The sequence below is a fragment of the Rhinoderma darwinii genome, chromosome 3 (assembly GCF_050947455.1).
Source record: "Rhinoderma darwinii isolate aRhiDar2 chromosome 3, aRhiDar2.hap1, whole genome shotgun sequence".
NCBI classification, from domain to species: Eukaryota; Metazoa; Chordata; class Amphibia; order Anura; family Rhinodermatidae; genus Rhinoderma; species Rhinoderma darwinii.
Window position 1 is genome coordinate 418,096,746 of NC_134689.1, and position 135,208 is coordinate 418,231,953.

The window sequence follows — 135,208 nt, forward strand, 5'->3', positions numbered from 1 at the left end:
CTTTAGGATGCAAATATGACCTTTTATGCATTTTTGACACAACATTATGTTTGATGCAAAATTGCATGAAGGCGTCCATGAGTGTAAAGAGCTGGGTGGCATTTTCACAACATGCCAAGTGTCTACTATCATAAAAGATATGGGTTTGGGGTTAAAATATGATGGTTTTATTTATGTCAAAAGAGTCTACCCTGAATATTTTAGATCTTTTTCCAAAAATATCGAAGGCATGGCCCCTGTATTATGACTTTTCCTTGCATGTTTAGGTTCTTCCTGGTGTACTGTTAAGTGTTGTTTTCTGTCGGCCACACATTGATGTACACAGCACTTTGAGCCAATCAGATATCTTCCCATACTGCTCCCCCACCCCTCTGCATCTCTCTCCTGCAGCTGCATCTCCCTCCTCCTGGTCTATTATTTACAGTATTATTCCAGGCCAAATTTTTGGTGTCAAAATAACTTTCAGTAAGGAACTATGAGACGAACACGTACAGTACATTGAAGAAAAATAAATACCCAGTGAAGTCCAACAAGCTGAAATAAAAAGTATAATTTATATGTACATCAGGAGACAAAAGCGGACCATGAAAAAAAAACAACCACGTGTGGCATTGCAAGGCCAGGCAGAGGTATACTGAAAGCAATGTGTGTATGTTTGTATATATACATGGTATAGATCATTAGCGAAAACAGAGGACACCAGAAGGCGATTGGCAAGAGGACACAGGGACAGAGAGACTGACGAGAGACTTTTTGCTTGGGTCACCCAAAAAGCAGAGGGGTAAGCTCATTGCTGCCTATATCACCCATGAGGACAGGTGACGCAGATCCCATTTCACTTTGCTCATATGACTGGTGTTAAAGGAAGAGAGAGACCCGTCGCCCATGCCACCATGCAGGGATGTGGAAGGATTCATTGTAGGCTTCATTCTATCCCAGCACGCGATGGGAATAAGGGCAACAACCCTGCAGGGGGTGCACAGACTGCAGCAGTGCGGTGACATCGCTCCTGGCCGGTCATATCGGTCACTGATTCCCCTCGGAGCTGCACACGGCATTCCCATTCAATAGCAAACACCAGGCGGGGAAAGCGGTCAGTCATCGATACAAATCACCTCACCGGCCCTTCCGTCTTTCCTTTCCATTAGATCCATCTCTCTCTCTTTCTTTACCAGAATGGGAGGACCATTAGAAGCTGGGGAAATTAAAACAATGTAAAAAATTTGAGGGAAATGTGCATGTCTACATACAAAAGCAATACACAAAAAATGGGGACATAGATATATTCAAAAAAACACAAAAAAAGGCCATACTTACTAAATGGATTGTAGACACCAGTTCCCAACAGGATGCAGACAAGCCACAAATGCTACAAAGGGAGAGGGCTCAGGTGCATTAAATAGTAATATCCACTCCCACTAGTAGCATTTTTTACTTGTCTGCGTCCTGTTGGGAACTGGTGTCTACCAACACATTCAGTAAGTATGGCCTTTTTTTGTGGTTTTTTTGTGTCTACATACAAACAGACTGTGACACATCCAAAGCTGCGTTTACAAATCTATTGCCATTATGGGAACAAAGATGACAACTGCATATTCACAGCAAACATTTATGAGCAGCTCTAGATGTGACTGGAGAAAAGTACATTTAAAAAGAAATCTAAAAATCTGTACAAAAGTAGCAAATTTAAAAGGTTATTCATCCGTTTCACCAGATTTATGCTTCCCTATGGCAGCCCTGTAGAGATTTTACCAGTGAGTCGCAGTTTTCTTTGAAGCAGCAATTGAAAATGTTCTGTGTCCAAACACTGAATAAAGCAGCTACCTCTGCCTCATTCAGAGCAGGAAATCCCAGCATGATCTGAAGCACTGATCAGTGGATGCCAGTAAACACAGTCTTGTCTCTGTCTGTGTATTCAGCTCGTCAAACCTCCTCAGGCTCATTATCACCGCACCCAAGCGTCTCACGTGGACACCAATGGGCAGTGCCTGTTTAGAGAAGCTGTATTTTAACTATGGGGGACACAACTTCCATTTTTGGGCTAAAACATAAAATGACCTGGAGATATCAGCCCTGGCACTGTCCTCTGGTGTGAAGTATGTTAACTAGGCTAGTTTCAGCTTTAAGGGGGTTGTCCCAGAAAACACATGTATCCCCTATCCACAGGATAGGGGATACATGTGTGATCGCTGGGGGTCCGACCGCTGGGACCCCAAGCGATAATAAGAATGGGGGACCGAAAGACCCCCAAAGTGTTCCATGAGAAGCATGGGACTTCCGGTGTCTGTGTCCGGCAGCTCTATAGAGATTAATAGAGCGCAAGTTGCGCTTGTGCCCATGCGTGACCGGCGCTTTATTCACTTCTATGGAGCTGCCGGACATACAAGCCATACACAGACCCTGCAGGTCCCAAGCTTCTCACGGAGCACTTCGGGGGACTTTCGGTCCCCCATTCTCCTTATTCTTAATTTTTTTTTCACTCTTTCTCCACCAACACACCTTGTCTTTTAATTTGTTCCCCAAAAAGGTCAGAATAAAACCTTCAAGGGTTAATCCAGTCACAGAAACTGATGGCATATCGCTAGGATATGCCATCACTTTCTATCATAGGAATAGCCCTTTCAGTTGTGATACCAGCCGCTATTACTTGCAAAAATCGGCCTTTTCATTGTGACATTTGCCATTTAGGGCTGTACTGGATCTAGTCGTCCAGCAATCACATGATCAGTCAGGTGATCACAGGAGCCAGTAGAAGTCAGGATGTATTAAAGGGTTTTGGAATTCATAAAATTGCTCCGCATTTTTCCAGAAACTGCACCACTCCTGTCCATGGATTGTGTTTGATATTGCAGCTCAGCCCTATTGAGCTAAATAATAATAATATGCAATACCAGGCACAGCCACATGGCCAACAGTGGCGCTGTTTCTAGAAAAACGCAGACCACATTTTTTTATTTTTAATCTAGGACAACCTCGAAATAAAAACAACACATGCATTATGTGTGTGAATACAATACAATAGGCACAGCAAGACGTGATATAAAGGACAGAACAAGAATGGAAATGGAAAGAACGAGACTGAAAGGAGAGAACGAAGATCACTCGCTGTCTTCTTACCTGACAAGAACGACCCCATGGGCATTTGATTATAATTTGTCCCAGTATGTGGTGCTGTGGGTAGGTTGCTTGAAAAATGCCCCCCGAAGAGAGGAGGCGTGGTGTAAGGACCAGGGGGGAAAACCTGGGAGGGCAGAGAGAATTCAGTCTGATTGTTTCACAAATACTAATCAAGTCCTGACCCTAGAACTACCCTCTAAGTCCCCGTCGCCCCACCATCTTAAAGGAACACTCCAGGAGAAACTGACACATTATGTTATGCCTAGCGCAGGGCCTGACGGGGCGGGGATAACACAAGGAACCTCTGTGTCATGCACCGAAAACCTCTATCCACAGCAGAAATCTGTCCCCCAATTGTCAGCTCCTCCTTCGGCAACTTAAGGTGGAATCTAAATCCCAATGTCGGACTTCCCGGGCTTGCTGGAACTTGTGGTTTCCCAAAAGGTTAATCAATAGTTTGCCTGCCGTGCTCCTCCAGTAAACTATCGGAGGAAATAAAAAAATATTTAGGAGGAAATAAAGCTGAAGTTCTGCTTTATTTCCTACCGAGGTACGAGGGTACCCCCATATCACATATCCCTGAGGGAGAGACGATCGTTCTCTGCTGGAAGCCGCTTTACCGAGAACCTCCTTTATTATGAAACTCCGAAGACTGAACTTTTAGGATTTCAAGTAAAGGTTGATCACTCAAGCCTTTAAGGGTCTTCTTTTTTTCCCCTAGAAACAGTGCCCCCCTTATCCATGGTATGTGGCTAGTATTGCAGTCCAGCCTTATTCACTTGATCTAATCCCAAACAACCCTTTTTAATCCCGTGTCTACTTTTGACTATTTTATAGTTTTAACAAAATATATATAATCTATGTAAAAGGCTGAGTAACTATGTAAATGATTATGTTCTGAGCTACAGCCTGTATTATACACCTGAGCTGCAGTCGCAATTCTGCTGAAATCTCCGATGACCTCCTGCTTGTTCAGCGTCTGCACAAAGCTTTTTCTGGTTATTTGCATTCTGTAGTTCGTTGTTAGAACAAGTTAGATCAGTAACGCTGAGCTCCTATAATGCAGGAGGACAGTTTTTTGTTTCTGCATCAGATGACAGTAAAGTGTCTGGTGTACAGATGATGCTACCCAGAATGCAAATCCCCATAGCAAGCTCTGTGAAGATACTAAACAAGCGAGGATGTAACTCAGGATAAATAATGTAATGTATGTACACAGTGACTCCACCAGCAGAATAGTGAGTGCAGCTCTGGAGTATAATACAGGATATAACTCAGGATCAGTACAGGATAAGTAATGTAATGTATGTACACAGTGACTCCACCAGCAGAATAGTGAGTGCAGCTCTGGATACAGTATATAACTCAGGATCAGTACAGGATATGTATTTACACAGAGATGCCAGCAGCAGAATAGTGAGTGCAGCTCTGGAGTATAATACAGGATATATCTCGAGATCAGTAATGTAATGTATGTACACAGTGACTCCACCAGCAGAATAGTGAGTGCAGCTCTGGAGTATAATACACGATGTAACTCAGGATCAGTACAGGATAAGTAATGTAATGTATGTACACAGTGACTCCACCAGCAGAATAGTGAGTGCAGCTCTGGTGTATAATACAGGATGTAACTCAGGATCAGTACAGGATAAGTAATGTAATGTATGTACACAGTGACTCCACCAGCAGAATAGTGAGTGCAGCTCTGGAGTATAATACAGGATATAACTCAGGATCAGTATAAGATAAGTAATGTAATGTATGTACACAGTGACTCCACCAGCAGAATAGTGAGTGCAGCTCTGGAGTGTAATACAAGATGTAACTCAGGATCAGTACAGGATAAGTAATGTAATGTATGTACACAGTGACTCCACCAGCAGAATAGTGAGTGCAGCTCTGGAGTATAATACAGGATGTAACTCAGGATCAGTACAGGATAAGTAATGTAATGTATGTACACAGTGACTCCACCAGCAGAATAGTGAGTGCAGCTCTGGAGTATAATACAGGATGTAACTCAGGATCAGTACAGGATAAGTAATGTAATGTATGTACACAGTGACTCCACCAGCAGAATAATGAGTGCAGCTCTGGTGTATAATACAGGATGTAACTCAGGATCAGTACAGGATAACTAATGTAATGTATGTACACTGACTCCACCAGCAGAATATTCAGTGCAGCTCTGGAGTATAATACAGGATATAACTCAGGATCAGTACAGGATAAGTAATGTATGTACACAGTGACTCCACCAGCAGAATAGTGAGTGCAGCTCTGGAGTATAATACAGACTGTAACTCAGGATCAGTACAGGAGAAGTAATGTAATGTATGTACACAGTGACTCCACCAGCAGAATAGTGAGTGCAGCTCTGGAGTATAATACAGGATATAACTCAGGATCAGTACAGGATAAGTAATATATGTACAAAGTGACTCCACCAGCAGAATAGTGAGTGCAGCTCTGGAGTATAATACAGGATATAACTCGGGGTCAGTACAGGATATGTAATGTAATGTATGTACACAGTGACACCACCAGCAGAATAGTGAGTGCAGCTCTGGAGTATAATACAGGCTGTAACTCAGGATCAGTACAGGATAAGTAATGTAATGTATGTACACAGTGACTCCACCAGCAGAATAGTGAGTGCAGCTCTGGAGTATAATACAGGATGTAACTCAGGATCAGTACAGGATAAGTAATGTAATGTATGTACACAGTGACTCCACCAGCAGAATAGTGAGTGCAGCTCTGGAGTATAATACACGATGTAACTCAGGATCAGTACAGGATAAGTAATGTAATGTATGTACACAGTGACTCCACCAGCAGAATAGTGAGTGCAGCTCTGGAGTATAATACAGGATATAACTCAGGATCAGTACAGGATAAGTAATGTAATGTATGTACACAGTGACTCCACCAGCAGAATAGTGAGTGCAGCTCTGGAGTATAATACAGGATGTAACTCAGGATCAGTACAGGATAAGTAATGTAATGTATGTACACAGTGACTCCACCAGCAGAATAGTGAGTGCAGCTCTGGAGTATAATACACGATGTAACTCAGGATCAGTACAGGATAAGTAATGTAATGTATGTACACAGTGACTCCACCAGCAGAATAGTGAGTGCAGCTCTGGAGTATAATACAGGATATATCTCAGGATAAGTACAGGATAAGTAATGTAATGTATGTACATAGTGACTCCACCAGCAGAATAGTGAGTGCAGCTCTGGAATATAATACAGGATGTAACTCAGGATCAGTACAGGATAAGTAATGCAATGTATGTACAAAGTTACTCCACCAGCAGAATAGTGAGTGCAGCTCTGGAGTATAATACAGGATATAACTCAGGATCAGTACAGGATAAGTAATGTAATGTATGTACATAGTGACTCCACAAGCAGAATAGTGAGTGCAGCTCTGGAGTATAATACAGGATATAACTCAGGATCAGTACAGGATAAGTAATGTAATGTATGTACATAGTGACTCCACCAGCAGAATAGTGAGTGCAGCTCTGGAATATAATACAGGATGTAACTCAGGATCAGTACAGGATAAGTAATGCAATGTATGTACAAAGTTACTCCACCAGCAGAATAGTGAGTGCAGCTCTGGAGTATAATACAGGATATAACTCAGGATCAGTACAGGATAAGTAATGTAATGTATGTACATAGTGACTCCACAAGCAGAATAGTGAGTGCAGCTCTGGAGTATAATACAGGATATAACTCAGGATCAGTACAGGATAAGTAATGTAATGTATGTACATAGTGACTCCACCAGCAGAATAGTGAGTGCAGCTCTGGAGTATAATACAGGCTGTAACTCAGGAACAGTAGAAGATAAATAATGTAATGTATTTACAACTCAACGTTTTACATATATTATATTTATAGTTGGAGTTCAGGTTCTGGATAAAGCACAGGGTGTATTTATTTATACAGAGGGCAGGGTACCATGTTCCAGTAAAAGCAGACAGGGAGCAATAAATGTGACTTCTACATTTCAGGACCCCTGGTAAGTAAGATTTTTGAGGAGGATTAGGGGTATAAAAAAACGGAATTTATAGTATTTGCCCGATTTTACGCTTTAAAGCGCCATATTAAAGCTACTCTGCATTAAACTTCAAGGAATCATCTAACATTATGAGGTAATCGCTATTAAAGCTAGTCCTAAACAATGTGTTAGTAGCTCCAAACCATAGCGTTACTTCATTACACAGGTCTCCAACCAGAGGGTCCTCCAGCTGTTGTAGTCAGCATGTTGGGAGTTATAGTTGTGCAACCGCTGATGTGCCACAGGTGGGAGACCGTGTAAGCGGATGCAGGTTTTTTTTATCATCATCTCCCTTTTTTTACAGCTCCCCCAGATCTGCACACAACCCAGCCTGGTCTCTCACCGGAGGAGCTGTGCTCTCGCTCCCTTTGCTTGCAAGTCGGCTCAGGATACTGCGCTCGGACATCTGCAGTCTGGCCGCGATGGGTGGGATGCGTGCGAGGGAGGCAGGCAGGCGCGTTACATCCGCCTTCATATCGCTCAACAGCTCCTCCAGTTGGTTCAACACTGAATAGAGGGAGAGCTCAGACACTTGTACCAGACTACTACCCCACATCTTGAGATACTACACCTCTCAGCATTGTCTAGGACAGTAGTCTCCAACCTCTGGATCTCCAGCTGCTGGAAAACTACAACTCCCGGCATGATGGGAATTGCACTTTTCCAACAGCTGGAGAGCCACAGGTTGGAGACCACCAATAAGTAACCCTTTGTCTGCCAGCCCACGGTCGATGTAGATATCTATAACATTCATGGTTGAAGCCTATCTCTTTAAGCCCAGGTTCACTTAAGAACATAAAAATATGCGACTGTAAATTATTTACCTTGGACTGATCATGTCTTATACTCCAGTCACATACAAAGCTGCACTTACAATTTTACTGGTTACCAATGTTAGCAGCCATATCCCTAACATCTCAGCTAGGATCCACGAATAATGATGTAGTGTTTTGTACATCAAACTATTACGTAGTGCCTGGAGTAAAGACTACATCCCACGCAATGCAATACAGCAGGGCATGCGGTTTTCAATAAGACGTGAGGTCCAGCAGCCTGAGAGCTAACAGGAAACCAGCAAATTTGTGAATACAGCTCTAGATGTGATTGGAGTACAAGATGGGGATGGTCGAAAAGTATACAAAAGGATATGAAGACTAGATGTGGCCATAGACTGTAAAAAGATACCTCTTGTATACCTTGTGTTTATTGCCATTTTCAAGATCTCTGTTAGCTATCAGTGAATGGGAACAACCTTTCTTATGTTTGTAGGCTGAAAACCTGTCCTGACCTAATCTGGCTTACACAGCTGACGGTTTGTTACAATGTATCAGATACATTGCAACACAGCTGATTTCGGGGTTTCGCTGCTTACGACCTGATGATTACAATATACAACTGCCAAGCTCAGCAAATAGAGGAGGGTCTGAATGGAACCCCCATTTAGCAGCAGACATGAACATCTCTAGACACAGGGCTGACAGACAAGAAGATATTGGTCAATGCTTTCACACTGCAAACACATTACGAGCCAAGATGAAATGTAACGTGTCCATGAGTAGAACTTCCCCTCCACACTTCCCTCGCCTCTCTTCCTTCTCTCCTTTCCTCTCTCTTCCTGCAATGTCCCGTTTACCTTTATGGAGGACGGCATTGGCCGGCTTGTTCCCCGCCAGTGATTCCTTGGACAGGTGTTGGTGACTTTCTGCCAGACATTCCACCTCTGAGAAACGGGCATTTAGGGCCATGGCTGGATGGGACGGGTCCTGTGTCATGTTCAGATAGGCAGCGCGGCGCAGCTGCTCCTCAATAACTAGCGCTTGTTCCAGTAGCTGTAAAGAGCGAAAAGTGACAGGATTTCTTAGTACAGGATAAGCAATGTCATGTATGTGCACAGTGACTCCACCAGCAGAATAGTGAGTGCAGCTCTGGAGTATAATACAGGATGTAACTCAGGATCAGTACAGGATATGTAATGTATGTACACAGTGACTCCACCAGCAGAATAGTGAGTGCAGCTCTGGAGTATAATACAGGATGTAACTCAGGATCAGTACAGGATAAGTAATGTAATGTATGTACACAGTGACTCCACCAGCAGAATAGTGAGTGCAGCTCTGGAGTATAATACAGGATGTAACTCAGGATCAGTACAGGATATGTAATGTATGTGCACAGTGACTCCACCAGCAGAATAGTGAGTGCAGCTCTGGAGTATAATACAGGATGTAACTCAGGATCAGTACAGGATAAGTAATGTAATGTATGTACACAGTGACTCCACCAGCAGAATAGTGAGTGTAGCTCTGGAGTATAATACAGGATATAACTCAGGATCTGTACAGGATAAGTAATGTAATGTATGTACACAGTGACTCCACCAGCAGAACAGTGAGTGCAGCTCTGGAGTATAATACAGGATGTAACTCAGGATCAGTACAGGATAAGTAATGTAATGTATGTACACAGTGACTCCACCAGCAGAATAGTGAGTGCAGCTCTGGAGTATAATACAGGATGTAACTCAGGATCAGTACAGGATATGTAATGTATGTACACAGTGACTCCACCAGCAGAATAGTGAGTGCAGCTCTGGAGTATAATACAGGATATAACTCAGGGTCACTACAGGATAAGTAATGTAATGTATGTACACAGTGACTACACCAGCAGAATAGTGAGTTCAGCTCTGGAGTATAATACAGGATGTAACGTAGGATTAGTACAGGATAAGTAATGTAATGTATGTACACAGTGACTCCACCAGCAGAATAGTGAGTGTAGCTCTGGAGTATAATACAGGATATAACTCAGGATCTGTACAGGATAAGTAATGTAATGTATGTACACAGTGACTCCACCAGCAGAACAGTGAGTGCAGCTCTGGAGTATAATACTGGATGTAACTCAGGATCAGTACAGGATAAGTAATGTAATGTATGTACACAGTGACTCCACTAGAAGAATAGGGAGTGCAGCTCTGGAATATAAAACAGGCTGTAATTTAGGATCAGTATGAGATAAGCTAGACTACTGGAGTAACCATGCCCATGTAATAGCTTAGTAAAGTACCAATCAGAGATCTAAAAAACAGCACCCTACCCCCCCCCCCCCCCCCCCCATCTTTCCAAGATATACTGTATGACCTGTCTCGGCTCTACTGATTGTGGTCTCAAAGGGGAAGGGCATATCTGACGGGCTATGTAACAGCCCCCTAGTGGCCATTCATCCAGTGTGATGGTGCCCAAAATCAGCGTTGGTAAGGTGTACAGTACCCTAATGTTACTGAAAAGCTGTTGCAACAAATTCTCCTCCACTGCATGTCATATAATTGTCCTTCAGGTTCTAACATGAACAGTAGTGAAGGCCTTCGGGGTCGTACCTTAAACCGTCTGGCCAAGAACTTGTTCTTCATTTCCAAGAAGTTCCCTTTGTTGGTTTCGGATTTAAATGGCTCATTGATAATCGCAAAGGGAGGGTCATTCTGAAGGTCCTGCCACCGAGCATATCCATGTCTGAGAGGGTTAAGGAAGTTTGCTGATTTTACACATGACCAAGCTTGACAGATGAAAAAGAATTGATAATAAACATTTTTAATAGCGTACTCCCGGTGGAAATTCTTGGCCTGAAGCTCCAGCTGTCCTAGTCCTATGACCCCATGACAACACTTCCTGTTCTGCAGAATATACTCAGGCATACAGACACAGTTTGGGCGAAGCTGTCCATAAAGGTACGATTTTACTTCTACATATGTGGGGTTAAAGGTGTTTTCTGATAAAATAATGAAAGGCTCAGCAAATTTTATCATCATGTTACATATCTCTGCTTGCTGTCAGTGAATTGGAACATTTTTCTGGCTGAAACTCATCCTTGACCTAACGATCTAAATACATCAGCAACACACACCTCTCTCAAATACAATATATAAAATAATGAATGCAAGTAAACAAGGATACACCACAACCCCGGCCAGTAACCAGTAATCCTGGCGGCGGTGCCAGATCTCGTTCAGCCTGCCGGAGCAGACGGCTGCCCGCTCCTCGTTCTGCCACAAGGTGTGAAGTTCTGAGGGTGATAAACAGAAAATGCTTTTTAACCCTTTGAAGTCACAGCCATTTTTTTCGTTTTTCACTCCCCGCCTTCCATGAGCCATAACTTTTTTTTTTTCCGTCAATAGGGCGGTTTGGAGGCTTATTTTTTGCAGGGGGAGTTGTTTCTATTGGCACTATTCAAAGTATCATAGAAATTACTGGGAAACAAAAAAAATATCTATGTGGGTATGTGGGGTGGAATTGGAAAAAACTGCGATTCCTCCATTTAATTGGGGGTTTCGCTTTTACGTCTTTCATCGTGCGGCAAAAACGACAAATTAACTTTATTCTGCCGGTCAATACGATTACAGTGATACCAAGTTTATACCGGTTTTTTTTCGGCCGGGTTCAACACTGAGTTTTTTGCAGGAGGAAAATCTGCCTCAAAATTCCGTTTGGAATTTTGAGGATGATTTTGCTCTCCCTGAACGCCGATTTTCGCAGTGTTTTTCGTCTGCAGCCATTGAGCGCCGCGGCCATAAAACGCCGCAAAATACGCTTTCTCTGCCTCCCATTGATGTCAATGGGAGGTATGGGGCATAAACGCCCGAAGATAGGGCATGTCCCGTCTTTTTCCCGCGAGACGGTTTTTCCGCTCACGAGAAAAAACGTCTCCGCCTCCCATTGAAATAATTGGGAGGCATTTTCGGCCAATTTTTTGTCGCGTTTTCCGTCGCGGTTTCCACGTCAAAAACCGTGTAAAAAAACTCAGTGTGAACTGGCCCTTAATATTTTACTACTTTTACAAAGAAAATAAATTTGTTTCGCCATACACTGGGAGCTATAACTTTTTCCTTTTATCGTAGATTGAGCGGCATCGGGGCTTATTTTTTGGCGGGACGAGCTGTAGTTTTGTAGTACAGACGACTTTTTGATAATTTTTTATTACATTTTGCGATTCTGGCGGTTACATTTTTTTTATGACGTTCTCTGTGCGAGTTAAATAATGTTATATTGTAGTAGTTCGGACTTTTACGGACGCGGCGATAACAATTTTGTAGATATTTTTATTTAGAAAAATGTGACGTTTTTTGAAACTTTTAATATTTTTTTATTTTCTTTTACTACTAAAAACTTTATTAACCTTACTTTTTTTACTCTTTTTATTAGTCCCCCTAGGGGACTTGAACCAGCGATCGCCAGATCGCTGGTAAAAATTACTGCCATACTAACGTATTGCATTATATTATGCTTAACACAGGCAGAGTGAAGGCAGACCTGGGGGCCTTCATTAGGCTCCCGGGTTGCCATGACAACCGTTGGCACCCTGTGAACGCGTCACGGGGAGGGCGCGATGGGCGGTCAGAGGGGGCCGTCCCACTTTCTAACGGCTTAGATGTCGCGGTCGCTATTGACCACGGCCTCCAAGTGGTTAAATGGCCAGGAGCAGTGCGATCTCTGTGCCTGGCCGTTAGTGCAGGGTGTCAGCTGTAATACTATTAGTGTGTGTATACAGCCCCTATGTCAACTTATGTATCTCCATAGTTACAGACTACAAGTAAACCCTCTGTATACTCAGATCCTGCAGTCATACGCTCTTCAAAGTGTCCCCTACTTTCTAACCTAGAAGAAGAGAGGGCAGAGAGGGTAAATTAACACATGACTGCAGGATCAGACTATAAATTGTCGTCTGTAACTATGGAGACACATGGATCTTCATAGGGGCTGTATGCATAAAACGGGAGTATTTTTTTTACCTGTGAAGCCCCCATCTGCAATATTAAACATGAAGCGTGCCCTGTCGGGCCGGCTCTCCTCCTTTCTCCCGTTGTTGTTCCTTGCCTCATCACGCTGATGGTTGGTCTTCAGCTCTTTCAGCGTCTCTCTCTCGAACTTGACTTCCTCGGGTGCTGTAAGATTACAGAACGATCAGCATAGATGTACTCCTCATTGTGACTAGGACGCGTGACCTGTCTGGTAATGTTACATCCCGCAATATTATCACTCTACTCATCGACATGGCTTCCCTATAGACCAGTGGTCTCCAGCTATGTAGCTACTGCAACTCCCACCATGTCTTGACAGCTAGACTGTGCTGGGAGTCGTAGTTTCTGCCAGTTGCTTCTACACTGTGCTATATGCCTTATGATAAATTTGGTGCATCTGGCTTGACATGTTAGTCACTTTTCGCTAACTGACGCCACTTCGTGGCTGGCGTACTATACTGTAATGTATTGCGCTTAAAAAAATGGAGCACACCATTAAAAAATTTGGTGCAGTTTACAACTCCTATAAGCCACGTGTTTTTTAATCTTAGGGGTTTCTCTCCCCAGACTTTCTGGATGATCGGATACCGGACTAAAGGAATGTTACTGTACATTGAAAGTGTGAAATCCGTACCTTACTTCTACACTGAGATATCGTATGATCTCTAAAAGTTATAGACCCAGAGCCTGAGGCTGCACTACTGAGAGATTATCAATGCACATTCACCCCTTGGCATTTCTTCCTGTCCAGCATCTGCTCTTTCTGCTGTTATATCCTTCTCGACGGCTCCGTCTTGTGGTTTTTCAGGCTGAGGAGCTAAAGGATGAAAGTAACATATGGTAAATAATAAGATAACAGAATACTGGTGTCTGGCCGATGAGTGAATTTCCTATTACAGAGCCGTATAGAAGTCCCATAAGACTTCAGTATAAGAATCCTTAATTCAGCCTCCAGTGTCTTACACGGTGGGACGTTACACCTGTCACATGTATTATGTATGTATACACACCGATCCGGTCTTCCACGACTGGGGTTTCAGATTGGGGCTCCTGTTTCGCTTGTGACTGATCTGATGTTTCCGCCGTCAATTTCTCATCACTTTTCTCTGGGGCGACACTGGAAGATGGACTCACTGTATCCTGAGGAGTAGGGGTCTACAAAACAGATATGGACATGAGGCATCTCACTGTGTACATACATTACAATACTTATCCTGTACTGATCCTGAGTTACATCCTGTATTATACTTCAGAGCTGCACTCACTATTCTGCTGGTGGAGTCACTGTGTACATACATTACAATACTTATCCTGTACTGATCCTGAGTTACATCGTGTATTATACTCCAGAGCTGCACTCACTATTCTGCTGGTGGAGTCACTGTGTACATACATTACATTACTTATCCTGTACTGATCCGGAGTTACATCCTGTATTATACTCCGGAGCTGCACTCACTATTCTGCTGGTGGAGTCACTGTATACATGCATTACATTACTTATCCTGTACTGATCCTGAGTTACATCCTGTATTATACTCCAGAGCTGCACTCACTATTCTGCTGGTGGAGTCACTGTGTACATACATTACATTACTTATCCTGTACTGATCCTGAGTTACATCCTGTATTATACTCCAGAGCTGCACTCACTATTCTGCTGGTGGAGTCACTGTGTACATACATTACATTACTTATCCTGTACTGATCCTGGGTTATATCCTGTATTATACTCCAGAGCTGCAGTCACTATTCTGCTGGTGGAGTCACTGTGTACATACATTACATTACTTATCCTGTACTGATCCGGAGTTACATCCTGTATTATACTCCGGAGCTGCACTCACTATTCTGCTGGTGGAGTCACTGTATACATGCATTACATTACTTATCCTGTACTGATCCTGAGTTATATCATATATTATACTCCAGAGCTGCACTCACTATTCTGCTGGTGGAGTCACTGTATACATGCATTACATTACTTATCCTGTACTGATCCTGAGTTACATCCTGTATTATACTCCAGAGCTGCACTCACTATTCTGCTGGTGGAGTCACTGTGTACATACATTACATTACTTATCCTGTACTGATCCGGAGTTACATCCTGTATTATACTCCGGAGCTGCACTCACTATTCTGCTGGTGGAGTCACTGTATACATACATTACATTACTTATCCTGTACTGATCCTGAGTTACATCCTGTATTATACTCCGGAGCTGCACTCACTATTCTGCTGGTGGAGTCACTGTATACATACATTACATTACTTATCCTGTACTGATCCTGAGTTACATCCTGTATTATACTCCAGAGCTGCACTCACTATTCTGCTGGTGGAGTCACTGTGTACATACATTACTTATCCTGTAGTGATCCTGAGTTACATCCTGTATTATACTCCAGAGCTGCACTCACTCTTCTGCTGGTGGAGTCACTGTGTACATACATTACATTACTTATCCTGTACTGATCCTGAGTTATATCCTGTATTACACTCCAGAGCTGCACTCACTATTCTGCTGGTGGAGTCACTGTGCATATTACTTATCCTGTACTGATCCTGAGTTACATCCTGTGCTGCACTCACTATTCTGCTGGTGGAGTCACTGTGTACATACATTACATTACTTATCCTGTAGTGATCCTGAGTTACATCCTGTATTATACTCCAGAGCTGCACTCACTATTCTGCTGGTGGAGTCACTGTGTACATACATTACATTACTTATCCTGTACAGATCCTGAGTTACATCCTGTGTTATACTCCAGAGCTGCACTAACTATTCTGCTGGTGGAGTTACTGTGTACATACATTACTTATCCTGTACTGATCCTGAGTTATATCCTGTATTATACTCCAGAGCTGCACTCACTATTCTGCTGGTGGAGTCACTGTGTACATACATTACATTACTTATCCTGTACTGATCCTGAGTTACATCCTGTATTATACTCCAGAGCTGCACTCACTATTCTGCTGGTGGAGTCACTGTGTACATACATTACATTACTTATCCTGTACAGATCCTGAGTTACAGCCTGTTTTATACTCCAGAGCTGCACTCACTATTCTGCTGGTGGAGTCACTGTGCACATACATTACATTACTTATCCTGTACTGATCCTGGGTTACATCCTGTATTATACTCCAGAGCTGCACTCACTATTCTGCTGGTGGAGTCACTGTGTACATACATTACATTACTTATCCTGTAGTGATCCTGAGTTACATCCTGTATTATACTCCAGAGCTGCACTCACTATTCTGCTGGTGGAGTCACTGTGTACATACATTACATTACTTATCCTGTACTGATCCTGAGTTATATCCTGTATTATACTCCAGAGCTGCACTCACTATTCTGCTGGTGGAGTCACTGTGTACATACATTACATTACTTATCCTGTACTGATCCTGAGTTACATCCTGTATTATACTCCAGAGCTGCACTCACTATTCTGCTGGTGGAGTCACTGTGTACATACATTACATTACTTATCCTGTACTGATCCTGAGTTACATCCTGTATTATACTCCAGAGCTGCACTCACTATTCTGCTGGTGGAGTCACTGTGCATATTACTTATCCTGTACTGATCCTGAGTTATATCCTGTATCCAGAGCTGCACTCACTTGTCTGCAGGCTTTACACCAGATGCCGTACATTCCTCTTTTACATGATGTAATAACTGCTCACATTATAAGAGCTCAGCTATACTGTAAGGTGCATATATGTCAAGAATCTTGTGAATCGTTTTAGATCTGTGCAGGTTCTCAACATTTGGATGCCAAGACAAATATATCCATTCACTAGCAGCAAGCAGAGACCTAGAAAATATTGTAGTTCCCACCTGCTCACTCGCGGTGTGATCCCCTTCCATCTCTCTCTTCTCTGTCCCCTTCACATCCTTTTCTTTCTGTTCTTTGCTTTCTGTATCCTCTCTTTCCACCGGGGCTCCTCCATTTTCTGCTCGCTCGATGGGTGCCGGAGTGGCTACAAAACAAACATGAGATGATAAGAGTTGTTGTCTCTTCCATTTCCTATAGCGTCTTATATATGGAACATGCACCTATGGAGGAACATTAACAAATCAGATTTCTCCAAGTCCTATAGAAATGCATTATAATGTCTCCTCGTACCTGGTTTAGAGGTGCAGGGGGTGTTGGTGAGGCTGGGCTCTGGAGTGGTGGTGCTGGTCTTTATAGTGGGCGAGGAGGCCCGTGATGACAGCTTGGAGTCTAGGCTGGGATCTGGCATTAGCTCGGGCATACTCCATCGTCCATTAATATGTTCAAACTCCTGCACCTGTGAGGGTGGCAAATATAAAACCGATTATAGTGGCAAACTTCTCTTCTACCCGAAATGTAATCTTGTAAAATATCCGTACCTTTTTCTTCACCAGGGACATGACGCCGATACGGGTCAGCACCTGCTGGCGGGAGAGTCCTTCACGAGGAACGCCATCGGCAAAAGTCTCGGAGCCGTCCGCGCCCGGTTCACACAGATGTCTCATGAACAGAGATACATAGGCTCTAGGATACAAGATAGATATAGATGAGGGGGTCGGTCTGCATCTATCTATAAGCCGCTAGGACTGCGAGGTGGTACTACGGTTGTACTGGTAACACTATGGATAAATTCCTTTAATCCGGCGGAAAATCTTATAATCCAGCACAAAGATGCAATATATTGTGGGGTTTCTTACACTCAAATGCACAAGGCTGAGCATAAAGTCCTGGAGGATTCTCTACACGTGAGTTTTAGATTCTCGATGACCGTCTACTGTCCAATAATCCAGAAGCGCCAGATTAAAATACATCTCATCTATAAGTGATGCAATGCTGCCCCCTGCTGGGAATTGATGGTATAACACTGAATTCCTAATAATAAACTGTATTAAAGTGAACCTCCGGTATTAATAAACTTCCTACATGTCATAGGGGTATGTCTGTACTTGGCATTGGTGGGAGTCAGTGGGCTAAGACCCCAACCAAACGATAGAACATGTCAGAAGATTGTTAAAACCGGAGTTTACAATGGATGCAGATAGATGTTCCCCATCAGACATGCCACGGCATCCTGGCCAGCTCAGTGTTTACAGTGTCAGGGTATGGTGACCACTGATACTTGTCCTGCAGGAGGCCGTGGGTATAAAGACACCGCTCTGGTCTCCCCCAGTGTTTCACCTGACTGCAGATTACAATGTCCGTCTGTGTGAGGGAGGAGGGAAGAATCTCATTCACCACCACCAGGAAAACAGACCAAGTATGACCAAGCGGCATCAGATGAGTAAGGAAATCATCACGTGGGAAGTGGCTGCACAGTCATATAGTAACCCAGTCATGTATATAGTTACATAGTTACATAGTTAGTACGGCTGAAAAAAGACACATGTCCATCAAGTCCAACCAAGGGAAGGGAAAAGGGAAGGAAAAATTTCTACACATAGGAGCTAATATTTTTTTGTTCTAGGAAATTATCTAACCCTTTTTTAAAGCCATCTACTGTCCATGCTGTGACGGCTCCTGCGGTGTCTACTGTCCCTGCTGTGACGGCTCCTGCGGTAGGCTATTCCATAAATTCACCGTTCTCACAGTAAAGAAGCCTTGTCGCCTCTGCAGCTTGAACCTTTTTTTCTCCAGACGGAGGGAGTGCCCCCTTGTTTTTTGAGGGGGTTTTACAAGGAACAGGATATCACCATATTTTTTGTATGTGCCATTAATATATTTACATAAGTTAATCATGTCCCCCCTTAGTCGTCTTTTCTCAAGGCTAAATAGGTTTAATTCTTTCAATCTTTCCTCATAACTTAGATTCTTCATGCCCCTTATTAGCTTCGTTGCTCTTCTTTGTATTTTTTCCAACTCCAGGGCATCCTTTCTATTATCTGGAGCCCAGAACTGGACTGCATATTCTAGATGAGGCCTCACTAATGCTTTGTAAAGTGGTATTATTACATCCCTGTCCCGCGAGTCCATGCCTCTTTTAATACACGACAATATCTTGCTGGCCTTTGAAGCAGCTGATTGACACTGCATGCTGTTATTGAGTTTATGATCTACAAGAACACCCAGATCCTTCTCAACAAGTGAATCCGCCAGTGTAGCGCCCCCTAGGACATATGATGCATGCAGGTTGTTCGTACCCAGATGCATAACTTTACATTTATCTACATTAAACTTCATCTGCCAAATGGACGCCCAAACACTTAGTTTGTTTAAATCTGCCTGCAATTCATGAACATCTTCCATAGTCTGAACTATATTGCATAGCTTGGTGTCATCTGCAAAAATAGAAATAGTGCTATTAATCCCAACCTCTATATCATTAATAAATAAGTTGAATAATAGTGGTCCCAGCACTGAACCCTGGGGTACACCACTTATAACCGGTGACCATTCAGAGAAGGAATCATTGACCACAGTATGTATGATGTGTGTGGTGTATGTACATGTATGAGGGGAGCACACAGTCATGTAGCAGTATGTATGATGTGTGTGGTGTATATACATGTATGAGGAGAGCACACAGTTATGTAGCAGTATGTATGATGTGTGTGGTGTATATACATGTATGATGGGAGCACACAGTCATGTAGCAGTATGTATGATGTGTGTGGTGTATATACATGTATGAGGGGAGCACAGTCATGTATAAGTATGTATGATGTGTGTGGTGTATATACATGTATGAGGGGAGCACACAGTTATGTAGCAGTATGTATGATGTGTGTGGTGTATGTACATGTATGAGGGGAGCACACAGTCATGTAGCAGTATGTATGATGTATGTGGTGTATGTACATGTATGAGGAGAGCACACAGTCATGTAGCAGTATGTATGATGTGTGTGGTGTATATACATGTATGAGGAGAGCACACAGTCATGTAGCAGTATGTATGATGTGTGTGGTGTATATACATGTATGAGGGGAGCACAGTCATGTAGCAGTATGTATGATGTGTGTGGTGTATATACATGTATGAGGGGAGCACACAGTCATGTAGCAGTATGTATGATGTGTGTGGTGTATATACATGTATGAGGGGAGCACACAGTCATGTAGCAGTATGTATGATGTGTGTGGTGTATGTACATGTATGAGGGGAGCACACAGTCATGTAGCAGTATGTATGATGTGTGTGGTGTATATACATGTATGAGGAGAGCACACAGTCATGTAGCAGTATGTATGATGTGTGTGGTGTATATACATGTATGAGGAGAGCACACAGTTATGTAGCAGTATGTATGATGTGTGTGGTGTATATACATGTATGAGGGGAGCACACAGTCATGTAGCAGTATGTATGATGTGTGTGGTGTATATACATGTATGAGGAGAGCACACAGTCATGTAGCAGTATGTATGATGTGTGTGGTGTATATACATGTATGAGGGGAGCACACAGTCATGTAGCAGTATGTATGATGTGTGTGGTGTATATACATGTATGAGGGGAGCACACAGTCATGTAGCAGTATGTATGATGTGTGTGGTGTATGTACATGTATGAGGGGAGCACAGTGTCATGTATAAGTATGTATGATGTGTGTGGTGTATGTACATGTATGAGAAGAGCAGTCATGTAGCAGTATGTATGATGTGTGTGATGTATGTACATGTATGAGGAGAGCACACAGTCATGTAGCAGTATGTATGATGTGTGTGGTGTATATACATGTATGAGGGGAGCACACAGTCATGTAGCAGTATGTATGATGTGTGTGATGTATATACATGTATGAGGAGAGCACACAGTTATGTAGCAGTATGTATGATGTGTGTGGTGTATGTACATGTATGAGGGGAGCAGTCATGTAGCAGTATGTATGATGTGTGTGGTGTATATACATGTATGAGGAGAGCACACAGTCATGTAGCGGTATGTATGATGTATGTGGTGTATATATATGTATGAGGAGAGCACACAGTCATGTAGCAGTATGTATGATGTGTGTGGTGTATATACATGTATGAGGAGAGCACACAGTCATGTAGCAGTATGTATGATGTGTGTGGTGTATGTACATGTATGAGGAGAGCACACAGTCATGTAGCAGTATGTAGGATGTGTGTGGTGTATGTACATGTATGAGGAGAGCACACAGTCATGTAGCAGTATGTATGATGTGTGTGGTGTATGTACATGTATGAGGAGAGCACAGAGTCATGTAGCAGTATGTATGATGTGTGTGGTGTATGTACATGTATGAGGGGAGCACAGTCATGTAGCAGTATGTATGATGTGTGTGGTGTATATACATGTATGAGGGGAGCACAGTCATGTAGCAGTATGTATGATGTGTGTGGTGTATATACATATATGAGGAGAGCACACAGTCATGTAGCAGTATGTATGATGTGTGTGGTGAATATACATGTATGAGGGAGCACACAGTCATGTAGCGGTATGTATGATGTGTGTGGTGTATGTACATGTATGAGGAGAGCACACAGTCATGTAGCAGTATGTAGGATGTGTGTGGTGTATGTACATGTATGAGGGGAGCACACAGTCATGTAGCAGTATGTATGATGTGTGTGGTGTATATACATGTATGATGGGAGCACACAGTCATGTAGCAGTATGTATGATGTGTGTGGTGTATGTACATGTATGAGGGGAGCACACAGTCACGTAGCAGTATGTATGATGTGTGTGGTGTATATACATGTATGAGGGGAGCACACAGTCATGTAGCAGTATGTATGATGTGTGTGGTGTATATACATGTATGAGGAGAGCACACAGTCATGTAGCGGTATGTATGATGTGTGTGGTGTATGTACATGTATGAGGAGAGCACACAGTCATGTAGCAGTATGTAGGATGTGTGTGGTGTATGTACATGTATGAGGGGAGCACACAGTCATGTAGCAGTATGTATGATGTGTGTGGTGTATATACATGTATGATGGGAGCACACAGTCATGTAGCAGTATGTATGATGTGTGTGGTGTATGTACATGTATGAGGGGAGCACACAGTCATAAAGCAGTATGTATGATGTGTGTGGTGTATATACATGTATGAGGGGAGCACACAGTCATGTAGCAGTATATATGATGTGTGTGGTGTATATACATGTATGAGGAGAGCACACAGACATGTAGCAGTATGTATGATGTGTGTGGTGTATGTACATGTATTAGTGGAGCACACAGTCATGTAGCAGTATGTATGATGTGTGTGGTGTATGTACATGTATGAGGGGAGCACACAGTCATGTAGCGGTATGTATGATGTGTGCGGTGTATATATATGTATGAGGGGAGCACACAGTCATGTAGCAGTATGTATGATGTGTGTGGTGTATGTACATGTATGAGGGGAGTACACAGTCATGTAGCAGTATGAATGATGTGTGTGGTGTATATACATGTATGAGGAGAGCACACAGTCATGTAGCAGAATGTATGATGTGTGTGGTGTATATACATGTATGAGGGGAGCACACAGTCATGTATAAGTATGTATGATGTGTGTGGTGTATGTACATGTATGAGGAGAGCACACAGTCATGTAGCAGTATGTATGATGTGTGTGGTGTATATACATGTATGAGGGGAGCACACAGTCATGTAGCAGTATGTATGATGTGTGTGGTGTATATACATGTATGAGGGGAGCACACAGTCATGTAGCGGTATGTATGATGTGTGTGGTGTATATACATGTATGAGGAGAGCACACAGTCATGTAGAAGTATGTATGATGTGTGTGGTGTATGTACATGTATGATGGGAGCACACAGTCATGTAGCAGTATGTATGATGTGTGTGGTGTATATACATGTATGATGGGAGCACACAGTCATGTAGCAGTATGTATGATGTGTGTGGTGTATATACATGTATGAGGAGAGCACACAGTCGTGTAGCAGTATGTATGATGTGTGTGGTGTATGTACATGTATGAGGGGAGCACACAGTCATGTATAAGTATGTATGATGTGTGTGGTGTATAAACATGTATGAGGGGAGCACACAGTCATGTATAAGTATGTATGATGTGTGTGGTGTATATACATGTATGAGGGGAGCACACAGTCATGTAGCAGTATGTATGATGTGTGTGGTGTATATACATGTATGAGGGGAGCACACAGTCATGTAGAAGTATGTATGATGTGTGTGGTGTATGTACATGTATGAGGGGAGCACAGTCATGTAGCAGTATGTATGATGTGTGTGGTGTATGTACATGTATGAGGGAAGCACACAGTCATGTAGCAGTATGTATGTTGTATGTGGTGTATGTACATGTATGAGGAGAGCACACAGTCATGTAGCAGTATGTATGATGTGTGTGGTGTATGTACATGTATGAGGAGAGCAGTCATGTAGCAATATGTATGATGTGTGTGGTGTATGTACATGTATGAGGGGAGCACACAGTCATGTAGCAGTATGTATGATGTATGTGGTGTATGTACATGTATGAGGAGAGCACACAGTCATGTAGCAGTATGTATGATGTGTGTGGTGTATGTACATGTATGAGGAGAGCAGTCATGTAGCAATATGTATGATGTGTGTGGTGTATGTACATGTATGAGGGGAGCATACAGTCATGTAGCAGTATGTATGATGTGTGTGGTGTATATATATGTATGAGGAGAGCACAGTCATGTAGAAGTATGTATGATGTGTGTGGTGTATGTACATGTATGAGGGGAGCACACAGTCATGTAGCAGTATGTATGATGTGTGAGTTGTATATACATGTATGAGGAGAGCACACAGTCATGTAGCAGTATGTATGATGTGTGTGGTGTATATACATGTATGAGGGGAGCACACAGTCATGTAGCAGTATGTATGATGTGTGTGGTGTATATACATGTATGAGGGGAGCACAATCATGTAGCAGTATGTATGATGTGTATGGTGTATATACATGTATGAGGGGAGCACACAGTCATGTAGCAGTATGTATGATGTGTGTGGTGTATATACATGTATGAGGGGAGCACACAGTCATGTAGCAATATGTATGATGTATGTGGTGTATATACATGTATGAAGGGAGCACACAGTCATGTAGCAGTATGTATGATGTGTGTGGTGTATATACATGTATGAGGAGAGCACACAGTCATGTAGCAGTATGTATGATGTGTGTGGTGTATATACATGTATGAAGGGAGCACACAGTCATGTAGCAGTATGTATGATGTGTGTGGTGTATGTACATGTGTGAGGGGAGCACACAGTCATGTAGCAGTATGTATGATGTGTGTGGTGTATGTACATGTATGAGGGTAGCACAGTCATGTAGCAGTATGTAGGATGTGTGTGGTGTATATTCATGTATGAGGAGAGCACACAGTCCTGTAGCAGTATGTATGATGTGTGTGATGTATATACATGTATGAGGAGAGCACACAGTCATGTAGCAGTATGTATGATGTGTGTGGTGTATATACATGTATGAGGGGAGCACAGTCATGTAGCAGTATGTATGATGTGTGTGGTGTATGTACATGTATGAGGGGAGCACACAGTCATGTAGCAATATGTATGATGTGTGTGGTGTATGTACATATATTAGTGGAGCACACAGTCATGTAGCAGTATATATGATGTGTGTGGTGTATGTACATGTATGAGGAAAGCACACAGTCATGTAGCAGTATGTATGATGTGTGTGGTGTATATACATGTATGAGGAGAGCACACAGTCATGTAGCAGTATGTATGATGTGTGTGGTGTATACACATGTATGAGGAGAGCACACAGTCATGTAGAAGTATGTATGATGTGTGTGTTGTATATACATGTATGAGGAGAGCACACAGTCATGTGGAAGTATGTATGATGTGTGTGTTGTATATACATGTATGAGGAGAGCACACAGTCATGTAGCTGTATGTATGATGTGTGTGCTGTATGTACATATATGAGGGAGCACACAGTCATGTAGCAGTATGTATGATGTGTGTAGTGTATGTACATGTATGAGGAGAGCACACAGTCATGTAGAAGTATGTATGATGTGTGTGTTGTATATACATGTATGAGGGGAGCACAGTCATGTATAAGTATGTATGATGTGTGTGGTGTATATACATGTATGAGGGGAGCACACAGTCATGTAGCAGTATGTATGATGTGTGAGGTGTATGTACATGTATGAGGAGAGCACACAGTCATGTAGCAGTATATATGATGTGTGTGGTGTATATACATGTATGAGGGGAATACACAGTCATGTAGCAGTATGTATGATGTGTGTGGTGTATATACATGTATGAGGGGAGCACAGTCATGTAGCAGTATGTATGATGTGTGTGGTGTATGTACATGTATTAGTGGAGCACACAGCTATGTAGCAGTATGTATGATGTGTGTTGTGTATGTACATGTATGCGGGAAGCACACAGTCATGTAGCAGTATGTATGATGTGTGTGGTGTATATACATGTATGAGGGGAGCACACAGTCATGTAGCAGTATGTATGATGTGTGTGGTGTATGTACCTGTATATGGGGAGAACACAGTTATGTAGCAGTATGTATGATGTGTGTGGTGTATGTACATGTATGAGGGGAGCACACAGTCATGTAGCGGTATGTATGATGTGTGTGGTGTATGTACATGTATGAGGAGAGCACACAGTCATGTAGCAGTATGTATGATGTGTGTGGTGTATGTAAATGTATGAGGAGAGCATACAGTCATGTAGCAGTATGTATGATGTGTGTGGTGTATGTACATGTATGAGGGGAGCACACAGTCATGTAGCAGTATGTATGATGTGTGTGGTGTATGTACATGTATGAGGGGAGCACACAATCATGTAGCAGTATGTATGATGTGTGTGGTGCATATACATGTATGAGGGGAGCACAGTGTCATGTATAAGTATGTATGATGTGTGTGGTGTATATACATGTATGAGGGGAGCACACAGTCATGTAGCAGTATGTATGATGTGTGTGATGTATGTACATGTATGAGGGAAGCACACAGTCATGTAGCAGTATGTATGATGTGTGTGGTGTATATACATGTTTAAGGAGAGCACACAGTCATGTAGCAGTATGTATGATGTGTGCTGTGTATGTACATGTATGAGGGGAGCACACAGTCATGTAGCAGTATGTATGATGTGTGTGGTGTATGTACATGTATGAGGGAAGCACAGTCATGTAGCAGTATGTATGATGTGTGTGGCGTATATACATGTATGAGGGGAGCACAGTCATGTAGCAGTATGTATGATGTGTGTGGTGTATATACATGTATGAGGGGAGCACCCAGTCATGTAGAAGTATGTATGATGTGTGTAGTGTATGTACATGTATGAGGGGAGCACAGTCATGTAACAGTATGTATGATCTGTGTAGTGTATGCACATGTATGAGGAGAGCACACAGTCATGTAGCAGAATGTATGATGTGTGTGGTGTATATACATGTATGAGGGGAGCACACAGTCATGTATAAGTATGTATGATGTGTGTGGTGTATGTACATGTATGAGGAGAGCACACAGTCATGTAGCAGTATGTATGATGTGTGTGGTGTATATACATGTATGAGGGGAGCACACAGTCATGTAGCAGTATGTATGATGTGTGTGGTGTATATACATGTATGAGGGGAGCACACAGTCATGTAGCGGTATGTATGATGTGTGTGGTGTATATACATGTATGAGGAGAGCACACAGTCATGTAGAAGTATGTATGATGTGTGTGGTGTATGTACATGTATGATGGGAGCACACAGTCATGTAGCAGTATGTATGATGTGTGTGGTGTATATACATGTATGATGGGAGCACACAGTCATGTAGCAGTATGTATGATGTGTGTGGTGTATATACATGTATGAGGAGAGCACACAGTCGTGTAGCAGTATGTATGATGTGTGTGGTGTATGTACATGTATGAGGGGAGCACACAGTCATGTATAAGTATGTATGATGTGTGTGGTGTATAAACATGTATGAGGGGAGCACACAGTCATGTATAAGTATGTATGATGTGTGTGGTGTATATACATGTATGAGGGGAGCACACAGTCATGTAGCAGTATGTATGATGTGTGTGGTGTATATACATGTATGAGGGGAGCACACAGTCATGTAGAAGTATGTATGATGTGTGTGGTGTATGTACATGTATGAGGGGAGCACAGTCATGTAGCAGTATGTATGATGTGTGTGGTGTATGTACATGTATGAGGGAAGCACACAGTCATGTAGCAGTATGTATGTTGTATGTGGTGTATGTACATGTATGAGGAGAGCACACAGTCATGTAGCAGTATGTATGATGTGTGTGGTGTATGTACATGTATGAGGAGAGCAGTCATGTAGCAATATGTATGATGTGTGTGGTGTATGTACATGTATGAGGGGAGCACACAGTCATGTAGCAGTATGTATGATGTATGTGGTGTATGTACATGTATGAGGAGAGCACACAGTCATGTAGCAGTATGTATGATGTGTGTGGTGTATGTACATGTATGAGGAGAGCAGTCATGTAGCAATATGTATGATGTGTGTGGTGTATGTACATGTATGAGGGGAGCATACAGTCATGTAGCAGTATGTATGATGTGTGTGGTGTATATATATGTATGAGGAGAGCACAGTCATGTAGAAGTATGTATGATGTGTGTGGTGTATGTACATGTATGAGGGGAGCACACAGTCATGTAGCAGTATGTATGATGTGTGAGTTGTATATACATGTATGAGGAGAGCACACAGTCATGTAGCAGTATGTATGATGTGTGTGGTGTATATACATGTATGAGGGGAGCACACAGTCATGTAGCAGTATGTATGATGTGTGTGGTGTATATACATGTATGAGGGGAGCACAATCATGTAGCAGTATGTATGATGTGTATGGTGTATATACATGTATGAGGGGAGCACACAGTCATGTAGCAGTATGTATGATGTGTGTGGTGTATATACATGTATGAGGGGAGCACACAGTCATGTAGCAATATGTATGATGTATGTGGTGTATATACATGTATGAAGGGAGCACACAGTCATGTAGCAGTATGTATGATGTGTGTGGTGTATATACATGTATGAGGAGAGCACACAGTCATGTAGCAGTATGTATGATGTGTGTGGTGTATATACATGTATGAAGGGAGCACACAGTCATGTAGCAGTATGTATGATGTGTGTGGTGTATGTACATGTGTGAGGGGAGCACACAGTCATGTAGCAGTATGTATGATGTGTGTGGTGTATGTACATGTATGAGGGTAGCACAGTCATGTAGCAGTATGTAGGATGTGTGTGGTGTATATTCATGTATGAGGAGAGCACACAGTCCTGTAGCAGTATGTATGATGTGTGTGATGTATATACATGTATGAGGAGAGCACACAGTCATGTAGCAGTATGTATGATGTGTGTGGTGTATATACATGTATGAGGGGAGCACAGTCATGTAGCAGTATGTATGATGTGTGTGGTGTATGTACATGTATGAGGGGAGCACACAGTCATGTAGCAATATGTATGATGTGTGTGGTGTATGTACATATATTAGTGGAGCACACAGTCATGTAGCAGTATATATGATGTGTGTGGTGTATGTACATGTATGAGGAAAGCACACAGTCATGTAGCAGTATGTATGATGTGTGTGGTGTATATACATGTATGAGGAGAGCACACAGTCATGTAGCAGTATGTATGATGTGTGTGGTGTATACACATGTATGAGGAGAGCACACAGTCATGTAGAAGTATGTATGATGTGTGTGTTGTATATACATGTATGAGGAGAGCACACAGTCATGTGGAAGTATGTATGATGTGTGTGTTGTATATACATGTATGAGGAGAGCACACAGTCATGTAGCTGTATGTATGATGTGTGTGCTGTATGTACATATATGAGGGAGCACACAGTCATGTAGCAGTATGTATGATGTGTGTAGTGTATGTACATGTATGAGGAGAGCACACAGTCATGTAGAAGTATGTATGATGTGTGTGTTGTATATACATGTATGAGGGGAGCACAGTCATGTATAAGTATGTATGATGTGTGTGGTGTATATACATGTATGAGGGGAGCACACAGTCATGTAGCAGTATGTATGATGTGTGAGGTGTATGTACATGTATGAGGAGAGCACACAGTCATGTAGCAGTATATATGATGTGTGTGGTGTATATACATGTATGAGGGGAATACACAGTCATGTAGCAGTATGTATGATGTGTGTGGTGTATATACATGTATGAGGGGAGCACAGTCATGTAGCAGTATGTATGATGTGTGTGGTGTATGTACATGTATTAGTGGAGCACACAGCTATGTAGCAGTATGTATGATGTGTGTTGTGTATGTACATGTATGCGGGAAGCACACAGTCATGTAGCAGTATGTATGATGTGTGTGGTGTATATACATGTATGAGGGGAGCACACAGTCATGTAGCAGTATGTATGATGTGTGTGGTGTATGTACCTGTATATGGGGAGAACACAGTTATGTAGCAGTATGTATGATGTGTGTGGTGTATGTACATGTATGAGGGGAGCACACAGTCATGTAGCGGTATGTATGATGTGTGTGGTGTATGTACATGTATGAGGAGAGCACACAGTCATGTAGCAGTATGTATGATGTGTGTGGTGTATGTAAATGTATGAGGAGAGCATACAGTCATGTAGCAGTATGTATGATGTGTGTGGTGTATGTACATGTATGAGGGGAGCACACAGTCATGTAGCAGTATGTATGATGTGTGTGGTGTATGTACATGTATGAGGGGAGCACACAATCATGTAGCAGTATGTATGATGTGTGTGGTGCATATACATGTATGAGGGGAGCACAGTGTCATGTATAAGTATGTATGATGTGTGTGGTGTATATACATGTATGAGGGGAGCACACAGTCATGTAGCAGTATGTATGATGTGTGTGATGTATGTACATGTATGAGGGAAGCACACAGTCATGTAGCAGTATGTATGATGTGTGTGGTGTATATACATGTTTAAGGAGAGCACACAGTCATGTAGCAGTATGTATGATGTGTGCTGTGTATGTACATGTATGAGGGGAGCACACAGTCATGTAGCAGTATGTATGATGTGTGTGGTGTATGTACATGTATGAGGGAAGCACAGTCATGTAGCAGTATGTATGATGTGTGTGGCGTATATACATGTATGAGGGGAGCACAGTCATGTAGCAGTATGTATGATGTGTGTGGTGTATATACATGTATGAGGGGAGCACCCAGTCATGTAGAAGTATGTATGATGTGTGTAGTGTATGTACATGTATGAGGGGAGCACAGTCATGTAACAGTATGTATGATCTGTGTAGTGTATGCACATGTATGAGGAGAGCACACAGTCATGTAGCAGTATGTATGATGTGTGTGGTGTATATACATGTATGAGGAGAGCACACAGTCATGTAGCAGTATGTATGATGTGTGTGGTGTATATACATGTATGAGGGGAGCACACAGTCATGTAGCAGTATGTATGATGTGTGTGGTGTATGTACATGTATGAGGGAAGCACAGTCATGTAGCAGTATGTATGATGTGTGTGGCGTATATACATGTATGAGGGGAGCACAGTCATGTAGCAGTATGTATGATGTGTGTAGTGTATATACATGTATGAGGGGAGCACAGTCATGTAGCAGTATGTATGATGTATGTGGTGTATATACATGTATGAGGAGAGCACACAGTCATGTAGCAGTATGTATGATGTGTGTGATGTATGTACATGTATGAGGGGAGCAAAGTCATGTAACAGTATGTATGATGTGTGTAGTGTATGCACATGTATGAGGAGAGCACACAGTCATGTAGCAGTATGTATGATGTGTGTGGTGTATGTACATGTATGAGGAGAGCACACAGTCATGTAGCAGTATGTATGATGTGTGTGGTGTATATACATGTATGAGGGGAGCACACAGTCATGTAGCTGTATGTATGATGTGTGTGCTGTATGTACATATATGAGGGAGCACACAGTCATGTAGCAGTATGTATGATGTGTGTGGTGTATATACATGTATGAGGGGAGCACAGTCATGTAGCAGTATGTATGATGTGTGTGGTGTATATACATGTATGAGGGGAGCACACAGTCATGTAGCAGTATGTATGATGTGTGTGGTGTATATACATGTATGAGGAGAGCACACAGTCATGTAGCAGTATGTATGATGTGTGTGGTGTATATACATGTATGAGGGGAGCACAGTCATGTAGCAGTATGTATGATGTGTGTCTGGTATGTAAATGTATGAGGGGAGCACACAGTCATGTAGCAGTATGTATGATGTGTGTGGTGTATGTACATGTATGAGGGGAACACAGTCATGTAGCAGTATGTATGATGTGTGTGGTGTATATACATGTATGAGGGGAGCACACAGTCATGTAGCAGTATGTATGATGTGTGTGGTGTATGTACATGTATGAGGGGAGCACACAGTCATGTAGCAATATGTATGATGTGTGTGGTGTATGTACATATATTAGTGGAGCACACAGTCATGTAGCAGTATATATGATGTGTGTGGTGTATGTACATGTATGAGGATAGCACAGTCATGTAGCAATAAGTATGATGTGTGTAGTGTATGTACATGTATGAGGAGAGCACACAGTCATGTAGAAGTATGTATGATGTGTGTGGTGTATGTACATGTATGAGGAGAGCACACAGTCATGTAGCAGTATGTATGATGTGTGTGGTGTATATACATGTATGAGGGGAGCACAGTCATGTAGCAGTATGTATGATGTGTGTGGTGTATATACATGTATGAGGGGAACACACAGTCATGTAGCAGTATGTATGATGTGTGTGGTGTACGTACATGTATGAGGAGAGCACACAGTCATGTAGCAGAATGTATGAGGTGTGTGGTGTATATACATGTATGAGGGGAGCACACAGTCATGTAGCAGTATGTATGATGTGTGTGGTGTATATACATGTATGAGGAGAGCACACAGTCATGTAGCAGTATGTATGATGTGTGTGGTGTATATACATGTATGAGGGGAGCACAGTCATGTAGCAGTATGTATGATGTGTGTGGTGTATATACATGTATGAGGGGAGCACACAGTCATGTAGCAGTATGTATGATGTGTGTGGTGTATATACATGTATGAGGGGAGCACACAGTCATGTAGCAGTATGTATGATGTGTGTGGTGTACGTACATGTATGAGGAGAGCACACAGTCATGTAGCAGAATGTATGAGGTGTGTGGTGTATATACATGTATGAGGGGAGCACACAGTCATGTAGCAGTATGTATGATGTGTGTGGTGTATATACATGTATGAGGAGAGCACACAGTCATGTAGCAGTATGTATGATGTGTGTGGTGTATATACATGTATGAGGAAAGCACACAGTCATGTAGCAGTATGTATGATGTGTGTGGTGTATATACATGTATGAGGAGAGCACACAGTCATGTAGAAGTATGTATGATGTGTGTGTTGTATATACATGTATGAGGAGAGCACACAGTCATGTAGCTGTATGTATGATGTGTGTGTTGTATATACATGTATGAGGAGAGCACACAGTCATGTAGCTGTATGTATGATGTGTGTGCTGTATGTACATATATGAGGGAGCACACAGTCATGTAGCAGTATGTATGATGCGTGTGGTGTATATACATGTATGAGGGGAGCACAGTTATGTAGCAGTATGTATGATGTGTGTGGTGTATATACATGTATGAGGGGAGCACACAGTCATGTAGCAGTATGTATGATGTGTGTGGTGTATATACATGTATGAGGGGAGCACACAGTCATGTAGCAGTATGTATGATGTGTGTAGTGTATGTACATGTATGAGGAGAGCACACAGTCATGTAGCAGTATGTATGTTGTGTGTGGTGTATGTACATGTATGAGGAGTGTACACAGTCATGTAGCAGTATGTATGATGTGTGTGGTGTATGTACATGTATGAGGGGAGCACACAGTCATGTAGCAGTAAGTATGATGTGTGTGATGTATATACATGTATGAGGGGAGCACACAGTCATGTAGCAGTATGTATGATGTGTGTGGTGTATATACATGTATGAGGGGAGCACACAGTCATGTATAAGTATGTATGATGTGTGTGGTGTATATACATGTATGAGGAGAGCACATAGTCATGTAGAAGTTTGTATGATGTGTGTGTTGTATATACATGTATAAGGAGAGCACACAGTCATGTAGAAGTATGTATGATGTATTTGGTGTATATACATGTATGAGGACGCACACAATCATGTAGCAGTATGTATGATGTGTGTGGTGTATATGCATGTATGAGGAGAGCACACAGTCATGTAGCAGTATGTATGATGTGTGTGGTGTATATACATGTATGAGGAAAGCACACAGTCATGTAGCAGTATGTATGATGTGTGTGGTGTATATACATGTATGAGGAAAGCACACAGTCATGTAGCAGTATGTATGATGTGTGGTGTATATACATGTATGAGGAGAGCACACAGTCATGTAGCAGTATGTATGATGTGTGTGGTGTATATACATGTATGAGGAAAGCACACAGTCATGTAGCAGTATGTATGATGTGTGTGGTGTATATACATGTATGAGGAAAGCACACAGTCATGTAGCAGTATGTATGATGTGTGTGATGTATATACATGTATGAGGGGAGCACACAGTCATGTAGCAGTATGTATGATGTATGTGGTGTATGTACATGTATGAGGGGAGCACAGTGTCATGTATAAGTATGTATGATGTGTGTGGTGTATACACATGTATGAGGAGAGCACACAGTCATGTAGCAGTATGTTTGATGTGTGTGATGTATATACATGTATGAGGGGAGCACACAGTCATGTAGCAGTATGTATGATGTGTGTGGTGTATGTACATGTATGAGGGGAGCACACAGTCATGTAGCAGTATGTATGATGTGTGTGGTGTATGTACATGTATGAGGGGAGCACACAGTCATGTAGCAGTATGTATGATGTGTGTGGTGTATATACATGTATGAGGAGAGCACACAGTCATGTAGCAGTATGTATGATGTGTGTGGTGTATATACATGTATGAGGAGAGCACACAGTCATGTAGCAGTATGTATGATGTGTGTGGTGTATATACATGCATGAGGAGAGCACACAGTCATGTAGCAGTATGTATGATGTGTGTGGTGTATATACATGTATGAGGGGAGCACACAGTCATGTAGCAGTATGTATGATGTGTGTGGTGTATGTACATGTATGAGGGGAGCACACAGTCATGTAGCAGTATGTATAATGTGTGTGGTGTATATACATGTATGAGGAGAGCACAGTGTCATGTATAAGTATGTATGATGTGTGTGATGTATGTACATGTATTAGTGGAGCACACAGTTATGTAGCAATATGTATGATGTGTGTGGTGTATGTACATGTATGCGGGGAGCACACAGTCATGTAGCAGTATGTATGATGTGTGTGCTGTATGTACATATATGAGGGAGCACACAGTCATGTAGCAGTATGTATGATGCGTGTGGTGTATATACATGTATGAGGGGAGCACAGTTATGTAGCAGTATGTATGATGTGTGTGGTGTATATACATGTATGAGGGGAGCACACAGTCATGTAGCAGTATGTATGATGTGTGTGGTGTATATACATGTATGAGGGGAGCACACAGTCATGTAGCAGTATGTATGATGTGTGTAGTGTATGTACATGTATGAGGAGAGCACACAGTCATGTAGCAGTATGTATGTTGTGTGTGGTGTATGTACATGTATGAGGAGTGTACACAGTCATGTAGCAGTATGTATGATGTGTGTGGTGTATGTACATGTATGAGGGGAGCACACAGTCATGTAGCAGTAAGTATGATGTGTGTGATGTATATACATGTATGAGGGGAGCACACAGTCATGTAGCAGTATGTATGATGTGTGTGGTGTATATACATGTATGAGGGGAGCACACAGTCATGTATAAGTATGTATGATGTGTGTGGTGTATATACATGTATGAGGAGAGCACATAGTCATGTAGAAGTTTGTATGATGTGTGTGTTGTATATACATGTATAAGGAGAGCACACAGTCATGTAGAAGTATGTATGATGTATTTGGTGTATATACATGTATGAGGACGCACACAATCATGTAGCAGTATGTATGATGTGTGTGGTGTATATGCATGTATGAGGAGAGCACACAGTCATGTAGCAGTATGTATGATGTGTGTGGTGTATATACATGTATGAGGAAAGCACACAGTCATGTAGCAGTATGTATGATGTGTGTGGTGTATATACATGTATGAGGAAAGCACACAGTCATGTAGCAGTATGTATGATGTGTGGTGTATATACATGTAAGAGGAGAGCACACAGTCATGTAGCAGTATGTATGATGTGTGTGGTGTATATACATGTATGAGGAAAGCACACAGTCATGTAGCAGTATGTATGATGTGTGTGGTGTATATACATGTATGAGGAAAGCACACAGTCATGTAGCAGTATGTATGATGTGTGTGATGTATATACATGTATGAGGGGAGCACACAGTCATGTAGCAGTATGTATGATGTATGTGGTGTATGTACATGTATGAGGGGAGCACAGTGTCATGTATAAGTATGTATGATGTGTGTGGTGTATACACATGTATGAGGAGAGCACACAGTCATGTAGCAGTATGTTTGATGTGTGTGATGTATATACATGTATGAGGGGAGCACACAGTCATGTAGCAGTATGTATGATGTATGTGGTGTATGTACATGTATGAGGGGAGCACACAGTCATGTAGCAGTATGTATGATGTGTGTGGTGTATATACATGTATGAGGAGAGCACACAGTCATGTAGCAGTATGTATGATGTGTGTGGTGTATATACATGTATGAGGAGAGCACACAGTCATGTAGCAGTATGTATGATGTGTGTGGTGTATATACATGCATGAGGAGAGCACACAGTCATGTAGCAGTATGTATGATGTGTGTGGTGTATATACATGTATGAGGGGAGCACACAGTCATGTAGCAGTATGTATGATGTGTGTGGTGTATGTACATGTATGAGGGGAGCACACAGTCATGTAGCAGTATGTATGATGTGTGTGGTGTATATACATGTATGAGGAGAGCACAGTGTCATGTATAAGTATGTATGATGTGTGTGATGTATGTACATGTATTAGTGGAGCACACAGTTATGTAGCAATATGTATGATGTGTGTGGTGTATGTACATGTATGCGGGGAGCACACAGTCATGTAGCAGTATGTATGATGTGTGCTGTGTATGTACATGTATGAGGGGAGCACACAGTCATGTAGCAGTATGTATGATGTGTGTGGCGTATATACATGTATGAGGGGAGCACAGTCATGTAGCAGTATGTATGATGTGTGTGGTGTATATACATGTATGAGGGGAGCACACAGTCATGTAGAAGTATGTATGATGTGTGTGGTGTATGTACATGTATGAGGGGAGCACAGTCATGTAACAGTATGTATGATGTGTGTAGTGTATGCACATGTATGAGGAGAGCACACAGTCATGTAACAGTATGTATGATGTGTGTAGTGTATGCACATGTATGAGGAGAGCACACAGTCATGTATCGGAATGTATGATGTGTGTCGGGTATGTAAATGTATGAGGGGAGCACACAGTCATGTAGCAGTATGTATGATGTGTGTGGTGTATGTACATGTATGAGGAGAGCACACAGTCATGTAGCGGTATGTATGATGTGTGTGGTGTATATACATGTATGAGGGGAGCACACAGTCATGTAGCAGTATGTATGATGTGTGTGGTGTATATACATGTATGAGGGGAGCACACAGTCATGTAGAAGTATGTATGATGTGTGTGGTGTATGTACATGTATGAGGGGAGCACACAGTCATGTAGCAGTATGTATGATGTGTGTGGTGTATGTACATATATTAGTGGAGCACACAGTCATGTAGCAGTATGTATGATGTGTGTGGTGTATGTACATGTATGAGGATAGCACAGTCATGTAGCAATAAGTATGATGTGTGTAGTGTATGTACATGTATGAGGGAAGCACACAGTCATGTAGCAGTATGTATGATGTGTGTGGTGTATATACATGTATGAGGAGAGCACACAGTCATGTAGCAGTATGTATGATGTGTGTGGTGTATATACATGTATGAGGAAAGCACACAGTCATGTAGCAGTATGTATGATGTGTGTGGTGTATATACATGTATGAGGAGAGCACACAGTCATGTAGAAGTATGTATGATGTGTGTGTTGTATATACATGTATGAGGAGAGCACACAGTCATGTAGAAGTATGTATGATGTGTGTGTTGTATATAAATGTATGAGGAGAGCACACAGTCATGTAGCTGTATGTATGATGTATGTGCTGTATGTACATATATGAGGGAGCACACAGTCATGTAGCAGTATGTATGATGCGTGTGGTGTATATACATGTATGAGGGGAGCACAGTCATGTAGAGGCATGTATGATGTGTGTAGTGTATGTACATGTATGAGGACAGCACACAGTCATGTAGAAGTATGTATGATGTGTGTGTTTTATATACATGTATGAGGAGAGCACACAGTCATGTAGCAGTATGTATGATGTGTGTGGTGTATATACATGTATGAGGACGCACACAATCATGTAGCAGTATGTATGATGTGTGTGGTGTATATACATGTATGAGGAGAGCACACAGTCATGTAGCAGTATGTATGATGTGTGTGGTGTGTATATACATGTATGAGGGGAGCACAGTCATGTAGCAGTATGTATGATGTGTGTGGTGTATATACATGTATGAGGAGAGCACACAGTCATGTAGCAGTATGTATGATGTGTGTGGTGTATATACATGTATGAGGAGAGCACACAGTCATGTAGCAGTATGTATGATGTGTGTGGTGTATATACATGTATGAGGAGAGCACACAGTCATGTAGCAGTATGTATGATGTGTGTGATGTATATACATGTATGAGGAGAGCACACAGTCATGTAGCAGTATGTATGATGTGTGTGGTGTATATACATGCATGAGGAGAGCACACAGTCATGTAGCAGTATGTATGATGTGTGTGGTGTGTATATACATGTATGAGGGGAGCACAGTCATGTAGCAGTATGTATGATGTGTGTGGTGTATATACATGTATGAGGAGAGCACACAGTCATGTAGCAGTATGTATGATGTGTGTGGTGTATATACATGTATGAGGAGAGCACACAGTCATGTAGCAGTATGTATGATGTGTGTGGTGTATAAACATGTATGAGGAGAGCACACAGTCATGTAGCAGTATGTATGATGTGTGTGATGTATATACATGTATGAGGAGAGCACACAGTCATGTAGCAGTATGTATGATGTGTGTGGTGTATATACATGTATGAGGGGAGCACACAGTCATGTAGCGGTATGTATGATGTGTGTGGTGTATATACATGTATGAGGGGAGCACAGTCATGTAGCAGTATGTATGATTTGTGTGATGTATATACATGTATGAGGGGAGCACACAGTCATGTAGCAGTATGTATGATGTGTGTGGTGTATATACATGTATGAGGGGAGCACACAGTCATGTAGCAGTATGTATGATGTGTGTGGTGTATATACATGTATGAGGAGAGCACACAGTCATGTAGCAGTATGTATGATGTGTGTGGTGTATGTACATGTATGAGGGGAGCACACTCATGTAGCAGTATGTATGATGTGTGTGGTGTATATACATGTATGAGGGGAGCACAGTCATGTAGCAGTATGTATGATGTGTGTGGTGTATATACATGTATGAGGAGAGCACACAGTCATGTAGCAGTATGTATGATGTGTGTGGTGTATATACATGTATGAGGAAAGCACACAGTCATGTAGCAGTATGTATGATGTGTGTGGTGTATATACATGTATGAGGAGAGCACACAGTCATGTAGAAGTATGTATGATGTGTGTGTTGTATATACATGTATGAGGAGAGCACACAGTCATGTAGCTGTATGTATGATGTGTGTGCTGTATGTACATATATGAGGGAGCACACAGTCATGTAGCAGTATGTATGATGTGTGTGGTGTATGTACATGTATGAGGGGAGCAGTCATGTAGCAGTATGTATGATGTGTGTGATGTATATACATGTATGAGGAGAGCACACAGTCATGTAGCAGTATGTATGATGTGTGTGGTGTATATACATGTATGAGGGGAGCACACAGTCATGTAGCAGTATGTATGATGTGTGTGGTGTACGTACATGTATGAGGAGAGCACACAGTCATGTAGCAGAATGTATGAGGTGTGTGGTGTATATACATGTATGAGGGGAGCACACAGTCATGTAGCAGTATGTATGATGTGTGTGGTGTATATACATGTATGAGGAGAGCACACAGTCATGTAGCAGTATGTATGATGTGTGTGGTGTATATACATGTATGAGGGGAGCACAGTCATGTAGCAGTATGTATGATGTGTGTGGTGTATATACATGTATGAGGGGAGCACACAGTCATGTAGCAGTATGTATGATGTGTGTGGTGTATATACATGTATGAGGGGAGCACACAGTCATGTAGCAGTATGTATGATGTGTGTGGTGTACGTACATGTATGAGGAGAGCACACAGTCATGTAGCAGAATGTATGAGGTGTGTGGTGTATATACATGTATGAGGTGAGCACACAGTCATGTAGCAGTATGTATGATGTGTGTGGTGTATATACATGTATGAGGGGAGCACACAGTCATGTAGCAGTATGTATGATGTGTGTGGTGTATGTACATGTATGAGGGGAGCACAGTCATGTAGCAGTATGTATGATGTGTGAGGTGTTTGTACATGTATGAGGGGAGCACACAGTCATGTAGCAGTATGTATGATGTGTGTTGTGTATATACATGTATGAGGGGAGCACACAGTCATGTAGCCGTATGTATGATGTGTGTGGTGTATGTACATGTATGAGGGGAGCACAGTCATGTAGCAGTATATATGATGTGTGTGGTGTATATACATGTATGAGGTGAGCACAGTCATGTAGCAGTATGTATGATGTGTGTGGTGTATATACATGTATGAGGAGAGCACACAGTCATGTAGCAGTATGTATGATGTGTGTGGTGTATGTACATGTATGAGGGGAGCACACAGTCATGTAGCAGTATGTATGATGTGTGAGTTGTATATACATGTATGAGGGGAGCACAGTCATGTAGCAGTATGTATGATGTGTGAGTTGTATATACATGTATGAGGGGAGCACACAGTCATGTAGCAGTATATATGATGTGTGTGGTGTATATACATGTATGAGGGGAGCACAGTCATGTAGCAGTATGTATGATGTGTGTGGTGTATATACATGTATGAGGGGAGCACACAGTCATGTAGCAATATGTATGATGTATGTGGTGTATATACATGTATGAAGGGAGCACACAGTCATGTAGCAGTATGTATGATGTGTGTGGTGTATATACATGTATGAAGGGAGCACACAGTCATGTAGCAGTATGTATGATGTGTGTGGTGTATATACATGTATGAAGGGAGCACACAGTCATGTAGCAGTATGTATGATGTGTGAGGTGTATATACATGTATGAGGGGAGCACACAGTCATGTAGCAGTATGTATGATGTGTGTGATGTATATACATGTATGAGGGGAGCACAGTCATGTAGCAGTATGTATGATGTGTGTGGTGTATGTACATGTATGAGGGAGAACACAGTCATGTAGCAGTATGTATGATGTGTGATGTATATACATGTATGAGGAGAGCACAGTCATGCAGCAGTATGTATGATGTGTGTGGTGTATGTACATGTATAAGGAGAGCACACAGTCATGTAGCAGTATGTATGATGCGTGTGGTGTATATACATGTATGAGGAGAGCACACAGTCATGTAGCAGTATGTATGATGTGTGTGATGTATATACATGTATGAGGGGAGCACAGTCATGTAGCAGTATGCATGATGTATGTGGTGTATGTACATGTATGAGGGGAGCACACAGTCATGTAGCAATATGTATGATGTATGTGGTGTATATACATGTATGAAGGGAGCACACAGTCATGTAGCAGTATGTATGATGTGTGTGGTGTATATACATGTATGAGGGGAGCACACAGTCATGTAGAGGCATATATGATGTGTGTGGTGTATATACATGTATGAGGGAGAACACAGTCATGTAGCAGTATGTATGATGTGTGTGGTGTATATACATGTATGAGGGGAGCACAGTCATGTAGCAGTATGTATGATGTATGTGATGTATATACATGTATGAGGAGAGCACACAGTCATGTAGCAGTATGTATGATGTGTGTGATGTATATACATGTATGAGGGGAGCACAGTCATGTAGCAGTATGCATGATGTGTGTGGTGTATGTACATGTATGAGGGGAGCACACAGTCATGTAGAGGCATATATGATGTGTGTGGTGTATATACATGTATGAGGGAGAACACAGTCTTGTAGCAGTATGTATGATGTGTGTGGTGTATATACATGTATGAGGGTAGTACAGTCATGTAGCAGTATGTATGATGTGTGTGGTGTATATACATGTATGAGGGTAGTACAGTCATGTAGCAGTATGTATGATGTATGTGGTGTATGTACATGTATGAGGAGAGCACACAGTCATGTAGCAGTATGTATGATGTGTGTGGTGTATTTACATGTATGAGGTGAGCACAGTCATGTAGCAGTATGTATGATGTGTGTGGTGTATATACATGTATGAGGGGAGCACACAGTCATGTAGCAGTATATATGATGTGTGTGGTGTATATACATGTATGAGGGGAGCACAGTCATGTAGCAGTATGTATGATGTGTGTGGTGTATATACATGTATGAGGGTAGTACAGTCATGTAGCAGTATGTATGATGTGTGTGGTGTATATACATGTATGAGGGGAGCACACAGTCATGTAGCAGTATGTATGATGTGTGTGGTGTATATACATGTATGAGGGGAGCACACAGTCATGTAGCAGTATGTATGATGTGTGTGGTGTATCTACATGTATGAGGGGAGCACACAGTCATGTAGCAGTATGTATGATGTGTGTGGTGTATCTACATGTATGAGGGGAGCACACAGTCATGTAGCAGTATGTATGATGTGTGTGATGTATATACATGTATGAGGGGAGCACACAGTCATGTAGCAGTATGTATGATGTATGTGGTGTATGTACATGTATGAGGGGAGCACAGTCATGTAGCAGTATATATGATGTGTGTGGTGTATGTACATGTATGAGGATAGCACAGTCATGTAGCAGTATATATGATGTGTGTGGTGTATATACATGTATGAGGGGAGCACACAGTCATGTAGCAGTATGTATGATGTGTGTGGTGTATATACATGTATGAGGAGAGCACACAGTCATGTAGCAGTATGTATGATGTGTGTGGTATATATACATGTATGAGGAGAGCACACAGTCATGTAGCAGTATGTATGATGTGTGTGGTGTATGTACATGTATGAGGGGAGCACAGTCATGTAGCAGTATGTATGATGTGTGTGGTGTATGTACATGTATGAGGGGAGCACAGTCATGTAGCAGTATGTATGATGTGTGAGGTGTTTGTACATGTATGAGGGGAGCACACAGTCATGTAGCAGTATGTATGATGTGTGTGGTGTATATACATGTATGAGGGGAGCACAGTCATGTAGCAGTATGTATGATGTGTGTGGTGTATGTACATGTATGAGGAGAGCACACAGTCATGTAGCAGTATGTATGATGTGTGTGGTGTATATACATGTATGAGGAGAGCACACAGTCATGTAGCAGTATGTATGATGTGTGTTGTGTATATACATGTATGAGGGGAGCACACAGTCATGTAGCCGTATGTATGATGTGTGTGGTGTATGTACATGTATGAGGGGAGCACAGTCATGTAGCAGTATATATGATGTGTGTGGTGTATATACATGTATGAGGGGAGCACAGTCATGTAGCAGTATGTATGATGTGTGTGGTGTATATACATGTATGAGGGGAGCACACAGTCATGTAGCGGTATGTATGATGTATGTGGTGTATGTACATGTATGAGGGGAGCACAGTCATGTAGCAGTGTGTATGATGTGTGAGGTGCATGTACATGTATGAGGGGAGCACACAGTCATGTAGCAGTATGTATGATGTGTGTTGTGTATATACATGTATGAGGGGAGCACAGTCATGTAGCCGTATGTATGATGTGTGTGGTGTATGTACATGTATGAGGGGAGCACACAGTCATGTAGCAGTATGTATGATGTGTGTGGTGTATATACATGTATGAGGAGAGCACACAGTCATGTAGCAGTATGTATGATGTGTGTGGTGTATATACATGTATGAGGGGAGCACACAGTCATGTAGCAGTATGTATGATGTGTGTGGTGTATCTACATGTATGAGGGGAGCACACAGTCATGTAGCAGTATGTATGATGTGTGTGGTGTATCTACATGTATGAGGGGAGCACACAGTCATGTAGCAGTATGTATGATGTGTGTGATGTATATACATGTATGAGGGGAGCACACAGTCATGTAGCAGTATGTATGATGTATGTGGTGTATGTACATGTATGAGGGGAGCACAGTCATGTAGCAGTATATATGATGTGTGTGGTGTATGTACATGTATGAGGATAGCACAGTCATGTAGCAGTATATATGATGTGTGTGGTGTATATACATGTATGAGGGGAGCACACAGTCATGTAGCAGTATGTATGATGTGTGTGGTGTATATACATGTATGAGGAGAGCACACAATCATGTAGCAGTATGTATGATGTGTGTGGTATATATACATGTATGAGGAGAGCACACAGTCATGTAGCAGTATGTATGATGTGTGTGGTGTATGTACATGTATGAGGGGAGCACAGTCATGTAGCAGTATGTATGATGTGTGTGGTGTATGTACATGTATGAGGGGAGCACAGTCATGTAGCAGTATGTATGATGTGTGAGGTGTTTGTACATGTATGAGGGGAGCACACAGTCATGTAGCAGTATGTATGATGTGTGTGGTGTATATACATGTATGAGGGGAGCACAGTCATGTAGCAGTATGTATGATGTGTGTGGTGTATGTACATGTATGAGGAGAGCACACAGTCATGTAGCAGTATGTATGATGTGTGTGGTGTATATACATGTATGAGGAGAGCACACAGTCATGTAGCAGTATGTATGATGTGTGTGGTGTATGTACATGTATGAGGGGAGCACACAGTCATGTAGCAGTATGTATGATGTGTGTGGTGTATGTACATGTATGAGGAGAGCACACAGTCATGTAGCAGTATGTATGATGTGTGTGGTGTATGTACATGTATGAGGAGAGCACACAGTCATGTAGCAGTATGTATGATGTGTGTTGTGTATATACATGTATGAGGGGAGCACAGTCATGTAGCCGTATGTATGATGTGTGTGGTGTATGTACATGTATGAGGGGAGCACAGTCATGTAGCAGTATATATGATGTGTGTGGTGTATATACATGTATGAGGGGAGCACAGTCATGTAGCAGTATGTATGATGTGTGTGGTGTATATACATGTATGAGGGGAGCACACAGTCATGTAGCGGTATGTATGATGTATGTGGTGTATGTACATGTATGAGGGGAGCACAGTCATGTAGCAGTATGTATGATGTGTGAGGTGCATGTACATGTATGAGGGGAGCACACAGTCATGTAGCAGTATGTATGATGTGTGTTGTGTATATACATGTATGAGGGGAGCACAGTCATGTAGCCGTATGTATGATGTGTGTGGTGTATGTACATGTATGAGGGGAGCACACAGTCATGTAGCAGTATGTATGATGTGTGTGGTGTATATACATGTATGAGGAGAGCACACAGTCATGTAGCAGTATGTATGATGTGCGTGGTGTATATACATGTATGAGGGGAGCACACAGTCATGTAGCAGTATGTATGATGTGTGTGGTGTATATACATGTATGAGGAGAGCACACAGTCATGTAGCAGTATGTATGATGTATGTGGTGTATATATATGTATGAGGAGAGCACACAGTCATGTAGCAGTATGTATGATGTGTGTGGTGTATATACATGTATGAGGGGAGCACACAGTCATGTAGCAGTATGTATGATGTGTGTGGTGTATATACATGTATGAGGGGAGCACAGTCATGTAACAGTATGTATGATGTGTGTAGTGTATATATATGTATGAGGAGAGCACACAGTCATGTAGCAGTATGTATGATGTGTGTGGTGTATATATATGTATGAGGAGAGCACACAGTCATGTAGCAGTATGTATGATGTGTGTGGTGTATATACATGTATGAGGGGAGCACACAGTCATGTAGCAGTATGTATGATGTGTGTGGTGTAGATACATGTATGAGGAGAGCACACAGTCATGTAGCATGATGTATAGATTGTATACATAGGGATGTTTATGTGGGAAGATATGTGGGGCACTTACTTAAATTCTTTCTCTGACTTCCCCCGCAAGTCTCTAACCAGCCAGTGTGTGGTGAAGGCGTCCTGAGGCGGCATCCCCCAGCGCATTACTGCATTCAGGAAAGCCTTTCGCTGCCGCGTGTTGAACCCCAGAACCTGTGAGAGGATACAGAGGAGAGGATTTCGTGTGTATGATATATAAATGCTATATAGTCATGTATGCTGCATTAACCCTTCAGCAAGGGGGGAGGAATTTACTCTGAACTAATGATCTAATGGACTAATTGCCACTTAGTTCATTTCTATCACTGAATTTCCACTTGTGGTGCGAGGTTACTGAAGGGGTGGCCTTGCACGCAGCGGAGGGCGTCGGATAGGTGAGTATGACCTCTGCTTCCTCCGCTATCCCTTATCTTTTTTTCTCTGTTTCTTGTCAGCTGACTTGGTGTCCTCTCTCTCCTCCACCCCCCGCTTTTCTCAGCATCCCCGGCTTTCTAGCTTCTCCTCTGAAGTCCCCCACGTCTTTCCATTACGCTTTTATACGTGGGGATCAATGCTGCAGTTTTCATCTCTCTCTTCCGGTCTGAACGCAACCCTTGTCGGTGGCATGATACATCATTTTAGGCCGTGACTTCTTCCAGACGAGGCGTTCTTTCTCACAAGGGGATGGCTTCTTCCAGACTAGGTGTTCTTTCTCACAATGGGATGGCTTCTTCCAGACTAGGTGTTCTTTCTCACAAGGCTTCTTCCGAAGGAGGACACTTTTTTCTTCAAACGCTGCAAACGCGTGTCCCACAGAGCCACGGTATCTGCAGGAGATGGATCCTTTTCTTAAAGGGAGACCCCATCTTTGGGGCGCACAGCACGCCTTCCTTTTTGTTTCTAGGCCGGCCATAGCAGACCTCCATGGGATAGTACTCTTAACCCCCCTTTTTTCCTCACCCTCCTTGTTAGCCCGTTCCCTCCGAAGTTAGTCCCTTTTTTTCTTGCTTTCCTCTTCTTCATCGGTCATGTCCTCTTCCCGAGAGGACTCCACTACACAACAGGGCTCTTCGTCTCTCGCCGCACACTTTAAATGTGTACACGCTGTAAGTCTAAGTTTCCAGGTGTCCAACCTAGTTCCCTCTGCGTGTCGTCTCTTGCACCTAGACCATCCCAGGCCTGAATACGGCACCACCAGAGGGGGACAGTGCCCAATCCCGGGCTACAGGAGACATGTCCAGACTCTCACAGTCCATGGTCGCCGCCTTACAGCGCATGCCACCTTAGCAGGGCTCCCAGGCTGGTCCTTCCACGGAATCTCAGGTAGTACATTTACATATTGAATTGGGGTTGACAACACGAGCGTCGCAGAGGACGCAGACGTCTCAAACTAGGGCAGCCAGCGGCACGGTTCCTTCACCCACTTCATCTGGGAAGTGCTCGGACTCCAAAACTAGTTTCTGCAAGGCAAGATCTTATCTGCTCTTATTCTCCACATCAAAGAAGAGGATATTCATCTCTGTCCCAGAAGGACGTTTCTTCCTACCGGCATCATTGTCAACCTGTGGTTTTTCCAAACCCCAGGGGAGATTGATGAAATCATTGAAAAGAAATGGAAACACCCTGACATATGAAAGGGTCAATGAACCTTTAACTTATAAAAATAAAAATCCTACCATTGTGTGTGTATACAGCTCGAATGCAGACCAATCAGACCAATGTGTTTCCATGGTTACAGACTACAAACAAAACGTGTGTAGTCTGATCCTACAGTCATGTGTTACTCCCCTGCTGACCCCCTCCAGAGCATTGTGGAGGCATCTATAACAAGTGCAGGCAGGGCTTATATTCCTGAGCTACATTTTCTCACAGAAATCACAGCTTGCTCCTCCGCCATGTCCATGGGAAGGAGACACCGGCACATAGGCTCCAGCTCCGAGTGAAGGGAGGGAAGAGCAGTCAGCCTTAAAAATCTTTTGTTTCCCTGCCCATCATGTTATTAGACAATGACAGCATAACAAAGCGGCACTTCTGAACATACCCGTGGAGTCTAAACTGGCACTGTTTCTCCTGATTTAAGGCCTTACCTCTATATTCCCACCAACCCGGGCCAGTAGAGGTGGCAGCGGCTTGTCCTTCTCGTTACGTAGATGACGACGAGAGTGTCTGCGGCCTGTGACGACAGAATAAAACAGCCTCAGCAATTATACCACCGAGATATGGCGTCCGGCGGCTGGTCTCTCTGCCGCCCTCACCTTCTGTTCGCTCATCGAAATCTTCATCCTCTTCTTCTGAACCCACAGAGTATTCAGACTGGTTATCTGTAAAGAGAGATCATGGTCAGCTCCAATAGAGTTCCAGAAAAAACGCTTTTTTCCGACCGATGTACAAAAGGGATTGTCCGCAACACGTACCTCAGAGAAGCATACCGTATTTTCCGGACTATAAGGCGCACCGGATTATAAGGCGCACTTTCTATGAGCGCCTTATAAGCAATCATGTTTCATATATAAGGCGCACTGGATTATAAGGCGCAGCACATTACCGTTAAATAAACCATTGCTCAGACTGCAAGTCAAAATTTATTACACTTTTTAACAATAACTTGCAACTGGTTCAGCTGTAATTGCAAATCAAAACGTTTAGGGTATGTGCACACACACTAATTACGTCCGTAATTGACGGACGTATTTCGGCCGCAAGTCCCGGACCGAACACAGTGCAAGGAGCCGGGCTCCTAGCATCATACTTATGTACGACGCTAGGAGTCCCTGCCTTGCTGCAGGACAACTGTCCCGTAGTATAATCATGTTTACAGTACGGGACAGTTGTCCTGCAGCGAGGCAGGGACTTCTAGCATCGTACATAAGTATGATGCTAGGAGCCCGGCTCCTTGCACTGTTCGGTCCGGGACTTGCGGCCGAAATACGTCCGTCAATTACGGACGTAATTAGTGTGTGTGCACATACCCTTACCGTACTTTTTCAGTTCATTCCTAGGCGCACGGGGGGGAGGAGCATGGTGTGTGCTGTGGTATGCCGCCGCCGACCCCTGCCGCCCACGATAGAGGTAAAGGATCCTGTATGAACCCCTCTCTTTACTGTCGGGTTCATATATAAGGCGCACCGGATTATAAGGCGCACTTTCTATTTCTGAGAAATTCTCAGCATTTTATGTGCGCCTTATAGTCCGGAAAATACGGTATATCATTTTTACTTTTTCTTTAGTCCACCGAGGGGACTTTAACAAGGATCTATGGATAACTCATGCAATACTTATGTATTGTCGTGTATTGCCTACTTTTGTGCTTTACACAGGCCTCTGACTTGCCAGAACAGCCACTCTGCACCCTGCAAAATCGTCTCAGGGAGGGGGGCAGCGATCAGGGGACAGAGGGAACCCTGCACCAACTCAGGGGCTGGCAGGATGGCATAGATGGAGCTGTCGGAGAACAAGTCCATGACATTTCCTCCAGGGAGTTCACGATATGCGCGGAAGCTTCTATTCTATAATACATCAGCAGCACACATCTCTCTTCTGTGCTGATACTTCGCTGCAATGTATCAGTGCAATATATCAATCTCTCCAGCCTAGACATACCAGAGATTTGCTAGACTGCATCTAATTGTAGCAAACCCTCCGCTGTGAGATGTATTAGGTCTGTATAGATTTTTTTAATCCTCTGGATGTAAACAAGCAATGTCCCTTCCCTGTCTAGAAGCAGAAAGGGGGGAATTTATTAAGACTGGCGTCTCATAATTCAGTCTTAATATCAAAAAAGTTGGAGTACAATGCGCCCAATTTATCAGGAGGTGTATGGCTCTTAATGAATTGGGCGCATTTCTGTCTGTTCCTGCGCCGGCGTAAATTATAGTGAATTTGTCAGGCCGTGGGTGGTGCCGCCCCCTTACACTGAGCCCTACCCAGTTCGTTTTAAAGTGGCGGAGGCGGCATAAAACAGAAAAAAGTCGCAAATTATCGCAAAAAACATAGGAAATAATTTGCAACTTTTTGCGCCGTAACACTACGCCATTGATAAATCCCCCCCTCGTGCATTAGGAAGTTGCAGAACGTTTCAGGGTTGTTTCTAGGACGTCAGCCAGTTACGGTGAAAGAACCAAGCTGAGGTCCCTGAGCACGATGTAATATAGGAGATTCTTACCCTGATCCTCCTGGGCGGCATCGTTGTAGTTCACTTGCTTCCTCACCCTTTTGCCTTTGCCCAGGTTGCGTGCCAGGTCCTCCTGCTGCTGCTCGTAGTGATGGCGCAGCAGCTTCTCCCAGTAATCGGGATCCACGTTCTCTTCCTGTTTAATCACTTCCCGTTCCAGCTCCTCCATCTGAAACGCAAAGCGAAATATGAAGAAAATCCGCTGTGACTGGCGAATGCAGACGTGGACGCCGGTTCTCACCTTCTCCTCTTCTCGCACCACGTACTGAGCGACTTTGAAGGAGCTGAGATACTCGTTCATGTTCTGTACTTCGGTGTCCTCCGTCTCGTCCTGGTTGCGATCCAGTAGCCGTGCGATGGCCCCGTTGTCATAGTGAATGACGCTGCTGTCCTCCTCTTTGTTATCACCTGTGAGAAAGAGAATTGTTGTGAACTCATTTATGTAGCCAGTAAGAGACCTCCTTGGTTAAAGGCTATGAAACTGTACGTCATGACACGGGGGAGAAGTATGGAGTGGGTTCATGGGCGGAGCCCGCTCCATATGCTGAGGGTGTTAGCTGTGTATTGCAGCTGACACCTTCACTAATGGCTGGGATCTTAGTTATCTCAGATCCAAAACATTTAACCACTTAGATGTCCCGGTCGATAGAGACCACGGCATCTTAGCCATTGGAAAGAGGGGGTGAGCCAGAGGCAGGGCTTAATAGGAGCCGGTAAAAAGCACAAAACACTGCAAAAAAAAATTAAAAATTTTCCCCTAAAGTAATGTAAAAATAATTGGTATCAATAATAATTTATATCACCGCATCCCTAAAAGTTCAAACCGCTAAAATATCAGTGTATTTAACTCATCGGATGAACGCCGTAGGAAAACAAAATTCACTATGCCAGAATTGATGTTTTTAGTCACTTCACCCCCAGCAAAAAAATTTAATAAAAAGCTGTATGTACCCAAAAATTGGGCCAATAAAAACAACAATCTTGCCCCGCAAAAAACAAGTCCTCACACCGCTCCATCCACAGAAAATAAAAAAAGTTATGGCTCACAGAAAATGGGTATTTAAAAAAAAAATTGTGCTTTCTTTGTAAAAGTAGTAAAACATAAAAAACGATATAAAATATGTATCGCCGAAATCGTACTGACCCGCAGAATAAAGTTAACATGTCGTTTTTACCGCACGTGAGCGTCAGAACAACAAAACCCCAAAAACAATGGAGGAATCGCTGTTTTTTTCCAATGTCATCCCACAAAGAATTTGTTTTCGATTTCCCATTACGTTATACGGTCGTTAAAATTAGAACAATGAAAACTCGTCCCGCAAAAAAAAAAGCCCTCATACGACTATAGTGACGAAAAATAAAAATGTGATTGGCTTTTGGAAGGCAGGGAGAAAAAAACTAAAATGAAAAAACACATAAAATAGCTGCGGCAGCGAGGGGATTAGCAACTTTGCAAATAGTCTTGATTTGCAAAGTTGTGTCTCCATGGTTACAGACTACAACAATCCCTGTGTAGTCTGATACTGCGGTCATGCTTATTTATTCCCTCTGCCTGGTCTACTTTATGTTGTTTAACACAAATCGGTGCAGATGGAAGGAAATAACACAGGACTGCAGGATCAATTTAGACAGGGTTTATTCCAGGTCTGTAACTATGGAGACACATAGATCTGCATTGGAGCTGTATACGTAAAACGATAATGGTAGCAAAACCGTTACTCGCAATGTACATGGATCCATCTCATCTGTTGCTGATCTTACCTGTGTCTTATCAGATTGATGAATGAAGAGTGCTGAGGGGGTGGGGGTATTGCATGCAGCTCACCTGCAAATGTGGGGGGCAGGTAAAGGGTGTGGACACTGCCCACACATTAACATACTATTGTCTTTGGTCTACCTTCATTGTCTAGACATGTATGAATATCTAAACAAGGTTGTGAGGTCATCAGATCCTGTTCGATTGTATAGGAGATTTTATTCATCAAAATCTGCCCAAAAATTTACATTTTATTTGTTTTTGCCACATTTTATGGTTTTAGTGTCAAGAGGGTGGCTTGGCTAAAAAGGTAATTTTTGGCGGAAATATCAGTCTATATATATGCCAGTCACTTCGATGGTCATCCTAAAGGGGAAATACACCCAAGAGTGAGACAGACTTATAGATTTGTTCATCCTCTACTTTCTGGTTCATGAATAGCATGCCAGGACAGTTGAGACTGACACTTACAGGAAAGTAGGGGAGGATTCAAAGCTGAATGCAGATAAACATACCAATGATAGTATGTGAAAAGCTGGTCATTAATCCGTATAATATAATAGTTATATTATAGGAGAGCATCAGTGCAATTCCTCTTACTTTCTATTTCATCCTTAAATAGCTCTTCTGTCCCAAATTTTAGGATGTCATCCAGCTCCTGCTTGGACATGGATCCGGCCTTGGAGCCGAGCCCTGGTCTGACCACTAAATGAGTCAGCATCATCTTTCTCTTGGCCACTTGTGTTATACGTTCCTCCACGGACGCCCGCGTCACAAATCTGTAGATCATCACTTTGTTGGCCTGGCCGATCCTGTGAGCCCGGCTGAAGGCCTGGAAGAGAAAAGTCAAAAGTGTCCTTGATTTGTAAAGCTATCAGATGCGTTAGTGAAGACATGCCTCCTCGAGCTGCTATTTGTGGCGCCACAATAGGGTGTGCCCAATAAAAAAAAATGACTACAGAAGGCATCATATGGCAACATCCGCAAAACCTTTCTTACTAAGGGTGTCATGTATGCAGCCAAATGGTCACCTGAACAAATTCTGTCTGCCTGCAGCCGCCACTAGGGGGAGCTCAGGTCCTGAAATTTTGGCTCTATGGAGTTATGCCTTATTCAATATTATAGGTTACTATCTGTGGGACATTTGTTTACAAAAAGGGACAAAATTGGGCTATTTGAAAACAAATACCTTTTGGGCCCTGTTTGGTGGTGACCGCACCCGGGGTTACCTGCGGTGGCCCTGGATCTGCTCTCCATCATGGAGGGCCTTATTTTCACTTAATCCTCCCCCCCTCCACACTTCCTTTGAGTCTTGTCGGATATGAGTGGCTCTTCAAGTTGGAGCCAATAGTTTTAATCTGTCATTTTTGGATAAAATATTAGGAGTCTTCTGCCATTATAGCGACCTGATCCCTTCTAGATCGGCTCTCTATATTCTCTAGAATACTCGGGATATATTTTGTTTACCCCCACCTATATAAATAACTCCAGGGGCGGTGTTGGTGCCTGTCACGGTCGGTGGGGAACCGGTCTGAGGCTGTCTATTGGGCATTGTCTCTGACTGGCTCCCTGCTACCCACGATTGGCACCTTATTAACCCAACATTGGTATTCAGTGGTGGTGATCAGACCCGGGGTCACTGTAGGTGTCCCTTGACCTGTCTCTCACCACGGATACCATGGTCCGCTTGATTTCTGTTGGATACTGGGGCTAATGTCCGTAACTTGGCAATCTTCGTACATTGATGGCCTGTCTAACATCGATGCAGACCTGATCAATTTTGATTGGCTCTCTATCATCCCTGGATGATTTTGGATACATTCTGTAACTTTTATCTATTTAAAAATATATTGGGAGATGCTTTGGTGCCTGCCGCGGTTGGTGGGGACCTGGTCTGAGACTGCGTATTGGGCATTACCTCTGACTGGCTCCCTGCCGCCGGAGGCTGGCACCTCATTTGCCCAATAGAGAAGATTTTGGATAGGATTAAGTAGATGTGTTTTATAAATATATAGGGGGGGGGGGGTGGTGTGTGTGTGTGTGTGTGTATGTGTGTGTGTGTGTGTGTATATGTGTATGTGTATATATGTGTGTGTGTGTGTGTGTGTGTGTGTATATGTGTGTGTGTGTGTGTGTGTGTGTAGAATTTTTGGTTGGAATCCTGTCCCCCCATGGGATAGTGTTATTATTTTGTACATTGCATTGTACCGGACTGTAATGAAGAGCCTAATATGCTTCCTTTTTGATATAAAGAAACGTTATATTGTCATGTGAGATATTTTAAGTAGCTGATCTTGTGTAATATGTTCTGTATCATATTCAGTGATACACTAATTGTAATATTTAAAGTTGATTGTTACTTTATGTAGTAGCTTAATTTGGAGTGGCACTGTACCTTTAAGCTTAAAGGGACAGTGTCATGATTCTTTTTTTATTAATTCATGTGTTTTTATTTAATAAAATATTATATTGAATTTATTTATTTGTTTACACACAATGTTTTTTTTTATTAACACTTTCTTACTGTACTGGGGGCTGCCATGTTTTATTTCATCTGTGTATGTGTCTCTTAACGACACATACACAGATGGAATACGGCAGCACAGGGCATAGGACACAATGAACGTCTCCCGTTCATTGCATCTGCCATCTGGCTCTGTACTGCGCAAGCGCGGTTCAGAGTGACCCAGCTTAGAATCTGGTTTGTAGGGAGATAGCCGGCGCCATTATGAAGACCGGCTGCACTGCAGGTAAGGTGTGTGTCTCTGTCTGTCCCACTCTCTCTCTCTCTCTCACAGCCCCCCCTCTCGCAGGCCCCGCCGCGACCCGCCCTCACGACACCCCCCCGCAGACCTGCTGTAACTGTGGGTGTGTCTGTGTGTAGCAGAACTGTGTGTGGGAGAGCAGCAGAGCTGTGTGTGCGGGCATAGCAGAGCTGTGTGTGTGCGCGGGCAGCAGAGTTGTGTGTGCGGGCATAGCAGAGCTGTGTGTGTGCGTGGGCAGCAGAGGTGTGTGTGCGCGCGCAGCAGAGCTGTGTGTGTGTGCGCGCAGCAGAGCTGTGTGTGTGCGCGCGCGCTGCAGGGCCGTGTGTGTGTAGTGTGCGCACCAGAGCGGTGTCCTATTTTTGTGCAGCGAGTATGCACGGGCGCCGCTGATCCTTCATAGCCGCTTATCAGTTGTTTTGAAGAATCAGCGGCGAGCACCCCCCCCCCACACACACACATACAAATCCCTCCAAACATGCAACTGCGCCACACACAACCCCACCCCACTGTTCTTTTTTTACGCAACACGTTTTATAAAAAAAGCTTGTTTAAAAAACTAACGGCTCGCTTTCCCATTGATGTAAATGGAAAGCTTAATCAAGTGTTAGACGCTTTTTGGCGTGTTTTTTTACGCATTTTGTGTGCGCTTTATGACGCATAATTAGGACTCCCATTGACTATGGAAACATTTGGGACGTTTTACGTGCAAAGGAATTGACGCGACACTTCTTTATTTACACAACGCGTTTTGTAAAAACGCGTGTGTAAAAAAGCTTGTTGTATGTACTAACAGCGCACTTTACCAATTATGTCAATGAAAAGCGTAATCAAGCGTTTTTTTATGTGGTTTTTGGCACATAAAATGTGAAAAAAAACGTGTCAAATACACGCCGTGTGAACCTGTTACCTGAAAAGTCATTCACTTCACTTTCATCATTCATAGGGTATGTGCACACACAAAATCAAAAACGTCTGAAAATACGGAGCTGTTTTCAAGGGAAAACTGCTCCTGATTTTCAACCTTTTTCTTAGCAGCGCCACGTCGGAACAGAAAGCCGTATTTCCCATTGAAATCAATGGGCAGATGTTTGGAGGCGTTCTGCTTTCGATTTTTCGGCCATATACGGCCCGAAAATAAGCCGTGTGAACATACCCTTAGGGTATGTGCATACGTAGTGTTTTCAGCCGTTTTTCGGGCCGTAAAAGTCCCGAAAAACGGCTGAAAAATCGGAAGCAGAACGCCTCCAAACATCTGCCCATTGATTTCAATGGGAAATACGGCTTTCTGTTCCGACGTGGCGTTTTTTTACATTTTACATTTTAAAAAAAGGGCACGTAAAAAGACGCCCGCGAAAAAGAAGTGCATGTTACTTCTTGGGACGTTTTTGGAGCCGTTTTTCATTCACTCTATGGAAAAACAGCTCCAAAAACGGCCGTAAAAAACAGCTCCGTATTTTCAGACTTTTTTTTAGTAAGCGTGTGAACATACCCTTAGCCTTTTGGTATGTCCTATAGCTTCTGCCAGCTGCCATTTGTGCAATCACTCCCAAAATGGCAGCCGGACAATGCTTAGCAATTTGAAGACACTTTTTCCTGGCTTGTAGCCAAAAATAGGGAAGGGGGTTGAGATTCCCTCCCACATTTACAGCAGCTGTGAGTCAGGTTGCTTTGCCGTATTCACCTTGCTGTAATTCTGGGAAGTGCTCCCTCTGTTGGCCAACATAGGAAAACATGTGAAATTATTATTTAATTTTTAATACTTTCCACCATGTGGAAGAAAAAAAAAAATACAGCAAAAAACGTAAAAGAAATAAGTAACTTACTTTAAATTAAAAAAAAAAGTTTAATTTGCGACATATTCCCTTTAATACTATATAAGAAATGGACATCACGATGCTTTGAGAAAGTCCCGAACGGGACAAAACGCGTCAGCCAATCATCTTACAAACTCTTTTGTTTGACACGGACGTGAGTGACGTCATCATGCCGTGCTCGACCTGCGTGACCCCACGCTATGCTGGCTTGGGAAAGTACCAAGCTGCACCGCGCGGTCTGAACCTCTGGCTTCACAAGGAACCTGACTTTTGTGGCCCAGGAACAACCTTAATTGACTCGGGGCATACACACCCGGACGATACTCGGTTCTCCAAAGGGACTGCTACCACGTTTTTGTAAATTGCACCACGTGGTCTGAATCCCTTGGTTCACAAGGAACCTGGCCAAGAATTATTGTGGCTTAAGAACCGGAATTGATTCAGGACATACACACCTGAACGGCACTTGGTCCTCTAGAGGGACTGCGACCACGTTTTTGAAAGCGTATTTGGAGAAAAGCCTTTACGGATGCAATATAGATCATTGTGACCAACGCATATATACCTCTGTGGATATTGGTACGGTGTGTAAATATCTTTAATCAATATATGTATGGGAATACTGGACTTCTCTATGTACAAAAGATGCAGTGTCATTATATCAATTAAGGATGTTTCTGTCCTGTCATTTGGGGTAATAGAATTTTCGGAATACCTGGCCAGGTGACTTTAGAGGTTCTTTTATAGTGCACGGTCATCAGTATTGTTATCTGTTTGGTATTAACCGGGAAAATTGTATCTTAATTATTAACACCTTCCCGCCGCAGCCATTTTTCCTCCCCGCCTTCCTAGAGCCACAACTTTTTATTTTTCCGTCAATAGAGCGGTGTGCGGGCTTATTGTTTGCGGGAGGAGTTGTCGTTTCTATTGGTAGCATTTAAAGTACCATATAATGTACTGGGAAACTGCAAAAAAATTATTTGCGGGCTGAAATTGGAAAAAAACTGCGATTCCTCAATTGTTTTTTGGGTCTCGTTTATAGTTTTTTTTTTTATATTTGACTACTTTTAAAGGAAAAAAAAACTTTTTGTTAAAAAAATTCATTTGATTTGTGTCGCCACATTCTGAGAGCCATAACTTTTTGATTTTTTCTTCGATTGAGCCGTCACACCGCTTAATTTCTTTGCGGGACGAGCTGTCGTTTTTATCGGTATTGTTTTTTGGTGCACATCATTTTTTGATCACTTTTTATAAAAAAAAATTTGGGAGCTAAGTTGACCAAAAAAACAAAGATTTTGGTACCAGACACGTCGTTTTGCGGGACGGGGTTAATATAATAAATTTGATGTATTTAATTGATAGAGGATTGGAGCTCAGGAGCTGACTGCATTGTGTTATTATTGAGTTCAATGTATAAACTGTATGCGGTAAACTCCCCCTAGTGGTGACTGCAGGCAGAGAGAATTGTATTATTTAACTCTATGCGGCAGATTTACTAATACTGTCAGTGTAAACTTAGACTAGGCAGAACTTCACCAAATGTATCCCAGTGGTGCAGACTTGTATGATAATATTGGTGCATCTTGTCAGACACTTTTCTCTACCTTATACCACCTCTCGGTTGGCTTAGTTTGCACCAGTTTTTCGTGCCAAAATATTAGCACATTTTAGACACATTCCTTTCCATGCCCCAATTTGCCCCAGTTTCCATCAAAACCGCGTCCCTAAAAAGTGCCTTCCCGCTAAACGAGCGCCGGTTGGCAATACAGCATGTGGATCGGGACCGTTTGCTCCATTGTGACCTACGGAGACAAACGACTGTTTATACGATAGTTTTTCCGCATACACTTTCCATCTTTTCGGCAGCACTTCTACCAGTTTACACAGGGGCATGTGACGCCGAGAAGCCATGATAAAAGATGCGATCAGCTGGCAAACGAGTGGTTGCTCGTTCATCGGCTGATCGCCAGCCAATAATCGAGCGTTCGTACGAGCGTTTGTTCACCCAATTATTGACCCGTGTAAAAGGGCCTTAAAAATGTGTAAGATGTGATTTACGGTCAGCACAGTGTATATGTACCTGAATATCATTATGGGGGTTCCAGTCAGAATCATAGATAATGACAGTGTCTGCAGTCGCCAGGTTGATCCCCAGGCCTCCGGCACGGGTGGAGAGTAAGAAGCAGAACTGCGGAGCTCCAGGAGCTACGAAACAAAGGAGCGGATGAAAACAGAGGAAGATCTTAAGATGTAAAGCTAAACTATGGCAGCCAAATTATTACCCACCATTAAACCTGTCAATAGATTCTTGTCTCAGTGCGCCAGTGATACTCCCATCTATCCGCTCGTATTTATACCCTTCGAAGTCCAGGAAGTCTTCTAAGAGGTCCAGCATCTTGGTCATCTGAAAAAGGGAAGGAGTATACGGTGAATGGCTGAGAATAATACACGGGTACTTGTCAGGTGTTTCTCTGTCCTAACACGTTGCATTAAAAGCATCCGGCATATTGCCGATCAGTTGTATGCCGGATCCTCCCAAACATAGGCTAGCCTGAACCGGCTGCTCATTCATACAAGGGGGTCACCTTCTGATACAATACTGGGTAAAAAAATCTAACCATGTCCGACCCCTTTTCAGCAGATCTCTTACGGGAGTCGGCCACTGCCAGTGATGTAAATTGTCGGTGCCTTTTATATGTCATGTTTATGGGCATCTTAAAAAGACAGTCCTAAGAAAAAAATTCGCCACGGATAGCAAGCTATACCCCCACCTCCGACTAAGTCAGTTTTTACTGGAGATAAGACCTGGGAGAAGATGAGAACTCGATGTCCTTGTTCATGCAGCGTCCGAAGCATCTTCTGTAAAAGGAAGAGTTTTCCCGAGGACTTGATGAGAGATCCTCCCTCGTAGGCACCGCTCGGTAGTTTTGGAGACTCCTGGAGCATAAACGGGAATGATTATTATATATGTTTATAGATTAGGCCACATTCACACGAGTAAAAAACGCGCGTAAATGTGTCCGTGTGCGATTTTTCATCAGCGTGCTTTGCGTGTGGCGTGTGTTTTTTCACGCACTTGCAAGCGTTTTTTTTTTTCAATGTAATTGATGTGTGTTCGTGTGCTGTCCGTGGTTTTCACGCACCCATTGACTACAATGGGCAACTAGGCACCAATATAGGACAAGTTTCACACAACGGACGCTCGCTGCCTGAAAACTCACGCATTTGTCTAAATAGCCACATTGATATCAATAGGTCCGTGTCATGTGCGTTGTTTCAACGCACAGCACAAGGATGAGAATCACGCTCGTCTAAGACTCGGATTATGTTCTAGGACCAATACTCGAAGCTGGCTTATACTATGCTCTCCAGCCTCCCATATGGGGACTATGTAATATATAATAGACCTCGTCCCCTACTATCTGGTATCACATATCATCCTCTCTCGTCCCCCTACGTATGCCTGTGTTACCCGTAAGGCAACATCAAGGTTCCCATCAGTCGCTGTGACTCACCATTGCAGCCACAGGGAATAGGTACGGATGGTTGCAGCATTTCTTTAGGTCCATCATTATATTCAGTAACGATACTTGATTCCCTCCTCCCCGTGAGTTTAAAGCCTCGAAGTTACGAGTGAGGATAAACTTGTAATATTTCCTGTGACAGACAGAACACATATATGAGCGGCAGATATCGAGTGCATATGATGTCCCTGCTGTTTGTCTGTATATTCTTCCAGCACAGATCGTGTCATGTTCTCATCCTGGTAATAACCTCTCTCTCCCTACTGACCTCCAATATCTTACTTACTTTTGCATGGGACTGAGCTCCACCCGGACGATGAGTTCGGTCTTGGCCGGCATGTTTTTAAACACATCGGCTTTAAGTCGGCGCAGCATGTGAGGACCGAGCAGGTCGTGCAATTTCTTGATTTGATCTTCTTTGGAAATATCTGCAAATTCTTCTAAGAATCCTTCCAAGTTACTGCAAGTAATGAAAAAATAATAATAATAATATATACAGATAGATAGATAGATAGATAGATAGATAGATAGATAGATATGAGATAGATAGATAGATAGATAGATAGATAGATAGATAGATAGATAGATAGATAGATAGATAGATAGATAGATAGATAGATAGATAGATAGATATGAGATAGATAGATAGATAGATAGATAGATAGATAGATAGATAGATAGATAGATAGATAGATAGATAGATAGATAGATAGATATGAGATAGATAGATAGATAAATAGATAGATATGAGATAGATAGATAGATAGATAGATAGATAGATAGATAGATAGATAGATAGATAGATAGACAGACAGACAGACAGACAGACAGATAGATAGATAGATAGATAGATAGATAGATAGATAGATAGATAGATAGATAGATAGATATGAGATAGATAGATAGATAGATAGATAGATAGATAGATAGATAGATAGATAGATAGATAGATAGATAGATAGATAGATAGATAGATAGATAGGATAGATAGATAGATAGATAGATAGGATAGATTGAGCCCTCTCTGTCGGAGAATATACCCTCACAATGTCATAGGAGCAATTTCACCTAGCATGGGTGGGAGGATAAAAGTAATAACGAGTCCGAAGACCACAAAATGTCACACGTAGATGTAGTCAGTTTATCTTGCTGGAGTCATTGGGGGACCCATCAACCATGGGCATAGTCATTGGGGCAGATATATTAAGACTGGCGTATCAAATGCCAGTCTTAATAACCAATTCACTACAGTAAGATACAAGACATTTTTCCAGAGCCAAACGCCTCTCAATAAATGTGCTGCATCTTTCCGCTAGCTGCGCGGCACCGTTGTGGCTGGAGAGCGACCGCTCCTCATCCTTCCCCTACCTATTACATGACATAAAAAAAATACATGCTCATCGCTCTGCTTCTCTTCTTCCCACCAGGTCTCCTCTTCATGCCGCGGCTCATTCAAGGTACGGACGCCGGGCAGCGTCAGTGCTGATGCGACTTGGAGTGCTGCGCTGCATAGGTACTGGCCCTGCCTGGCGTCAGTACATTGAACGAGTCATGGCATGAAGTGGAAGTCGGAGGGGAGAAGAGAAGCAGAGCGGTGCGGTTAAGTATAAATACATATATATAATTTTTTTTAATGAGTCCAATGGGAAAGGGGGCGCAAGGTACGAGGCCTGGCATGAGCGTCTACCTTGCCACCCCCCACAGACTGAAATCTGTGCCAGCTAGAGCTGGCGTAGGATTTCTTTGTAAAATTATAATAAATTTGAGGTTCCGGCGGGCGTTCCCCCTTCAGCTAAGCTACGTCCTCTTTTTTCGCCACTTTCAGAAAGCGTCAAAAAAAAGTAAAAAGTTTCCAATTTTTGCGCAACCTGACACTTTTTTACGTAAAAAAACTGGCGGAAACCTTTTGAGATATTCCGCCAATTGTCGCTAGGAGGAAGGGCCCAAAACCACGGTTGCTGTAGCAAATTCCAAAAATTCCCTTCTTTGTACTCTAGAGAATTATTTTGGGGGGGGAACCCTCAAGTCCTTGACAGGCGGCAATCATCAAGTCCGACCTTCTAAACCCATTGTGTAAGTTGTATGGTGTGAATACGTACTTGAATCGCACCGGAGTGAGGAAGTTGAGCAGGTGGAAGAGTTCCTCCAGGTTGTTCTGAAGGGGGGTTCCTGTGAGGAGCAGCTTGTAATCGATCTTGTATCCATTGAGAATTCGGAAAAACTGTAAATAATAATACAATAACATATTCATACGCTCTGATTTATAAACCTTCATTATGATGGACATGAAATACGGTAGAACATCACACGCACCTTTGATTGGTTGTTCTTGAGACGATGAGCCTCGTCCACGACCAGACAGGCCCAACGTATGGATCCTAAAGAAGCCTGATCAATAGTGATCAGCTCATATGAGGTGAGGAGGACGTGAAACTTCACTTGAGCTTGAGCCTTGAAGGGTTGTCCAAAGGGTTAAATAATAAAACGAGAGAAGGAGGAAAGAAAAGCAAAATATTGAGTAAACCAAGCCCGATGGTCGAGCGACATCCTAATGTCAGAAATCACGTCCTCACCTTCATCTTGAAGGCTTTCTTCCCTCCCTTGATGACATTGTCCTGGTAGGAGAACTCGTTCTCTCGGATAACAGCCCGACTGTCCTTGTCCCCTGTATAAGTTACCACGTAGAAGCCGGGAGCCCACATCTGGAATTCACGCTCCCAGTTAATGATTGTAGAAAGTGGGGCGCTAACAAGGAAAGGGCCCCTCGTATGTCCCTGTGGAGAAAAGAGAGTCCTAATGTGCTCCATCCATTCATGAGCCAGCAATGACATTCTGTGCGGCCCCCCCAATCCATCAGGACACAGACTTGCTTTGACAATCAGCATCTTTCTGATACAGGGAATGGAGTGCCCTCATTAGTAGGCAGCGCCTTCGTCTGTTCTGTGGCTGGCACTGTTATGGGGAGCACTGTGTGGCTAGTACTGTTATGGGGTTGCACTGTGTGTCTGGTACATTTATGGGGGGCTGGCACTGTTACGACAGGGGTGTATCGGTGGTATTCTGTTTGGTGCCCTTCGAATCTCTGTGTGGAGTCGGTGAAGGCAGCAGTCTTAAAATGAACACATGATGCTAGTGGTGTGATTATCACCTGAAGCTTGCAGAGCTGCAGCTTCAGAGCTCAGTGGGTGTTCTCTGTGAAGCTGCTCTATCCTATGTGCCTGTGTCGCCCTCTCCCACACTGACGTGCAAGCTAAGATTTCTGGGAGGAAATGTATTTGAGAAATCTTATCAGGAAACCTGTTGCGTGAGAAAAATACTGCCCTGCCCGGGCCACAGACACCTCCACAGTGTACAGGAGCAGATTAGCAACTAGCAGGAATAGACTACGCACAGGGTTTGTTTGTAGTGTGTGTAGCCAATGAGCATCAGTTGTATCAATCTGAGGCGCATTAATATATGTAGGAGCTGTATACACAAAACGGTAGATGTTAAATCCAGGATATTTGTCTGTCTGTTTAGCTTACCTCTTTATAGAGAGAATACAAAAACACTATGGTCTGTATGGTTTTTCCCAGGCCCATTTCATCGGCCAAAATGGTATCTGTGCCTTGTGCCCAGGAGAACCGCAACCAGTTTAATCCCTCCAGCTGGTACATATGAAGAGTGCCCCCCGTGGAGGAGACGAACGGTGGCTGAGCTTCATATTTCACTGTGGGCTGCGTGCACAATAGAAGAGAAATCATAGAACATGGATGTGTGAATTGCATAGACATCCATTCTCCTGCCACTATACTCACGTCCGTGGTGGGGGATCTAGGTACATCCTCCATATACGATTCTTTGAGGTTCCTCTTGAATTTTATAGGACAGGAGCAACTCTCACCCATTATCAGTTCTCTGGGGGGGGGGGGGAGAACATAAAAGAGTCTTTAAAAGATATCAAAACGCATGTTAATTTATTTATTTTGTCCCACCAAAAAGGTGTTCTGTGATATAGCAGAGTCCACAAGTAATGACCAAGTCACTAGTACACAAGCCTAAAGATGTAGCAGAGCCGAGTTTGTCATTGGGGTTGTACCCCCCAGAAAAAAAAATACCCCTGGTGTCTAAAGTACCTGTGTCTCCAATACATCTGTTTGTGGTAATCGTAATCTGGTAACTTCATGTTGTCCTCTTCCCACGTTGACTGATCATAAGAAAGGTCTCTCCACTTAACAAGGTAACGGTACGTTCCCTTCCTATCCGCACTACAAAAGAAAAGCAGCTTATCTCATCTTATATGCAGGTACGTGGTTTCAAAGACGATAATTATAGGCATCATGGTGGAGATTTACAGCTTAAATAAGTTTTCCGCCATTGATGGAACATCCCCAATGATGTGTGATTGTGGGGTCTGACCACTGAGACTCCTACTAATCGCAAGAACGCAGAGGGTGCAGAACTTGGTGAAGCGCTGCAGGCTCTGAGACACAATACTAGACACAGCTCAAATCCATCCATCCCTACATACAGACTATTATGGCACGCCTGTATTTTTATCTACCAGATATATTTGCATAGGACAGATCAAATGGGATTTTTTTTTCAGCTGTGTGACCAGACGTGGAAACCCTTTCAATTAGCTCCGATCCAGATGTACTACAGCCCCCCCTCACCTGTGGTTGATAATTCTCTGCAAAGACATCCACTCAGGTTTGATCCCATATCTGTAGAACCTCTCCTCCATGTCGGAGTATTCAGCATCTTTGCTCTTCTCGCTCTTTCCCTCGTCTTCTCCTGAGCCGTAATCGAAAGGCGGCGGCTCATCCATGTCGTTCTTCCTCTGAAAGTTGCGGTACATGACAGTGTGGAATATCTCCAGCTGAAAGGAGAGCAATGAGGAAGATGATGAAGAGAAAGAGCAATGAGTGAAACCATAAAGGACAAATGACACGGACAAAAATATCCATCTTCAGTCATACAGTATACAGAGGGGAGGAGGGGGATGCAGCTGCAGCTTCTCTGTCATAGAAACAGCATGCTGCGAGAGAGGAGAGGGAGCAGAAGTTGGGGGACATCTGACATCTCAGCACAGCATGATAGGATACATGGGCAGCAGGAAACCGTACCAAAACAATACTCAACGTCACATCAATAAGAGCCTGGATTGGCCAGGTTATGTCTTGGCATGCTCATTTTTTGACATTTATGGTATTCTAGGGACTGTTGACCAATATGAACGCCTGACTTGAATGCACTGACCTGGAGCTCTGTAATCCAGCTGCTATGCCAGTATGACATTCCTGACCATTTGACAAAGAACTCTCTCTCCGACCTCCCCTGTAGGCTTCTAGGAGGCTCCTGATCTGGAGCAGCATCAGGTAGTTGAGGGAGCGCGACTACTTCTGGAGGAATTCCCCAACGCCAGTGCAGAATCTTCTGGACTCGACCTTTTAGCCTTGAGCACTAAAGACCAAAAGAAAAACTTGGGTTAAGCATATTCTATTAGTGTATTTTTAACACTTAATATTCTCTAAGTTATAAGGAGTCCGCAACTGAGCTCCAAAAAATTGGGGTCCCATAGTCCACCCAGGAACATAAGAATGCAGGATTATAAGAAGATATTGTATAGTGGTACTGGAGGGCACTGTAAGTATGGCCCAGGACACCCCAGCTACACCTCTACCTACTGCTTTTCTAATAATCCCTCCTCCCCATGCAATAATTCTTACCGTGCATCGTGGGCAAAGCCATTCTCCATTTGGGATGTCAGGCAATGGCGGGTTGAGGCAATGAATGTGATAGGAGGACACACAGGCATCACAGCACAGCAGCTCTCCTCCGTCCTTACACACTCGACAGAACTCCATGTGGTCGTCTTCTTCTTCCCGTCTATCTTGCCTGCGTTCCTCCAGTTCTTCTTCTTCTAGTTCTTTGGCTTCCCATTGGACTCCCTCTTTCTCCTGTGACATAGAGTTGGACAAATGGCTTTCATTAGCAAATACAAGAGAAACAAACTGCTGATCTAGATTACTGTGCGACACAGCGCCATAAATACAGATGCCTCATCTTCAAGGATAGACGCTAAGAAATGGTGGGCTGCTGGGCCCATGACGTCGGTAAAATTTGGGATTGGGAATCCAAGTAACTTCTTATATATGGTCAAACTTTTAAGACTGTGTAATTTTTTTGGTCCAAAAATCTAAGCCGATTAAATAATTTTATAATATATATCGTTATAGGGGTCAGTGTTCTGTTTTCCTGATAGAGAGCTCCAAATCCCCTGCTTCACTAAAGTTCTGAGTGCCTGCTGCTGCCACTAGGGGGAGCTTACTGAATACAGATTATTGAGCTCAACGGGAGATACAACTCTGTATGCAGTGAGGTCCCCCTAGTGGTAGCTACAGGCAATCAGAATTGTATCACTTACAGGTGCATTCCCAAAATCATAAATTATAAACAGGATAGGTGATCATTTTATGATGGCTGGGACCCCCACCAATCATGACAACAGGGATCCCAAACCCCCTAATTCTCCTCACTGCACTCCCCGCAGTGAGGAGCTTGAATTGAGCGGCATTTCGAGCATGTGCCCACCGCTCCATTCACGGTCTATGAGAATTATTATTGATTGATTTCTGTTAAATATATAACGGCAACATATTCCACAGCGCTGTACAAAGGTCCAAGTTAACAGTATTAGGGTTAGATGAGGCGCACAGGGGTCGCGGTCAGCCGAGTCGTCAGACCAGATCACTGACGGATTCAGCTGACAGCATCATTCTGCAGCTTCTCCGCTACCCTCACTGGATCAAGTAGCATTGTCTCAGGTGACGAGCTCTGTGGACTGCGTGTTTTGACACCACAGTTCTCATTGACGTTATTGGTGAGCAGACTGCTTGCTTGGTTTAGGGAGACAGCCTACTTGTCTGTTACTATTTTTAACTTACACAATGGGGGCAGCTCCAGTTGCCTTGGGGGGCTCGCTCTAATTCCGGCTCTAGGCACACCAGGTGATAAGCCCGGGGACACGTGTCACACAAGATGATCTCGCCACCTTGCTGGCAGACCTCACAGTAGTCCTGGTGGTCTGTTTCATAGCCCTCGCCCGCAGAGATCCCTTCCTCCACGACAACTAAGGCGGAAGAAGAGAAAGTGAGATGTTTCTGAACGGTCTAGCCAATGATTGAATCTGCATCTCTCTTATGGCCAGAGCTGTCATCGCTGTTTGTCCTGCGTATCATTGTCCATCTGCGACTTTCTTAGAAGTTCTCTCACCTCTCCACACTTTACCTTTCTTCTTCTTTTTTCCGGCTGGTCTCCCTCTTTTTCGCTTTACTCTTCCCGAACTGTCTGAAGGGGCAGAAGAGCTGTGGACGCTGGAGTTCTCCATGTCGGACACTTCCGGGGGCTCCATCTCCTCGCTCTGTGGGAAAACATTGACAGTTCTCACCATGTTATATCAGCGGCTTGACTCTTTTCTACAGCGGTAGATCACAAACAGAGATGCCATAGACCTGCCCTGCTGTGGAGTCACTGAGAAAGTCAAGTCCTGGACTATCAGCAATGTTTCCTCTTAGCCTTTCTAGCTATTAGTGATGTGGGCACGGTTCCCTATAAGTCGGGCGATACAGAACATTATTTGACACACACAGGACAATATAGCATCCAGTGAAATAGTATTATACATCATCCAGGTCTAGAGAAATAAAGGTATAAATACCTGCATCCCTAGTGGTCTAGGGTAGTAAAAGCGTTAAAGTCAGTATACCTGGTGGTCTAGGGCATTGAAGGGTTTAATGTCAGGATTCCTGGTGATTTAGGGCTGTGAAGTGGTTAATTTTAGTATCCCTGGTCTAGGGTAGTGACTTTAGGATCCCTGGTGGTCTAGGGTAGTGACTTTAGGATCCCTGGTGGTCTAGGGTAGTGACTTTAGGATCCCTGGTGGTCTAGGGTAGTGACTTTAGGATCCCTGGTGGTCTAGGGTAGTGACTTTAGGATCCCTGGTGGTCTAGGGTAGTGACTTTAGGATCCCTGGTGGTCTAGGGTATTGACTTTAGGATCCCTGGTGGTCTAGGGTAGTGACTTTAGGATCCCTGGTGGTCTAGGGTAGTGAAAGGGGGTTAACTGTAGGATCGATTTCACGTGATGTAGGTAGGGTTGTCACGATACCAGAATTTGGACGTCGATACTGATACTTTGTGTAGTATTGCGATTCTCTATACCAAAACGATACTTTGCCAACAACAATAGGAAAAAAATAAGTTCTTCCATTTTCTGATGTGAGGCACGAGGTGTGATGAATTTTGAACCTCCATGTGCATCACATTAATAGTAATTAACCCCATCATGTTTCTCAGTCATAATGGACAACATTGGGTTAATGTGTGATGGGGTTAATTACTATTAAAATGTAACTAAACGTTCGACAAACTTCTGACATGCCATAGTGACATATCAGAAGTTTTGATTTGTGGGGGTCTGAGCACTGAGACCCCCAACCAATCACTAAAACGAAGCGGCAGAAGTGTTCGTGTGAGCGCTCAGCCGCTACGTTTGGCTTTTTCCGGAAATCAATGTATCGGAGTACGGGCTCAATAGAAAGTCTATGAGCCCGTACTCCGATACATCGGCTTTCCGGAAAAAGCCAAACAGAAACGAAGCGGTTGAGCGATCACACGAGCACTTCTGCCGCTTCGTTTTAGCGATTGTTGGGGGTCTCAGTGCTCGGAGCCCCACCAATCAAAACTTCTGACACGTCACTATGACATGTCAGAAGTTTGTTGAAAGTTTTTTTTACAGTGTACACATCACAAATGACGCTATAAATTTGTTGAGCAGGTTATTACGGTTGCGACGATACCTAATATGTGTATATTTTATGTATTGAGACTTTTATTGTAATTTTTATTGTAAAAAATGTGTGTGTATTTTTTATTTTCTTTTAATTTAACATTACTTTGTTGTTTTTTTTACTTTTTTGTTTTTAAAACTTTCATTTACTGGCATAGATCTATTTGCCAGTACATTAGCCTGTGCACTGACATTACACAGGCAGTAGTTAGAACAAAGGAGCAAAAAAAAAAAAAGGCATGATCCAGCACTTTGTGAGGAAATCTCAGGACTTTATTTTATAAACATTAAAAATCCACCCAGCACATAAAGGCATGGGACCAGTACACTCACGCGTTTCAAACGCCAACCGCGTTCTTAGTCATAGCTATAAAACGCGTGAGCGTACTGGTCCTTTGTCTTTATGTGCTGGGTGGATTTTTAATGTTTATAAAATAAAGTCCTGAGATTTCCTCACCAAGTGCTGGATCATACCTTTTTTTTGCTACTGTGGAAGACGTCTTGGGCCAGGGCGAGGTCCGTGCACGGGATCACTGAAGACGCTGGACACCGGTGAGCTGAAAATATCTTTTCATTTTACTAGTAGTTAGGACATACCTCAGTATGCCCTAACAACAGGAGATATGGTCAGGCAGCCCTGTGGTCCTTCAATGGACCCTGAGCGGTCTGCCCATATATGGTATGTCCATCAAGCATCCGCCCTTCTCATTTTCCCCTTGAATGCTGCAGTCAGCTTTGATCGTAGCATTCAAGGGAATAGCGGCAGAGATGAGCGGTTTCTCTGATCTCCGCCGTTAGAGCAGGGCTGTGGCTGTGTAATACAGCCATTGCCCCGCTGCTGACAAGTGCGCACACGCGGTCAGCAGGATGTAATGTGGCCGGCGCTGCACTAATGAGCGGCGGCGGCACTGAAGACAGGACACGTGGGTGTTTTGCAGTGTGCCCGCCATGTTCTCGGTCTTCAGTGCAGGCGCTCATTAGTGCATCGCTGGCCGCATCACCTCATTCTGACCGCGCGCACGCACTTGTCAGGAGTGGGGCAATGGCTGCATTACACAGCCGCAGCCCCACTCTGACTACATTCATGTATTATAATACTAAGCTGTGCGGCCACACAGCTTAGTATCGAAATACATGAATTAACGGTATTGACTCGTTTTAGGGGCCACGGCATCAAAATAGTGTCGATATTACGATGCATCGTGCAACCCTAGATCTAGGAGCACGATTTCTCGTGATGCATTGTATGCAACATCCTGAAGGCGGTATAATATTCTTCTGGGAGCGGTGCCCACAATTCCCCCAATCTCCATGCTTTCACTTACTGAACTGCCGGCCTTCCGTTTAACTCCACCCAGTTTAATCTTCAGCAGGGTCATTTTCTTTTTGCCAGGCTTCTTCTTAGGCTCAGACACCCGGGTGCTCTTGCTCGGCTTCTTGTGGCCTGGACCTGAGACAGAAATAATAGTGAGCAGATGATATAAAACAGAGAATAGATGGGGATACGGTGACAGCGCTCTGCACGAATGGGCAGGGATTATGCAATAATGCTGCAGAGATCAAACAAAGGGCACGTCATGCTTTGCCAGGGAACAGTTGCTCCTCAGGGCTCACCCTTGCCCTCCTTGGTCTTGGCTCTGCGGATTGGCACTGCGTGGGGAACGTTGGCAGGAGCAGGGAGGGTAACAGTCACTTGTTCGGCTACTGCCGCTGCAGCTGCTGCCGCCGCCGCTGCCACTGCCGCAGGTGATGACTTGAAAGGGTTGTTGGCACTGAATTCCCGCCACTTGGCACCCAGAATTGTCATCATCTTGGACATGGGGATTTTGGGGTTCTTCTTGGCAATGAGAGGCCTAGAGGTACACAGTGACAAAGAGCCATGGGTCTATCCCTTAAGTTATAGGGCGACAAAATGCAGGGGAATAGAAGCCTATCACATCCAAATTGACAGAGAAAGATAGAAGCGACATGTTAAGCTCCTGCTGCACGGTGACATAGACAAAAGCAAGATTAAAGCCTGTCCCTATCAATGCGGAACGACAAAGTGAAGGACAGAATGAAGTCATGCACAGGCTCCTCCCACTGACGGGTAACAAATATAAGGGAGCTATGAGTCTGCCCCACCCCTTTCAGGGTGTCATAGACTGAAGAATGCTAAGGGTCTGCTCTTCCCCCTGCAGGGTGATACAATGACACAGATATAGGCAAGATATGAGTCTGCCCTCCCCCTGTAGTGTGACACAATGACGTAAACAGAAGGAAGCAATGATTTTGCTGACTCAGTGACAAAGACAGAAGCGAGATACAACACTGCCCCTCCCCCTGCAGGGGGACAGAATGACATGGAGAGAAGTAAGCTACAACTCTGCCAAACCCACTGCCGGGTGACTAAGAGAGACAGACAGAAGGCAGCTATGTGTCTGCCCCTCCCCTTGCAGGATGACACAGACAAAAAGGAAGTATGTGTCTGCTCCACCCCCTGAAGGGTGACACAGACAGAAGGGAGCTATGTGTCTGCCCCTCCCCTTGCAGGATGACACAGACAAAAAGGAAGTATGTGTCTGCTCCACCCCCTGAAGGGTGACAGACAGAAGGGAGCTATGTGCCTGCCCCACCCCAAGCTGGATGACACCGTGATATAGACAGAAGGAAGGAGTGTTACCTTGGAGGGCGACAGTGGCACGTAGAGATGATAGGCCCTAGATCTACCAGGGAACAACAGAGAATACAATGATTTCCTCCCGGACGTACCTCATGAACTGGCTGAAGGCCTTGTAGTTTGTTAGTGTATGATAATCGTCATCTGTAAAAACATGATCGACATCCTCCAACCCCCAGCTGGCCAGCAGCACTGCGGAGGACTTCTGCTCCACCTGCCACAATAAAACAGCATAGACAATTATTAGGGTACAACACAGGAACGGTTACCATGCAGGGCCCGCTTTTTTCTTCTCATGTCTCAGCGTGGATTTTAGAGTACTGAGGACAGACCTTGCGCTCTTCCACCACCTCCTCATCTTTCTTCCTCTTCTTGGTTTTCTTCTCTTTCTTTTCTTTGTGTTTCCTCTTTCTTTTCTTTCCTCCGGCTTCAGCATCGCTATCCTGAGAGACACGATCTCCGATCCCCTCATCCCAGTTGAGGTCGTCATCGCTGTCCTGGAACAGAAGATAAAGACGGAGAAGATAAATACGTTCAGGGGAATAGTATGACATCTGTTATACACGACCGCATATCTCAACATCCTTTGCTGAATTAACCCTTTCACTGACAAGGGCATATATAATACATCATGACTTTAAGCAATTGCAGTGACTAGAATATAAGAGCTGGACCTTTACGGTATCATGTTAAAATCCAGAACCTTAGCTTTCAAATGATACAAAAATCAAAATTCTAGGTGCAATATTCGAGGCGCAGCGCTCGTTTGAAGTCGGGAAGCAGGATGCCTGGTTCTGTGTCTGTGTAGGGGAGGGGAAGAGGAGAAGGTGCAAGTGAGAGCAAAAAGTAAAAACACAGCCTGTTACTGTCATCTCTACCCCTGTACAACCTTTTTCAGTGACCAACTTTTGTTCATGTCATCACGGCCTTACCAATCAGGGAGGATACGGGCCTAAAGTCAGGACACTTGTTAACTTTGTGACTTGGATGTTTATGGTGTTTGAATGTCAGAGAATTTTGGTCTCTTAATTTCTGGTGATTATGTGAAAATATGTGAATGTAGACATAGACATAAGTGATCATGTATGAATTATGCACATCTTGAACTTTTATTTTTAGGGGGGTGTTGTGCGTCTCAGGCTCTGCATGGCTTCAACTTTTTGCCGCCAACGTGACTTTTTATGCCTTTTTTGACATAACATTATGCTTTGATGTAATATTGCATGAAGCTGCCCATGAGTGTAAAGTGCTGGGTGGTATTTTTACAATGGGCCAGGAGTCTACTTTCAGAAAAATACATGGTTATGGTGGTATAATATGATTTTTATTATTATTTTATAATAATCAGGTTTTGTGTATGTCAAAAGTGTGAAAATTGTTTCCAAAACCCTGGCACCTAAAGGGTTAAAATGGAACTCTAGTGACAATAAGGAGACCTGGCAAGGAAGATTTAAAAAAAAAAAAAAATTTGTATATCCGTTATTAACCCCAACCCGATATTTGACATTCATGTTCATCAGTCAGGAGGGGGGAGAGCATAGAGCGAGCTCACTAGCTGCGCCCACTCCATACAGAACGAGTGTCAGTTGTATATTACAGTTAACAGCTCGCTCTAATGGCTGGGATCGGAGATAACTCAGATCCCAGCCATTGAACCACATAGATGCTGCTGTCAATAGTTATTAGTCAGAGGGCGGACCCCTCTGTCACCCCATCAACTGCCCTTCTTTTCTCACGATGCCTAATGAAGGCCGCCAGATCTGGCAGGGCTTAATTGGAAACCTGAAAAATGCTTGATCCCCAGCAATACATAAGTATTGCAGTGTATATTGCAAGCGATCTGACGATTGCATGCTCAAATTCCATAGTCCCTAAACTGGTACATCAGAAACCCATCAGCTGTGTGAGAAGGATAAGAAAAAGAAAAAACGAGAATAAAATCCCTCACCGGCTTTTTGCGTTTCCGCTCTTTAATGGCTCTTGGTGCTCTTTCTTTGTCCCGGTCTTTCTTCTTGGGTCCCCTCTTTTTCTTGATGATGATCTCAGAAGGGGCTGGAGACAGCTCTTCATCTTCTATTGAGAAATCGAAGGACAATTACAATTGTGACACTGAGAAAAGCTCTGCGACCGTCAAAAGTTGTCAAAATACAATCCCTTGAGATTTCTTCTTTTGCCAAGAAGTTAAAAATCGTATTCTATTTTTTATAGGACAGCTAGATGACAACCAACGGGCTGCACAATAATTCAAATGCTGTTAGAGGATGAATGGGACTCAAACAAAGTATTGCAACATTAGACATTGTGGAATGGATACGAACTCGACAAAGGAAAGGCGACAACTATCGGAAGGTCGTAAAAACCTCAGGCTGCATTACAATACATGCGGCGGTCAACCGGGTCTCACCAACGGCCCTGGAATCCAGAGCTTCAGGACAGGCACACACATATAGGGGGCATATATATGGTTGCATATGTGGTGTGAGGCCCCCACCTCACATGTGCCCTATGACCTAGATAAAAATGCAATGAGCCTATTAGTGCATCTGCAAACTTAACTTGATGTCCGACCGTTGTTTACTCATAACCCCTGCCATACATAAAATATATTCCAATGTCTAATTGCCGGGTAGGAGGATCACCGGGGAGCGTTATACATGCAAATAAATCACTCGCACATAACTCATTACATCCCAGCAGAAACGTACGCACTGTGTCAGACAAATTTGCTATACGCGTTCTGCAGGCTCAGAGTCCTAAGCAAGAGGAGGCATCAGGAGATTTCCAGAACAAAAATTTTTGTCATTGTCGAAATGGATTGCTTATGGGTCGGAGCTCCATATCCCGCTTCCCCTCACATACAAATGATAAAATGATGTCTGCAGCTCCACTAGGGGGAGCTTACGAGTCTCATGAAGACGGATGAATTATTGAGTTGCGTTGGAGCTGTATGTGGTGGGCTCCCCCTAGTGGTAGCTGCCGGCAAATGGCTGTGCGAAGGGTATATGGAACTCTTTATTTTGTAAAAACTGTAAAGATATATTATAAAATTAATCAGCAAATGACTTCCCTAGTTGGAGGAGCTACAGGCAACGTGAAGACTTAGTAACCCATGACATGCCCGCCTGGAGAGGTCACGGTAGCAGAACGCGCCATTGATTTTTGTGGGAAGAAGTAAAGTTGCGCATCGTGAATGACATGAAAGTCCTGTCGGGTGACCTGTTTGACAGCCGCCATGTATATATACTGGGCTTAAAAGACCTACGTGTCTGTCCCTTTCCATTTCTCATCCCTGCCCTTCTTATTTCATATTGATTGTCAACAAGCTCACATATACCGAAAAAAATCCGAAGCTGCAGAAAAAACCCAGCAATTAGGATCCAATAAAGAAAGATCCACGCAGCGCTGCTGCTGCTCTCCTCCATCTGTCGCTATTAGAATTGATTTTTAATTTTAAAAGCTGCCCTCTTAATATACAAGGAACGTCTGAGTGATTTTTTTTTCTCGGTAATAGCTGCCACTCAAGAACCTCTTGTCGTTCTATGTAATAAACAAGTGAAAGTAGTGCAGTGCGATCACACAATACGTTTTCAAGTACATTAATCGCCCTTCTCGCCTACGCGAAGGTCGGTATCCAGTTTTAATCTTAAGGAGCCTCACACACGAGCGTGTTTGGTCCGTGATATACGGTCCGTACGTCGGCCGCATTTCCCGGACCGAACACACTGCCGGAGGCCGGGCTCCTAGCATCATAGTTATGTATGACACTAGGTGTCACTGCCTCGCTGCGGGACAACAAGCAGCGAGGCAGTGTCACACAAGTTCTACCACCACATTCAAGATCCTTATCCACAGTATCATGGGTATATCAGGATATGAGGGATGGCAACCGCCGAAAGCTGGGCATACACGAGAGATTTTGGACGGTCGATTTAAGGGCAATTACACCTGCTGATATTCGGCCGGTGCAGCGAGCGCCGATCAACGAGACAATCGCTGATCGGCGCTCGTTTGCTCCTGTCATTACTCCCATCGCTCGTCCCCATACGTTATTATCATGTCGGCAGCGCTTCTCCCTACTGACAACAATAATATTTCACTTTTTTAAAACGATACGATCAGCAGATGATCGAGCGTTTGCGCGTTCCTCTGCTGATCGCTGCCCTGTTTACAGCGGGCAATTATCAGGAATGAGAGTTCTATGAACAATTGTCTGCCCGATAATAGACCAGTGTAAAAGGGCCTTTAGTCCATTTTTTGCTGACAGTTGTGATCGAACGCGAGAGACACTGGCCAAAGACAGGTATCTGTGGAAAAGTTGACCTGCTGTGTTTGGATGTTTTGTCAGTCGGGTGCAGACTTGTAAAGTTGCTCATGCCAAACCAAAGATCTGCATCCCATCAGTAGAAGCCCAGATTGGGCCACAGATCGATCAGCGATTTGACATTTTCATTTGGCGTTGGCTTTGTCGTCCCCAACGACAACCTTCACAGACCAAACATCATACTAAAAACGGCTGTCCGAAATCCCTAATGCGTGGCCAGATTAAGAGGTGATGGAAAGGAGAAGGTGAGACAGTAGGTAATGGAGAGAGGAGGGGAGGACAAGACAATGGGAGAGAACGAGGACCATCATAACCATAACTTTTTCACGGGGCTTCAGATCAAATTTTGCTCTTGGGCCCCAGTGTAACCCTTATGTTCGCCACACACAACTAAATATTTCAATTTCTATTAGATGATTAAGATGACAATCAAAGCTATTCATCAAAAGCACTTCATACCATATGAGGAAATTTTCCAGAATAAACGAAAAATCTTTTCTTTTTCCATCCTTCCTATGCCTCAAACCCTCCAGGCACGGAAGAAGGTTCGTAGTACAGAGAAGTTCTACCAACAAGTGGTGTTTATGTGACATTTCAGTGTATCCTTCAACGAGGACTGAACAGCTTCCACTCCACCAAAGTCTATCAATTATCAAATGATATGTTTTTGGAGAAAATATTCTTAGGGCGTGTTTGCATGGCCATATTTACGCCAAAACAGAAGTGGAATTTGGAAAAGTGAAGTAGGAAAACCACCAACAAGAAACATGCGGATGGAAAACCGAACAATTTGGCAAACACAATTGTGAAGCGTATCTTAAGGCTCTGTCCACATCGGCATCGGAGGCTTCGTTCCGAGTCTCCATTACAGATTCCGTCACACTTGATGAAAAGAGTAGCGCTGTGTAAAACAGCGTCTTAAAACGGACACCACAACAGAATCCAACTAACCCCATGATGAGTAAATGCGGTCCGTCCGGCACTGGTGGTATAAATGATATAAACGGAAACCACAAGACGATGTGAACAGAGCCTTATCCTATTGGGCACAACCGTGACCTGAAAATATGTGGGGTTGTCTAGTTTGCTGTAACTACTCGGAATAGGCATTATATGGGCAGCACGTTGGTTCGCTGTGGACATCTGCATTGACTTTGGATGCCTTCTCCATGTCCGGGTACCTATACTACCACCAAAAACATGCTTAGAGTGTCTTCCTATAAAATCAGCGAATAACAATAGGAAATTTGATTCTGAGCTCCATGGAGTTGACAATCAGTATTACTACCTTACAAGTCACTTGGAAGAGATGATGGTTCGTCATAGGTTTTAGACCCGCAACGTTGTGCATGACCCGTGAACCACAGTTCAGCTTTTTAAAGTGCCCGCGTAGCCTCAATGGGTAATCTGCCTACAGAGTACACGAGGACTAGGTCAGGTGTTCTAGAGATCGGCCATGCTTACATGCTTATTACATGGTTTTATCCATTATCGGTCACTCTTTTTCTATGAAAGGAAACTAATATCGACACAGCCTTGCGCTATGACCGAGTAATCATATGACCAAGTTAACAGACATGATAAAAACAAAACTGGACACGCAGAATGCCGAAAGCCAAAATGTTTATCAAGGTCTACACTTCACTTAAAGAGTCTCTGTCACCACATTATAAGTGCCCTATCTTGTGCATGATGTGATCGGCGCTGTAATGGAGATTTCAGCAGTGGTTTTTATTTAGAAAAACGATCATTTGTGACGGAGTTATGGCCTATATTAGCTTTATGCTAATGAGTTTCTCAATGGACAACTGGGCGTGTTTTACTATATGGCCAAGTGGGCGTTGTGGAGAGAAGTGTATGACCAGTCAGTGACCAATCATTGTCCTACACTTCTTCTCCCCATTCATTTACACTGCAGATAGCGATATAGCTATATCGCTATGTGCAGCCACATACAGACACACTATAACACTACTCATGTGTCATGACAATGAATATACATTACCTCCAGCCGGGACGTGACGTGTATTCGTTCTCCTGACCACTTCTGTAGTGTCTAGGTGAGCTACAGCATAGCAGGCGTAGTCTCGCGAGATTACGCTGTAAACTGTCATTCACAGCGAGATTTCGCTGTGCTGTGCTGCAAATCACAGAGAAGTGACAGGAGTCTGAATACACGTCACGTCCTGGCTGGAGGTAATGTATATTCACTGTCAGGACACTTCAGTAACGTTAATGTGTGTGTATGTGGTTGCACATAGTGATCTAGTAAGATCACTATGTGCTGTGTAAATGAATGGAGAGAACTGTATGACGCTGATTGGTCACTGATTGGTCAGTGTCATACACTCCTCTGTACAACGCCCAACGCATACTATATTGGTCATATAGTAAATCACGACCAGTTGTCCATTGAGAAACTCATTAGAATAAAGCTAATATAGGTCATAACTGATCGTTTTTCTAAATAAAAAACACTGCTGTAATCTACATTACAGCGCCGATCACATCATGTACAATATAGGCCACTTATAATGTGGTGACAGAGACTCTTTAAGTTATGGGAGCCATCAAAAAACAGGATTGGAAGGGAAACAAATGCTATATCTCATAAAACCGTGTGGTTCCCAGGAAGCGAAAGCTACTATAGCAACAGTTACTGCTATGAGGTAGGTGAAGAAACGGGGTCCTAGCTGAAGTTAGTTAGCCCCGCTCTCTTTCCGAATGGTCTGCATCAAAAAGTATAGTACCTGCACAAAAGGCACAATGACCAAACAAGAGAATAGGGAATCTGTACATGGAAGGAAATGATAGAGGGGCAGAAAAAACCATTGGGCTATCTTGTTTTACGTTGAGTGTGGCACTGGAAAGGGGTCACTTTTTTTTCGTTTTCTTATGGGAATCTCCCAGGACCCTACATTGGCCACTATAATTAGCAGGTTTCGATAACTACAATACTCGATAGTCAGGTCATACGTTCAGTTTTGCATTGCCTTTCATACATATTTTAAATCTCCCGCCCAGAGCGCACAGATATCAATCTGAGACTCGCAATGGAAAGGTCTGGCAGTGATTATCAAAGAAGAATGAGCTAGACGGGAGAAGTGGGGGCTGTAATAAAATTGGGGTTGGAGGTATTGACTGATACCATATACAGTATCCAAAAAAAAAACAACTAAATCCGAGAGACAGCTTTCAGCCGTAATCTAGAGATCTGCAGATCGCAACGGGTTAACTAATTGCGATGAGCTTCTTCAAGGCCAACGACAAGTGCCGTCTAGTGCGACATGACTGAGCAGATAACAGGAATAACAGACGAATACTGCAGCAAGGACAATAATGAAAGCAATTAAATCATACGCAAATACCTTCCATTATTGGAAAGACGGAACACGCCCAAATATTTAGCAAAATGGATACCAAAAAATAAGCAACTTGATGCATTTGTTTATGAAGCAGAGCACCTAAGGGAGTGTCAGGGCATTAGAGTAAAACAATTCCCTCAGGCGTTCGATACTTAGTCACAAGGAATATAAAGCAGGCATTCCGGAAAGATTTATTTTACTTTAATTATTGATTTCATTTTATACATATTTAGATTTTTTGACTCTATTCAGGCCAGTCAACAATAAAAAGGCAAAAAAAAGGCAGTATTCAATGACATAGATCTTCCTTTACAAAAAAAATGACTATTAGGAGTTATCATGAAGACAACCCCGTCAGTATGGCCCTTTAGGGACTATAGACAGAAGTGGGCCGGAACACTCGGGCGGACTCAAGTCGAATGGTCACCATGTAATACTACATATGTCTGGCTAGCCGAAGCTTCTCCGTACTAAGACAATCCATTTATTAACTACCACCGATATAAAAAAAAAAAACATAAAAAAAAATCGAAACAATTATTCAAACTAACGAAATGTCGCGATACAGTTTACTGACCCCGACAGAGTAATTTTACAACAGCATCTGGCTGAATTCAGACGCCTGTAAAACCGCCACAACAGCCGGTCCTCCTTAAAGAGCCTCTGTCACCACATTATAAGTGTCCTGTCTCCTACATAAGGAGATCGGCGCTATAAAGTAGGTGACAGTAATGCATTTTATTTTTAAAAAACGATCTATTTTCACCACTTTATTAGCGTTTTTAGATTTATGCTAATGAGTTGCTTAATGCCCAAGTGGGCGTGTTTTTACTTTAGACCAGGTGGGCGTTGTACAGGGGAGTGTATGACGCTGACCAATCAGTGACCAATCAGCATCATGCACTCCTCTCCATTCATTTACTCAGCGCATAGGGATCCTGCTAGATCCTTATGTGCTGTCTTATACTAACACATTAACAATACTGAAGTGTTTAGACAGTGAATAGACATTCCACAGGATGTCCATTCACAGTCTCTGCAGTTCGTTACTGTTTCTGTGGTACTTACAGCAGAACAAAGCGTAATCTCGTGAGATTACGATGTAGATGACAGGTTACAACGAGATCACGCTTCCTCTGCTGTAACTACCACAGACAGAGTAACTAAGTGCAGAGATTGTGAATAGACATCCCGTGGAATGTCTATTCACTGTCTAAACACTTCAGTATTGTTAATGTGTTAGTATAAGACAGCACAGGATCTAGCAGGATCACTATGCGCTGAGTAAATGAATGGAGAGAAGTGTATGACGCTGATTGGTCACTGATTGGTCAGCGTCATACACTCCTCTGTACAACGCCCACTTGGTCTAAAGTAAAAACACGCCCACTTGGGCATTAAGCAACTCATTAGCATAAATCAAAAAATGCTAAGAAAGTGGTAAAAATAGATCGTTTTTCTAAATAAAAAGCTCTGCTGTCACCTACATTATAGCGCCGATCTCCTTATGTAGGAGACAGGGCACTTATAATGTGGTGACAGAGCCTCTTTAACCGGACTTGATTGACCATAGGATTCTATAGTGATCGGAGTCCACTTCAGTTTGACCACCGGGAGATCTTGGCATTGCAATCGGCATTAAGACCTTCTGAATGTGGCCTTGTACAGTTTCTTCATTATCATGGATAGGAAGCGCAGGTAGGGATACTTTTCACTGAACTCGAGAGTAAAATTACCACAATATTTTCCAAATGACTATGAGTTGGCTGTTTAAAGCGTCGTTGGGGGCCCCGTCGGTAGTTCCGTATACAGTGCGATTCTTGCCATCGAAACCACAGAGACCTCAACCCCGACAGACCACATTATAAGTCAATAGAGTCCGTCGGGCATCTCTTGGTCCCACATCCGTCACTGCGTCGTGCCTTCCATTAGGAATGGACGCCACGATGAAGGGCAGATAGCATCTTTTAAGGCCTCATGCACGCGACCGTAAAAAAAAAACTCCCCCGCTCGGTTCTATTGGCCCGAGGACACCTTTCTGTATCACTACGGAAGGGTGTCCGTGCCGTAGACCCGTGCCGGGAATTATGGAGCATGTCCTACTATTGGCCGTGCTCTCATACTTTGTATGGGAGCACGGCACGAAAATGCGGCCCGCGGGCGTCGGCGAACGTCCGTGCCGGCCATGATTACGGGCACGGTCGTGTGCATGAGCCTTTGGGCAGTAAAATGACGATATTATATATTTACCCTAATGATAACGAATGACTGCTGCAAGTAGTGATACCTTTTACTGAACCGCAGAGTAAAAACGCACAATAGCTTTATAGATATACGAAAAACGACGATCGATAAGATCTACGTGTAGTAATCTACCGTTTACTGGACCCAAGATAGTATATTATATACGTGATTACATATTACAGATGCGAGTAGTGATACCTTTCACTGAACTGAAGCGAAACCGGTAAAATTCTCCTCACCGGCGATTTGCCAAGCGGAGAATCGTTCATTGCGGAACCGTAATCTGCTCGTCTAAGACAAAGGGGTTGCTTTGCTGTGGATGGGCAGAATATGGTTTCGTAGAGAACATTCGCCACCGGTGAATGATTTGTGAGGTGAAATTTTTAGTTATCGTATCTCTAGTTACGATAGCATTATAAAAACGTTAATTTATTACAGATCAGAATCGCGGGTAGTGATACCTTTTATTGAACCGTATAAATGGAGTATTATTATAAGATTACAGCTGAATTATAGTTTACAAGCTACCTAGGCTACTTGTGGTCGCCTAATAAATGGCACACTAAACTGGTCATGCACCGAGACATATGTACGACATGCTAAGAAAATGGCGGGAACAAACCGTGGTGTCACTCCATTTAAAGGTGAAGGGACAGACCACGCCACTGAAAGGAGGAGGGGGGTTGAGGTGGACACAGGGGGGCTGCCGTCACCAAGGCAAATAATAGGGGGACACTCGGCTCTAGTCCCCTCGCCCCCTCCCCCTCTGTATGCAGTGAGACCGTCCAACGGTTAATGCGGTGGGTTAGCAAAGAGGGGGGACTTGAAGCCGCCCCCGCTTTCAAGTCCCCTTCCTTCCCCCCCCAGGTCGCTCCCTGTTTACCTGCGGTAGCGGCGACGGTTGGCGCGTCGGCGGCTTCAACACTCCCCGGCTCCCTGGAGGACGTTGGCGGGAAAAGAAGGCTGGGGCTATGGCGCCTCGGTGTCGCCTCAGGCTCATCGTCTTCGTTGTTGTCGTCTTCTCTTTCCTCCTCCTCTTCGTCCTCTTCTTCTTGATCATCTGCATCCTCTTCCTCCTCCTTTTCGCCGTCCCCTTCTTCGGACACGGCCATCTCCTCTTCTTCCTCCTCTTCTTCTTCGTCGTCCCTCAGCGGGGAGGAGGACATCGGCCGTCCGCTTTCTGCTTCTCGTCCGCCCGCTTGCCTGCCTGGCTGCTCACGGTAAAGTTTCCTGACAGGAAAAACTGCAAAAAATGCCCCGAAAATGCGAAAATAACCCTAAAGACGACTTCATCCAACGGTATTCGGAAAAATTCTCCTCAGAAAATCCTCACAAATCATAAAAAAAAGCACTTAGAGGGGGGTAAAGAACATCAACAGAAAAAAGGAGGGGGGGGGGGTAAAAAAAAAAAAACTGATTTTTTTTTTTTTTTTTTTCTTTGTCCAAAACCCGTGTTTTATTTGTGAACCAGAACAAGAAAAAATAAATTAAAAAATCCCCCCTCCCCTTTAAGAAAAAAAAGGAAACTTAAAGGGGTTAAAAATATCCAGGAAGAAAAGTCTTGAGAGGGCGAAAAAAAAAATCTGTAGTAAAAGAATCGGGATTTATTTTTATTCGGATCAAATCGGAAAGTTGACAGGGAACCAAGATGGCCGCCCCTTCAATTATTATATGTAAAGTTAAAAAAAAAAATAATAAAATGAGGCTGTGTGAGATATTTATAAACCTTCCTCACCCCTCCCCCACCTGAATCACACAGCAGCTACTCCCCCTTTTTTATTAAGACCATTTCTATTATACACAGCAGCCTCTCTCTGGTGAAGGAGCCGCACAAAATGGCTGGGGGGTGGGGGGGGGGGACAGCACACGAAAAAAAAAAGTATATCAAATATATAGACATATAATAATACCGGGGTGTGGCTGTGTCAGAGAAAGGCCAGACAGAGGGAAATGTGCAGTCGAATAGGATCTGACTAAGACGAAAAGGGGGCCAGAAGTGTCGAGAAAAAAAAAATCCAAAAAGAATCGAGCATTTTTTTTTGTAATATAAAAGCTGACTCTTTTTGTGATATATCTTTTCTTTTATATATATGTTTTGGTGGGTTTAAACCGGCTCGGGGCGTTTTTTTTGCCGCAATAGATTCGGTCGGTTTCCACAGCAATCTCGCGTCGGTGTGGACAAACCGATGTCACAAAAGCCGAAGCTGAATCCGCGTGGTCAGGCCTCGTGTACACGACCGTAGCCAATGCATACGGCCGTGATTTTAGGGTCGGCCGGCAGCGGACTGTCAGCCGCGAGCCGCCCGCAAATCGCGGGCCATGCACGTGGCCGCGGCCGTTATTTTCAATCAGCCCGGACCGCGGAAGACGGCCGTAATAAGACAGGCCCGTTCTTTCTGCGGTGCGGGCTCCCGGGCTGTGCACGGACCGTAAAAACCACGGTCATGTGCATGGCCCCATAGAAATGAATGGGGCCGCAATTCTCCCGTGGATTTTCGGGGGGAATTGCGGCCGCAAAAGCACGTCTGTGTGCATGGGGCCTAAAAAAGTGTTGGCCACTTCTATTAGGGAATATGGACGTCCTCAGTATCGCAGACTGTTAGGCCTCCCACACACGAGCGTGTTCGGTCCGTGATATACAGTCCGTACGAAAAAACTCTACCCATCGGAATTATACGACATTCAAAAACCAACACTCCCAGTAACGACTGCAATTGTCGCAGTGTTACCTTCCTGGACCCTGCCACCTGATCAATTTGTGACACTAAACTAGTCCACTTATCGTCAGGCAACTTAGAAACCATCTTAACCGTGTTTATTTCAATACTTAAAAATGGCAAAACCGTGGATGGCCTTCGGTCTTTTCTTCAGAAATCGACACACCGAAACGCGCTGCCATCCTCTGAAAAACCGACAAGTAACCGCACATACTGGACCCTTTAGGGTTGACAAACAAAAAATCATCCAAATATTGAATGACAGACAAAAAACCCGACTCAGAACGCACTACCCATTCTAGAAAGGAACTAAACCTTTCAAAGTAATTACATGAAATAGAACATCCCATAGGCAAACACATCAACATAAAAATCACTATCTAAACAACAACCCAGCAAATGGAAACAATCGGGATGAACGGGTAGCAAACGAAACGCAGCCTCCATATCAGACTTGGCAAACAATGCACCCTGGCCCGCCACCCGCACGAGTTGACGCGAAACATCAAATGAAGTGGAAGAAACCCTCGAATCTTCCCTGGGAATACCATCGTTAACTGATGCACCGCGAGGAAAGGACAAATGATGTATAAGTCTAAGACTTGGTTCACACGCGCATGTTACGTCCGTAATGGACTGAACGTATTTCGGCCGCATTTCCCAGACCGAACACAGTGCAGGGAGCCGGGCTCCTAGCATCATAGTTATGTACGACGCTAGGAGTCCCTGCCGGACAACTGTCCCGTACTGTAATCATGTTTTCAGTACTGGACAGTGGTTCCATGGACTCCTAGTGTCGTACATAACTATGATGCTGGGAGCCCGGCTCCCTGCACTGTGTTCAGTCCGGGAAATACGGACCGAACACACTCGTGTGAATCCGGCCTTGGAGCGGAGAACCGCTGCCTGACCGTGTAGAATTCGGCACAACCATATATTATATAGTCAGTTGTGTAATAAAAATGTCACGTGCAGCATTGAAGCTTTCTCCTCAGCGTGGTGGGAGCTAGTTCAAGAAATGGTGGTCGCGGGCGGACAACCCCGCGAATATGAAATTAACGAAAGATAAAAGATCAATCGACCAATAACCTGGGTTATGTCTGCTCCCTGCTTTAGTGAGGCGGGGGGGGCGGGATCAATAGGGCTTTGAAGCCGAATATTCACAAGGATGTCATCTTATGTCAGTTGTGTAGGGGAAATCCAGTAAAATTATATACTGTGCTAATTTTCCCAGAAGAAACAACCACTGATGCCTAATTCTGAGGCCGCAGCAGTTGTCAGAACCCCCCCCCCCCCTTGTAAACATTCCCTGTAAACACCCCAAACCTCACCAGCACTTAGAGAGTTATAAAATAAAACTTTGTTTTATACTTCTTTTCTGTTCGGTCCCATTCCGACCGTTTCCATTGGTAGTTTTAGTTGACTAGGCCGCAATGATGTCGCGTTCATAGTGACGTAACTTCACGTGGCCATGTGCAAATATTGTGATTCTAAAACTGCTCCTGTGCTCCTCCTTTCTCAATTCGGTGGCATTTTAATGGGCATACTTGCCAATACTACTACATATAAGGACAGCTAAAATATATCTGTAATAGCGGACCTGTGTGGTTTGCTCAAATTATTGTTAATTACCTGTGGTGGATCAAAGGCTCAGAGTTAAAACAGTAGCTTCAGTACAGGAGCATGAAGCTGCAGAGCTGAGCGTACCAGGCATAGGGGTCATGTCAGATGGGAGGGGGAAATCCATAATGCCGGGGAGTCCTTGTCAGTAGGAAGGCCATCCGGAAGTGGTGCGTAGCTGGCAGTAAGGAGAGCAGTGGGTAACGGCAGGAGAGTTATCAGAAGTCTAGCAAATTGTGTGTGGGCTCCTAAGTGGAAGAGCAGTTTTGGACAATGTAGTTATTCGTCATTAATGTGATATTACGGCACAATTTGTAGGCTAATACAACTGCATACTGAGGGATTGCCCACGAGATTTGTTTCCCAAAAGATTTCTCAACGTTGCTTATAAAAGCATCTAAAAAGTGGGACGTTGTTTGAGTGATAATTCAAAAGCTTATATCCTCAGAGGGGGACGAGTAAAAAGATACTTACCTTATGAATTCTGACCTCAATCTTGTGTGTTGACGAGGACCCTGACGTACTATGGAGACCACGTTCATAGTACGTCATGTGGCCTTGTCATCATATAGCTGTAGGCCCAAAGGTTATGTCCCGTGGCAACCTGGGACAGCACAGTCACCGAGGCCTAGTGAATACACGGGAGCGACTGGTACCATTACTAGAGCAAAGTAACAGCAGTTCTTTTATCATAATAGGTCAAAAATGTGTCCTCTGAAATAAGACTACAGAAACTTCTTCCTCCTATTGCTACTGTCACTTTGTTCTAGCAATCGGCAGGGGTCGCTGCATTAAGACCCTCAGCAATTGGATTCTAATTGCATATCCTAGCGATATGCCATCAATGTCTTTATTGGGACAACCCCTTTAAGTTTTTCTTCATTTACTTACAGATTCGGGGCAGGTTTGAAAAGTTCAAGGAATGAAGTATGTTTTTTTTTTACTGCCCAACGCACATCATCACCACCACCACCAACAATTCCGTTTTTTGTGTCGAAAATAAAAACCGCTTTTTCATCAGAACTATGTTTTTTAATAATAAATGTTCTGCATTCATTCCTTCAAGTACTCTACCCCCTTCCTAGATAGGAACTTTCCAAGAATTAATTACTGACCCCAAAAATGTGATTAGTTAATGCATGATTAAGCTCAAGACACAACCTGTTGCTGGTTTTTGAGGGTCACTATTGATGTTTTAGGATATATACAAAGAATATCCAAATAGAAAACTCTCATTAGTGTAGCGAAAAAAAATAGCACACGGTGCCGTCCCAGAAGAATACAACTATGTAAAAGTTGATGTATTCTTTATCTAAGGGCCTGTTCACATCAGCGTTGGCTTTCCGTTCCGGGGTTTCCGTCGGGTGAACCCCGCAACGGAAAGTCAAACTGGAACCACAGCTTCCGTTTCCGTCACCATTGATATCAATGATGACGGAAACATTGCTAATGGTTTCCGTTCGTCACCATTCTAGCAGGTTTCCGTTTTAATGACGGAATCAATAGCGCAGTCGACGCCAGAATTGTTGTGCCCGTTCTGGAAATACAATTCCCAAATCACATTGCTCTTGAGGTGTAAGACCCCATAAATGCAAGAAGACGGCCTTCACATATCTCATGGTAAGTGTGATTTTGCAAACCATATAAATCATAAAAATTCTTAGATGGATGTGATGCCATAAATAGGGTTTACATTTTCTTGTCATATTCCACCAATTTCATCAGGATCTGCAGATAATCTAATGTCTACAGAGACTTGGCCCCGACATCTCCTTTCTAGGAAACAAGGTTGGATTTGAACCTGGGTAATCCTTTGTTTCCCCCCAGAGAGCAGCAGTATTGGTGTCTGACAGCCACTTATTTCCCTGTGGGAGTTGGAGAAGACAGCAGCTTGGTTCTGAAAATGATTGGCTGTTAAATTAGGGAGTTACATTAGAATTCTGACTCGTTTTTAAACTTGAGCAACAGATTGGTTAAAGTGGAATGGCTCGTTGGATAACGCTTTATTTTCCGTATTGTTTGATGCTTCGCTTCCTTTGAGCGCTGTCGCAGTAAGATAGATGTAGAACCAGTGACTACAGTTTAGCAGCAGTCTGAAATTGACCACCTGGTTCACACCAGAAGCTCCGGTTGCTGCTCTGTTCATCCGCTCGGGTTTACACTGCCATTTTGCTAGAACTGATTGGCTCCTGTCTGTTAGCACAAGCTCACCAGGAAGTCCATGCGTGGAGAACAGATTTCCTGACAACAAGGGCGTAATGATTATAAACTACGAGCAACCTAACCTGACTGACTTTTACATTGATGAATTGAATCTCTTGACGGGAGCCAAAATATTGCCAGCACTGTGCCAGAAATGTAAGCTGTCATTGTGCACATGAGACATGAGAAGACCACTGCTGGGGAGATGTGGCATTACATGGTGGCCAATACATGGATGGCGCAAGTCCGCTAAAGGAAGAGCTGCTTTTGGTTATTGGCCCTCTGCTCCGGCTCAAGAAGGGGGTTCCAGTGTAATGGGCCCTTCACTATGATGCCCATATGCCCTAATAGGAAATATAGGCAAGAACTTTCTGATATTGGTGCGTATTTCTTTCAAAAGTATTGCCTCTTTAAATAAGCTATGTCACTTTTACGTCTCAAATGGTTTATTCAGCCGCCACTCTAATTGACGCAGGTCTCAAATAAAGAACTTACCACTAACAGGGTGTTTAAAAATGGGTTTACTAAACCCTTGAAGATAATTTTGTTTTCCACTGCACCATATCTTTTCCTCCTTTCCCTGGTCTCTCTGCGATCTGCATTACATTTTTACTGTCCCCTCGTCGTCCTTCCCCCCCCCCCCCCCCCCCGCCTTGGATCATCCACAGCATTCACTAATGATATCTCTAATTGGAGGTGTGCCGCTTTGTCTACCCTGGTTTTTATAATTCAAAAACAAAAAAAGCCCCCAATGGCCTCAAGACAAGCAGATAAAACTGTAGAGCGTTACTCTTCACTAAATATTAGGAAGTCAAGTCTATAGATTTCTCAGGGGAACTACAGGATTTCTAGCCTTTACTTTTCTATGAGAAGAAGGAAAGAATCTCTAGGATATGCTATGACTTCGGTAAGGGTCACTGGGAGCTCTATCAATCATTACAACAAAGTGCTAGTAAAGTGCAGTAGTCCCTTCATGATCTGGTGCTGTGCATATACTTTTAACATAACCCCCATTTACTTGATCGGTTGAGTCCTGGTGGTCAAAAACAGTCATGACGTTATGCTATATCCTGGCATTCGTAGATCGGAAATAACATGTTGTTAACCTCTTTAAGTGATTGGGCGCATTTGAACGTTAGAATAGTTGGATTGGTCAGAAATTGTGCGCCACGTGACCAGCTTATCTGGCCCTGTTTAGGTTATGGAAAACAAAGGCTTGGATAGGTACAAAATTAATTCGGTCCCATCCTTGTTTCCCCTGATGGTATCAGATGCCTTCATGGAAATTGAAGTGTCAAAATTAGAGGGATCTGACAACAAATATCTAATGTTTATGGTTAACATTAGCTGTACTTTAGGCTTCCGACTGGGAGTCTTCAGTGCTCTATTAACATTAAGGGGTAGTCTTATTACAAAGACAATCCACTGGGATCCCACCATGGTTTCAGAAGCAAAACACCACTCCTACACAGTGCCAGTCGTCTAAATCCATTTTGAAGGGTTATTCCCATCACAGAAAGTGATGGCATATTGCTGGGTTATGCCATCATTTTCTAATCGGTCTGGGTCTGACTGCCAGTTAGAAAACAGGAACAAAAAGGACGGAAAGATCCAAGGGCGCAGCCGTATAAAGATATTGAATCTTAATTGTACATAAAACGACGGCAAATTATGTGTTTCGAAGCCGTACCGGCCTCTTCGTCAGGTCAAAGTACAAGTAATCGTAACAAGAGGATTCACTGCTTATATAACCCACTGCCGGGACCCTCACTAATCCTGACATTAAAGTCTGTTTTTAAGTGATTGTGGCTGTGCTGCACTTTGAAGGAGATGCAGCTGTAAAGAAGAGTGGCAGTCCCTTCGATCTCGGGATCAGTGTGTAGACTGGCCGACATACCTGCACTGATCAGAAAGGGTTGGCTTATCCCAGTGATCGGCCATTGCTTTCTGGGATGGGAATAACCCTTTAAGTGGGAGCATATTCATTAATAATCAGATCTCCCCCTTAAATAAAGAGGGTCCATCTCCTAAAATGTCGAGCAGGGACTTAGTCACCTGAGACCTGTAGGGGAAGAGATTATGTCATTACCTCCATGACCTGTCAACTGTGAGGATTATATGAAGAAGGACATTATTTCATTTATATAGCATTTTTTTTCCTCAGGCCAACAGGATGAAAAATCTAATAATGCTATTACATCCCCCCTCCCCCAATGTTTCATTTTAATTTACAGGCGTCTTTTGTGTCCAAATGAATAGAGTTCACGAATTCGTTTGTCTTTGTTGTTTAATAAAAAAAAGAAAAAATCAAAATGGCTTCCTGCAGCATGCCGCTCATTTGTTTATTTCTTTCCTTCAGCTAAGAGAAGAAAGACAATAAATATATATTTCTTTTGTGAGCTAAGGGAGGGGTGAGGCATTCAGCAGTCATGCTCAGTCTGACATCAGACTCACATTAAGATTTAACTCTGCGTGCAAAGCTGGATGCCTTGTCTGGAAATGAATTTAAAAAAAACAACGTGAAAGGATTAGCAGAAGAAAAAATATAAAAAATAACAAAAATCAATATTCTTTCAGCCGTTCATCGTTATTACGTTACCATCTTCTATATAAAAGTATATGTAGCTTTAGTGGCGAAGCCATTCTGAAAGTCAAATATAAGTCTGGCTATACAGCAAGATTCAGTGAGGGGGGGGAAGCAACGGCTACAGATTTTCACATGTGCACTGAAAAGAACATTTTTATCTTCTATGCATAGATACGTGAGCGATCGCTAAAATACGAGTTGCAGACTCGGCTATCCTTATTTATAATCATATATATTATATTTTTAAAAACAGCAATACCAGACCCAATGTGGCTTGTCAGACAGATGTAATTTATGCTCAAAAGCTCAATAATTTATGAAAATGAGAGATGTGAAATAGGCAATGATGTTCAAAAGTGTTAAAAAAAACAACTCCGAGAGACAAAGATCAGCAAGATGGATGGAGACAATCAGACAAATCAGAAGACAAAACAGCGTTCATGTGGTCACCAGGAAAATGAATTATTTCAAAATAATCAAAACGCTGCAGACCCTTATAATACAACAAGTAAGGAAATTACTCTGCCAGATAAGCAGGATCTAGCACAGTCGTGTGTGCCCAAGACTCATTATTGACCATGCGGAGTGGAGGCTACGATCCCACAGAAGAGCTACTGTAGCAAAAATTGCTGAAAAATTTAATGCTGACCATGACAGAAAAGGTGTTAGAACACAGTGCATTGAAGCTTGCACACTGTCAGAGTGCCCCGGAGGGCTCACAATGGGCCTGTGAACATCAGAACTGGACCATTCAGAAACGGAAGAAGGTGGCCTGGTCTGATGGAACAAGTCCGATCCATGGAGGCCGCACCTCACAACTTACTGGACTTCAAGGATCTGCTGCTAACGTGTTGGTGAGAGATATCACAGGACATCTGCAGAGTTCTTGTGGAGTCCAAACCTTAATTGGTCAAAGCTGCTTTGGCGGCATGAGGCGAAACGACACAATATGAGGCAGGTTTTATATATATATATATATATATGTATATATATATAACACTATATTAACATATTATACTGTAATATGTTACGTTAATATATGTATATTGTGTTATTAAAGGGGTTGTCCCCTGAGGATAACCTGATCACATGGTGTCCTGCTGGTGAGACCACCAGCGATCAGCTCTAATGTGTGCAGGAGCACCACCACAGGGTAAATTAAGCATTACATGGTGCACATTGAAATCAATGGGTTGTCCGTGTAATGCATAGATATGCCGATTCCTCCAGAGGGAGAGGCGTTCTTTGTTTCCATTATAGCTCAGTAATGTAGGGTGCTGGTAAATTCGTTTTCTAAACCAGACAACACCTTTGGCACACATATTTAATCAGCCAATCGTGACAGCAACTCAATGCCTAGAAAAATAGTCTAGAGCAGGGGTCTCAAACTCGGCCGGGTAAATGGGCCGCATATAGAAAAAAATTGAGGTTGACGGGCCACATTACTTTCAAATTTGATATAATGCAAAATTATTGTTACTCAATTAGTTATTTAAACTATTATAACAATACTACATTACTATAATACTACATTACTATAACAATACTACATTACTATAATACTACATTACTATAATATCACATTACTATAATAAGCCCATTTTTAGATAGTGCCACAGTGCCCTCTGTAGATAATGCACATAGACAGTGACGTCAGGGGATCCTCCTGGAACAATGTAATGTCAGGGGCAAGCCGAGACAGTGATGTAAGGGGCAAGCCGAGAGCCGGAATCCCGGGCAGTGCGCTACTAGCATTCTGCCTGGGACTCCATTTCTACTCCAAACATCACTGTCCATACATGGACAGTGATGTCAGGGGCAACCCGGAATCCCAGGCAGAGCGCTACTAGCACTCTGCCTGGGACTCCATCTCTGCTCCTGACATCACTGTCCACTTATGGACAGTGATGTCAGGGGCTTCCTCAGAGCAGGAGTGCCGGAGCAGAGCGCTTGTATAAGGGCCGGCACACTCCTCCCTTGGCCTGCTCTCTCCCGAGGGAGTTACGGTGCCCGTGGGCCGCTGATGACAGCCTCAGGGGCCGCATGCGGGCCATGTGTTTGAGTCCCCTGGTCTAGAGGTTCATCTACTGTTGAGCCCAAACATCAGAACGGGGAAGACGTGTCCTCCGTTGTCTACGACCATGAGATGATTGTTGGTGCCACAGGTTTGAGGATCTTAGAAACGTAATGTTTTAGGATTTTCACATACAAAGAAAATGGTGAGGAAAAGAAAAGTACTCTTGTTAAAGAGGGAGGTCAGAGGTGAATGGCCAGGTCCTATGTGGCAGAAGCTCAAATAACCATGTAATACTATAGTGATCTGGAGAAGAATATATCTGATTGTACAGTCCACCAAGTGCACTGCGATTGTGGTATTAACTGAACAAACTCTCTGCACTGCAGTACCCACCGCTGTGTCATCCATATATTTGCCACTGTGATTCTGTAGCTCCACTCCATCCAAGTCACATGAAACAGGAAGACTGTTACCGCGCCGTGGCTCCTTTCTGCAAATTGGTGGGGGGACAGCCCATAGTACCCTCACCAATCATATCCCAGAAATCAAATCACTGAAAAAGGAATTATATTTACTTAAAAATCACTGAAAACACCAGTTTCAAGTTCGATGCGTACAAGCCACAATGATACATAGAGGGAGGTGCAAAATACTGATGAACATCCACTCTCACATCTACTATTTATGAGGGGGGTGGCTGCTTGGTATTATCATAGCACACAGATAACACTTCTATAAGGGTGTCAGTCGTACTGTTACATGTAATGCACCATGCATACAGCCTATTAGTTATGCCCAGGGCCGCACCGTTCATGAGGCGAGATGAGCCGCCACCCCTCCTGCACTATAATTGTACCTGCGTCTATAGGACCCTTTCACTGAACGGTAGTTACGGAAACAGCATAGCTCGCATGCTACTCTGCTTCCGTAACTGCTATTCCTTACTATGGGAGTTACGGAAACAGCGTAGCTCAGCGAGCTACGCTGTTTTTGTAACTCCCAACCATATAATAAGGAAGTGTCCGGGAGGCAGCGGGAGCAAAAAAAGGTAGAACGGAGATTAGGGAGCCCCGTCCCAGAGGTGGGACCCGCATCTATCTGACATTTATGACATATCCTGTGTATATGTCATAAACGTCTCTGAAGGTAAAACCTATACTAACCTCCTGCGTCACACCAACCCTGACCATCGAGCAGTCCTAATATGTTCTTTCAACAGGTATACTGCACAGAGATTTTTGAAGCACAGGATCACAACATTGGTAATAGGTGATGGGCACAGCCGCTCCTCCCCCTCCCTGTACAGTGACTTCTGCTCACGTTATGCCCACTACTTTCTTCCATAGAGGTCAATAGATCGTTTCTGATTGAGGTAAAGAAAATCTCCGCAGCTGCTGTTTACAGCTATATGACTGCCCCTAGAATCATGTAATAAAAAAATAGAAATCCGAAAATAAAAGCTGAGAGGCAATAAGAATATCTTTCAGTATATATTTTTAATTAGTATAAAAAAAAAAAATAAGGTGATACGTTCCCTTTAATTATTTTATTTTTCTTTTCCTGAAAAATGACAGCCGGCATCTAATTGGCTGCAGTGGTCAACGCCTCCGCTCTTTGTCTGCATTAATTTTCATAGATAAGGCTGACAAATCAGTGCGACAAATAAGTTGAAAGAAAGGTTTATCTATTTATGCAGCAAGTCATTATCTGAAGGAACAAAGAAATGCAGACCCCCCCCCACCCCCACACACACACCTCCATAGACACTGGGTGACCTCATCTCACATCCATTGTCTTCACTAAACAGTAAGAGAACTGTTCGTTGACACCTATTCTAATATGGGGTACCAATGCTACAGACCTTGAGTACATACGATTGTCATTAACCCCCGTAAAGACTCAAAAGACTGTATTGCATAATACACAAGAAAGAACCTTCCCCAAACTGTGCCCAAATCTTAGCAAAAGTTTTGCAACCCTTTAACCCCTTACCGACATTTGACATTCCTGTACTACATAGTGGGTAGAGGATCGGGGAATATGAAGTGGGCTCACAAGCTGAGCCCGTTCCATACACCGCAGTTGTGAGCTGTATATTACAGCTGACACTTCGCACTAACGGCTGGGATCGGAGATAACTCAGATCCCGGCGTATAAACAATAAGATGCCACGATCAATAGAAACCGAGACATCTGAGCCGTTAGAGAGGGAAAGCCCCCTCGGTCACTTTAGTGCCTGATCGCCCCACCCCCTACGCATGCGAAGCGATCGAGTGGTGTCGATGGATGTCATGGGGGCCTTCCTTTGGTCTGCCATTGTGATGCTTCTATTAAAAGGAGCCGGTAAAAATTACAAAAATGAAAATGGCTCCTGCAGCAAAGGGATGAAATTTTCCTTTCACTGGAACTAAGGGGCCAATCCATGAAAAACAACTACCGACCAATCTTCCACTGAACTTATAAGCTGTCCAGCAGCGGGTGAATACTATAGTCCCACTTACACTGAGCTGCTCATCAGTGTCTACAGGAGTAGTAGTTGCATGTGCATGTGCGTGTGATTACTTCTATTTGGCCTACACTACTGTATGGGCACTGCAAACACTGATTATTAATTTCATAAAAAAACAATATATACACTTAAAGTGTAACTAAACCTTCAACAGACCTCTGACGTGTCATAGTGACATAAGATATAAGACAGAAGTTTTGATTGGTGGGGGTCAAAGCACTGAGAACCCCACCGTTTCTGTTCGTCTCTTTTCAGAAAGCCAATGTAGTGGTGTTCCGGCTCATAGACTTTCTATTGAGTCCGTACACCGCTACATCGGCTTTCCGAGAAAACCGATCAAAAACCGAGCGCTTCTGCCGCTTCGTTCTAGCGATCAGTGTGGGTCCAAGTGCTCGGACCCCAACCAATCAAAACTTCTGACTATGACATTTCAGAAGTTTATTGAAAGTTTAGTTACCCTTTAAGTATTTCCTACAGGTGTATAAAATCCAGCCGTATAGTCGTCTTTATAGACATTTGTGATAGAACGGGTCGTTGTAAAGAGATCATGGATATCTAGCGTGGTCCTGTAGTAGGACGTCACCGGTGTAACAAGTCAGTTCCTGAAATGTCTTCCCTCCTAGATATTCCACCATCACCTGTGGGTGATAATATTGTATGGTTGAAGGAACCGCAGCAACTAAGCCATGAAGTGCAGACCACATAAAGTTACAGATCGGGGTTCCGAGTGCTGAGGAGCAAGTGCAGAAAAGTCACCAACGCTCCGCTGACTCAATAACTGCAGAGTACAGACCTCCTCTGTTATTAACATCCGCACAAAAACTGTGCCCTGGGAGCTTCATGGCATGGGGGCCGAGCAGCTGCATGCCAGCCTTACATCACCAAGCACAATGTCAAGCATCAGATGGAGGGGTAGAAGGCCGCCGCCACTGGACTCTGGAGCAGTGGAAACGTGTCCTGTGGAGTGACGCTTCTCCATCTGGCGGGTGTTCTGTGGAGTGACGCTTCTCCATCTGGCGGGTGTTCTGTGGAGTGACGCTTCTCTATCTGGCGGGTGTTCTGTGGAGTGACGCTTCTCCATCTGGCGGGTATTCTGTGGAGTGACGCTTCTCCATCTGGCGGGTGTTCTGTGGAGTGACACTTCTCCATCTGGCGGGTGTTCTGTGGAGTGACGCTTCTCTATCTGGCGGGTGTTCTGTCGAGTGACGCTTCTCCATCTGGCGGGTGTTCTGTGGAGTGACACTTCTCCATCTGGCGGGTGTTCTTTGGAGTGACGCGTCTCTATCTGGCGGGTGTTCTGTGGAGTGACGCTTCTCCATCTGGCGGGTGTTCTGTGGAGTGACGCTTCTCCATCTGGCGGGTGTTCTGTGGAGTGACGCTTCTCCATCTGGCGGGTGTTCTGTGGAGTGACACGTCTCTATCTGGCGGGTGTTCTGTGGAGTGACGCTTCTCCATCTGGCGGGTGTTCTGTGGAGTGACACTTCTCCATCTGGCGGGTGTTCTTTGGAGTGACGCTTCTCCATCTGGCGGGTGTTCTGTGGAGTGACGCTTCTCCATCTGGCGGGTGTTCTGTGGAGTGACACGTCTCTATCTGGCGGGTGTTCTGTGGAGTGACGCTTCTCCATCTGGCGGGTGTTCTGTGGAGTGACACTTCTCCATCTGGCGGGTGTTCTTTGGAGTGACGCTTCTCTAATAATAATAATAATAATAATAATAATCTTTATTTATATAGCGCCAACATATTACGCAGCACTTTACAATGTAGAGGGAACATGAAAACAATATCAGACATTACATAGTGACAAAGTTCATTTACAATTCAAACCTGGGGAGTGAGGACCCTGCTCGCAAGAGCTTACAATCTATGAGGACATAAGGGAGACACAAAGTGTAATAGTGTTTGTTCTGTACAATGGTCCGGCCATTTTTATACACATGCGGTGGTAACATAAAGCTGCATGAGCCGCTCACCAGCCAGTATCCGTGTATGACGGACATGAAGAGAAGGAGTGTGAGGGAATCTTATTCTGATGACTAATCTAAATGGAGGGCCATGAAAAGGAGTCAGATTAGGGAATTTTATAGGCCTGTCTAAATAGATGTGTTTTCAGGGCACGTTTAAAACTGTGGATATTGGGAATTAATCTGATTGTCTGGGGTAGCACATTCCAGAGGACGGGTGCAGCACGAGAGAAATCCTGGAGACGGTAGTGGGAGGTTCGGATTATGGAGGATTTTAATCTAAGGTCGTTGGCAGAACGTAGAGCCCGAGTAGGGTGGTAGACAGAGATGAGGGAGGAGATGTAAGGAGGTGCAGCACTGTGGAGAGCTTTGTGGGTGAGAGTAATAAGTTTGAATTTTATTCGGAAGGGGATGGGCAACCAGTGCAGTGACTGGCACAGATTAGAGGCGTTGGTGTAGCGGTTGGTCATAAAGATGAGCCTGGCTGCTGCATTGAGGATAGATTGGAGAGGGGAGAGTTTAGTGAGGGGAAGACCGACTAGTAATGAGTTACAGTAGTCAAGACGAGAGTGAATCAGAGCAACAATGAGAGTTTTGGCAGTTTCCTCCGTAAGAAAAGAGCGGATTCTGGAGATGTTTTTTAGGTGAAAATGACAGGAGCGTGAAAGTGATTGTATGTGAGGAGTAAAGGAAAGATCTGAGTCAAAAATAACCCCGAGACAGCGGGCGTGCTGCTTAGGAGTTATGATAGTGCCACACACAGAGATAGAGACATCAGGTTTAGGGAGGTTAGTAGATGGTTGGAACACAAGGAGCTCAGTTTTAGAAAGATTCCGTTTCAGATAGAGAGAGGACATGATGTTAGAGACAGCGGACAGACAATCACTGGTGTTCTGTATTAGAGCAGGGGTGATGTCACGGGAAGAGGTATATAATTGGGTGTCATCAGCGTAGAGATGGTACTGGAAGCCAAATCTGCTGATGGTTTGTCCAATAGGAGCTGTGTAGAGAGAAAAGAGGAGTGGACCTAGGACTGATCCCTGAGGAACCCCGATATCAAGGGGAAGAGGAGAAGAAGTGGAACCAGCAAATGACACACTGAATGAGCGGTCAGAGAGATAGGAGGAAAACCAAGAGAGAGCCGCGTCCTTGAGGCCAATAGAGTGGAGCATGTTAAGTAGGAGTTTGTGGTCTACAGTGTCAAAGGCTGCAGAGAGATCCAAAAGAATCAGGAGAGAGGATTTACCGTCCGATTTAGCCGCCAAGAGATCATTTGAGACTTTAGTAAGGGCGTGTCCTGTGGAGTGACGCTTCTCTATCTGGCAGTCTGATGGATGACAAGATAAGACAAAAAACTTTTTTCGATCCAGCGCTTTTGTTTAAAAGGAAAATTCTTCTCACTTTATTATAAATTTGCTTTTAAAATTGCAACAAGCACAGAGGGGTGGATGCAATGAGCACAAGTTTTTTGTCTTATCTTGTGATCCATTCGGAGGCCACAACGAGGATCCGTGCGCACGTTGCATTGAACGCCAAGACCGGTGAGCTGGAGTATTCCTTTGTTTTCTTCAGTCTGATGGAAGAGTCTGGGTTTGGTGAACGCCAGGAGAATGTTATGTGCCTGACTGCAATGTGCCAACTGTAAAGTTTGCTGGAAGAGTGATAATGTGGGGTGTTTGTCAGGGGTTGGCCCCTTAGTTCCTGTGAAGCGAAATCTTAATACTTCAGCATACCAAGACATACCACCTTTATGGGAACAGTTTAGGGAAAGCACTATTATCTTCCAGCATGAGTGTGCTCAGTGCACAAGGTCCATACACACATGGCTGGTTGGTTGGTTGGCTGGCTGGCTAGCTGGCTGGTTGGATGGTTGGTTGGCTGGTTGGTTGGTTGGCTGGTTGGTTGGCTGGTTGGTTGGCTGGTTGGTTGGCTGGTTGGGTAAGTTTAGTGTGGAAGAACTTGACTGGCCGCACAGAGCCCCGACTTCAAACCCATCCAACACCTTTGGGATGAACTAGAACGGAAATTACGAGCCAGGACCCCTCCCCCAGCATCAGTGTCTGTCCTCACAAATGCTCTTCTGGATGAATGGGCAAAAGTTCACACAGACCCCAAAATCTTGTAGAAATCCTTCCCAGAAGAGTGGAAGATGTTTTACTGCAAGGGGGTACCAACTTTATATTACCATATTAATGCCTATAGATATAGAATGGGATGTTATAAAAGCTCCTGTAGGTTTAATGTGTCGTTTTCCCCTTGCTTTTGGCCAGTGTATCTTTATAGCAGTCGTGGTTCCGTTGTTTTTTTTTTCTGATCCAGAGCCTAGTATCTTCTGCCGTTGTGTCACATGATCAAATTTTGGCTGCCAGCAGCCACCACTAGAGGGGGCACATTACATATCGATTTATACAACTTCCATTGACAGCTACTCCTCCCGACTCCCCCATATATATGCACACTCGTCTCGGCCGAGTGTGCGTGTGTTTTCCATAGGGAGAAAACTGCTGCCAGGCTCCTCTTTTCTACAAAGTTAGGCCGACATACATCTAATGTGTATGGCCAGTTCTAGAGTCAGTGCTTAGGGTCAGATATATTGAGAGCTTGTTAGGGTTAGCTTGTTATCATCACCCATTTTCCATTTGGTTTTCATCATCTGACGGTCAACATCACCCGTCGCCCGTGGTTACCACCACCCATCATCCGTTTGTTTCCATCATCTGTCTGACATCATCTTATTACTATGCCGGTCTTCTCTTCAATCGGTGAGTTCCTGTTTCTTGTATTCCTGTTGCCTGTCACCATTGTGATACATGTCCATAATTCCCTTCTGGCTGTACTGTAGTCCAGAGGATTGCTATACGTGAAGCTTAGTTCTGCCATCTTGTGGCCAACCAGCATCATTACACATGCTGATTTATTGTTGCCATGCATCACTGCAGGTAAAATGTATCAGCCTGGAGTCCAGACTGTTAACAGAGTATTACCTAAACTGGATACAATTGTAACAAACCCTCAGCTGTGAATAGTATTAGATCTATATGGGTTTCCAACTTCTAGGTGTTAACAAGAATGTCTCAGTTCACTCACAGCGACAAGAGATCTTAAAGAGGCTCTGTCACCACATTATAAGTGGCCTATCTTGTACATGATGTGATCGGCGCTGTAATGTAGATAACAGTGGTCCTAGTAATAAAGAGGCTCTGTCACCACATTATAAGTGGCCTATCTTGTACATGATGTTATCGGCGCTGTAATGTAGATTACAGCAGTGTTTTTTATTTAGAAAAACGATAATTTTTGACGGAGTTATGACCTATATTAGCTTTATGCTAATGACTTTCTTAATGAATAACTGGGCGTGTTTTACTATATGGCCAAGTGGGCATTGTGGGGAGAAGTGTATGACGCTGACCAATCAGTGACCAATCAGCGTCATACACTTCTCTCCATTCATTTACACAGCACATACTGATCTTACTAGATCACTATGTGCAGCCACATACACACACATTAACGTTACTGAAGTGTCTTGACAGTGAATAGACATCACTACCAGCCAGGACGTGATGTCTATTCAGAATCCTGACACTTCGCTAACATTTCTGTGAGATTTACAACAAGGTAAGCGTAATCTCACGAGATTACGCTGTAAACTTATTTAAAACGAGATTACGCTTGCCTTGCTGTAAAGATCACACAAACGTTACCGAAGTGTCAGGATTCTGAATAGACATCACGTCCTGGCTGGAGGTAATGTATATTCACTGTCAGGACGCTTCAGTAACGTTAATGTGTGTGTATGTGGCTGCACATAGTGATCTAGTAAGATCACTATGCGCTGCCTAAATGAATGGGGAGAAGTGTAGGACGCTGATTGGTCACTGATTGGTCAGCGTCATACACTCCTCTGTACAACGCCCACTTGGCCATATAGTAAAACACGCCCAGTGGTCCATTAAGAAACTCATTAGCATAAAGCTGATATAGGTCATAACTCCGTCAAAAATGATTGTTTTTGGAAACAAAAACCACTGCTGTGATCTACATTACAGCGCCGATCACATCATGCACAAGATAGGGCACTTATAATGTGGTGACAAAGACGCTTTATTACTAGGACCACTGTTATCTACATTACAGCGCCGATCACATCATGTACAAGATAGGCCACTAATAATGTGGTGACAGAGACGCTTTATTACTAGGACCACTGTTATCTACATTACAGTGCCGATCACATCATGTACAAGATAGGCCACTTATAATGTGGTGACAGAGACGCTTTATTACTAGGACCACTGTTATCTACATTACAGTGCCGATCACATCATGTACAAGATAGGCCACTTATAATGTGGTGACAGAGACGCTTTATTACTAGGACCACTGTTATCTACATTACAGCGCCGATCACATCATGTACAAGATAGGCCACTAATAATGTGGTGACAGAGACTCTTTATTACTAGGACCACTGTTATCTACATTACAGTGCCGATCACATCATGTACAAGATAGGCCACTTATAATGTGGTGACAGAGACGCTTTATTACTAGGACCACTGTTATCTACATTACAGCGCCGATCACATCATGTACAAGATAGGCCACTAATAATGTGGTGACAGAGACGCTTTATTACTAGGACCACTGTTATCTACATTACAGCGCCGATCACATCATGTACAAGACAGGCCACTTATAATGTGGTGACAGAGACGCTTTAATAGTGGTCAGACACAACCTATAATTAGAAAGTTGGAGAATTTTTCATTATACAATGATTAAAGGATATGTGCATTTTTGTAACTTTTTTATTGATCCAAGCAACTTTGAAAATAGTCTTAAAATATTTTAATATTTTGTGGAAACAGTTCCTGTGTCTCTATGGTTGCAAACTACAAAACCCCTGTGTGTAGTCTGATCCTACCATCATGTGTTACTTCTCTTCTACTGTCCTTTGGTTATCAAGAAGAAATGGCGAAGAGTCTGGAGAAACACGCATCAGAGGCGATGTCCGGACATTCTCCAGTTGCTTGTGTGAAGTAACTTGTGTGAAGTAACTGCGAGATCACGCTGTGCTGTGGATTAAGCTGGACATGAATGAAGAGAAATGTATGACGCTGATTGGTCAGCGTCATACACTTTTCTCTTTACAACCCCCACTTGGTCAAGAGTAAAAAAAACACCCACTTAGGCATTAAGAACAAATTTGCATAACACTTAAAATGCTCATAACTTTGTCAAAAATAACAGTTTAAAAACAAAACAAAAAACAACACATTACTTATCTACATTAGATTCGGTACAAGATAGGGCAGTTATAAACTGGTGACAAAGCCTCTTTAACCAAAATTGGTTTGACACTTACTAAACTGAAGTGCGGAGTCTAAAGAATGTCCCGTTCTTCACCCTTGAGCCCCTGAAAAGCGGTATGGTGTTTTCCGGTCAGATCCACAGGTTGCGGTCCCCAAGAGTAGTCACCAATTTGTGCACTGTAGGAATTTTAAGTGAAGACGGGGCTCGTTACTGGAAAAACAGTCAGGATGCGACAAGGCGGAGGAGAAGACTAAGAACTAATCAGAAGACAGACAGTGGTCGAAACCTGGTGGTCAAACTACAAGTACCAGGCGACAAATCCGGTCAAAATATAAATTAACTAGCAGAGAGAATTTAACGTGATTCATAAGGTGGATCTTCTCTTTTAACCCCTGAACAACTAGGCCAATTTGGCCTTAAAGAGGTTGTCCAGATTGGGGGCTCTTAGATCAATGTTTGATCATTGGGTGACCGACATCCGGACCCAGCACTGATCAGCTGTTCTAGCTCCCTCCGGTCACCGAAAACTATTCAGGAGTCAGTATCGGAAGCAGAAGACTCTGACCACTATATAGTGGCCATGCTGGGTTACTGCAGATCTTCTCCTATTCACTTAAAGGACGGGTGTCGCGAAAAAAATTTTTTTTATATCAATTTGCTTTTAGTGTTTTCTTTTTAAAAAAAATGTATTTATTTGTGTGTTTGTGTTTGACTTTTTTTTATTTTTGCACTTTTTCTTGTCCATGGGGGCTGCCATTTTTTTTTTTTTAAATCTCTGTATGTGTCGAGTAACGACACATACAGACATGGAATACGGCACATACATCCCCATAGAGAATGCGAACGGGACCCGTTCCATCCACTATGCTGTATGCCGTCTGTGTGGGAACGGCGCATGCGCCGCTCCCACACAGTCCAAATGGAAGGTCTTCGGCTGAACGACGTCCGGCGCCATTTTATTGTGGACCGGAAGCCGCGGCCGGACAGTAAGATGACTACTTCTGGTCGCGGCTTCCGGACTTGTGTTCTGAAGCAAGCACTTGGAGCGGAGGGAGCAGAGGGAGTGGCGACAGCGGCGGCGGCGGCAGGAGCAGGTAAGTTATGTTTGTGTACGTTCGTGTTTTACTGTGTGATTACTACTGTATGTAAACCTACTACACTGTGTATTCGCTCAAAAAATGGCGACACACAGTGTAGGAGGTTTGACCGTTCAATCCCCTCCTTTCTCCTGGCACTAGCCAGGATAAAGGAGGGGGATTAATTGAGCACACTAGAGCGAGTGTGTCTTCTCCAATTTTGCAGCATAAAGCAATGTGGTTGCTTTACCACATGCCAATGCTGCAATTTTGGGAATTGCTCCATCTAGTGACCAGCACTGGGAAATGTTATAAATTAGAATCTAATTTATAATATTTCCCGACTCGTGAAAAAAGTAAAAAAATGAGAACAATGTTTAATCATTTATACACTAATTGTTTAACTAAAAAAAAAAAAAAAAAAATTTTATAGCGACACATTACCTTTAAATACTAGCAGAGGTGCAGTACTATACAGAGGTCGCTATGCAGTGGTCAGAGCCATCTGCTTCCGGCACTGACCTCTGCATAGCTTCCAGTGTCCGGAGGCAGCTGATCTGTGCAGGGTCCGGGTGTCGGACCCCCGCCGATCATATACTGATGACCCATCCTGTGGCTGTCATCAGTATAAAAAACAACCCCCAACCTGGACTATTCCAGACTATTTTTGGCATTTTAAATTAACGCCGTTCACTATGCAGTGTAAATAACATACTACCTTTATTCTATGGGTCGGTACGATTACGGCGATGCCAAATATGCACGTTTTTTTTATGATTCACTACTGTTGAACAATAAAACACTTAAACTAAAATTACTGGATTTGTTTTTGCATTGCCGCATTCCAAGAGCCATATCTTTTGTATTTTTCCGTTGATATCGTAAAATGTGGACTTTTTTTTCGAGACAAGGTGCGATTTTTATTGGTACCATTTTGGAGACTTATTCATTAACTTCTATTATTTATTTTTGAGTGAGGAATCGCAAAAATAAAGCAATTCCACCATTTATTTTTTTATTGCGGCTCTTTTTATACGGCGTACACTATTCAGTTTAAATAATGTGTTAACTTTAGTGTTCAGGTTGTTAGGATCGCAGCGATACCATATATGTTATGCAGTCCCAAGACCTTCGATGCTTCGAGTAAAAATTTTCAGAATCCAAGTTCTCTTCTCACAGCTCTTGCACACGACCAAGATAGGGCCGTGAAAAACAGTCCGTGTGTCGGCCGGACCGCGGTACAGGTGAACGGGACTCATAGACATTTATAATGGTAGGAGTCTCTGCCTCCCCACGGAACTGCTGTTCTGTACTGAACAAAATTATACAATACAGAACAGCATTTCTATGGGGCGGCAGAGACTCCTAGCATTAGAAATGTCTATGATGCCAGGAGTCCCGTTCACCTGTGCCGTGGTCAGGCCGGGAATCCTTCACTCCAGCCCCCAATGCGTCCCATAAGACTGACCTCTATTTGACAGCAATTAGCCGGAGGTCTTTCTTTTAGTGAGCTCATAGAATAACTCACCCCGTGCACGGTAAGCAGTCCTCGGGAAGACGAGGGGTCAGGAGATGTTGGATTCCCGGCTTCGAAGGACCAAATGATAGAAGAATTTAGGTTCTTATCAAATAGATTTGAGGAGTCATCTGAATAAAAATGGCGCGTCTTTATTCTTATCGATAAGGAGACATTATGACAGGTAGATCAAAAATCCAATTTTTATACATGGGATAAACCTTGTTCAAACCAGTCCTTAGACAGCTTTCTTATCTCTTTATTCGAGCTCGACACTTATGTAAATACTTCACTTCTCTCTCTAAAGGGATTGAGCTGCCCACCCCCCTCTACTTGATAACATATTAAACACTTTATCAGCAGAAAAATCTTTGCAGAGAAACTTGTATAGCTCAATACACATTTTAGTTTCCGATACATAAATTTATATAAATTTCCTAACAGACACACGGACCGTTTTTCACGGCCCAACCTTGGTCGTGTGCAAGAACTGTTAGGACCATCTCCTTCTCAAACTATTAGGTAATAAGGTTTCCCACGTACACGATTGCAGAATCTGTTTGACTTCCAAGTTGTAAGAAGATTCAGGAGTAGAGGTAGGAGGAATCTTGACTTTCATAGAGAACTTGTTGATGACTAATGGTTGGAAAAGAGAAATGTGGATACGGTTGGGAATCCGGAGAAGCGGCTACTTCAGACGATCAGTAACTGGATTGAGTGACTTGATAACTTGGAATGGTCCAATGGAGCCTGGAGCAAGTTTCTAGGATGACACGCCTAAGCCTCATATTCCTTGTGGAGAGTCAGACTTCATCGCCAGGAAGTACTTTGGGAGCCGGGTGTCGGTAGCCTCGAGCGACTAGAGTCTTCTGTCCAGATATACTGAAGTTTCCTTCAGACATCCACTACTGCTGTTACCTGAGACTGCTCTATAAAGAGACATCAACTGTAGACAGTTTAACCAGGGGATTCGGGGGACATGATTTTTGTGGGCAAAATAACCCCAAGGTAGCAAATCCAACCAACTATTCTGGTTACCATTAACATGGAGAAATTACTTGAGGACTTGATTGAACCGCTCCATCTGTCAATTACTCAGAAGGTGATAACTAGAAGAGGAAATTTTAAGGCTTTACCTACCACCCCCAGAAATTTAAAAAAAACAAACAATACAGCACGACGGAGACATTGTATCGTGGTAGGCCATGAATACGGAAGAGCTCAATGAAGAATATCTGAGCTAGTCGTGTGTAATCCTGGAAATAGTACAAAGTGAGCCATTTTAATAAAGTGACTGCAGGATCAGACTACAGACGGGCTTTGTTTGTAGTCTGTAACCATGACGACACATAACTGCATAGGAGCTGCATACAACAAAAAAAGTTTGCTTAATGTTTCATTTTCTGTATTTTTTATAGATGCATTTAAACAATAAGATTTTTTTTTTTTTTTTGTAAAAGTATACATACCTTTTACAAATCAATAAGGTAATCTGAATACCTCTGGGAGTAAGAGTCTATGACCACCATATAGTTATTATAAAACAGATCTTTTATTCGGCATATAAGAAGATGGCACGTTACTACAGGCAGAGTGACTCACTTATAGATTGGCTTCTGCACATTACACGGAGACTAAATCATCATCATGGAGAGTTGCGTTTTTGGCGTCCTCCCTGCACATCATAGTTCAGTCAGATCATCATTGAAGTACAAGTGGATGCTGGCCGTATGGGAATCGCAATCCATTTTCAGCTCCTCAAACTCTTCATCCTCATCCCGCACGCCGTTCTCCTCCAGCGTCAGCTCCATATTCAGAGGAACCCCACAATATTTCCACGTGTAGCTCGCAGCATGAGCATTGTATGGCAAGTAACGACCCAAGATTTCATATATAGTCTCCTCTGAACACACCTGCAACACCAATGTCATATATTATATCTATGTCACCCTGCAGGGCGAGGAGAAGATTTGCCTTGGTTACCGTAGGATACTAGGCTGTCATCGGTGACTTACTTCCAGAGTGTGCTCTTGGGACGTTAACGTGTTGATGATTCGGATGATCCTGGTTTTGGATGACAAGATTCCGACCTCATAGGAGGTGTTTCGCCACCAGGGGCGTCCAAAGTCAGTGTCCCAATCTGAACAGGGAAAGGAGGGCGGCACGTGGAGAAAACGTCCCTGAGGTGTGTAGTGTTTCAGGCAGCCAGTTTGTGGGTCGACATAGGTCTTGATCTGTGGAGATAAATCCATGAAAGAAAGATGGTGGCAAAGTCCGGGAGACATTTATAATGAGGAACACACTATAACAGATATCAACCAGGTCAGGGGGGGCAGTGGTAGCAGCCCATTCCCCCTCCCAGGATTTTGTGGTCTGCGAAGATGCCCTCCACCCACTACGGTCAATGGGTAGCTCGCTTCATACAGTTATATAGCTCCTACTGAACTCAATTATACTACTGTACGCAGTGAGCTTTCTAATTGAATGATCTCTGCTTGCTGTCAAATAGGAACATTCTTGGCAAAAAACGCGTCCTGACCTAATATTTTCTGACAGCTGAGGGTTTGCTACAACTGTATTCAATCCTCTGTGAGCCAAACAGCCTGAACTCCAGACTGATATATTTTACCTGCACCGATACATTGCAACAAACTATCATGACTGGAGAGGGATTTGTGCTGCTGATGTGTGTACCTCACAGAGGATCGTCTAGACTGGATACAATCTGTCAGCTGTGAAAATGATTGTGTCAGGTTAGGGCTTCAGCCTCTGAATGTAAATAATAAGATTACCGTGTCGTTAATGTTCGCTGTTAACAAGCAGACATACTGATATAGGTGAGGAATTGTTACACAAAGTAGATTAGAAAGATTCAGGATTAATATTGAGAATTTCAGAATATCTGTTAACTATGTTGGCTTTTTAAACAAGGGACCCTATGACATAACATCTAGTTACTACTCACAGGGACCCCTAGACAATTAAGTATGAGAAAAGTGACCGTCCCCCTGCCTTATATCACAGCGCAATACACATTACACAGTGATGGACACTTACGTCTCCAGTCTTCACATTGAACCAGTGACTGATGTCTTTTCCTGCAGACAGGATGATCGGCTTCAATAAAATGTCACCTGACAGAACACAACACCAGAATTATTATCAATGGAGGACAAGGAAAGAGAGAGAGAGGAAAGTTCTGGTAAGAGAAGGGCCAAAGAGAAAAGGAGACTATTGGAGCTGGGGAGGAAGGAGAAGGGAGGTGCCGGGGAGGAAGTAGAAGAGAGGAGCCGGGGAGGAAGGTGAAGAGAGGAGCCGGGGAGGAAGGTGAAGAGAGGAGCCGGGGAGGAAGGTGAAGAGAGAAGCCGAAGAGGAAGAGAAGGGCCGAAGAGGAAGAGAAGCGCCGAAGAGGAAAAAAGAGGAAGGAGAAAAGAGGAGCCAGGGAGCGAAGAGTGGAGCCGAGAAGGGCCGAAGAGGAAGGAGAAAAGAGGTGCCGGGGAGGAAGGAGAAGTGTGGAGCCGGGGAGGAAGGAGAAGAGAGGAGCTGATAAGGTAGAGAAGGGCCGAAGAGGAAGGAGAAGAGAGGAGCCGGGGAGGAAGAAGAAGAGAGGAGCCGGGGAGGAAGGAGTAGAGAGGAGGAAGGAGAAGAGAGGAGCCGAGGAGGCAGGAGAAGAGAGGAGCCGAGATGGAAGGAGAAGAGAGGAGCCGGGGAGGAAGGAGAAGAGAGGAACTGAAGAGGTAGAGAAGGGCCGGGGAGGAAGGAGAAGAGAAGGGCTGGTGAGGAAGGAGAAGAGAGGAGATGGGGAGGAAGGAGTAAAGAGGAAGGAGAGGAGGAAGGAGAAGAGAGGAGCCGAGGAGGATGGAGGAGCCGAGAACAAAGAAGAGAGGAGCCAGGGGGGAAGGAGAAGAGAGGAGCCGAGGAGGAAGGAGAAGAGAGGTGCTGAGGAGGAAGGAGAAGAGAGGTGCTGAGGAGGAAGGAGAAGAGAGGAGGGAGAGGAGCCGAGAAGGAAGGAGAAGAGAGGAGCCGGGGAGGAAGGAGAAGAGAGGAACTGAAGAGGTAGAGAAGGGCCGGGGAGAAAGGAGAAGTGAGGAGCCAAGGAGGAGAAGAAAAGAGGAGCCGGGGAGGGAGAAGAGAGGAGCCGGGGAGGGAGAAGAGAGGAGCCGAGGAGGAAGGGGAAGAGAGGAGCCGAGGAGGAAGGAGAACTGAGGAGCCGAGGAAAGAGAGGAAACGAGGAGGAAGGAGGAGACGAGGAGGAAGGAGAAGAGAGGAGCTGAAGAGGTAGAGAAGGGCCGAAGTGGAAGAGAAGCGCTGAAGAAGAGAGGGGCCGAAGAGTAAGGAGAAGAGAGGAGCCGGGGATGAAGAGAAGGTCCAAAGAGGGAGAGGGGGGCCGAAGAGGAAGGAGAGGAGCCGGGGAAGAAGAAGAGAGGAGCCGGGGAGGAAGGAGAAGAGAGGAGCCGGGGAGGAAGGAGAAGAGAAAGGCCGGGGAGAAAGGGGGTGGTGAAAAAGAGGAGAGGGAAAAGAAAGGGGGTGGGGATGAAGGGGGAATAAAAGGGAAAAGAACGGAGAAGAAGGGTGAGGAGATGGGGGTGTGAAGAGGGCACTGGGGATCACAGTGCTCGGGTAGTGTCAGTCCTCCGGGTCACCTCGGTTCTCCTTGGCTAGTGGGGTGAGATCGTACACCCGGCCCAGGTAGGACACCCAAAGGTCATTGGGCGTGCAGTGCCGGGAAACCTCTCGGGGCGTATAATACGGAGCTCTGGCGGGACTCATGCCTGAATCTCAGCTGCTTCCTGACGTTACCATGGTAACGGGACGCTCTCACGGCCACTTCTGGCATCTTCAACGTCACTTCCGTTACCACGCCGCGTTCCCAGGTTTCTGCGTTCCAGCTTGTACTCTGACGTAGATTAGAAACGTCATTTCCTGTGCAGCAGCCCTAAGTGCATGCTGGGAGGTGTAGTTTCTTTCCCATCAGCCTGTGGTGGAGTCATGGCTGCTGTGCTGGAGGAGAATGGCTGCAGCCCCCCGGCTGGGGTGAGTATTGTATACCGGGGGCGCCGCACATCGTCCGGTGTACAGTCTGTGATCCGGGGGTCTGCTCTATACGGGGAGTGGTCCTAGAGCAGCGTCATTATATCGGGGGGATGGGAAAGCTGGATGACTACCAATATGGCCGCCATGGCACCTCCCACAGGGCACCCAGCTTTCCCAGACTCCTGAATGGTCCTGTCTGTAGTATTTCTGCAGAACTTGTCAGATGTCATTCAGGAGCTTGGAAAAGCTGTATGACTACCAATATGGCCGCCATGAGAAGCATTATCACCCAGCTTTCCCTGGCTCTGAATGGCACCACTGCTGGACCAGCGTGACATTCAGGAGTCTGAGAAAGCTGGGTAACGGCTGAGTGTAGTTGATAGAAGAACGGGATTGGATTGGTGCATTTCACAATGGGTTAATGATCCGTTTTTCAGGACTCGGATGTGGAGGCGGGTGACGGTGCCCGGCACAAGCTGGCGTCTCTGCTGAACCGGAACATGCGCATCGAGATGACGGACGGCCGCTCCCTGATTGGCTGCTTCCTGTGCACCGACCGAGACTGCAACGTGATCCTGGGCTCCGCGCAGGAGTTTCTCCGACCCTCAGGTGAGCCCCTTTAAGACGGCGGCGTACATCCTGCCGTGTCAAGCTCCGCCCATTAACCCTTTTTCTCCCATCCCGCAGAATCCTTCCCTATTCGGGAGCCACGCGTCCTGGGTCTGGCCATGGTGCCCGGTCATCACATCGTGTCCATACAGGTGGAGCTGGAGAGCGTCACCTCCCCCCAGTATCTGTGACTCAACATGGCGGCCGACGCGTGACCCCTCCCCCGCACGCTGTGTATAGCTCTCTGTACAGTCACTTTTCTAGAATTAAATTATTTTTATCGTCCGTTACTCTCTCCGTCGTCGTATTTGGCCTGAGCCTCCTGATGCATGAATAGAATGCCAGGACGGCAGTGAAGACTGACACTTAGCTGGAACGTGGTAGTCGCTCAGCTGATGAGCCTTGACCACAATCTATCACTTATAAGGTACAGGAGTATTTAAAGGTGAACTCCACATGAAACTTCCAGGGTGACTGCAGTTCCCCCTCCCCCCACAGGAGGAGCTGTGTGCGGTGCAGAGCTGCTGTAGTTGTCGCTGTGTTTGATGTGGAGGGATCAGGTGGTCACCGGGGATGGGCAGTGATAATTTCTGCATATTCCAGTACTTGTGATCTGACCACTAGATGGCGGTGAGTTACATAGTTTGTACGGCTGAAAAAAGACACATGTCCATCAAGTTCAACCAAGGGACGGGAAAAGGGAAGGAAAAATTTCTACACATAGGAGCTGATATTTTTTTGTTCTAGGAAATTATCTAACCCTTTTTTGCAGCCATCTACTGTCCCTGCTGTGACGGCTCCTGCGGTGTCTACTGTCCCTGCTGTGACCAGCTCCTGCGGTAGGCTATTCCATAAATTCACAGTTCTCACGGTAAAGAAGCCTTGTCGCCTCTGCAGGTTGAACCTTTTTTTCTCCAGACGGAGGGAGTGCCCCCTTGTTTTTTGAGGGGGTTTTACAAGGAACAGGATTTCACCATATTTTTTGTATGTGCCATTCATATATTTATATAAGTTAATCATGTCCCCCCTTAGTCGTCTTTTCTCAAGGCTAAATAGGTTTAATTCTTTTAATCTTTCCTCATAACTTAAATTCTCCATGCCCCTTATTAGCTTCGTTGCTCTTCTTTGTATTTTTCATCCTTTCTATTATCTGGAGCCCAGAACTGAACTGCATATTCTAGATGAGGCCTCACTAATGCTTTGTAAAGTGGTAATATTACATCCCTGTCCCGCGAGTCCATGCCTCTTTTAATACACGACAATATCTTGCTGGCCTTTGAAGCAGCTGATTGACACTGCATGCTGTTATTGAGTTTATGATTTACAAGTACACCCAGATCCTTCTCAACAAGTGAATCCGCCAGTGTAGCTCCCCCTAGGACATATGATGCATGCAGGTTGTTGGTACCCAGATGCATAACTTTACATTTATCTACATTAAACTTCATTTGCCAAGTGGACGCCCAAACACTTAGTTTGTTTAAATCTGCCTGCAATTCATGAACATCTTCCATAGTCTGAACTATATTGCATAGCTTGGTGTCATCTGCAAAAATAGAAATAGTGCTATTAATCCCTTCCTCTATATCATTAATAAATAAGTTGAATAATAGTGGTCCCAGCACTGAACCCTGGGGTACACCACTTATAACCGGGGACCAGAGTAGGAATCATTGACCACAACTCTCTGGATACGGTCCTTGAGCCAATTCTCAATCCAATTACAAACTATATTTTCTAAACCTATAGTCCTTAATTTACCCATTAGGCGTCTATGGGGGACAGTGTCAAATGCCTTTGCAAAGTCCAAAAACACTAAATCCACAGCGGCCCCTCTGTCTAGGCTTCTGCTCACCTCTTCATAAAAACAGATTAGGTTAGTTTGACAACTTCTGTCCTTAGTAAATCCGTGCTGGCTGTCACTTATAATACTATTTATTGTCACATAATCCTGTATATAGTCCCTCAATAGCCCCTCAAACGAGGGGCATAGCTAAAGGCTCATGGGCCTCGATGCAAAAATTCTTACTGGGCCCCCCCCCCCGGCAAACTTCTCATGGCGGACGGCCCGCAGCTTTCAGCTGCATCGCTGGGTCTCCTAAGTGACCCTACAATGCAGCACTAGCAGCCGGGGCGTCACTAAGGCTGGGTTCACACACCCTATTTACGGACGTAATTCGGGCGTTTTAGCATTGAATTACGTCCGGAAATGCGACTCAAAAGCGTTGGGTCTTACGATGTTCTGTGCCGACGGTCATTTTTTTTTACGCGCCGGTCAAAAGGCGGCGCGTAAAAAGACGCCTGCGTCAAAGAAGTGCCTGTCACTTCTTCAGACATAAATGGATCAGTTTTCCATGGACTCCATAGAAAAACAGCTCCAATTACGTCCGTAATGGACGCAGCGAAAGACGCCTGCACATGCCATTAAGGCTGAAATTACGGTGCTGTTTTCTCCTGAAAACAGCACCGTAATTTCAGCCGTAACGGATGCTGCCGTGTGAACATACCCTAAGGGGTTAAAATGTCAGGGAAATAGCCCCAATACATATGTGTCCGCCCCAAAAAAAAAAAGTGTGTATAGGAGATAGCATAGCATATCTATAGAACTACGACCCTATCAACTATGGATAGGATTAGATACAGTGGCTCAGCAGGCAGAATCACACATGATAGGATTAGATACAGTGGCTCAGCACAGTATCACACATGATAGGATTAGATACAGTGGCTCAGCACAGTATCATACATGATTGGATTAGATACACAGCTCAGCAGACTGTATCACACATGATAGGATTAGATACAGGGCCCAGCTCGTTGACATTGCGGCTCCAGCGCTGGACCCAGGATAGGTAAGAATAATAATTTTGCTTCTTTATGTGTTATGGATTATTTTTTTGTGTGTTTGTGGTTTTTTACAGGTTCGGTTGTTGGACTTCGGATTCGAGGACTTCAATGACGGCTTTTTTTTTATTCTCAATAAAATGGTTAATGAGGGTTGTGTTTTTTTATTTCAATGAAATATTTTTTCTATGTGCTTGTATCTTTTTAAACTTTATTATCACCGCCTTAGTAATGGCCGCCGGCTGATTGACAACCTCCATTACTAAGGCGGGGCTTAATGTTAGCCGCTGCAGAGGCTACACTAACCCCCATTATTACCCCGGTACCCACCGCCACCAGGAGTACTGGGAAGAGCCTGCTACGAACCAGTACCCGACCATCTGTAGTGACGGGTAGGCACCGGGGCGGCCGCAGGCTGGTAGTATTAGTCTGGGGAAGGCCAAAACAAGTGGCCCTTCCCACCCTTGTAATGCTGCCTGCTGCTGCTGTGTTGTATCTGGCTGGTTATGAAAATTGGGGGGGACCCCACATCGTTCTTTCCAATTTTTTTATTTTTAAATGACGTGGGGTCCCCCCCATTTTTCATAACCAGCCAGATACAATAAAGCAGCAGCAGCCTAGCATCACCGGGGTAGGAAGGGCCACTGTATCTGGCCTTTCCCCTCCTGATAATACCAGCCTGCGGCCACCCCAGTGGCCGACCATCACTACAGATGGTCAAGTACTGGATGGTACCCGGCTCTTCCCAGCACCCCTGGTGGCGGTGGGTACCGGGGTAATAAAGGGGGTTAGTGTTAGCCTCTGCACCGGCTAACACTAAGCCCCGCCTTAGCAATGGATGCTGTCAATCAGCCGGCGGCCATTACTAAGGCGGTAGTAATATAGTTTAAAAAAAACACAAAGACATAGAAAAAATATTTTATTGAAATAAAAAAAAAACCCACACACAACCCTCATTAACCATTTTATTGATAATAAAAAAAAAGCCGTCATTGAAGTAGTCCTGGAATCCGACGTAGTCCAACGACCGAACCTGTAAGAAAACACACGAGAAAAACGATTAGTAACACGTGTGTTAGGCTTAGATACAGGGCCCATGTGTGATACTGTCTGTGGGACCCTGTATCTAAGCCTACCACAACGTAGGCTTAGATACAGGGTCCAGCAGACAGTAATCTTATACAGTATAAGATTACTGTGTGCTGGGGCCCTGTATCTAAACCTACAGTGTGGTAGGCTTAGATACAGGGCCCAGCAGACAGGATCACACATGGGCCATGTATCTAAGCCTACCATGTGATTGGCTTAGATACAGGGCCCAGCAGACAGGATCACGCATGGGCCATGTATCTAAGCCTACCATGTGATTGGCTTAGATACAGGGCCCAGCAGACAGGATCACACAATCTGTGATCCTGTCTCATGGGCCCCCTAAGCCTGCTACATCGTAGGCTTAGGGGTTGTGCAGTCCCTAAACATTGATGGCCTATCCACAGGATAGGCCATCAATAGCTGATGTGTCTCTCGGGACCCGCAAATCAGCTGTTTTGAAGGGGCCGCAGCACTCGTACGAGAGCTGCTTCCCCTTCATTTCACTACTCGCTCACACTGTGAATCGCCGACACGGATTCACAGTGTGACCGGAATGAAGTGACAGGAATGAAGGGGAGCAGCTCTCATACGAGTGCTGCGGCCCCTTCAAAACAGCTGATTGGCGGGTCCCGGGAGTCGGACCCCGCCAGTCAGGGCTAACCTTACCTCCCTCTTCGGCCGCGGCGGGAGTTCTGTCGTCTCGATGCTGTGCGCGGCGGCATAGCGCTGTGACGTCATGCGCTGCGCACAGCGCTTGACGTCAGGACCTCCGCTGCGATCCGGAACCAGGAAGGTAAGTCAAGTATGTTACTATAGTAACAGGGGCCCGCGGCCCGAGTTACTATAGAAACTTTTTATTGATGTGGTGCGGGGGGCCGTGGGCCCCCTGGCTTCGGGCCCGGTCGCAATTGCGACCGCTGCGACCCCTATAGTTACGCCAGTGCCTCAAACATGTTCCCCACGATGGATGTTAAGCTTACTGGTCTATAATTACCCGGGGAAGACCTAGAGCCCTTTTTGAAAATCGGCACCACATTTGCCCTGCGCCAGTCCCTTGGCACTATACCAGTCACTAGAGATTCTCTGAATATTATGAAAAGGGGGACAGAAATAACTGAACTAAGCTCCTGAAGAACTCTAGGGTGTAACCCATCTGGTCCCGGGGCCTTGTGTACATTTATTTTATTTAATTTAGCTTGGACCATCTCTACATTCATCCAATTCAGTATATCAACTGATATATTAACAGCACCGGCACCGGCTACATCAGCTGCTCCTTCTTCTGTTGTATATACAGAGCGGAAGAACCCATTTAGTAACTCTGCCTTCTCTTGATCCCCTGTGACCAACTCCCCATTACCACTATCTAAGGGTCCTACATGTTCAGACCTGGGCTTTTTTGCATTTTTATACTTGAAGAATTTTTTGGGATTTGTTTTACTATCCTTGGCCACCTGCCTTTCATTTTGTATTTTTGCTAATTTTATTACATTTTTACAGATTTTATTAAGCTCTTTATATTTTACAAAGGCTACAGCTGTACCCTCAGATTTGTATTTTTTAAATGCCCTTTTTTTGTCGTGTATTGCCCCTTTCACAGAAGGTGTAAGCCATGTGGGGTTTAATTTGAGTCGTTTATACTTGTTACCTATAGGAATAAATTTTGCACTATAATAACTCAAAGTAGATTTGAAAATCTCCCATTTATCATTTGCCCCATTATTTGACATTAGTTCTTCCCAGTCTATATCCTGAATTGCAGCCCTCATCCTGGGGAAATTGGCTTTCTTAAAATTAAATGTTTTTGCCCTCCCAGTTCACACAGAACATACACGAGGGGGCTGGGTATTGCGCTCGCGGCTGTCCTGAGGTTTTCTCCGCACCCCTCACAGGTAATGTTTTCGTTTCTTCGTATTAGATGCAGGTGAGGTATTTTTGATTCCCTGTGGGCTACGTCTTTCTAGGAAATTCTCCGAAGTGCCGAGACCAGCAAAATAAATGTACAGCCACAGAGACGACTATTCATTGTAAAGTACGTCCGAGCACGCTCCTTACATACATGGACACAGGCGCGCTCCTTACATACATGGACACAGGTGCGCTCCTTACATACATGGACACAGGCGCGCTCCCCACATACCCGGACACAGGCGCGCTCCCCACATACCCGGACACAGGCGCGCTCCCCACATACCCCGGACACAGGCGCGCTCCCCACATACCCCGGACACAGGCGCGCTCCCCACATACCCCGGACACAGGCGCGCTCCCCACTTACCCCGGACACAGGCGCGCTCCCCACATACCCCGGACACAGGCGCGCTCCCCACATACCCCGGACACAGGCGCGCTCCCCACATACCCCGGACACAGGCGCGCTCCCCACATACCCCGGACACAGGCGCGCTCCCCACATACCCCGGACACAGGCGCGCTCCCCACATACCCCGGACACAGGCGCGCTCCCCACTTACCCCGGACACAGGCGCGCACCCCACATACCCCGGACACAGGCGCGCTCCCCACATACCCCGGACACAGGCGCGCTCCCCACATACCCCGGACACAGGCGCGCTCCCCACATACCCCGGACACAGGCGCGCTCCCCACATACCCCGGACACAGGCGCGCTCCCCACATACCCCGGACACAGGCGCGCTCCCCACATACCCCGGACACAGGCGCGCTCCCCACATACCCCGGACACAGGCGCGCTCCCCACATACCCCGGACACAGGCGCGCTCCCCACATACCCCGGACACAGGCGCGCTCCCCACATACCCCGGACACAGGCGCGCTCCCCACATACCCCGGACACAGGCGCGCTCCCCACATACCCCGGACACAGGCGCGCTCCCCACATACCCCGGACACAGGCGCGCTCCCCACATACCCCGGACACAGGCGCGCTCCCCACTTACCCCGGACACAGGCGCGCTCCCCACTTACCCCGGACACAGGCGCGCTCCCCACATACGCCGGACACAGGCACGCTCCCGACATACAAATATGGACACAGGCACGCTCCCGACGTACCCGGACACAGGCACGCTCCCGACGTACCCGGACACAGGCACGCTCCCGCCGTACCCGGACACAGGCACATTCCCGCCGTACCCGGACACAGGCACGCTCCCCACGTACCCGGACACAGGCACGCTCCCCACGTACCCGGACACAGGCACGCTCCCCACGTACCCGGACACAGGCACGCTCCCCACGTACTCTGAAACAGGCACGCTCCCCACGTACCCAAATACAAGCGCGCTCCCCACGTACCCGGACACAGGCGCGCTCCCCACGTACCCGGACACAGGCGCGCTCCCCACGTACCCGGACACAGGCGCGCTCCCCACGTACCCGGACACAGGCGCGCTCCCCACGTACCCGGACACAGGCGCGCTCCCCACGTACCCGGACACAGGCGCGCTCCCCACGTACCCGGACACAGGCGCGCTCCCGCCGTACCCGGACACAGGCGCGCTCCCGCCGTACCCGGACACAGGCGCGCTCCCGCCGTACCCGATCACAGGCGCGCTCCCGCCATACCCGGTCACAGGCGCGCTCCCGCCATACCCGGTCACAGGCGCGCTCCCGACATACCCGGTCACAGGCGCGTTCCCGCCATACCCGGACACCGGCGCGCTCCCGGCATACCCGGACACAGGCACGCTCCCGGCATACCCGGACACCGGCACGCTCCCGGCATACCCGGACACCGGCACGCTCCCGGCATACCCGGACACCGGCACGCTCCCGGCATACCCGGACACCGGCACGCTCCCGGCATACCCGGACACCGGCACGCTCCCGGCATACCCGGACACCGGCACGCTCCCGGCATACCCGGACACCGGCACGCTCCCGGCATACCTGGACACCGGCATACCCGGACACCGGCACGCTCCCGGCATACCCGGACACCGGCACGCTCCCGGCATACCCGGACACCGGCACGCTCCCGGCATACCCGGACACCGGCACGCTCCCGCCATACCCGGACACCGGCACGCTCCCGCCATACCCGGACACCGGCACGCTCCCGGCATACCCGGACACCGGCACGCTCCCGGCATACCCGGACACCGGCACGCTCCCGGCATACCCGGACACCGGCACGCTCCCGGCATACCCGGACACCGGCATACCCGGACACCGGCACGCTCCCGGCATACCCGGACACCGGCACGCTCCCGGCATACCCGGACACCGGCACGCTCCCGGCATACCCGGACACCGGCACGCTCCCGGCATACCCGGACACCGGCACGCTCCCGGCATACCCGGACACCGGCACGCTCCCGGCATACCCGGACACAGGCACGCTCCCGCCATACCCGGACACAGGCACGCTCCTGGACACAGGCACGCTCCTGGACACAGGCGCGCTCCCGGACACAGGCGCGCTCCCGGACACAGGCGCGCTCCCGGACACAGGCGCGCTCCCGGACACAGGCGCGCTCCCGGACACAGGCGCGCTCCCGGACACAGGCGCGCTCCCGGACACAGGCACGCTCCCACCGTACCCGGACACAGGCACGCTCCCGCCGTACCCGGACACAGGCACGCTCCCGCCGTACCCGGACACAGGTACGCTCCCGCCGTACCCGGACACAGGCACGCTCCCGCTTTTTCCGGACACTGGCACGCTCCCGCCGGACACAGGCACGCTCCCGCCGTACCCGGAAACCGGCACGCTCCCGGCATACCCGGACACCGGCACGCTCCCGGCATACCCGGACACCGGCACGCTCCCGGCATACCCGGACACCGGCACGCTCCCGGCATACCCGGACACCGGCACGCTCCCGGCATACCCGGACACCGGCACGCTCCCGGCATACCCGGACACCGGCACGCTCCCGGCATACCCGCACACCGGCACGCTCCCGGCATACCCGCACACCGGCACGCTCCCGGCATACCCGGACACCTGGCACGCTCCCGGCATACCCGGACACAGGCACGCTCCCGCCATACCCGGACACAGGCACGCTCCCGGCATACCCGGACACCGGCACGCTCCCGGCATACCCGGACACCGGCACGCTCCCGGCATACCCGGACACCGGCACGCTCCCGGCATACCCGGACACCGGCACGCTCCCGGCATACCCGGACACCGGCACGCTCCCGGCATACCCGGACACCGGCACGCTCCCGGCATACCCGGACACAGGCACGCTCCCGCCATACCCGGACACAGGCACGCTCCCGCCATACCCGGACACAGGCACGCTCCTGGACACAGGCGCGCTCCCGGACACACCCAGACACAGGCACGCTCCCGCCGTACCCAGACACAGGCACGCTCCCGCCGTACCCGGACACAGGCACGCTCCCGCCATACCCGGACACCGGCACGCTCCCGCCATACCCGGACACAGGCACGCTCCCGGACACAGGCGCGCTCCCGGACACAGGCGCGCTCCCGGACACAGGCGCGCTCCCGGACACAGGCGCGCTACCGGACACAGGCGCGCTCCCGGACACAGGCGCGCTCCCGGACACAGGCACGCTCCCACCGTACCCGGACACAGGCACGCTCCCGGCATACCCGGACACAGGCACGCTCCCGGCATACCCGGACACAGGCACGCTCCCGGCATACCCGGACACAGGCACGCTCCCGGCATACCCGGACACAGGCACGCTCCCGGCATACCCGGACACAGGCACGCTCCCGGCATACCCGGACACCGGCACGCTCCCGGCATACCCGTACACAGGCACGCTCCCGCCATACCCGGACACAGGCACGCTCCCGCCATACCCGGACACAGGCACGCTCCTGGACACAGGCGCGCTCCCGGACACAGGCACGTTCCCGGACACAGGCACGCTCCCGGACACAGGCACGCTCCCGGACACAGGCACGCTCCCGGACACAGGCACGCTCCCGGACACAGGCACGCTCCCGCCGTACCCAGACACAGGCACGCTCCCGGCATACCCGGACACCGGCATACCCGGACACAGGCACGCTCCCGCCATACCCGGACACAGGCACGCTCCCGCCATACCCGGACACAGGCGCGCTCCTGGACACAGGCGCGCTCCCGGTCACAGGCGCGCTCCCGCCATACCCGGTCACAGGCACGCTCCCGGCATACCCGGACACAGGCACGCTCCCGGCATACCCGGACACAGGCACGCTCCCGGCATACCCGGACACAGGCACGCTCCCGGCATACCCGGACACAGGCACGCTCCCGGCATACCCGGACACCGGCACGCTCCCGGCATACCCGGACACCGGCACGCTCCCGGCATACCCGGACACCGGCACGCTCCCGGCATACCCGGACACCGGCACGCTCCCGGCATACCCGGACACCGGCACGCTCCCGGCATACCCGGACACAGGCACGCTCCCGCCATACCCGGACACAGGCACGCTCCCGCCATACCCGGACACAGGCACGCTCCTGGACACAGGCGCGCTCCCGGACACAGGCGCGCTCCCGGACACAGGCACGCTCCCGGACACACCCAGACACAGGCACGCTCCCGCCGTACCCAGACACAGGCACGCTCCCGCCGTACCCGGACACAGGCACGCTCCCGCCATACCCGGACACAGGCACGCTCCTGGACACAGGCGCGCTCCCGGACACAGGCACGTTCCCGGACACAGGCACGCTCCCGGACACAGGCACGCTCCCGGACACAGGCACGCTCCCGGACACAGGCACGCTCCCGGACACAGGCACGCTCCCGGACACAGGCACGCTCCCGCCGTACCCAGACACAGGCACGCTCCCGGCATACCCGGACACCGGCATACCCGGACACAGGCACGCTCCCGCCATACCCGGACACAGGCACGCTCCCGCCATACCCGGACACAGGCGCGCTCCTGGACACAGGCGCGCTCCCGGTCACAGGCGCGCTCCCGCCATACCCGGTCACAGGCACGCTCCTGGCATACCCGGACACAGGCACGCTCCCGGCATACCCGGACACAGGCACGCTCCCGGCATACCCGGACACAGGCACGCTCCCGGCATACCCGGACACCGGCACGCTCCCGGCATACCCGGACACCGGCACGCTCCCGGCATACCCGGACACAGGCACGCTCCCGCCATACCCGGACACAGGCACGCTCCCGCCATACCCGGACACAGGCACGCTCCTGGACACAGGCGCGCTCCTGGACACAGGCGCGCTCCCGGACACAGGCGCGCTCCCGGACACAGGCGCGCTCCCGGACACAGGCACGCTCCCGGACACACCCAGACACAGGCACGCTCCCGCCGTACCCAGACACAGGCACGCTCCCGCCGTACCCGGACACAGGCACGCTCCCGCCGTACCCGGACACAGGCACGCTCCCGCCGTACCCGGACACAGCCACGCTCCCGCCGTACCCGGACACAGGCACGCTCCCGCCGTATCCGGACACAGGCACGCTCCCGCCGGACACAGGCACGCTCCCGCCGTACCCGGACACAGGCACGCTCCCCCCGTACCCGGACACAGGCACGCTCCCGCCGTACCCGGACACAGGCACGCTCCCGCCGTACCCGGACACAGGCACGCTCCCGACAATACCCGGACAAAAGCACGCTCCCGACATACAAATATGGAAACAGGCACGCTCCCGACATACAAATATGGACACAGGCACGCTCCCCACATACCCGAACAAAGGCACGCTCCCCACATACCCGGACACAGGCACGCTCCCCACCTACCCGGACACAGGCACGCTCCCCACCTACCCGGACACAGGCACGCTCCCGACATACCCGGACACAGGCACGCTCCCGACATACCCGGACACAGGCACGCTCCCCACATACCCGGACACAGGCACGCTCCCCACATACCCGGACACAGGCACGCTCCCCACATAACCGGACACAGGCACGCTCCCCACATACCCGGACACAGGCACGCTCCCGAATTACCCGGACACAGGCACGCTCCCGACATACCCGGACACAGGCACGCTCCCGACATACCCGGACACAGGCACGCTCCCGACATACCCGGACACAGGCACGCTCCCGGCATACCCGGACACCGGCACGCTCCCGGCATACCCGGACACCGGCACGCTCCCGGCATACCCGGACACCGGCACGCTCCCGGCATACCCGGACACCGGCACGCTCCCGGCATACCCGGACACCGGCACGCTCCCGGCATACCCGGACACCGGCACGCTCCCGGCATACCCGGACACCGGCACGCTCCCGGCATACCCGGACACCTGGCACGCTCCCGGCATACCCGGACACAGGCACGCTCCCGGCATACCCGGACACAGGCACGCTCCCGGCATACCCGGACACAGGCACGCTCCCGGCATACCCGGACACAGGCACGCTCCCGCCATACCCGGACACAGGCACGCTCCCGCCATACCCGGACACAGGCACGCTCCTGGACACAGGCGCGCTCCCGCCATACCCGGTCACAGGCACGCTCCCGGCATACCCGGACACAGGCACGCTCCCGGCATACCCGGACACAGGCACGCTCCCGACATACAAATATGGAAACAGGCACGCTCCTCACATACAAATATGGACACAGGCACGCTCCCCACGTACCCGGACACAGGCACGCTCCCCACGTACCCGGACACAGGCACGCTCCCCACGTACCCGGACACAGGCACGCTCCCCACGTACCCGGACACAGGCACGCTCCCCACGTACCCGGACACAGGCACGCTCCCCACGTACCCGGACACAGGCACGCTCCCCACGTACCCGGACACAGGCACGCTCCCCACGTACCCGGACACAGGCACGCTCCCCACGTACCCGGACACAGGCACGCTCCCCACGTACCCGGACACAGGCACGCTCCCCACGTACCCGGACACAGGCACGCTCCCCACGTACCAGGACACAGGCACGCTCCCCACGTACCCGGACACAGGCACGCTCCCCACGTACCCGGACACAGGCACGCTCCCCACGTACCCGGACACAGGCACGCTCCCCACGTACCCGGACACAGGCACGCTCCCCACATACCCGGACACAGGCACGCTCCCCACATACCCGGACACAGGCACGCTCCCCACATACCCGGACACAGGCACGCTCCCGACATACCCGGACACAGGCACGCTCCCGACATACCCGGACACAGGCACGCTCCCGACATACCCGGACACAGGCACGCTCCCCACATACCCGGACACAGGCACGCTCCCCACATACCCGGACAAAGGCACGCTCCCCACATACCCGGACAAAGGCACGCTCCCCACATACCCGGACACAGGCACGCTCCCCACATACCCGGACACAGGCACGCTCCCCACATACCCGGACACAGGCACGCTCCCCACATACCCGGACACAGGCACGCTCCCCACATACCCGGACACAGGCACGCTCCCCACATACCCGGACACAGGCACGCTCCCCACATACCCGGACACAGGCACGCTCCCCACATACCCGGACAAAGGCACGCTCCCGACATACAAATATGGAAACAGGCACGCTCCCGACATACAAATATGGACACAGGCACGCTCCTCACATACCCGGAAACAGGCACGCTCCCCACATACCCGGACACAGGCACGCTCCCCACATACCCGGACACAGGCACGCTCCCCACATACCCGGACACAGGCACGCTCCCCACATACCCGGACACAGGCACGCTCCCCACATACCCGGACACAGGCACGCTCCCCACATACCCGGACACAGGCACGCTCCCCACATACCCGGACACAGGCACGCTCCCCACATACCCGGACACAGGCACGCTCCCCACATACCCGGACACAGGCACGCTCCCCACATACCCGGACACAGGCACGCTCCCCACATACCCGGACACAGGCACGCTCCCCACATACCCGGACACAGGCACGCTCCCCACATACCCGGACAAAGGCACGCTCCCGACATACAAATATGGAAACAGGCACGCTCCCGACATACAAATATGGACACAGGCACGCTCCCGACATACAAATATGGACACAGGCACGCTCCCCACATACCCGGACACAGGCACGCTCCCCACATACCCGGACACAGGCACGCTCCCCACATACCCGGACACAGGCACGCTCCCGACATACCCGGACACAGGCACGCTCCCCACATACCCGGACACAGGCACGCTCCCCACATACCCGGACACAGGCACGCTCCCCACATACCCGGACACAGGCACGCTCCCCACATACCCGGACACAGGCACGCTCCCCACATACCCGGACACAGGCACGCTCCCCACATACCCGGACACAGGCACGCTCCCCACATACCCGGACACAGGCACGCTCCCCACATACCCGGACACAGGCACGCTCCCGACATACAAATATGGAAACAGGCACGCTCCCGACATACAAATATGGACACAGGCACGCTCCCCACATACCCGGACACAGGCACGCTCCCCACATACCCGGACACAGGCACGCTCCCCACATACCCGGACACAGGCACGCTCCCGACATACCCGGACACAGGCACGCTCCCCACATACCCGGACACAGGCACGCTCCCCACATACCCGGACACAGGCACGCTCCCCACATACCCGGACACAGGCACGCTCCCCACATACCCGGACACAGGCACGCTCCCCACATACCCGGACACAGGCACGCTCCCCACATACCCGGACACAGGCACGCTCCCCACATACCCGGACACAGGCACGCTCCCCACATACCCGGACACAGGCACTCTCCCTACATCTATGGACACGCACAGGCACTCTCCCTACGTACGCGGGCACAGGCGTGCTCCCCAGCAACGCGGACACAGGCAAGCTCCCCAGCAACGCGGACACAGGCAAGCTCCCCACCTACGTGGACACAGGCACGCTCCCTACATGTATGGACACATGCACAAGTATGCTCCCTACATGTATGCACAGACACGCTCCCTATAGAAATAGATGGACACACTGCCACTCTCCCTACATACATGGACGCACACATATACACGCTCCTTGTACAGAGGAACGCTCCCTACATACGTGGACGCACACATACAGAACGCACGCTCCTCATCCAGGTTTTGTTGGATGATGGTCTTTCCTGGTTTTGGCAGGATCAGATTCCTTTCTTGGCACAATATATGTCTCTGTATGTCTCCCCCCGTATTACAAGTGTCTGCACTCGGCCTTACACCTATAACAACCCCCACCATGCGCCTCAAAATCTGAGGGAATGTTCTGAGTCAATGGTGTAAGTATTATTGTAGTCGTCATGTACTTCGGGAATGTATGCCATGGTTTATGTCAGCAACATTCTGCACCTTTATAGGCATGTGGAGGTCAACGGGCAATACATTGTGAAGGCGCGCCGCCCGTTACACCATAGGGAATGCAGATAATGTAGGATGAAAACGATAAAAAAAAATGCCCATAGATTAAACACTAAATAATACTATTACACGGAGCCGAAATGATAATACCACATAGTGCCCAAATAATACCACCGTCACAGTAAAGAACTAATACCAGTAAACAGTACTCAAATAACACGGCTATGCAGTGGCCAAAAACATACATACACACCAAATAACAATACCCTCATAACCGAATAATACCGTACAACATAATAGTCCGTACCCAAGTAATACTACTATACATACAACGTACCTCTATATAGTACCCAAGTAATATTACTATTCATGCACCATACAACGTAATACTCTACATAGTACCCAAGTAGTACTACTATACATACAACATACAACGTAATACTCTACATAGTACCCAAGTAGTACTACTAAACATACAACGTACCTCTATATAGTACCCAAGTAGTACTACTATACATACAACGTACCTCTATATAGTACCCAAGTAGTACTACTATACATACAACATACAATGTAATACTCTACATAGTACCCAAGTAGTACTACTAAACATACAACATAATACCTCCATATAGTACCCAAGTAATACTACTATACATACAACGTACCTCTATATAGTACCCTAGTAATATTACTATTCATGCACCATACAACGTAATACTCTACATAGTACCAAAGTAGTACTACTAAACATACAACATACAACATACAACGTAATACTCTACATAGTACCCAAGTAGTACTACTAAACATACAACATAATACCTCCATATAGTACCCAAGTAATACTACTATACATACAACGTAATACTCTACATAGTACCCAAGTAATATTACTATTCATGCACCATACAACGTAATACTCTACATAGTACCCAAGTAGTACTACTATACATACAACATAATACCTCCATATAGTACCCAAGTAATACTACTATACATACAACGTACCTCTATATAGTACCCAAGTAATACTACTATACATACAACGTAATACTCTACATAGTACCCAAGAAATATTACTATTCATGCACCATACAACGTAATACTCTACATAGTACCCAAGTAGTACTACTATACATACAACATACAACGTAATACTCTACATAGTACCCAAGTAGTACTACTATACATACAACATAATACCTCCATATAGTACCCAAGTAATACTACTATACATACAATGTACCTCTATATAGTACCCAAGTAATATTACTATTCATGCACCATACAACGTAATACTCTACATAGTACCAAAGTAGTACTACTATACATACAACATACAACGTAATACTCTACATAGTACCCAAGTAATACTACTATACATACAACATACAACGTAATACTCTACATAGTACCCAAGTAATATTACTATTCATGCACCATACAACGTAATACTCTACATAGTACCCAAGTAATACTACTATACATACAACATACAACGTAATACTCTACATAGTACCCAAGTAATATTACTATTCATGCACCATACAACGTAATACTCTACATAGTACCCAAGTAATACTACTATACATACAACATACAACGTAATACTCTACATAGTACCCAAGTAATATTACTATTCATGCACCATACAACGTAATACTCTACATAGTACCCAAGTAATACTACTATACATACAACGTACCTCTATATAGTACCCAAGTAATATTACTATTCATGCACCATACAACGTAATACTCTACATAGTACCCAAGTAATACTACTATACATACAACATACAACGTAATACTCTACATAGTACCCAAGTAATACTACTATACATACAACATACAACGTAATACTCTACATAGTACCCAAGTAATACTACTATACATACAAGATACAACGTAATACTCTAAATAGTACCCAAGTAATACTACTATACATACAACATAATACCTCCATATAGTACCCAAGTAATACTACTATACATACAACATACCTCTATATAGTACCCAAGTAATACTACTATACATACAACGTAATACTCTACATAGTACCCAAGAAATATTACTATTCATGCACCATACAACGTAATACTCTACATAGTACCCAAGTAGTACTACTATACATACAACATAATACCTCCATATAGTACCCAAGTAATACTACTATACATACAACGTACCTCTATATAGTACCCAAGTAATATTACTATTCATGCACCATACAACGTAATACTCTACATAGTACCAAAGTAGTACTACTATACATACAACATACAACATACAACGTAATACTCTACATAGTACCCAAGTAGTACTACTATACATACAACATAATACCTCCATATAGTACCCAAGTAATACTACTATACATACAACGTACCTCTATATAGTACCCAAGTAATATTACTATTCATGCACCATACAACGTAATACTCTACATAGTACCAAAGTAGTACTACTATACATACAACATACAACGTAATACTCTACATAGTACCCAAGTAATATTACTATTCATGCACCATACAACGTAATACTCTACATAGTACCCAAGTAATACTACTATACATACAACATACAACGTAATACTCTACATAGTACCCAAGTAATATTACTATTCATGCACCATACAACGTAATACTCTACATAGTACCCAAGTAATACTACTATACATACAACGTACCTCTATATAGTACCCAAGTAATATTACTATTCATGCACCATACAACGTAATACTCTACATAGAACCCAAGTAATACTACTATACATACAACATACAACGTAATACTCTACATAGTACCCAAGTAATACTACTATACATACAACATACAACGTAATACTCTACATAGTACCCAAGTAATACTACTATACATACAACATAATACCTCCATATAGTACCCAAGTAATACTACTATACATACAACGTACCTCTATATAGTACCCAAGTAATACTACTATACATACAACGTAATACTCTACATAGTACCCAAGAAATATTACTATTCATGCACCATACAACGTAATACTCTACATAGTACCCAAGTAAGACTACTATACATACAACATACAACGTAATACTCTACATAGTACCCAAGTAATATTACTATTCATGCACCATACAACGTAATACTCTACATAGTACCCAAGTAATACTACTATACATACAACATACAACATACAACGTAATACTCTACATAGTACCCAAGTAGTACTACTATACATACAACATACAACGTAATACTCTACATAGTACCCAAGTAATACTACTATACATACAACATACAACGTAATACTCTACATAGTACCCAAGTAGTACTACTATACATACAACATAATACCTCCATATAGTACCCAAGTAATACTACTATACATACAACATACAACGTAATACTCTACATAGTACCCAAGTAATATTACTATTCATGCACCATACAACGTAATACTCTACATAGTACCAAAGTAGTACTACTATACATACAACATACAACGTAATACTCTACATAGTACCCAAGTAATATTACTATTCATGCACCATACAACGTAATACTCTACATAGTACCCAAGTAAGACTACTATACATACAACATACAACGTAATACTCTACATAGTACCCAAGTAATATTACTATTCATGCACCATACAACGTAATACTCTACATAGTACCCAAGTAATACTACTATACATACAACATACAACATACAACGTAATACTCTACATAGTACCCAAGTAGTACTACTATACATACAACATACAACGTAATACTCTACATAGTACCCAAGTAATACTACTATACATACAACATACAACGTAATACTCTACATAGTACCCAAGTAATACTACTATACATACAACATAATACCTCCATATAGTACCCAAGTAATACTACTATATAGTACTCAACAATATCACTATTTACTGAACAAATAATACTGCCATACAGTGCCCAAATACTAACGCCATCGAGGAAAAGAACTAATACTAGTGAACAGTGCTGAAATAACACCACTATGCAGTGGCCAAAAAACGAATAATATATACACCAAATAACATAATACCCCCATAACCAAATAATACTACCATCCATACAACATAATACTTCCATATAGTACCCAAGTAATACTACTATACAGTACTCAACAATATCACCATTCAATGAGCAAATAATACTTACATACACACACCATACAACATCATACTTCCATATAGTACCCAAGTAATACTACTATATAGTACTCAGCAATATCACCATTTAATGGCCAAATAATACAGCTATACAGTGCCCAAATACCATATAGTGCCCAAATACCATATACTACCCAAATAATACTATTACTATACAATACTCAACATATCCATTTAATGATAAAATACTACCATACTGTGCCCGAATACTACCATATATACCCCATACAACATAATATCTTATATAGTACTCAAATAATACTTTTTCTATACAGTACTCCATAATATCACTATTCATTGACCAAATAATACTACCATATAGTGCTCAGATACTACCAAATATACCCATACAGCATAATACCCCATATAGTACTTAAATAATACTACTACTGTACAATACTCAATAATATCGCCATTCATTGACCACATATTACCATACAGTGCTCGGATACTAAACTACAGTACCAAATACTATGATATATATACCCACAATAGAATACCTCATACAGTAACCACATAATACTACCATACAGTGCCGGGATACTACCATATATACCCCATACCACAGAGTATTTCATACAGCAGCCAAATAATACTACTATACAAAGATGGAATGATGCCGCCACATGTTAACATTGTACTGTGACTGAATAATACTGCCATCCTATGACCGACTATCACCATCATCTTGTGACCGAATATATATATATACTCATGTATGTTTGTAATACCGCCACACCGTGCTTACACTCCGTCATCTCCTGCCAACTGGTGTGGTCATTTTCCTTGATTTCCTACATATTGGGAGTAGTGGTCATATCACCTGAAGACGAATCTTTGCGAGGCGGGAACACCCGGTGATTTATTCTCTATATTGCAGTAGTACGTGGGTCACACTGATGATGTGGACATTATGCGGATCCCAACATGATCCCTTTTATGCCTGGGCACAGGGGAATGCTTGAACCATACAAAAAAAAGTATTATTATTGGCACGTCTTATACTCCAGTCACACCCAAAGCTGCGTTCGCAACGGCATCCGTGCTGACAGTCACCCCTCATAGCACAGTTGGAAGTTCATCATGCCCTCCACTCTGTTACATTGCATTGTGGGAGTTGTAGGTATTTTTTCCAGATTATGGTAAAGTGTCCGGTGGAAACACTACATCGCCATCAATGCACCGCAGCAGAGCATGCTCTGTGCAGACTCTAAACCTGCAGGGGGCAGCAGCGAGAGCTCACAGGAAGCAGCAAAATTGTAAATGCAGCTCTAGATGTGACTGGAGTACGATGTCTCATCTGTAACCTGTAGCTCTTCATTTGGTGTGAAACTACAGCTTCCAGCATGCTACAGGCTTCATACATGCTGGGAGTTGTAGTTTACCATCAGCTTGAGAGCCACAAGTTGCATTTAAAATCAATATTCAACATATGTAAAAATCTTGCGATTATATAAAGATCACCCAGAAATAATGGAGGCAACGCGAGGAGACCCCCAACCATTATAACAGCGGGCCACCCATAGGGTCACGTCCTTGAGGTCGTCCATATAAACGTTGTGGTCCAGTCTTGATGGCCCCGGGTTTCCTCACACCCAGGCTTTGCCATCTTTGGGGCTCTCCTTTGCTGGGCGTCTTTGGGCCGGCGCTCCCTGGTACATGGCGCGGCTGTAGGGCAGGAAGCAGGAGCTGAGCTGGAAGCTTCGTACTATCCGGGCATAACCGGCCAGGCCGAGGATCAGGAAGGGTAAGACTAACAGCCCCCCGAAAACCAGCAACATCACACAGGCCACCGGGGTCAGCAGCGCCGGACACAGCGTCTCCTTGGTTCTGCGAAACTGGAGAGAGACAGGAAAGGGTTAATAATGTAAACAGGCAGGTGGTGGTACCCAGAGCGAGGACCCCCCCACCCCAGTCAGATACCAGGAATGTCAGAGGGAGGGTAAGTCATCTGTATACACTGATAGTATGGAGAAGTTATATACACCTCGCCTGATCACTCTACCGTATCTAAGCCTGCCATGTGTGATACGGTCTGCTGAGCTCTGTATCTAATCCTATCATGTGTGATACTGTCTGCTGAGCTGTGTGCCCAAGCCGATCATGTGTGATACTGTCTGCTTAGCTCTGTATCTAATCCTATCATGTGTGATACGGTCTGCTGAGCCGCTGTATCTAAGCCTATCATGTGTGATACTGTCTCCTGAGCCATATATCTAATCCTATCATGTGTGATACGGTCTGCTGAGCCACTGTATCTAATCCTATCATGTGTGATACTGTCTGCTGAGCTGTGTGCCCAAGCCGATCATGTGTGATACTGTCTGCTGAGCCGTGTATCTAATCCTATCATGTGTGATACTGTCTGCTGAGCTGTGTATCTAATCCTGTGATGTGCTATACTGTCTGCTGTGCTGTGTATCTAATCCTATCATGTGTGATACTGTCTGCTGAGTGGTGTATCTAATCCTATCATGTGTGATACTGTCTGCTGAGTGGTGTATCTAATCCTATCATGTGTGATACAGTCTGCTGAGCCATGTATCTAATCCTATCATGTGTGATACGGTCTGCTGAGCCATGTATCTAATCCTATCATGTGTGATACTGTCTACTGAGCCGTGTATCTAATCCTATCATGTGTGATACGGTCTGCTGAGCTGTGTATCTAATCCTATCATGTGTGATACTGTCTGCTGAGCTGTGTATCCAAGCCGATCATGTGTGATACTGTCTTGCATATTCACCCTGTGCTCTAGATATGGTACAGGATGTCCTATGACTATAGGGGGACATGGACAGATGGGTTGAATGGGCAGCAGAGTGATAGAAGGTCATACATTTTCAGGCAATATACTATTTATACCTTGAATGGGTCACTATAGGGCGAGTCTACACTGGAGAAGGATTTGGAAGTAATTATCATTAATAAACAAAATGCTGGCACTCAAGGCCAATCTGCTGCCTCTAAAGCTGACACACAGGGAATATCCGGCGGACAACCCATACCAGTGATATCGTCTTACAGCGACCATGACAAAGGCCGAGGTTCGGCCGAAACGTCTTTACCAAGTCGCTTTCCACCTCAACTTTACCATCTTTTGTTGCAATAAAACTTAAATTTGTTTGCATCTGGATCTTTTGCGTACCTCTGTGAGTGCTGGGGTTATATATTTTCAATATTGTGGGATTCTCGTCCCTACCTTACTAGCACCACGCCAATTGATTGAGGAGTGCATCCCAATATCTATTTTTGATTTCTAAAGCGGACAAGACATTGTCATGTATTAGAAAGAGCATGGCTCTTCCCTCTATGGCAGGTTGGACTATTTTCATAGAATTTCATGAGCATGCTTAACGTCAGGGGTGGGCATGTCCTGGCTGGGGGGGGGGGGGCGGGGGGGGGGCGGCAATATCTATTGGATTGGCATATTACTAAAATCATATAAATAGATGTAAGCACACCCTGAAAATATCAATGGAACATCACCTCTAGTGGATAAACTGTGTCATAGCTCCTATCATCTGGTCCAAAGTGACTGATCGATGACAATCCCTGGATACAAAGAGAGGTGTAACCCCAGCACCATCTATGGATCGTGCCCATACAAAGCGGGCACAATCAACCGGTCCAAAACACCAATGGTCCTCCAGTTACTGCGGAAACTACAAGTCTCATCATGTCTGGGGATCCCGAGACTGAAACCTCACAGCTGAAGACCAGTAATGCCACCATTTGTGGAAGTGTCTGAACCTATGAAGGAGGACGAGGTTGGGTCTACAGACTTTGCCAAAGTAATGATGACCGGCAGCAACATGGTGGATGGAGACAATGACAGAAAACACAAGGAGATCGACGTGACATATCATGGTACTGACCCGTGGGTGGCACAGGAACCCATAGAGCAGCATGGCAGCCGATGGCACCAGGGCACCTCCACACATCACGATGAATATCCCCAGGTTGGCAGCTCCCACCAGCAGGTTATGAGCGGTGATCAGCACGGCACATGCCCAGCAGTCCAGGGGTTCCCGGGGTACTGGGGGTGCAGGGGTATATGGTGGGGGCAGAGTGGAGGTATCTTCACCCATCACGTCTGAGCAGGGCATGGACCTCTCTTTGTGTGTTCTCTTAATCTTCTAACAAGTCCTTATTTCCAGATCCCCCTCCTCATCTTGTCCCATCTCCACCCCCCCCCCCCCTTATCTAGGAATGCGGCAGCTTCACTCCCCTAATACTCTGTATAACATCTCAGGAATGTCAAGACTCCACATCCCCCAACTCTTACATATAGAGTGCAAGCTCTGTGGCCCAGACTCCACCTTCCATGAAGGGTACAGGGTCATACACAACACAGAAATAGAGGAGTAGAACTCCCATCCTCCCTACAGCATGTAAATAGGCTTCTATAGCCTCACACGGTGTACACACGCGCACTACGTTATTATATGGCGCCATTTTTTCTACATGTATTTGTAGCATGTTGTTCCCGTGTAAACCCCGCCTACAATTACAGGCCACGCCTTAGATCAGCTGAAGATCCTTCATCAATAATGCCACTACAGAGGTTCCCCATAAACAGTGCCACCACAGTGCTTCCCTTCTTTCGGCCTGCAGTTACCACTAGGGGGAGCTCTCTGCATAAAGATTTATACTCCATACAAGTGAAGCAAGCCTGTCTAATATAGTCAGCGACTGATTGGCACAGTAGATGGTGCAGTATGTGAATTCAGCTGTAGTGGATACTCTGATGTGCAACTTGCTACAAAGAAGCCCCCCAACCCCATTTATTATACATGTAGTGATCCGCTTTCCCTTTAAATATCTATTCACCTGTTTATAACCCAGAGGTAATAAATGAGGAGCACAAGGAATGCTGGGAGAAAAACATAGAGGGGGCACTGGGTTAAACTGACAATGAGAGGATATAATAGTGATGGATGGAGAGAAAGGGAGAAGAGGAGTGTCAGGTACCAGAGACCCCCAGGGATGATGTAGAACAGACCCATAGAAAACCGTGACCTGTGAGCAACTGGGGGGATAACAATGATATATAAGGGGGGAAGGTACACAACTTCTACATAGGGGGCAGTGTAATAATTATATTCTTGTGCATGGGGGCAGTATTATAGCAGTTATATTCTTGTATATAGGAGCAGTATTATAGTAGTTATATTCTTGTATATAGGGGCAGTATTATAGTAGTTATATTCTTGTATATAGGAGCAGTATTATAGTAGTTATATTCTTGTATATAGGAGCAGTATTATAGTAGTTATAGTCTTGTATATAGAAGCAGTATTATAGTAGTTATATTCTTGTGTATAGGGGGCAGTATTATAGTAGTTATAGTCTTGTATATAGAAGCAGTATTATAGTAGTTATATTCTTGTATATAGGGAGCAGTATTATAGTAGTTATATTCTTGTATATAGGGGGCAGTATTATAGTAGTTATATTCTTGTGTATAGGGGGAAGTATTATAGTAGTTATATTCTTGTGTATAGGGGGAAGTATTATAGTAGTTATATTCTTGTATATTGGGGCAGTATTATAGTAGTTATATTCTTGTACATAGGGGACAGTATTACAGTAGTTATATTCTTGTATATAGGGGTAGTATTATAGTAGTT

At 45.2% G+C, this 135,208-nt stretch overlaps 4 protein-coding genes across 7 annotated transcripts; 1 reads left to right on the forward strand and 3 right to left on the reverse strand.

The window, feature by feature from the left end:
* Positions 1 to 535: 535 nt before the first annotated feature.
* Positions 536 to 82,701, reverse strand: CHD3 (chromodomain helicase DNA binding protein 3). Of its 4 annotated transcripts, none has more exons than XM_075859247.1 (40): positions 81,890 to 82,700; positions 73,025 to 73,146; positions 71,409 to 71,573; positions 71,169 to 71,290; positions 70,032 to 70,270; positions 69,743 to 69,867; positions 66,843 to 66,990; positions 66,515 to 66,699; positions 65,297 to 65,527; positions 64,827 to 65,030; positions 64,241 to 64,446; positions 63,701 to 63,832; positions 63,383 to 63,482; positions 63,110 to 63,301; positions 62,159 to 62,359; positions 61,899 to 62,036; positions 61,685 to 61,806; positions 59,872 to 60,045; positions 59,577 to 59,718; positions 58,867 to 58,998; positions 58,348 to 58,465; positions 58,142 to 58,266; positions 52,083 to 52,314; positions 49,968 to 50,134; positions 49,718 to 49,895; positions 47,811 to 47,876; positions 47,643 to 47,728; positions 45,596 to 45,729; positions 17,394 to 17,538; positions 17,146 to 17,311; positions 16,857 to 16,999; positions 14,006 to 14,150; positions 13,723 to 13,812; positions 12,987 to 13,139; positions 11,155 to 11,263; positions 10,581 to 10,713; positions 8,835 to 9,030; positions 7,545 to 7,708; positions 3,118 to 3,241; positions 536 to 1,195 (listed from the first exon to the last, which is right to left on the reverse strand). In XM_075859247.1, exons 1-40 carry the CDS (start codon positions 82,170 to 82,172, stop codon positions 1,095 to 1,097), a joined length of 6,138 nt encoding a protein of 2,045 aa, XP_075715362.1. In that variant the 5' UTR covers positions 82,173 to 82,700; the 3' UTR covers positions 536 to 1,094. The 4 variants fall into 4 exon arrangements, with proteins under 4 accessions (XP_075715362.1, XP_075715363.1, XP_075715361.1 ...); XM_075859248.1 differs by having other exon boundaries at positions 66,858 to 66,990; positions 73,025 to 73,149; XM_075859246.1 differs by having other exon boundaries at positions 73,025 to 73,149.
* Positions 82,702 to 106,063: 23,362 nt separating this feature from the next.
* On the reverse strand, positions 106,064 to 109,406 carry CYB5D1 (cytochrome b5 domain containing 1). The gene is made up of 4 exons (XM_075859251.1): positions 109,175 to 109,406; positions 107,589 to 107,665; positions 106,547 to 106,765; positions 106,064 to 106,444 (listed from the first exon to the last, which is right to left on the reverse strand). Exons 1-4 carry the CDS (start codon positions 109,299 to 109,301, stop codon positions 106,214 to 106,216), a joined length of 654 nt encoding a protein of 217 aa, XP_075715366.1. The 5' UTR covers positions 109,302 to 109,406; the 3' UTR covers positions 106,064 to 106,213.
* A 41-nt stretch (positions 109,407 to 109,447) lies between these two features.
* Positions 109,448 to 110,459, forward strand: NAA38 (N-alpha-acetyltransferase 38, NatC auxiliary subunit). Its single transcript, XM_075859252.1, has 3 exons — positions 109,448 to 109,565; positions 110,003 to 110,174; positions 110,253 to 110,459. Exons 1-3 carry the CDS (start codon positions 109,476 to 109,478, stop codon positions 110,363 to 110,365), a joined length of 375 nt encoding a protein of 124 aa, XP_075715367.1. The 5' UTR covers positions 109,448 to 109,475; the 3' UTR covers positions 110,366 to 110,459.
* Positions 110,460 to 130,420: 19,961 nt separating this feature from the next.
* Positions 130,421 to 133,734, reverse strand: TMEM88 (transmembrane protein 88). The gene is made up of 2 exons (XM_075855529.1): positions 133,454 to 133,734; positions 130,421 to 131,412 (listed from the first exon to the last, which is right to left on the reverse strand). Exons 1-2 carry the CDS (start codon positions 133,682 to 133,684, stop codon positions 131,164 to 131,166), a joined length of 480 nt encoding a protein of 159 aa, XP_075711644.1. The 5' UTR covers positions 133,685 to 133,734; the 3' UTR covers positions 130,421 to 131,163.
* Positions 133,735 to 135,208: the final 1,474 nt, after the last annotated feature.

Bases quoted from the DNA above. Each gene is read 5' to 3' on its own strand.
- CHD3 (XM_075859246.1), bottom strand. From the start codon at position 82,172: ATGTCCTCCTCCCCGCTGAGGGACGACGAAGAAGAAGAGGAGGAAGAA. The intron at 65,031-65,296 runs GTAAGAATTATT...TTTGGTCTTTAG, and splicing joins GGCTTTGCCCACGATGCACG to TGCTCAAGGCTAAAAGGTCG. The intron at 3,242-7,544 runs GTGAGAGACCAG...CTGCCCTCCCAG, and splicing joins GCGAGAGCACAGCTCCTCCG to GTTTTCCCCCCTGGTCCTTA.
- CYB5D1 (XM_075859251.1), bottom strand. From the start codon at position 109,301: ATGAGTCCCGCCAGAGCTCCGTATTATACGCCCCGAGAGGTTTCCCGG. The intron at 107,666-109,174 runs GTGACCCGGAGG...GTGTTCTGTCAG, and splicing joins ACTAGCCAAGGAGAACCGAG to GTGACATTTTATTGAAGCCG. The intron at 106,766-107,588 runs GTAAGTGTCCAT...TTATCTCCACAG, and splicing joins TCAATGTGAAGACTGGAGAC to ATCAAGACCTATGTCGACCC.
- TMEM88 (XM_075855529.1), bottom strand. From the start codon at position 133,684: ATGCCCTGCTCAGACGTGATGGGTGAAGATACCTCCACTCTGCCCCCA. The intron at 131,413-133,453 runs GTCAGTACCATG...GTCTCTCTCCAG, and splicing joins GGTTCCTGTGCCACCCACGG to TTTCGCAGAACCAAGGAGAC.
- NAA38 (XM_075859252.1), top strand. From the start codon at position 109,476: ATGCTGGGAGGTGTAGTTTCTTTCCCATCAGCCTGTGGTGGAGTCATG. The intron at 109,566-110,002 runs GTGAGTATTGTA...TCCGTTTTTCAG, and splicing joins GCTGCAGCCCCCCGGCTGGG to GACTCGGATGTGGAGGCGGG. The intron at 110,175-110,252 runs GTGAGCCCCTTT...CCCATCCCGCAG, and splicing joins GGAGTTTCTCCGACCCTCAG to AATCCTTCCCTATTCGGGAG.